Source organism: Populus trichocarpa, chromosome 11, assembly GCF_000002775.5.
Source record: "Populus trichocarpa isolate Nisqually-1 chromosome 11, P.trichocarpa_v4.1, whole genome shotgun sequence".
Lineage (NCBI taxonomy): Eukaryota > Viridiplantae > Streptophyta > Magnoliopsida > Malpighiales > Salicaceae > Populus > Populus trichocarpa.
The window spans coordinates 14,861,267-14,969,430 of NC_037295.2; the positions used below are offsets into that span (position 1 = coordinate 14,861,267).

The window sequence follows — 108,164 nt, forward strand, 5'->3', positions numbered from 1 at the left end:
ATTATTTTTAATATCAATAAATTAAAACGATTCAAAAATATAAAAAAATTAATTTAAAAAAAATAAAAAAAATTAGTCAACCACCATTTGGAACGTAATGCCAAAGGGGTAGAAATCTACTTAAACCAAAAGTTGATCAGCCAACCTAATATTAGGCTCCGTTTGTTTTGTAATTGTTTTTGTGTTTGCAGTGCAATAAACGTAGCAGAGTGTTTGGTAACAAATCAAACTGCGTTTTGTACTGTGGGGCCCACTAAAAAATTGAGTTTGAAACGCGGTTTTTGAGAAGCAGGTTTTACATGCTTTTTTAATTGAGTTTCGTAAACCTCAACCATAATTTTTACCAAACACATATCTAAATCCAACTAACCACACCTAACCACACTTTTTAAAACTTACTTTAAAAACTTACTTTTTTTAACCCATAATCACAAAAGCTACCTGAAAAACAAATACACTCTAAATCAAGCCACCCAACATCTAATCAACTAGGCTAATCTTTAGCCAATAAAGAAAAAGAAAAAAAAAAAGAAATAGGCTACATAGTTCAATCTTGGACCAACCTAAACCTTACACCTAGTACTATTGAACTCTCTATTCTAAAACCTAATTGAACCTTCCATGGAACCCTTTCCTAACCAAACTCAATAGAAGATAAGAAGGAAAGAAGCAAGGAAGGAAATTCAAGCCCAACTATACCCTCTCCAGGGCAAGCCTAATTGGACCTTCTCCAATCTTGGTCTAACCAGACCTTGTACATAAACCATACTCTCTCGCCAATAAACAACCTCTCTTATACCAATTTTTTTCATCAATAGTTATCCCTAAACCTGACTCAATACCACTCTCCTAACATGCTCATCATTTTCACTATTGGTTATCTCTAAACCTCATTTTTGCATCAACTTTCATGGCTTGACGACCCTTTCCACCAATAGTTATCGTAAGCTTGACTCTACATCAACTTTCATGGCTTGACCACCCTTTCCACCAATAGTTATCGTAAGCTTGACTCTGCATCAACTTTCTTGGTCTAACCACCTTTTCTATCAATGACTTACTCTCTTATCAACCAGTGGCAAACATAACATACTAACTATAACACCTCATGTTTTAATAGAGAATTTTGCCAATATCTTTTATAACATTAATGAAAATAAGGTAACTTTTAGATAGATACATCCATTCTTTTTTCTAACTGAATCCAATATCACTTCTTTTTACCACACTATTTACTTCCATATGAATTTATAAGTTCCATGTCATTGAACTCTCTTTTTTTAATAATAACTTTTGTATTCTTCTTATTACCAATTATTTATCATCATATTTCCATTAAATTAACTTTTCGAATTTCTATATGCATTTTGTATTAGAGGGAAAATGAATTAATATGTGTATTATTTCAATATGGATATTACAACACATTTTAATACTTGATTTGCATCCATGACGTGATCAAATCTTTATTCTTTGTATTTCTTTTCTATAACAACATCCATTTCATATTTCACAATATATCTACACATCTATTTAAAAGACTTATCAGACTTAATAAAGTTTTAGCAGAGTCTTCCTTATACAAGGCCATATTCAAAAAACTTTGTCCCGCCATATCCTACATTAAACATATTCTCATATTTTTCATATAGATGATTCAGGCATATCACAAATTCATTTATTAATCCACTACAATTTTTCACGGTTCATTCACAGTTAATTTTATCAATACTAGTCTTTCTTTCATTATTATATTATATACTCGACATAATGGATGTATGGATGTATTTAACACAAAAAAGATTAATTTACAAAATATTTAAGTAAAGTGGCATAATTAAACACGTCCCAAAATGAAATTATTACAAAAACATAATATTTAAATTACATAGACTATATACCTAACAAAATATAATCTAGTAACTAATGTTAGCGTTGTCTCACTAAAAGAGATAGACCTGCAAAGAATGTAGCATATAAAAGTATAATTATTTATCAATTTAAAATTTTATACATGTATTTCCCAAACAAATACAATAACTTAATGTTTGTAATGACTCGAATTTTCCACCACCATATCACAAATTTATTAGTCCATACATATCAAATAAGTTACTACCAAAGTAACCAAATAAGATTTACATCAATTTTTTTAGTCATCATCAATACAAACGACTAATATCATATTTTTTAATTTAATCACCATCTACGTGACTCATTAAGTATCACAAATCATCTTCTTAGTCACCTTCAACATGATTAAACTAAGTATCAGAACATCTATTTATGTTCTGTCAATACAATTGATTAATATCGATAACATTTCCTTAGCTACCATCAACACGGTAATCTAAGTATCATAACAACTTATATGTTTGTTAATATAATCAATTAATCGATAATAATTTCATAATTACCATCAACACAATCAACTAAGTATCAAAACATCTTATATATTTGTCAATAAGATCGATTAACATCGATAACATTCCATTAACTACCATCAATATTGTAAACTAAGTATCAAAACATCTTATATATCTGTCAATACAATCAATAAGTATAAATGGTTAAACATTTATACTTAATTCAAATCAAACATCTCTTTTACATTTTATTTATAAATTCTCATTTAAAATTTAGTTATACATTAATTACATCTCAAAACATAATTCCATGATTTTCATTTCAAAACTTAATTAACAATGATACAACATTAAAGAAAAAAATATTAAGGAAAACATTATTAAGATTTAAATAAAACAAGGTGCAAGGCACCTACCTGCTCCTCTAATAGACCTAATTCCTCTCGCTGATTGCCAAACTCATGATGCTTTTTTTTTTTCAAAAAAAGATACAACACCAATTAATATGTCCTTAAATCATCTTATCAATATTCAAGTCAAACCATTTTTTATTTAATACTAACATGTTTCACTCTTTCTTAACAAAATACTAAACTAACAAGTGTTATATAATCCAACAAATTTTATCTTCATGAAATAACAAACAAAAAACTATCCAAAATCATATTTAAAACTTCCATATATAATTTCTAATAAAAAAACACATTAATTTCAATTTCAATGTACAAAATCAACTATTCTTTTCCAACCATCACCATCTCATTAATACCACAAGATTAATCAAAAATTTAAAAATTTATTTCTAATTATTCAATTTCTCTCAAAACCATATACTTGGCCGACCCTAAGGGCCCCCTTCTTCTTCCATGATTTTCCTTAAATATCTTCATGATTTTAACGTGAGAGTTTGCTTTTTTTTTTTAAGAGCGGTCTGTCTGATCCCATTCGAGCTGCGTCTAAACTAAATTAAAGGTGAGGGCCTTTATGTAGTTAATTACCTCATACTATTTAAACAATATCATAAACAGTCATACACTTTCTCTCTATTATCTCAAGAAATCCTAATTCAAAGCATGCTAAAATTTCAAATAAAATTTGATAAGGTAATTCATTCACCTTTGAACATGTTCATTATAATAATACACATCAATTACATTGAGTTAATAAGCATTTATACCAAACAAGCCAAAAACACCAAGTTTCTTCTTTAATTCCTTAAGATTTTATGTCTTTTTTAACCTATTTCATCCCAAATTAATTAATTTACATCAATTTTACATTTTCTCAATTTCAACCAAAAACCCTAATTTGAAAGTTAAGGGATTTTTGCTCCATTTTCCTAACCTCATTCAACAATAAAATAATTGGTGTTGAACATTTTACCTGCAGATTTTGTGCTTAATATAAGTCCTCCAGGTGAATTTCTTCCACCTGTTCTTTAGTTTCTCTCTCTCTAACTCTCACTTTCATCACTCTCAAATTTGTTTTCATGTGTTTAAACTCTATTATTCTCACTTATGATGCCCTAAACTTGATTTTTAGATAAGAGATTAATTTGGAGGGAAAGAAATGAAGAAAAGAAGAAGGAAGTTCTCCCTTCTCACAAATGGCTAGCAGGTTATAAGCAAGAGAGGGGTTGGAATTTTTGTTAAAATTATAGTTTTTTCATTATCTTTTGTCTATTAAATAATTCCAAGTAACTCTCTGAGTTTCCAATAAAATTTGATACTATATTTGAACAAAATTATTTGTATTCCTCAACAAACCTTTAGGAAATACCTTATTCTCAATTTATATTATTTATTTATTAATTTTTCAATGATTTATTATTATCTTTTGTCCATTTCCATTATAATTGAAGATTTGTACTTACATATTTTATCCTCAACACTAAAGGTCAAGGTCCGCAATTGTTTTTTACAATTAAATATTCATTTAAACTTGCTTAAAATATATTCTATTTTTGTATTTTCTTAAAGTTTTAACATGGGGTTTACATTAACTAATTACTTAACTTTCTAAATAGATATTTCCTATCATTTTTCCTCTTCACTAGGTAAGCTTCTACGACTCTTTTATGTATAAATATCATGGGCCACTGAATTAAAAAAAAAAAAAGAATTTTCTCAAGCCTACACCACTCATTATTCTCATTGCCCCACACATACATTCCACCTATACTATATCTTTTAATTTAATTGAATCATCGAAAAATCTCCTAGTTTAATAGAAGATTTGTTTTACAAGTCAGTCAACAAATTACGAGATAACCATAAAAAACCCTATTCAATCTGAAATTTTTCTCAACTTCATCGTACAAAGACAAAAATAATTTTTCTTACCAACATGTGAATGTTGGGCTCCATCTTACCATCCAAACAATTTTTATTTATAAAATATAATATTTATCCAGTATAAATAATTTTTATTTTATAAAATATAATTAATAAATATATATTTTGGGTCATTGCCAATTTTCAAATACAATCATATTTATGAGTATTAAATAATTATGAGTCTCGTCAAGTACCCAGGCAAGTAGATTCATTGTATGAGCCTATGAGGTTTCTCAAGCTCTTAAAATGGAAAATGCTAGCCTGTCTTGGCTGTAAAGGCAATCTCAATGCACTCTCATTTCAATAAGTGACACGTGTTAAAAGGGTTCAAATAGCCTCCTCCACATGCGGGCCTAGCACGTCTAGATCCATTCCTCTTTTTTTCTTTTTTTTCCTTTATGAATACCTTTTTTCAAATTACTTTTTTACATTCTTAGAAATAAAAAATAAATAAATATTTATAGATTTCTCTAACCTTCGCTTCCTCTTTCTTTTATTTTTTTTCTTCTTTCATTTAATGTTTCAGTGATATCAAATTAAATAAAAAGTTTTTATACTAGTATATTTTAGGGGTATCCATATAATTACCTTACTTTTATTTGAACCAATTAATAATTATAAATAAAATAAATAATTTTTTTATCCATAGCTTAACCATAAAAAATTATAATTATGTGTCAAAACCCTAAAATATTTTTATTTTTAAATGTAAGATATTATTAAAAAAAAAAGTCAACATTAAAAACCTTTATAATTATAAAAAGAAATCTTCTTACATTAAAATTTAAAGATATCATATATATGTTTTCATCTTTCCTGCCTATTCTCCATATAAAAAAAAATATGTAGCTCATTAAATGAATTTCACATGAAAATACTATAAAATAACTATTTATGTTAATAATTAATCAATTAATACAAATTAAGTGCAAATATTTAAGGTACATTAATGATTGTTTAAATCAAGAAAACCTTAACATTAATTTGGTTGAAATTAATGTTAGAATAAAATATGTTTTTATTATTAAATAAACTAAAAGAAATGAGATATTCACTATTGTAAATGTTTACTTTCCATGGACCTTCTTTGCCATTGCAGCTGTTATTGAGAACAATTGTTGGCTCATGTTTCCTTCATTAATATGTTGTTCTTTGTCATCATCTTCTTTTTTGTTCCTCTTCTTCTTTTTGTCTCTAAAGAGATTGGGAAAGGAACACGATTTTTCTCTCTAGCAGATTCCCATCTCTGCCAAACAATCTTCACAACAAACCCACACAACTCTTTGGCCATGTGAATCAATTATTATCACTCTCACAATCTCTATTCTATTTTAATTCAATTATTTTCACTTCTTTCTGGGCATTTTAGATTGGAAATGGCAAGAGAAGGAGAAACGATCCCTCAATATAAGACATTGAAATTTCAGGAAGGAAGAAGAAGAGGTAAGTAAGGTTGGAATGAACGCTCAAGATGACATTATCTGACTCTCACCGCCTGAGCTGCTTCTTAGAAGGGCTATAGTTGGAAGAAAATCAAAATTAATGGCGGTTCATAAGAGTTGGAAGCTTAATACCAGCGGGATTCAATGGAAGCCCACTTCTCAAGCCCTGTCTAAAATTGATCGAAGATGCAGTAGTTTAGAAACTGATACCAACCCAGATGAAGGGGAAAAGAAAAAGGAAGAAGAATGGTTTATAAATTAATTTTTTTATATATTTTGATATGTTGATTTTAAAAATAATTTTTAAAAAATAAAAAAATTATTTTGATGTATTTTGAAATGAAAAATACTTTAAAAAGCAACCGCAATTATACTCTCAAACATGCTCTAAAAGTCACAATAAACATTAGAATGATGAGGTATTTTTCACTTTAGTCCTACAAAAACAAAAAAAAAATTAGAATATTTTTTTTTGATTTCAAACTTTTATCCTCCAACGTTAGGTTTATTGGGTATTGGACTTTATAATTTTATTTTGATTTGCTTTCTATAGAATTATCGTGGTCTTTCGACCATAATCACGCGTTTTGTGAGTTAGTTGTTTTGACTCAAGTTGTTTTTTTTAATTTCATTTTTTTCTTAACTTCATATTTTAACATTGAGTTAATTGGAAATTGAACTTCATAATTTTTTTTATTTTTTTATTTGCTTTCTTTGGGGTTATTATGATCTCATAACCCTAGTCGCGAGTTTTGCTAGTTAGTTAGGTTGACTTGAGTTTTTTTTTTTTAAATTGTTTTTTTTTATTTCATCCTTTAATATTGGGTTGATTGGGAATTAAACTTTATAATTTTTTTCATTTGCTTATTATGGAGTTATCTCAGTCTTCTCATGTTGGTTTGACAGATTAACCCAAGTTAACTCAGGTCATTGTTTTTGTCCTTTTCTATTTGATTTTTTTTTCAAATTAATCCTTCAATATTAGGTTAATTAGGAATTGAGCTTTATATTTTATTTTTTATTTGTTTTCTATGAGGTTATCACAGTCTTATAATTCAGGTTATGAGTTAAAATGGTTGACCTAGGGTTTTTTTTTTTTTGGATTTTTTTCAATTTTATTTTTTAATATTGAGTTTATTAAAAATTATGATTCATAAATTGTTTTAGTTTCAATTCTGTAAAGTTATCCTAGTCTCATGATTCAGGTCATGATTTTGTCCGGTTGACTCAAATGTTTTTTTTATCTTTTTTTAATTTTTTTTTAATTTTATCCTTCAACATTGAGTTCATTGTGAATTGAGTTTTATAATCTACTTTAATTTTTTTTTTATAGGACTATCTCGATCTCATAATCTAGGTTTGACAAGTTAACCTGAGTTGACTTGGCTTATTTTTTTAATTAAATTTTATTTTTAATTTCATCCTTCAACATTGAGTTGATTGAGAATTAGATTTAATAATTTTTTATTATTTTCTTTCTATAGGTTTATCAGAATCTTATGACCTATATAACAGATTTGGCAGGGTAACCTGAGTTGATCCAAATCTATCTAATAAGCTTTTGTTTCAATATTTTTGACAAAATAAAATAAAAATCAAGATGATATTTTTTTAAAAAAATATCATAAAAAAATATCATCTTGATTTTTATTTTATTTTGTCAAAATACATTTTTATTGGTCATTTAGGTTGTTTTTGGACTTGTTAAGTCAATTATATGATATCAGATCAATTCCTATATAGTTTTAGTTTTTTTTCTACTAAAAAATAAATTAACAACACCTGGATGTGTTTTTTCTCAGTATCTCATGACTTGGATAGCAGATTTGACAGATTAATTGAGTTGATTCGAGTCAATCTAATATATTGTTGTTTCAATATTAAAAAAAATTCTGATTTTTTTTAAATTAAACTATATTTTTACTTTTTAGATTGTTTTTAAATTTGTTAAATCAACCAAATTATATTAGATTAATTTTTATATAATTTTTTTTTTCTGAAAAACACATTATATTTTTTTTATATTAAAAAATTTAATCCGACTTGCTAAGGTAAAACTTTTCAAGAGGGGTGATTTCACGATCATGGATGCAGAATATGCCACATTAATGCGGAATCAACTCTCCATCTGTTCTTTGAATGTCCTGCAGCGAAAGATTATGAGCCAAATTCTCTATTTCCAGGCAACTTTGTGGATGTCTTCAGCTGGTTTTCAAGGAAAGTTCTTCCACTTGAGGTTCCTATGATGGAAAAGATTTCTATGATCCTGTGGGCTATCTGGTACTCCTGCAATCAAAGATTGTTCCTGGACAAATGCATAAATAACAATGACATTCTTGAAACAGCTGTGTCAAATCTCTCTGGATTCCAAGAGCTAACATGAAGGTCAATCCATATACTTCTGCTTCCTGCAATCAAGGGCTGTCTAGATGGTTGCCTCCTGCAGACGGTTTTATAAAGATCAATTCGGAGCAGCTTCATCTACACAGTGCTGTGGTTTGGGTGTCATTTTTTGGGATCATCAACGCAGAGTTATGATATCAGCCATGAGGCATAAATTCAATCCCTCTGGGAGAGTTCCTAGCTTGTAGATATATGCTCTTTTTTTAGCTAGAGATATGGGGGGGGCAGAAGGGTCGTTGTTGAGACTGATTGCTTCCTAGCTACCAAGTGCATTATGGATTCTAATTTGGACAGCTCTTACCCAGCTATGGTAGCAGAAGATATCGAATTCCTCTTCAACGATTTTCAATATTTTCGTTCGAAAGAACCACTAAGGGCTGAATATCTTCCATGATTTTCAGCCATTTTATTGAAAATCTTGTAAGAAGATTCGTTATGGATCAAAATCATAGAGACCAAAAATTGAAAGCAGTACCCAATTAAGGTGATCTTCAACCCAGGATAGTGTCACTGTGTAATCTAAAGCCTAGAGTGTTCCCCGACGAACCAACAAAAGAAGTGAAAGACGACTACTAATAAACAGATTGAATATAAAAAAACACAAATTTTTAAAAAATGCTCATAACTTTCATCAATAATCAAATGTTAATACGTAGTACAGCAGCAGTTCCTGAAATAAGAGAGGTCTTCAGAGGCCAGAAATGGCCATGTACTAGCTAACTAACTAGCTGCTGCAAAGAATTACAGACAAGACTGCACAGGGTGGCATGCTAATACACATTACAAATGAACAGAACACAGGAAAATAAGCCTCGTAAATAAAAAATAATACTCCAGCTGATGAATCATATCTACTTTTGAATTATTTCTTCTCTTCCTTCACGCACTCATCCTTCTCTTTCAACCACAATTCTGCAAACTCACAATTCTTCCATGCCTCAAACCATGGGCCACCACGAGTATAATGTATTGCTTTAGGAAATGTTGTTGTGTCACCTTCCACAACTTTGTTATGACCCTCCAGGAAATTCCACACAAATGGGATGGAACCGATTTCTTCGTCCTCAAGCCACTGAAACCTATGAAGGAAAGCACCGGTTTGGGTATTCACAACCTCAGGTGTCAGAACCTTGTTCTTCGGGTGCCCACAATTGTACAACACCATGGAAGACCAATTCTTCCTTGGATACACGGTTTGCACCGCACCATCCATTTTTGTGGCCTCTTTTGGAGTATAGTCATGTTGCACACACATGATGGCATACTTGTCATCAATCAAATCCCTCAATTCCTTGATGTCAGCTAAGTAGAGGAAATCACAATCAACAAACATTGCCCAACCATCATAGTTAGCCAAATGCGGGGTCAAGAAACGAGTAAAAGAGAACTCTGTGCTCTCAAGCTGGCCTCTCTCGCGCCAATACAAGCCATTCGTTCTAAGATCTGACTGCACAATGGGGGTGATCTCAACAGGGATCGAGGATCGTTTCAAAATAGAATGGTGACAAACCTCATAGGCAATATCTTCACGTGGATCGTAACCCACAAAGATCTTGAAGGGCTTGTCAATTGTAAAGCCTCCATTGGCAGTCACTGGATGTACCTCCCCATTGGTCACGGTCATGGTCATTCTAGCTGGCTCTGAATAGCGAATCAGGATCACAGATCTGTGTAAAACAACAAACAAACAAGCAAGCAATTACATTAATTTAGACCAGGCAGGCATATCGGATTTTCTGTTTTATATGCTCAGATTAGTTTTCGAAAAGAATAGTAGTCTGATTTTATTCTGCCATGGCTTCAATTATCAAAAAGGTTGGCCGGATTAGCGATGTAATTAATAGGTAAAAAAAAACCAGAAATCAAATCATAGCAACAAAGATAACCCCAAGAAAAAATCAACGGTGGCAGTCTAAATTAATGAGAAATTCAGTAATAATTTGGAGTTGGAGCTCAGTTTTAATACCCACATTTTGCCAGTCAGAGAATCCAAGGCAAAAACTAATCAAGTAATCATTTTATAAAACAAATCAAGAAGAACAAACAGTAAGAGATGTGTTTAACCAAATAGATCTCCAGAAAAATAAAAACAATATACATTGAGCCAGCCAGCCAAGCAAGAGTTTCGTAAAGAAAAAATGAAAAAAGGGATCAAATATGGAGAGAGTACCTGGAGTACAGAAGGGCAGATCTTGAAGAAAAGTATAGAGTTGAATTCAATGGTTTTTCTCCCTCTTGTCTTTCTTTCTTTCTATCTATCTATAGAAGGAAAGGCTAGAGAGAGAGGGGGAATTGAGCGGAGGATATTAACGGGAGAGAGATTGGTATTTATAGAGCGAGGGTAAAATTAGAAAGTCCTGTCACTCACTCATTATTTTCTGTTCAAAGTCAAATTTTGTAATCAATTCTCCAAACTCCAAGAATTTAAAATTAATTTTTTTATATATTTTTAATTTTTTTAATATATTGATAAATTAAAAATAAAAATATATTATTTTCATATATTTTTATAATAAAAAATACTTTAAAAAAATCATTATCACAATACTAAATATTATCTAAATAAAAAGTACAAAATTGTAAGATAACAAATAATAATAATAATATATGATTTATTTTTAGCAATTCCAAATTCTGTTGCCGACTTATTCAATCCATAATATTTCCTTATGCCAATGTTTCTGAGGCACACCCGAGCTGAAAGTCCAAGTTAAGGGTCTAGGTAGTACTAGTTTATAAATTCACGGTAAGCGGCGATTTAAGTTAGTATTTTTTTTAAATATAATAAAACATATTTAGGTTATAAAAATCATTTAATATTATTATTAAATTTAGACTAGTGAGTCAACTTTAAACCCTTTTAATTCAACTCTTTATCTAGTCCAAGTTTAAAATTAAATTATTCAAGGATTCTTTAATATGATAAGTCGACTTAGTCGGTTAAAAAACAACCGGGTCAACAAATAAAAAAAATATTGAGGATGAGATTAATAAAAAGAAAACATTTCGACCCAACTTTATGTCTAGCCTGGGTTTAAAATTAAACTATGTAACAGTTTCTTTGGCATGACCTAGTCTACTTATCCGATCCAAAAACAACTCACCCGACCAATAAAAAAAGTTTGAGAAATTAAAAAAAAAAACGATGAAATTGAAAGAAAAAAACTATTAACTCGACTCCTTATCTAGCTCGTGTTTAAAATTAAACCGTGTGAAAGTTATCACGACGTGATCCAATTAACTTGATTAGTCTAAAAGTAAGCTAGATAATTGTAAAAAAAAAATATGATGATGAAATTGAGAAAAAAAATAAAATTAAAATTTAAAAAAATGAAAAAAAGAGCTAAATTAAAGGGGGAAAAAAGAAAAAAGAATCTAATTTCATAAAATTTAATTGTAGAAGAGTCTAACGGAAAGAAAAGATTTAAAAAATTTTAAACACTATGAATTTATTTTTTAAAAATAAATTAATGAATGAGATGATTTCAAATATCTTTTAAATAAATTTTTTTGCATATATGACAAAAACATAAGTGATAATATATATTGATTTATCAGAGACATATTTTTCACTTGGAATAGTCACCGGAATCTTTCCCTCTCACACGCACAAACACGCGGCATACCCCTAGTGGAATACAATCCACTTGCAAGAGGACCACAGGCAGGCAGGAAAAATCGAATGGCAGGGACAGGGATCTCTTCTTGTTCGGTAAAACGAGCCCCCCACTTGCTATCGGCCAAGCTGCTCACATCAGCTTTGTAATTTGAATCCATGGCATTCCAAGTGAGTGATTTCAAGGAACAAAATTGAGTTCCTTGCGCACCTTCACTGTTCAAATCAACAGTGAAGATCCATGGGAAACAAATTTTATGTTTTCAAATTATTGTTGTTTTTTTTTAATTTTTAAATTGTTTTGATGTTAAAAATAATTTTTTTAAAATAAAAAAAATTGTTTTAAAGTATTTCTGGATGAAAAGCAACCGCTACCACACTCTCAAACACCTATTCTTATTAAGTATTAAGGTAATAAGTTATAATTCTAAAATTTAACTAGGAGGAAAGTTCTAGTCATAGACCGGAAAGGTCAAATGAGATTGATTTAATTTTTAAAAAATAACAAAAAATAATATTGTTTTGGTCCTTTTTTTAAAAAAAAAAAAACATCAATAAGTTGAGGACTAGGTCGATTGGGTTTTACCTCGAGTCAACCTATGTTTTTCACCGGGTCAAACTAACTCACTCCTGTTTTTTTAACCCAATCTATTCCATGCTTCACGTTAACCAAGTCTCGGATAAACCTTTCAAATTAGTTCAGATTTTATAACTAGGATCAAAGCCTTGAACTTTCAATTTTATTCAATTTTTTATTTTCTTTATTTTAGAGTAAAAATTGCATGATAATGTAATAACTCAATTTTGGATCCCCAAAAAAATTGTTTTATAAAGAATACATTTTCTTTTTTATTCAAAAATAAAAAAATTCCAAAATTTAAAATCAAAAAATATTTTCAAAACACGAGGAGATAACTCATCGAGCTGCAACAAACCAAAATAACCAGACTGTGATATTTTTATATGATGAGCTAAAGAAAGCCTTAACGGAAAGAAAGTGGAGGTTGAAATCCAACTTAACCAATATTAAAAAAAATTAATTAAATTTAAAGATTTAATGAAACTTTTAATGGGTTTAATTGGTTTAATTAAATATTTAATTGAAAAAAAAAATTAAGTTTAAAAGTCAATTTAACCTAAATTATAAAAATTAATTAAGTTTAAAAATTTAATTTAACTTTTAATAAATTTTATCGAGTCAATCAAGATTCTATTAAAAAATATCAAGTTTAAAGATTTAATTTGTATCAATTCTAAAAAGTTAAAAAATCAGAGACAATTAAACTACTTGAAGAGGTTAAATTAGTGAAATCATGGCTACATAAAAAAACAGAGGACACCCAAAACAGAGTTCCTCGCGCACCTTATGAACAGTGGAGGTCCATAAAAATCTCCATTTTTTTTCGAGTCTTAAGATAACAAGTCATAGTTATAAAAAGCCAAATCTTTGGGATGTATCTATCTATTTTACTGGGTACAAAAAGGAAAGGACAAGCTCCAGGAGGTACTTGTACTCTCTCCCTTGAATGGAAGATGAGAAAGCAGCAGAGAACAATAAAGGATTGAAGGAAATAAGCATCTTTCTCCATTAGGTGGTGCTTTCATAAGCACATACTATGAACAATCATCAGAACCAAAAGAAAGAAAAGGGAATAATCACTTTAATACAATAGCAGATGGCAACATTATGCATAGAAACAACACTCTCCACTGCACCAACTTGTTCCTGGTTGACAACAAAACATTGGGACAACCTCCTGTAACTCATTCAACTGAGTTGCTTCCCTTCCTAAGATACTAAAGTACTATGCAAACCTTATAATTGGTGTAGTATAATAGGAGCTCCATGTTGTGGTTGAAGAGTTATGACATTACCAGGAGCATGCGTGTAAGAGGGTGAAAGCTCAAACCAGAAATTTTGTAGAATCATAGTAAGAGCCATCTTTGCTTCAGTCAAGGCAAAGTTTTGGCCTAGACAAAATCTAGGGCCCCAACCAAAAGGGTAAAATGCAATTTCATCCTTTGATGCTTTTGAAACTCCTTCAGAGAATCTCTCTGGTTTGAATTCTTCTGCGTTGTCTCCCCAATACTCAGGATCATAGTGAAGAAACAAGAATGGTAACAGGAGGTCTACCCCAGCTGGAATGGACATTCCTCGAATGCTTGTTTCCTTTAGAGTATGTCGATACAGAAGATTCACAGGTGGATATAGTCTTAGTACCTCGTTTAAGATCATTGAGACCTGCAAATTTATTTAGTTTCATAAACCAAGGATTTATAATCGTTTCCAAGGAATTGATTGTAACTCACAAAACATGGTAAATTAATGCGTGAACAAAAGAAGTACTTACAATTCTGAGTTGTTTTATACTATCGGTATCAGGTGTTCTCTTCCCACAAATCTGCAAAACTTCTTCTCTTGCTTTCTCTTGCCAGTCTGGATGCATAGATAGAACTACCAATGTCCAAGTGAGTAAGTTTGCTGTGGTCTCTTGGCCTGCAAAGAAGAACAACTTGCATTCCTCGATTACATCTTCAATTTTCATGTCATTATCAGCATCATCTCTGCCCTTTAGAAGCAAGCCTAGCAAGTCAGCATCGCCTAAGTCTCCATTTTGCATGGCCTGCTCCTTCTTATGGATAATATTTCTCAATGCTGCTTTTATCTCTTTGTCTATGCTGTATCTCTTCTTGTTCTTTTTAGAAGGTATGAATCTATTGGAGAAGCGCAAAGAAATGAAATGTTGTTAACTGGGATTTAATGTATTATCAGACATTGGTTAAAATTTTTAACAAACACCAAGAGAAGCTTGAATTTGCAAGAGATAAATGGCATTAATATGTACCTCAAACCAGGGAAGTAAATGGAATAAAAAGCTTCAAGGACCAAAGTGACTTGATCTTTTTGAAGATCAAATATTCTCTTTCCCTCTTCATAGCTGCTTCCAAAGGCTGCTCGAGCTATAACATCACTTGCAAGAATATTAAATTCGCTTGCAACATCCAATTCACATGATCCCTGAGGACCTGCTAATTTCTTCCATCGCTGAACCAGATCACAACAGCAGGCTGAAAATGCTGGGATCATCCCCTGTTCACATACCAGCACTAATCAGCATATAGACTCTAATACCATATCAAACGTTGATTCAATTCAAAAGTTAAAAAGCTAGTGATTGAAGGCTAAAGATCTGGAATCCTAAAATCCTTATAAAACATGTATGCAAGTTAAATGGCTATATTAGTTCCCGCAAAGTTTCATTATGATAATCCAAGAATTCTTTCAAGCTTCCATCTCAAGTTTGACTACAGTACACGTTTTGGTGTGTATAGCTGTACCATCTCCTCATCAAAGAATCATCTTAATCCATTAATCCAATAGAATACCATGTCATAGAACTACCTCAATCCAACAGCTCAAGCACAGGTTCCAAAATATGATTTATGTAACTCTCTATCACTCCTTCTTGCCATTTGCTTACATTGATGAATGTTTTCTGGATCAGTTTTTGCTTATGCAGCACATTGGTCAATTGATAAAATGTAAAGAAGTCCAAATAGATTCTAAACTTTCAAATGCAAGCTGTAAAAAATTCTTAAGAATGTTTAAACTTGCAATATTCAGGTAGGTGAAGTTACCCTTAATCTCTCAACGTGGAAGGCAGGTGTCATCAACCTTCTGCGTTTGGCCCATTTGTCTCCTTCCAAGGTTGAGACTCCCAGTTGTAATAGACCCACAAGGGCATTTCGCGGTGGCTTTATAATGTGACCACTCGTGTCTGTTAACACCAACCTCACCAGCTCTGGATCAGCTAATAGCAGGCTAGGTCTTGTCCCCATCCAACACAGGGAGACCTTTCCTGTTCTCGTTCGCATTACAAATCAGGATAATACCAATTACCAAGTATATGTATGAACAGAAATTCCTAAAAATAATAAAAATCTAAAAAAAATGAGATAGCTTGTGAAGCTGCTGCTCACCGTAAATTTGCACCATTTTATAAAAGAATGGAAAGACACGTGGTGCAATTTCTTGATTTAGAGCAAGGGGCCTGGACCTTGCTTCTTTAGAAGACCTTGCAAACTCTTTCATATCACCATTCAAAATCTTGTAAGAAGTGCCTCTGATCCCTTGCTTCCTCAAACGCTTCTCTTGGCTTTTCGGCTTCAGCCAAAAAGTGTGAGCAACTCTAAACACAACATAGAGAGATAGAAGTAAAGAAGAGGACAGAAACCCTCTGAAGATAAAATCTTCCATTTTTGTTTTTTTGGTTGGAAACTGCTGCTTCAGCAAACTTGGGATCGATGAAATTTGATGGAAATGAGACCCGATTGGTGAAGAATTTATAGGGTTTTTTTTTAGATTAACTTTGGTGTTCGGACAGCTTGCGTGCATATCAACTAATCCTACAGGTTCTGAAGTTAACAATTATATAAATTTTTAGTGACCCTGAAATTTATAGAACTCGAACTGTTGAATTATAAAATATAAACTCAGAATCTGATCAATTAATCAACACTTTTAAAAAATAAATTTATAAGGTTTTTGTTAGCTCTTATTGAACTTGGACCTTATTGCTTTCCTTTCTTTATTTAATATATATATATATATATATAAAAACACACACAATGAAATTCTATATGAACACTTGTCACCAACCAAAAATAATGGTTATAACAAAGTGATTTGATGTTTATTTTTTTAAAAATAAGATATTGAGTTGGAGTTTTATAAATAAAATATATTATTATTAAAAAATACTTTAATTTTTATTAAATCAACCTAATTTAATAGAATAAATAGGATCCGATAAACTTTTAAATATGAGGATCTAGATTAAAAAAAAACACATTTGTCATTAGCCGGTGAATTAAAGAGTGGTGACAATATATGATTAATACATGTTTTTTATATACAAAATTAATTTTTTAAATATTTTTTAATTGTGCTGATTTAATAATTTTGAAGTTTTAATATAATAATTGTGATCAGACAATATAGAATTATTGGTCTTGATATGACCATTTAGGAATGTGCTTCCATGTTCCATAAAATTTAAAAAATAAAATTTAATTTAAATTTAATAGTTTTTATATTTTTAAATTATTTTAATATATTAATATTAAAAATAATTTTTAAAATATAAAAATAATATTTTAATATATTTTTAAATAAAAAATAACTAGAAAAACCACCACACGAAACCATCAAGATTCAAATGAGATAACAGAAGCCCACGTCGACCTTTTGTTTTTTCTTGACAAACTTAACACCAAAATCACGTGTGTTGATTTCAAGAACATTTTAATATTTTAATATTTAAATTTTTGAAATATAAAAATAATATTTTAATATATTGATGTGATAATCTCGTCTCATTGTTTCACAAACACCAAAATCACGTGTGTTGATTTCAAGAACAAAAACAATAAAAAAGTGAAAACGACAGAATCCTAATTTGCCTTGCAGCCCAAGGGTACGAGAGAGTATTTAATAGTGTGATAGTGGTTGCTTTTCAAATAATTTTTTATGCTGAAATATATGTTAATAATTTTTTTTATTTTTTAAAAATTATTTTTGACATCAGCACATCAAAACGATCCAAAACATACAAACCATATTAAATTTTAGCAAAAAAAAAATATTTAAATTTTTTGGGAATGGGGTTTGCACCGCGTTCCCAAACGCATTCGAAGATTATTCTTACGTGATATCCGATAATAATAGATTCTGCTGAAGTTATCAATTAAATATAACTAAAAAATAAAAGTATTTTATTATAACGGAAGTAATTATAAATTAAAAATGTTTTCACTGTGGATTCCACTACTTACTTAACAAGACTTATTATGAATTATAAGTGATTTCACTATAAATTATATATTGCTTGGTAGGAGCATAGTGAGGTTGCAGACTCGCTTCCCTAGGTCAACTCCAGTTTTGGTGAGGCTGCAGCCCCCAGCTGCAGACACTTGGCACTGGGGCTGCCAAGCCTTGGGCGGCTACGCGTCAAGTGGGACTGCAGACCCCATGTTGTAGAAACATGGTGTTGGGACTGCCCTGCTCATAAGGTTGCAAACCCAGGCGAGTGGGTCTGAAAGCCCACGCCTCAAGGTCTATTGAACCGAAGCGCATGGCTGCAGACTCGGGCCGGGGGTGCAGACCAGCTTGAGTAGGCTGCGGACCCAGGCGAGCAGGTCTGCAAACCCCGCGTGTTTGGGGTCTGCAGGCCCACTCGCGATTTGCAGAACCCCGCACCTGGGTGTGTATAACCGGAAGTGGGGTGCAGACCCGCCCCCTAAGTATTTTCTGTGATATCTGGGGTCTGCAGACCCACACGACTAGGCACACCTGGGTTTTTTCTGCCAAGTTTGAGGTTTGCAGACCCCCCCCAGGGATTGCAGACCCATGCGGCTGGGTCTCCAGACCCCGTAGAGAAAAATAATAAATTTTTAAAACATAAAAAAAATATAATAAGTAATAAAAATTATAAAAATTATTGTTATTGTTATTGTTATTGTTAATAAATTTTATAACAAGATTATTTTTTTAACTTCAAATTAATATTTTTTCCTTTAATTCATATTAAGATATTTTTGTATTATTTTTTATGTGATTATATAAAAAATAGATTTAGAACAATAAAAATTATTATCTCAATATATTTTTTTAAAATATTTTAAGATATTTCTAATTTTATTTTTTTCTCTCTTGATTTTTTTTTCTTTTCTCTTATTGATTTTTTTTTTCATACTGTAAAGAGAAAATAAATTAATGTGATTTTGTTTTATATTATACAAAAGTTAGGTGATGATAATTTTTTTTCATTTAAGGTTGGGTCGAATTTCCTTATTAAAGCATATTTGGTTTTGCGTTCCAAAATTTTTTTGAAAAAGTTTTGAAATTTTTTTATTGTTTTCTTAACTTCAAATTAATACTTTTGATATTTTTGTATTTTTTTAATTTTATTTTTAAATATATTGAGATTGGGTGTAGTTGCGCAACCACACCCAAGAGAAATATATTAAGTTGGGTATTTACTTCAAAATAGCTTTGGGTCCAGCCGCCGCTGGACCCATTAGCCTTGGGTCATGTCCTTAATATAATCCATCAGCGTTGGGTCTTGCCCCTAGCAGGACCCATCAATAATTTTTTTTTCATTTTTTTTCTTTCCTCTTGAGTCAGGCATTCTTTTCCAAACCCAAGAAACTTGGGGCAGGAAAGAGCGCCTAACCCAAGGATCTTGGGTGTGGCTAGGCGCAGACTCAAATCCCTTAGATCTTGCAGACCTGTTTGACCCAAGATTATTGATCCTTCGTTAGGATCCAATCTCTTGAGTCCTGCATCAAGACCTAATTTTTTGGGCTATGTCAGGACCAAAAGCTCTTGGGTCTGGCGTTGGGACCCAGGGTTAATGGGTCCTACGTCAGGACTCAAGATTCTTGGGTTTTAAATTTTTAAATATAATTATTTGTATTATAATTATTATTATTTTTTATTATAATTAAATTATTAATCTAAAAAATATAATTATTTTTGTTATAAATATTAGTATTTTTTATTATAATTAAAATTATTAATATTAAAAATAGTATTATTTGTGTTATAGATATTATTATTATTATTATTAAATTTTAAAAAACTATTATTACTACCGAAGAAAAACCATAATTTTTTAAGGATTAAAAAAATAAAAATTTTGGAAGACAAGTGAAATATTATTACTAATATTATAAATATTATTGTTGGTTCGGCGTTGCAGCCAGACTCAATGCTCTTGGGTCCTACATTGCAACCAAACCCAACGCTTTTGGGTCTTAGATTTTTATAATATTTTTTTATTAAAATAAAAGGTGTGCCCGCGGTGTAGCGCGAGCAAAGAAAAAAAATGAAAAAAAATATCAATTATTATTATTATTGTTATCATTATTGTTAATAAAGTTTTTAAAAACACTTATTACTATCAAAACTTTGGCAAGACAAGTTCAATACTATTATTAATATGATAAATATTATTATTATTTGTATTCTAAATATTATTATTTTTATTATAATTAAAATTATTAGTATTAAAAATATTATTATTTGTGATATAAATATTATGATTTTTTTATAATTAATATCATTAATATTAAACATACTATTATTTTTATTATAAATATTATAATTTGTATTACAATTAATATTATTCATATAATAATTAATAAATTTGTATAAAATATTATTAATATTAAAAAACAATAATAGATTTGATTTGAAGGGTAAAATTAAGAATTATTATCACTTTTTTTATTATTGTTATTGTCATTACCAGATTTAAAAAAACAATTATTACTATCATCGAAGAAAACATAATGTTTTTTAAAAAGATTGAAAAATATAAGAACTTGAGTAGAGAAGTTAAATATTATTATTAATATTATAAATATTATTAAATTCATTAATATTAAAATTAAAATAAATATTATTGCTATAGAAAAAAAAACATAGATTTGATTTTAAGGGTAAAATCAATTATTATTATTATTTATTTTTTTCTTCACTTCAAATTAATATTTTCCTTAATTCATATTAAGATATTTTATTATTTTTTGATGTGATTATATATAAAACAAATTTAAAAAATTAAAAAAATATTATCTCAATATATTTTTTAAAAAATATTTTAAAAATTTCCAATTTTATTTTTTACTCTCTTAATTTTTTTTTCTTTTCTTTTATTGATTTTTGTTCAAACTGTAAAAAGGATCCAAAATAATTTTGGATCCAGCCGCCACTAGGCCCATCAGTCTTGGCTCCTGCTGTGAGCATGATACATCAGCATGGGTTCTATCCCTAGCAGGACCCATCAATGTTGGATCCTTCCCCTAGAAGAACTAATTAGTAATTTGATTTCATTTTTTTTCTTTTTTTTAGGTCAGACATTCTCTTCCAAACCCAAAAAACTTGGAGTAGGAAAAAAAAACTACATCCAAGAGAATTTAGGTGTGGCTAGGAGGCAGACCCAAATCCCTTGGGTCTGCAGCCTTGCCTGACCGAATACTATTTGTCCTTTGTCAGGATTCAATCTCTTGGATCATGACATAGGACCTAGGGCTAATGAGTCGTGCGTGAAAATTTGTATAATTATTGGTTCTTGAATTTTAAATTTCTGAATATAGTTATTTGTATTATAATTTGTATCAATTCTAAAAAGTTCAAAAATTAGAGAATTAATACTTGAAGAGGTTAAATTATTGCAATCATCATGGCTGCATAAAAAAACAGAGGACACCCAGAACAGAGTTCCTCGCGCACCTTATGAACAGTGAAGGTCCATAAAAAACTCCATTATTTTTTTTTTAGTCTTAAGATAATAAGTCATAGTTATAAAAAGCCAAATCTTTGAGATGCATCTATCTATTTTACTGGGTACAAAACAGGGAAGGACAAGTTCCAGGAGTTACTTGTACTCTCTCCCTTGAATGGAAGATGAGAAAGCAGCAGAGAACAATAAAAGATTGAAGGAAATAAGCATCTTTCTCCATTAGGTGGTGCTTTCATAAGCACATACTATGAACAATCATCAGAACCAAAAGAAAGAAAAGGGAATAATCACTTTAATACAATAGCAGATGACAACATTATGCATAGAAACAACACTCTCCACTGCACCAACTTGTTCCTGGTTGACAACAAAACATTGGGACAACCTACTGTAACTCATTCAACTGAGTTGCTTCCCTTCCTAAGATACTAAAGTACTATGCAAACCTTATAATTGGTGTAATATAATAGGAGCTCCATGTTGTGGTTAAAGAGTTATGACATTACCAGGAGCATGCGTGTAAGAGGGTGAAAGCTCAAACCAGAAATTTTGTAGAATCATAGTAAGAGCCATCTTTGCTTCAGTCAAGGCAAAGTTTTGGCCTAGACAAAATCTAGGGCCCCAACCAAAAGGGTAAAATGCAATTTCATCCTTTGATGCTTTTGAAACTCCTTCAGAGAATCTCTCTGGTTTGAATTCTTCTGCGTTGTCTCCCCAATACTCAGGATCATAGTGAAGAAACAAGAATGGTAACAGGAGGTCTACCCCAGCTGGAATGGACATTCCTCGAACGGTTGTTTCCTTTAGAGTATGTCGATACAGAATATTCACAGGTGGATATAGTCTTAGTACCTCGTTTAAGATCATTGAGACCTGCAAATTTATTTAGTTTTCTAAACCAAAGATTTATAATCGTTTCCAAGGAGTTGACTGTAGCTTACAAAACATGGTAAATTAATGCGTGAACAAAAGAAGTACTTACAATTCTGAGTTGTTTTATACTATCGATATCAGGTGATCTCTTGCCACAAATCTGCAAAACTTCTTCTCTTGCTTTCTCTTGCCAGACTGGATGCATAGATAGAACTATCAATGTCCAAGTGAGTAAGTTTGCTGTGGTCTCTTGGCCTGCAAAGAAGAACAACTTGCATTCCTCGATTACATCTTCAATTTTCATGTCATTATCAGCATCATCTCTGCCCTTTAAAAGCAAGCCTAGCAGGTCAGCATCGCCTAAGTCTCCATTTTGCATGGCCTGCTCCTTCTTATGGATAATATTTCTCAATGCTGCTTTTATCTCTTTGTCTATACTGTATCTCTTCTTGTTCTTTTTAGAGGGTATGAATCTATTGGAGAAGCGCAAAGAAATGAAATGTTGTTAACTGGGATTTAATGTATTATCAGACATTGGTTAAAATTTTTAACAAACACCAAGAGAAGCTTGAATTTGCAAGAGATAAATGGCATTAATATGTACCTCAAACCAGGGAAGTAAATGGAAAAAAGAGCTTCATGGACCAAAATAACTTGATCTTTTTGAAGATCAAATATTTTCTTTCCCTCTTCATAGCTGCTTCCAAAGGCTGCTCGAGCTATAACATCACTTGCAAGAATATTAAATTCGCTTGCAACATCCAATTCACATGATCCCTGAGGACCTGCTAATTTCTTCCATCGCTGAACCAGATCACAACAGCAGGCTGAAAATGCTGGGATCATCCCCTGTTCACATACCAGCACTAATCAGCATATAGACTCTAATACCATATCAAACGTTGATTCAATTCAAAAGTTAAAAAGCTAGTGATTGAAGGCTAAAGATCTGGAATACTAAAATCCTGATAAAACATGTATGCAAGTTAAATGGCTATATTAGTTCCCGCAAAGTCTCTTTCAACTTGTCAAAAAACGATCTTAATCCAACAGAGTACCAGGATTCAGGTAGGTGAGGTTACCCTTAATCTCTCAAAGTGGAAGGCAGGTGTCATCAACCTTCTGCGTTTGGCCCATTTGTCTCCTTGCAAGGTTGAGACTCCCAGTTGTAATAGATCCACAAGGGCATTTCGCGGTGGCTTTACAATGTGACCACTCGTGTCTGTTAACACCAACCTCACCAACCTCACCAACTGATGAACTATAAGAAACAAACTCACTAATTAATTTACACCTCTTAAAGTTAAATTTATAGGGCTTTTGTTAGCTCGTGATTGAACTTGGACCTTATTGCTTTCCTTTCTTTATCTTTTAAAAATATATTTATATACTATACGATGAAACTCTATATCAACACTTGTCACCAATCAAAAATAGTGGTTCGTCAAGTGATTTGATTTTTGTTCTTTTTAAATAAGATATTAAATTTGAGTTTTATGAATAAAATATATTATTATTGAAAAACATTTTATTTTTTATTAGATTAAACTAGCTCGACCGGATTAGTTAAGATTCAATAAACTTCTAAATACCGGGGTCTAGAAAAAAAACACACTTGTCACTAGTTGGTGAATTAGAGAGTGGTGACAATACATGATTAATACATGTTTTTTATATATAAAATTTAATTTTTTTAAATATTTTTTAATTGTGTTGATGTGATAATTTTGATGCTTTAACACAATAATTGTGACCTAGCAACGTAGAATTATTAGTTTTGATATTATCGTTTGGGAACATAATACAAGCTGCGATCCATGAAATTTTAAAAACAAATTGATTTAAATTTAATTTTTTTTGTTTTCAAATCGTTTTAATGTGCCGATGTTAAAAATAATTTTTTAAAAATAAAATAAAAATTATTTTTATACATTTCTAAATAAAAACATTTTTAAAAACAACAATTATCATATTTTTAAATACCCCCACCGAAACCCATCCCATCAAGATTCCAATAAAATAACAGAAGGAAATTGTATTAGTGAGGATCAAGCCTCAAGCCAACGTCAACCTTCTGTTTTTTCTTGACAACCTTAACCCATCTCTTGTCTCATTGTTTCACAAACACCAAAATCATTACGTGTGTTGATTTCAAGGGAAAAAATAAAAATAAAAAAGTGAAAACGACAGAACGGGAATATAAATCCTCATATGCCTTGCAGCCCAAGGGTGCGATGATCCGATAATAATAGATTTTTGTCTTGCTGAAATTATCAATTATGTACTAATTTATTTTTTAAGATTAATATGGATATTCAGACCAGCTTGCATGTATCTCAACTAATCTTACGGGCTCTGAAATTAACCACCATATAAGTCTCCAGTAGTCTTGAGGTTTGTAGGACTTGAATTAGTTATCTCTAGAGAATAAGTTTAAAGTATAATCAGTTGAGCTACACCTCTCGGGGTTATTATGCACTAATCATTTCTATGTGTTATGTTAGAGGTTGGATTAAATTTTTTTAATATAAAAAATACATTCAGTTATTACTAATGAATTTTTTAGTAAAAAAAAAAAACTGTATTGGGTTGATTCTCAAGTATATCATTGGACATTAAATTTATATATACTTTGTAAACTCTAGCACAAGAAACTTCTTTGGGAATAATTAGGCAATTGTCGAGCACCAATAAGACAAGAGGATATGCCATTAATCACCCTACGCTCTTCAATATATAGCTATAAGCTTCTCATCATCGGGTTCTATCACTTTTGTTCGTGGGAATTTCTCTGGCAGTGTTAAGTGGTTATGGCAGCATTGCTGTTATTACCAGACAATTAGTAAATATAAACAGATATGTCACGATCCAAAAAGAACATTATATTTATTTATAAGAGATAATTTATATTTGGTGTAATTTTTTTTATTAAAAATTCAGTAGAGTTTCTTATGTAACGGGACCATACTAAGTTATCAACATCTTCATTTCTGACACAATTCATATTATAATTATAGTACAATTATCTTGAACCCCATTCCCAATCAATACATCACAAAAATAATAAACATGTATTATCCAATAATAAAGATGCAATCAATAAAATCAAAATACATAAATAATTCTAAGGTTTACATATCTTGCAAAGTTAATTGATTTAAGAAAAAAAATGAAAACTTAGATTATAAATATAATGCTCCCACTATTTTATCCGGAACAATTTCTTAATTAAATATACAAATTTGGAGTAAAATCTTCTCTCTCTTTTTTAATCATTCTAACATTTCTAATCCTATAAGCAACTATGATAAAATGCAAATACTTAATATAACACAAAGATATTTTTAAGTATGACATTCACATTAATTACATATAACAATTTTATTCTACCAATAAAAAAATTCATTCAACCTCTTTTACATCATTCATTAATCTCAAAATACATGTTGATCAATATAAATACACAAAAATTATCAAATATTCAAGCATGATCTATTCTACTGTTACGAGGGTACTGGAAATAAGATTAATATTTTATCAACATAATTATCAATAAATGCAATGTATCATTTGACTACACCCATATAAAAATATTTTTTCTATATACTTTATTGTGAATCATTAATATCTTACACCTTCATATTCATCCAATTAATTCCAATCTTAGCCATTGCACGGAGGTGCTACTCCCTTATTAGGAACACTAATCGATTCGCTCAAATATTAGGTACTAGTTTATCCGCTCAATTACCGAGCATTAGTTCATCCACCCAAATACCGAGCATCAGTTCATCCGTCCAAATATGTTTATCTGCCCAATTACCGGGCACTAGTTCATCCGTCTAATTACCGGACATTAGTTCACCTACTCAATTATCGGGCATTAATTCACCTGTGCAATTACCGGACATTAGTTCATCCACCCAATTTCCAGGCATTAGCTCACCCGCTCATTTATCGAGCGCTAGTTCATCTGTTGACATCAAAACATAAATTACAAAATTTCTAATTAAAATTAACACATGTTTTTCAATTAATCTCTCTGTAAAAATTCATAATGTCGAACACTTACCTACTGGTGATGCTTTACTAGTAATTCCCTGTTGCTATTTGGAGCTTTCAACCTCTCCTATTTCATTTAAAAGATCACATAATTTCAATACTTCATCATCCAATAATTTACTTTAAACTTCTCCACATAGTGAAAATTTCGATCAATACAATTTTAATACCCAGAAATTATTATCATTATTTTTAAGGAAGAAAAATAAACCATGGCCACTCCTAACCCACCAAAATAAAGGGTTTTTATTGAAGTACAATCTTGAACTTTTTATTGATATTTATTTATAATAAAAAATACAAATAAAAATTGATGGGCATTAGCGGTTTACATGCCTAAACAAAGGCGTTTGTGTTCCAGTAAAATATTTTATAAAAGCATATATTTTTTATTTTCTTGTGTTTCTTCCTAAAATATTACATAATAAATCAATAAAATATCTCTTCTTTATTATCACCATCCATCAACAATATCATCATCATCATCATAATCACCACCACCATTATTGAAACTATCATCATTTTATCATTCTCTAATATCATCATTATATTATCATCATATTTTTTATAACATTGTAAAATTCATGATATTAAAATATTTTAGAAGATATTTTCTATTTTTAAAATAATTTAAGAAAAAAAATGTTTCATTCTTGTCCAAAGATTTGGAAGAACTATCTTCTTAAAAGGTAAATTGTTGGAATTCATTTTCCTTTGCACAGAGCTAAAAAGAAGGTTATGCTAAATCTAAAAAAAAAGAAAAGAATGAAGAATAGGAATGTAATGCTTATGCCCAAAAGAAATCACGTCGCCATCTATTAATATATGAATAAAATTTTGCATAGAATTTTCTTTTATGATATAATTTACCATCCTTCACTCTAAATATTTGATCGCATTTTCTACACTAAGAACTTTGTAATTAATTCATGGAATATTATATTGGTAATTAAATATTGATTCTGTCAGCATGATTTTTACTAAATGGCTCATAGATAATTACTATTCGTCAACTAAAATTTCCTCAGTTATTTATGTTATGTCGGTAATTTCATCGGTAATTTAATTACTGATAGATTTATAGATGGAAAAAGCACGCCAAATAATAAAAAAATTCATGTTTTATTCCATCTATGAATACAATATATCACTAAAAAAAAAGACCATATATAATTCCATTAGTATTTTTTTCAATATAACTAGTAGAAATAAATCTCTGGTGATTAAACAGTGACAGTGAATATCCGTAACTATATATAAAAATATGAATTATATGTTGTAACATTTGATTGGACTAAAATATCCTTAAATTTTTATTAACTTCGTAACAGAATTATAAATTTTAATACTAATTTTCATTCTTTTTTTTTATAAAAACTTGATTTTTATCTTTTTCATATATTTAATTAACTTCCCTTGAATTTTTATTAAATTGATGACTAAAATAATAATTTTAATACATATTTTAGTCCCTTTTGCATATATAAAGTTAGTTATTACAAGAGAAAAGCTAACGGGTGCCCTTAGGAATACTGTTACGAATCATCTGAATGTATTTTTTAAACTTAATTTATTGTTGAATTCTCTTTAAAAAGTAATAAAAATAAAGTATAAAATAAAAATCAATGATATTAATTAAATACATTAGATAATTATAATTTTATATGGTGATGTTTTTAAGTTTTTATAACAAATTCTAAATAAAAAACAAAAAAATGAATTGATTACAAATATTAAATAACTTATTTACCATTTTTAATATAGAAAATTAATCATTATATTTTGCAAAAAATATATTTTTTATAGAGGCGAAAAGCTATGTTAGGTAGTTTGTGAGTGTGTGTTTGTGTGTTTTGTGTCTTATAGTTTTCTTATTTATTATTTTGATTGTTAAATAAATAAATATTTCTTTTATTTTGACAAGGATTTGTACCATAAGTTATCATATCTTTTTATATGTATCTTTCCATATAAGAATTTTAAAAACTTATACCATAGCCTTATATATCTCTGACACAAAAAATTTTAAATTGTTAAAAACAAATTGAACAAGAAATTAAAAATTATAAAATTATTGAATTTTTAGGATATATCACTACGTCTTAAAAAGCATATTAATGATGTTATTAAATTTTTTTTAAAGAAAGAAACGAGTTTTATACGACTTAACAATGATAACAAAAAAATCTACGACAAATCAAATTTTCTTTTTTTTTCCTCCCTTTTATTTTATGTCAACACAAATATCATACAATAATTAAAAAAACAAAATAGTTCCACTTGTAAAAATAAATAACTAATAAAATAAAACATACTAGTTTGATTTCTTGCACTACATTGTAGGATGAAACTTTTTTTTTTCAATGCGAGAAAGGATGCAAGCTTTGTTAATTGTTTCTTTACCATCAAGAAAATTTTTAAAAGAAAATTAAAAGGTTTATACATGTATTCAATAAAATAAATTGAGAATTATATATATTGATAAATGATAACAAATTTATTGATTCCAACCAAAGATTAAGTCGGGAAGCTAAGATGAAGATACTATTCATTTGGAGAAAAAAGAGATTGAATATTTATTTCAATTTAAAATTGAGTCCCTAAAGTTTTAATTGGTTTGAATCAATTTGGATTTTATTTTACCAAATCGAGCAATCGAGCATTAACTCAAAGTCAAATATTATATTTAAGATCGTGAGAGCCTTATATAAAGCCAACTAAAATAAAATATTAAATTCAATTTCAAGTCAACTTAATGTGAAAAGATTAAATTGAAAATAAAAAAGTCAAGTGATAAAAAATATTATAAAAAAATAAAAAGAAAAAAGAAAAAAATATTGTGGGTAACTATTGCAACTCACAGTGAATTGTGTCTTTTTTTTATGTTACATTTTTATATTTTTTTTAATATTTCTTTCATATCACATTGTCTCGCTTATTCATGATTCTAAATATTGTTTCATGGTTCATCGAGTATTAATTTTACAATACCAAACTACAATTGTGAAATAGAAAGTAAAAAGATTCAATAAAAAAACATAGTAAAATATGAAGAATGTAAATATAAAAAAAGAAGAAGAAGAAGAAAAAGATTGGAGGTGGTTCACTACTTATATGAATAGTGTCCTTACCTCAAGTCTTTCGATGTGTTTTATAATTTGTTTAGTCTATATACATGCATACATAAATAAATGTGTGTATGTATATATAAAAATAATAATAAAACACATTAAAAATAATATAAATTACATTTTGTATTATGTAGTTTAGTTATTTTTTTAATTTGCTTTTATGTTTTTTTAGAATTTACAATTTACATTCTAGAGTTTATAATTTTATAATATTTTATATCCTTACTCCGACACATAAAAAAAAAATTAACAAAAAATATTGAATTATTTATAGAATTTTCGTTATATTTCATTTAATGATCAAAAAAACCTTTTCAGAATTAAAATTACAAAATTTTTATAAAATTAAAACTACTATCTCTACTATATACATTTCATAAAACAATTTATCTACTCATGTTTTATTTATGGTAAGAACCTTTGATCAAATATCAAAAAAGTTTCTATCTCATTATCGATCGCTTGCTCGATAGAAAATTTCAAGTTTTCCACAACACACTTGGCCATGATCTCATCCTCAAACTTTTTTTTTGTCGGATGCCACCATGCAAACTTCAAGATTTATTCCTCTAGATGTCTCCACAACTTCCTTTATCCCGTTTTCTGGCATAGAAATGCCCTTTTGTCTCCATGGTTTTAATGTTTGTAAGCCTTCCACACCAACCTACAAGCACCATCCCACGATGTTTAAAAATACCATGGTAGAGAAACAAGATCAACACCTAGCTAGAATTATTATCCAAATACACACACACACACACACCAAAAAAGATCAACACCTAGAACCACATAATTCTTCTTAGGTGTACCGAATTTTCTAAATCCTATAGCACTATCAACGTGAGTAGTACTCTTGAGCCTTCTAAAGTGAGCATGCAAATCCTGCTTCAAAACCCCTTAATTCAACTTAGTTTAGCAGTACTAGACCTGTTTCTAGTAACCCTAAAAATCCCACCTTATCTTCTTTCTGATAATATTCCATTATCAAGCTTCTCCAAGTAATCAAAAGCAGTAAGGCCCACAACCTCAAAGTCATCCTCTTCAGTGTAGTTTATTCGAACATAGCATTGCGTAAACTCTAGATTTACATTATTTTATACTTAATTTTTAGATGAAATTAAAAAATTATCTTAATTAAATAGTTTAAATTTTAGATGAGATTCCAATATATAATTTATATTATTCTCTAATACATCTTCTCAAGTAAAAGTCCTTTGATCTTGAAACCTGTACAGACTCATACTACCTTGTGCTTGATTTTTATCAAATAAGTGAGGATAGTGAGATTCAAGCTCTTGATCTCATAGTCATCAAGGCTCTAATATTATATTAAACAACTATCTCAATTCAATAGTTTAAATTTTTAAATAAAATTTTAATAAATGAATTATATTATTCTCTGATCATTTATTTTAGATATAAAAACAGTTTAATTCCAAGATTTTGTCATTTAATGGCCTGCTTACCATTCATAGCTACATCTCATAACATTGCTTTGTTTTTTTTTTGGGTTTTGGTGTGATAGTGCAGTTGTCAATACATTACATCAAAGACTCAGAATTCAGCATCTAAAATAGGCAGTGACCCGCTTTTCACATCTATCATGTCTCGCCCTTGTCGGCCTCCAGCTCTCAAACAATGTCCTAGACATGAAGGGGCTTCTTCCAAGGCATAATATATGCAAGTTTCCACATCATGGCATCAAGACAATATATTAGCAAGATATGTCATCTTTTGATCGAAACAAAGAAGAGATTAAGAGAGAGAAGGGAAGGGAAGAATGAAAAGGAAATTATTGGAAAAAGAAACTGATATGGAGTTTGTGTATTTGTATTTTATTAATTTCATATTTTTATTTTATTTTAAATTTTAAGTTGACTAAATATGTAAATTATAATTTATGAAAAAATAGAAACAAAATGAAGAAATAATTAAATTACATGATGTAAAGTGTAATTTACCTCAAAATATATTATTTTAACTGTGAAAATATTACACCTCAAAAGTGTAATATTTATGGAATAAAGAAAAAAATGAAAAAGTTATGCAAAAAGATAATTAAGAACTTAGTATCCATTTTCTTTTTTGTTCTTCTTTTTCACTAAGATGATTCTTTATGACTTTATAGTTGTAAAATACCACCAAAAATAAAGGGAAAAAAGAAGAAGAGAATAAATCAAATTAAAGCCCCTTAATTTAATACACTTTTCCATAATGTCACCCTTATCCCACTTTCTATCGCATTTATGGAAGGTTCTTTATATCCTTCCAAGGCATCTTCCAAGGCATTATTTACGTTCTTCCTTTCTAAAAGAAAATTCTCCGATAAATAGTCCCAAAAATCCTCAGCTTCCATTTTCATTTTTCCCTTCACTATATAGAGAGAAGGCGTACAACAGGAGGCTCATTTGTCTATAAAAATTTCCCTCAAAATGGAGTCTCAAGGATCTCTCTGCCTCTTGTGGGCTTTGCTTGCTTGCTACCTCTTCTCTTTTTCTGTGGCCTACAATAGCTTCTACGTAGGTGGCAACGATGGCTGGGTTATAAACCCCTCTGAGAGTTACAATCACTGGGCCGAGAGAAACCGGTTCCAAGTCAATGACTCTCTTGGTAAGTCCTCCTGTTTTGGCAGTTGACTTTCTGTTTTTAATTGACAAGATTCAGTTTGTTTTTTTAATTTCTTGTGCATTGGTTTCTGGGTTTGTGGCATAGTCTTCAAGTACAATAAAGGGTCGGACTCTGTGTTGCGGGTGACAAAAGATGATTACAACAGCTGCAACACAAAGAAGCCTCTCAAGACTATGGATTCTGGTTCCTCTGTGTTTCAGTTTGATAAGTCCGGTCCTTTCTTTTTCATTAGTGGAAACGAGGATAATTGTCGAAAGGGACAAAAACTGATTGTTGCTGTGCTTGCGGTCAGAACAAAACAAACCCCAACACCAGCATATCCCCCAGCTACATCCCCTAAAGCACCATCCCCAGAAGGTCACAATCCAGCTCAAGCGCCATCAAGATCCTCAGCACCAATTGCTAAACCTCCAACCTCGTCTCATGTGCCATCAGTGTCACCTGTATCCCCATCACCAATTGCCAATGCTCCGAGCAGCAATGCTCCAACTGGGGCTCCAGGGCCGTCACCAGTGACCAAGACACCACAGATATCACCAGTGCCTTCAAAGTCTCCATCACCATCTCCATATGCTAAGCCTCCTGCACCAGCACATTCACCAGAGTCTCTCACCGGGTCTCCAGGTCCATCACCAGTGCCATTAAAGTCTCCATCTCCACTGGCTAATACTCCTTCACCATCATATCATCCTGTTGCCTCTCCAACACCAGCAAGATCACCATCTCCATCAAGTCCAACTCCAGCAAAACCGCCATCTTCATCAACTCCATCCCCGACACCTGAGTCCAGTTCTGGGCCATCATTATCACCCCGCTCCAATGAGGCGGACCTTGCCCCCGCTCCAGCTCCAGCTGCTTCTTGGGCTGCAACTCCTTCAACTACGATGGTTATTGTGGCCTCTCTTCTTATTAGTTCTGCTATTAGTGGATGGCCTTGAGGAGACAACAATCATTTCTATTTTAGGTTGGAAGTTTTTTTAAGTTTTCGGGCTTAATTGTCATTGCTGAACTCTATTAGAAACTATTTTCTTTTGTTTATAAAATTCTCCGTACGTGTGCTGTATCGAAGATTTTATAAAACTGATATTTTTATTAATTTGCAGAATCAAATTGAATAGTTTGTTGGATTTTGCGTGCAGTGTTATTATCTTTTCTTGGATGTATTTGGAAGTGGAGTTTAGTCGTATTTTTTTAAAAAAAATTATATTTTTAAATTATTTTAATATAGTTTGTTGGATTCTTGAAATCTCTTGAAATATTAATAAAACATTCAAAATCTCTTAATTTGTGATAGATTGGAATATTAGAGAAGTTCTCCAATATTTTATCTGCTGAAAATCGTTTCTAATCAATGCATTAACTCAGTGATTCCTCTAACTAAGTGAGGTGATTCCTTGTTGCGGAAATATTGCTATTTAAAGGTATTATTAAGAGGGACCATAGATTTTGGTTGGTTCCATCTCATATTCCCAAGACTTTCCTTTTTTTTTCTTTTTTTTTTTTTTTAGATGAGCTCTATCAATACTTTAATTTCTCTCTTTTTCCGATTTTGTCCATCAATTTATTACCTTTCCTTTTGGGTTTCAAATAGGCAAAAACCTGCTCTTGCAATTAGCTCAGTCAAAGTAGAGGTGAGACCTGACATAAATAGGGTGAGACATGGCTTTTTTTATATATTTTTTTAATACACCTAAAAAATACAAAATTAATTTATGAATACTTAATCTTATATTTATTTATAGTTTACATCCATGGAATGTTTGTTAATTTTTCAATATGGGATAACTATATATAAATTGACTACTATACTCTATTCGAAAACAAAGTAAAAATTGACTGGTATTCAATAAAATAATATATACAATATATTTTTAATTAATTTAAAATTTTAATTAATTAATTTTAAAAATGTAAACTTTAATTAAAGAAAAAATAAAAATAAATCAAGAGTGCAAGTCTGGCCTGAATTAAAAAGCTCAAGCGCACCTGGATTATTTTTTCCTTAAGAGCGGATGACACATCATCTACTTTTCTTTTTTTATTGAGCGGGAAACAAGTTGCGTATTAGCCACTGCCTATAATCCAACCACCATAACTATGGTGGTTAGAAAATCAGGGGGGATTTGCCTTAAAAATATTTTTTTAACCTTTTTTCACCTGAAAACACCATAAAAACCTATATAAACTACCCAACAACCCCAAAACACTTTAAAATCTTTCAAAAAACCATAATTAATCGAATTTCAAAAATCAAAACTAAACATGATTTGCTTTCCTCGCAATGTTTAGAGGGAAAATCACCTTTAATAAACTCATCTCAAGAAAAGGAATTCATTGACACAAAGATCCTCTATTTTGGTGGTCAAATTATGGCTAAATAACAACCTTGTTGTTTTTCAACAAGTTTCTCTTTCCTTTCTCGAACTTAAAGACTAAAAATTAAACAAAATGAACTTCCAGACGAGAATGAGAATTCCAAAAACTTTGAGATTGATCATGCATTTTATACGTGTTTTACATTGTGGTCCTCTCACTTTAGATTTTATCTTTCTAATTTAATTGAAAACCATATCTCATGAAATTAGGCCAAAAAAGAATCAAATTAAGAAAGATAAAAAATTTAAGGATGAAATTTGAAAAAAAAAAGGGATGAAAACAAAAAAAAAGTGGGGCAATTTAATTATTCATATGAACAAACAAACGAATTTTAATTGTTTTAATGTAGTTGGTTAACCCGTCAAATCTGTGACTCAAGTCTCAAGACCAAGATAACCTCATAAAAAGCAAGCTAAAACGAATTATAAAATATAATTCCCGTCAATAAAATGTTAAGGAATGGAATTGGAAAAAAGATCAATTTAAAATGGGGTGAAAACCTAAGTCAACCGGGTTAATTAACCTATTAAACTAGTGACCTGAGTCATATAGCTGAGATAATCTCATAGAAAGCAAATTAAGATAAACCATGAAGTTCAATCTTTAACAAACTAAATGTTAAATGATGAAATTGAAATTGAAAAAAAATAGAATAAGAAAAGGGCAAAATTGAAAATGAATGAAATGTGTGAGGCTAAGATAATCCCATAAAAAAACAAATCATGAACTTTAATCCTTAATAAACCAAATGTTGAAAGATAAAATTAAAATTAAAAAAAAATATTATATAAAAAAAGTAAAGCACTATTAAAATGAATGAGTAATAATGTGTAAAGCTTGCAACCCAAGTTTTGAGGTTGAGATAATCCTATAAAAATAAACCAAAATAAACTATGAAGTCTAATCTTCAAGAAACAAAATGTTAAAAGACAAAATGAAATTAGAAAAAAAATATATAGAATAAAAAAGGTCAAGCACTATTAAAATTAAATAAATAGTGATATGTAAGGTTGTGCCATGTTCCATTTGATGACAAATAACTTTAATTATTGTCCAGTCTCTTCCTAATGTGAACCAACCACTTTTTTTCCTTCAAGCTTTTTACATTTCCCATTTTCTTTCATTGTCATGAACAAAACGTGGATCATCGGTGCATGGGACAACACCTGAATATTTAGTTCGTTTACATATGTCGTCAAACTGAAAAGAGCTTTGAGGTTTACATGATTACTAACCATTGAATAAGGACTGCATTTGTGTGGTGCTTAATTGGTTATTACTCTCTCTTTAGGAAATTTCTTTTATCCTTAGCTAGCTTTTACATCAAGAATAAGTTGCTCTAATTAGGTCTTAAGCGTAAGCAAACCATCAAAAATAAACTTCTTCATTTAGGTTTTAAATAGGCAATCATTTACACTCCATTAATACCGTCGACTTGATAAAAACTAACCATGGAATAGAGAGTAGCTACAAGGATAAAATGTTCATTCACTAACTTAATGGTTGAATGAGAGGGTGTTTGTTTTTGTGGTAGAAAGTGTAGTGTGGTGTAACCACAATTAATGATTGTTTGGAAAGCATTAAACCGTTGGTTAAGGAATATGTGACCCATATAATAATTATGGTCCAACCACAAGTTCATCAAAAGCATGTCTTACTTGCTTCATATGATTATTGTGCAAAGTTATTGAACGTTGAAGATTGTTCAATGATCTCTTGACCAAAAATCTCTCCTCTCATTTCTTCTTTCATGTTCTTTCTGGCTTGCTTCTTATAGTCCCCTTGTTTCCATCAGCAGTTCATAGTTTTTTCCACCGACCTTTTCCCTTCTTGAAACATTTGTTATAGACGTCGTATTTCTTTCTTCTTCTTTTTTTCCAGCCATAAACAATTGCAAAACCCATAAAAAAAAAAAAAACATTTCAACAACAACCACCATCCCTATACAAGATCTACATAAACCACCACCAAATATGTTTTCCTTCTATCCTCTAATCTCATCTTCGTGTATAACCAGTGTTATCTACATCAAAATCTAGGTAAATTTCAATTTCAATGATGTTCATTATCTACTGTGCATGTTTGTTAAATTCATGAAACTAGCCAGATCTTCTTTACTCTTGTAACTATATCCCTATTTGTTGTTGCAAGAACTATTAATTTGGTCTTTACAACCTCGGTAAGCATTCATAGTTCTCATCATCTTGTTTCTCAATTGCATTACTTATTAAATTGAAAGTTAGTTATAGTATGTCCTATTAATTTGATTTTCTATGAATTTTAATTTAGTATTGATTAAAAAATTATGCCTTTTTTATTATCAACTTCATACAGCATGCTAACAATATTTAATACCCATTGAACTTGTCTTGTTTTTCTGATTTAGTCCTCTAATACCTAAGCAATACCAACAAAAATATTAGGTTAACCCTGCTACCACAACAAAGAAGTTGTTTATAATTAAATTAGATTTGGTTAGTTTTTAATTTTTTTCCTTATATTAAATGTATCTCATTTGATCCTTAATGATTGTAATTTAACTATTCAACTATGTAACTGTCATTACAGATATTTTTATGTATGGAAAACAAACAATTATGTTACATAAAGAAAAAAAAAACTAATAAACCTTGTTTAAATTTTAATGCATGATTATGTATTTGTAGTTTTTATTTCATGTTTTATGTTCATACGGTGAAATGAATGTATAATGTTTGAGGTGGAAACTATTTATCATAAAGCATGAAAGATCTTTACTTATTCTTGTTATGAAAAAAAATATAGACATAACACTTAAACCATCATTTGACCTATTAAGATAAAGAATTGATATTTATGTAACACATGTAAGGAAAAACTTACAAAAAAACATATGTTTGACATACAAAATAAGAAAGCTAAAATGCTCAGTCAATAAATGTTAGAAATGAAATACAACATTGCTTCTATTTGTCTATTAATTAATTTGAGAATTTTTTGTTCAATAAAATTTTATATGAAGTAGAACATTGTTTTATTACAAATAGTAATTACTTACAGCTTCATTAAACATAGTCATACCCTACTACCTTAACCTTTCCCTGCCATCACCATGTTTTCATCACTATGTTTTGCTAATTATAATGTACTCATAAAACATAAAACTTCATTACAAAGTTCTTATGTGTGTACTATAACTAAATTTGAGCTTTAGTAGTTGTCGTAAACAATATGAACTTTAATTTATTAACACTACATCTTTATGAAATGATGTAGCATTGAAGAGGTGATGACGGAGTTTCACTCCATTGATGAAGTTGTTTTTAGGAGTGAGTTGTATAGTTTTGCTACTGAATTTTTCATGATTAGAAGTAGGAAGGAAATATGAGCAACAATTGGAATGAAAGAGAATTTGAATGGTTAAAACTAATGTTTGAGAGGAGATAAACCCTCAAACCATGAGGTGAGACTCAATCTTTGTGGTTCTGTTGAATGTTTGTAAGAGACAGATTAACACATCACTGTCATTATAAATGTGGAATTATGAGTGTTGTTGTCTTTTATAATGTTTTTTCCATTGTGTTAAAGAAATCTTGTTGTTATGGAATTGGGTTTGTGCTTCTTCTTGCCATTTTTTCTTTGTTGTATTCGAAAGGACCTACCATGTGTTTATCATATAGTGCATGCTCTTTATGTTAGATGCTTATGTGTAGGCTTTCAAACACTTGTAATCTGTACCCTTTAACAAACATAATGTTAACTTTTATTGCAAATGTTGAGGTTGCCTTTATGTTGTGTTGTATTGTGTCGTATTGTGTTGTATTGTGTCTTGTTGAACATAAGATTATTAGGTGGAGACAAATTGCTTTGAATGTCTGGTAGAGTGTGCTTGTATTATATGCTCATTTGTGTTTGTATTCCTCCCTGTATAATTCACCATTTCAATTAAGTTTAACACATCACTTTCAATATCATTTATGGAATAACTCAACTTTTTTCCCTCTCTCAAGGAATTCCAATTATAGTATAGTAGCCTGCATCTTTTATTCTAGTAAATTGTCTTTCTTTATTTTATATTCTTGTTTTATATACATAAAATATATAAATAACAATACCTTTTATTTCAACCCTAATAATAAAAAATATTGCCTAACAACATATGGGTTTGAAGACATATATAAATTGTTAATGGTCGAAGAATGGAATGAGTTTTAATGTAATGATATCTTTGGATAGATCAATGAAATTGACTACCATAATGTAAAAAGTGTAAATAATTTTTAATTTAATAGGGATTTATCAAAAATTAAAATTATATTTGCTATACAAGTAATGTGATTTATTGAAGAGTGAAGGTAAAACTTGTAACACCTCTACATTTATATAACAATTAATTTACAGTTTGTTGCTTGTAAATATTTAATTGACATTGTAGCTATGAATGTGGATTGGTTTAATGATCTTTTTGATGAGGAATATGAAAATATCATGAACAATGTTGTTCAATATTTCTCACATGGCTATAATGGTAGGAATAGTGATAATTAATTCGATTGTAGTAGTGGTGTTGTTGATGACAATAATGGAGACGATAATGATGATGATCGCAATTCATTTTGACTTAGAGAATTTGATCATCGTAAACTAGTCTTGTGCACAACAGGCACACTTGTAATCTATTACAATAACTATATTTATAAGGAACCATGTATGATTTCATACAACATAATTTTAAATGAGCATTGGATACATTGTGTAAATATGTTTAAGATTGATGTAACGACATTTCAGAGTCTTGTTTTGAATTAGAAGCACAATATAGACTGAAACCATCAATGAGTATGAGTGTTACAGAGAAGGTTGACATGTTTCTTTATACTTTAGTATCAGGGGCTTCTAATAGGGAGGTCCAGGAGAGATTTCAACATTCTGGTGAAACCGTGAGTAAGTACTTCAACGAAGTTCTAAGTGTAACATGTTTGCTAGCAGTTGAAATAATCAAACCAGTTGATTTAGATTTTTTTACTACACCACGAGAAATCGCAATGGACCCGAGATATATGTCATATCTTAAGGTAACATTGAAGATGATATGTGATTATATATATTTGTGGTTCAAAAAACATAAAATAATGCATATGGTAGTTCATTTCCAATATATGTTTTTTTTTAGAATTTTCTTTTTTTTATTCGAGGAAACCCCACCTCCCGGAAAGCACACTTTGTGGGCCCAGGTGAGCGAGTAAAACCCCGGCTATCCCAGGCTCTTACAAGAGATGCACGCCCTGACTCGAACTCGAGACCTGCTATGCAGATCTCAAGCCCTTTGCCATCACGCTACGCCTCTTAAGGACTTTTTTTTTTAGAATTGTATAGGAGCAATCAATGGAACACATGTGTTTGCTTGTGTATCATTGGAAAATCAAATACTATTTATTAAAAGAAATGAGTACTAACATAGAACATTATAGCAATATATAGCTTTGCAATTTACATTTGTTTAGGCTAGATGAGGTGGTAGCACATATGATACAAGAATTTTTCTTGAGGCCATAAATAACCCAAATATCAATTTTCCTAAGCCACCAGAAGGTATTTTAGATTGAACTGTATGACTTGTAAAAAATTAGATTTAATTAATTTCTTGTCATGTGGTCGAACATTTTTTTTTTTTGTGAATACAGGGAAGTATTATGTTGTTGACTCAAGTTCTCCAAATGAATATAAATTTCTGGGTCCATATAGAAATGAAAGATATTATCTTTTAAAATTTCGTTGTTGAGGCCAGCCTAGAAGTCAGGAGGATTTATTCAATCGGTTTCATTCTTCAATTTAATGTGTAAATGAGCAAACTTTTAAGGTGTGGAAAAAAAGATGAAGAATTTCGTAGAACATGTCAGTTTTTTCATATAAGACACATGTTCATATTGTTATTGCATTAATAGTTTTGTATAATCATATAAGAAGGAAGTCCAAATAAGATGTTGCGTTTACTAAGTTCAACCATCATTCTAATTTTATGCCTCGAGATTTTTTTTGTGATATTGTTCTACATTCACAAACATATAAATGCAACAAGCCTTTGTATATGAATTATATTTGTAATGGAATTACTTCAAGTTTAATGGAAGAATTATAAAAGTTTTTATGTTATAAATAGTTGATCTTACATATGCATTAAATGTTCAATATTATGTATGAAAAAAAAATTAATCTCTTTAGTCATTTCATGTCCAACTATAATTTTAACCAAACACTAATATATTTTTAATAAAAAAAAAATTTCAATCACAATTTTTACCAAACACGTATTTCATCTCCAGCAACCACAAAAAATATTTTTTTCTAAATTATTTTTTTTAAACCACAACTACAAAATCAACATCAATACCAAATACAATATTGAGTGTACAACATTCAGGCAAAGAGATTTTTCTCAATAATTGCAAGGACAATGAAGGTTTCTTTGTTCATTTTAAAATTTTTGTTAGCCGGCAAATCGAAAATAACAACATCTCTCGAGTTTTTTTTTTTTTTTTTTTCAATTCTCTATCTCAACCTGTTTATGCTTATCTGAAGTCAAATTTCCAGTATCATTTTTTTCCGTTTTATAATCAAGTACTTACAATTCCAAAAAGCAAAAGAAAAAATAGCGTTTCCTTCTATTTGATTGGTTAAAGCATTCAGGTGAAATTACAGCACTTCTTTGACAGCTAAAATATTGAGATATATTGCATTCAATCAAGACCGACTCTAAGAGAACAAAAACAGACATAGAGTAGCATATGGTAGCTACAGAATATCTAGGATAAGGGTAGAAGTTAAGACTGATCCAAGGATACAGCTACAAAATTCTCAGAGAGACTTAGGTAGGGTAGGAGAGAAAAATGTACAATTTTGAAAGAAAAAACTTGGCAAATACAACTTATGAAATGAGCCACCCACCTACATGGGAATGCTGGTTAAAACTTCTTCAGAAAAACCACCATCTCCTCTGCCTCCTCTGCAACAAATAAATAAACCAAAAGCTGCAAATGTTACCGGGGCACCATGATAAGCATTGATAGTGCCTAGCAAAAGCTTCACATGATTATATCTAAACCAATAATGACTTTAGGTGCAACTACAGTACAGAATTTAAAGTTTGGAAATGTGCTTATGATTAATATGTGCGCGATTCCCGAATGTCTAGTTTCCACTTGGATCTCTAGAAGGCAGTTTATACATAAAGATAACATAGAACTTTAACCTTGAAAAATACAGCAAAAGACCTAGGTAGAATCATCAATTATATATTTAACCTATTGACAGTATTCGACTATACTCAGAGCAGTCAACTAACTGAATCTCCATTACCAAAGAATTGTAGGCATCACAATCTTATTATTTGAAACCCTACTCCATTACCACTTTGAGTGAGTCGATTGTATTAAGAATTAGCTTTGGTTATCCATCTTTCCACCATGAATGCATGTGCATGCAAGGCATGTTTTGTGTAAAACATAGATCCAGTCCTCTTCACCAACAGAAAAGAAATTGAAGAGGTAACACTTCGCTTCAGAGCTTATTGATAGATGTTACATTACAATAAAGTCAAAGCAATAAGGGAAAGGAGGGTGAAACCTTTTTATCCTGATTCTGTGGTTGTATTATGATAGGACGGGGAAGGGCACCACTGTTGATGTTCTGAATGTATGGCCGCACCTTCTCTTCCAACAGTTCGTTCAACTGCAAATCAAATTGTATAGGATATTGATGGCTCATGGTATTTATAAGATTACAAACATGTAAACAACGGTGGCATCTGACAAATAGTGATGGAATGTTGTAAGAATATTCTCAGAGGGTATCTACATGCACGGAGAGACACCTGCACATTTGTTTCTTAAAGGAATAGCAGAAAAGCATTAAGAGAGTTTCTCAAACATCCACGCAAAAAGTTCACAGTTTCTCCCTCCTTTCAAGTACGCTTCCAAGTTATTTCCATTGGTCAAATATGGATGCAAAGCATCAGTTGACATATAAATTTGCATTCTTCCTCAAGTACACTCTGAGATTTTTAGAGGAGTATTTTTATCAAAGATGAGACTACAAGCCCCTCATCTTTGAATTGTTAATTCCAGCACTCATTTTGGAGGGTTTCTTCTCCTATGTTTAATATTTTTTTTATCTTGTTTTCTCTCCTCTTTCAATAAAATGTTCCTTTTTCTCTTGAAAAAAACATTGGTAGCCTTTAACATTAGACTTGGGAAATAAATCTAGAGGGAGTGACAAAGAAGAAAACATATTTCTTTATCATGTTTTGTTGAGAAGTCACTGGTGCTAATGATAGCTATTCCATGATAGCAAAATTCATCTTACAAACTTGATGCCTGACTGGCTTTGTAGATGTATTAATTCAAGAGTGACAGGATAGCAGCTTTACTTGGAGAGAATACCCCCAGCCATGATTAGAGAGGTTTTATCCAAAATATATTTTTCATAATTTTCTCACTAAATTAAAGTCCAAAACAATTTAAGGGATTACTTTTATCTTTCTAGTTATTTCAGTCAACAGATCCCACCTAAAACCGCAGCATTTCAAAATGGTTTAACTTCTTAATGCTTATTAAGCTTCACACATGTTATGTAGCTGCCATCCACCTTGCATGTTTGTTAAGAAAAAACAAACAGAACATTACATATGTAGCGTGTAGCGTGTCACGTGTGTGTACGTGCATGCATGTGCGCGCGCGCGCGTGCTTATTATGTGTATAGGTTTACCATTCCATACTTACAAATGTTGCATGCAATATACACAGGTTTGGAGAGATATGAGACAAGTTAAATGGTAGAAGTAGAGGCAGCTTTACCAACCTTTTCTTGACGCCATTTAGTTTCCCATTGTGCATCCAAAATTTTATCAGCAATTTCTCTTTGTGCATTAAGAAGAACAGTCATCTCATAGAATTTTTCTGGTTTTTTAAGATCCTCCTCGCTCCATGATGATACATTTAGTGGAAGATCCAGCTCCTGCCAAGGAATCATGGTTAGCTAAATCACCCTTCAAAGTAAAACAAGACACTCCACATGCATCACATCTCCAAAGCATGCATGGGTATTGCCTGCCAAACCAGCATTTACTTTTCCCTTTTCAATAAAAATTCATATTCAAAGAGTACACATTGGATTAACTTCCGTATACATTGACAAATTCAAAAGATGTGTTAACTTGCCAAATGACTTAATGCTTGAAGTTGAGATGGGAGCATGATACTTAGCATTAGAAATATCCAGGAATTTTATCTCTGGAAATAGAGCAAGCTGAATAAAAATGAGTGTATTGGTCTATGGTAAGATAATATGACAACTATTAAGTTGAAGGGGATACTTTATATGAAATCAGTCATAGTTATCAAACCCGGCCCAAGGTTGACCCAGCCAAAGGGCCAGGTCCCGGGTCACACGGGTCAACCCAGGAGAATTTTTAAAAATGTTGTAAATGGATGCGATTTAAAAATCAAAAGCAAATTCAGAATTGATTGTACTAGCTGTAAATTTGTTGTTTCTTCTTCTTCAAGACACCAGCATTTTAGAAGTTCCCACACGTGTCATCATCTCCTTCGCCATGGAAATCCATCCGCCCACTTCCCTGAGCATGATCCCAACTGTTCATTCCCACCCACTTATCTTCCCGAAACTTCTGTTTTCCTTGTGTGTGAGAGAGAGAGACGCTACTGCTTCACCTAATTCCAAATTTGTTACAAAGTGTATCTGTTGTTTTGGTCAACAAAAATCAGACCACAAGGAGAAGGAAAAACACAGACGTTGAGGTTCTGAAGCCTTTTTTATTCAGCGATGCCAAATGAAAATAATGGGTATGATTCTTCTATCTCCAACCACTCCAACTCCATTTCTTCTTCTAGCACTAGCAGTCGAATAAATATGCTATAAAAAATTAAAAAAGTGCTAGATGAATCAAAGATTAGATTTTCAGTTTGTTGCAAAAATGTTGGCAAAAAAAAAAAGATCTCTGCCGGGTTTTACCGGGTCATCCGGGTTAAGGGTTGACCCGGCAAGTCAGACAGTATTCACCGGGCCAATTGCAAGCCCAATTTTTAACTCTTCAGGTCCAGCCAGGGCCCTGATCACCCGGGATACAGGTCAACCTGTCAAGTCAGGCCAGGTCTAATAACTATAAAATCAGTAAAGGCAATTATGCTACGTTTTAATGAGAACATCGATATGGATGAATGGTAATATAAGAAAAGCTAGAACAATCACATTCTACAAAAGATATAGATCCCGTGAAGGTCAATTAAGGTGATTCAGCCATGTTCCATGCAAACCTTTAGTTGTGCCAGGGAAAGAGAGTCATTTAAGGAAAAGGTGAAAGGAGTAAAAGATAAACCACAAATTACTTAGGTTGAACATGACTACACTTGAGTAGAAGGGATAAAGGGAGTAGGATAGCGAGACAAAAAAAATGACAGGTTGAAGTTTTATAAAGGAATCTGATTTCAAAAAGCTAGTTGAAATAAAGGTCTAACCAACCCCAACTAGTTTAGGAATAAGTTGAGTTGAGCTGATTTGATTAATAAGATTTGAATTAGACATTTTTTTCATGGATGACTATTAAGTTGTCCTTGTTAAAGAATCATCTCAACCTAAAAGCTTAAGCTATTAAGTGAACCTCAAGATATACTATATATTATTCTCTAATACATCTTCTTAAGTGAAAGTCTTTCTAGCTTAAAACTTACGCAAGCCTACTCTTGTACTATTAATTAATTTTAATTACAAGAAAGAATGAGGGTGATGAAATTTAAACTCGTGACTATTTGATCAACAAGACTTTGATACAATGTCAAAGAATTATCTCAACTCAAAAGCTTAATTTATTAGGTGAAACCTCAAGATATAATTTATGTTACACTCTAATAACCATCAACTAGTGAAAAAAGAAACTTATTAGAGGATTGTATATGTCATTGTCAATGTTTTAGATACTAAATGACTCGTGTTCTCTCCCAATTGAAATGAGATATTAAAAAGTGCACGAGCATCGAAGAATGCAACCATAGGATGAAGACAATGAACACTCACGCCCCAATTCTGTGGCCGAGATGGTGGATCAAGTTTCATGACCTCTGCCTCCAATGCCTTCTTGGCTTTGTAGTATGGGACATTTTTCACAACAATAGGATCGTCCCTGGCACGAATAGGATCTATTGAGATCAGGGCCTGCAAATGATTATTTAACTCAAATGAAGCTTTTGGCAAAACAATGAACTATACGCGATTCCACCAAGTAGATATTTAAATTCAAAAGAGTTTGATTAGCAAGACAATCAAAGAAATTAGGAAAGAAAAAAGAATAACTACCATTATGAGCATATTTTATTAGATCATATAGAACCCACACCTTATGGTGGACTGATATAACAGTTCATGATAAATGTCAAATATAGCTCTTCATCATGGTTAATGAAAAGATAACAATTACTAAAAAAATAAAAAGACAAGAGTGCCACGTTGTAGGATGACATTTTAAACGACAGCTGCTAATTTTTCCCATGGATGAGCCTTGGGCATCCTTTCAAAAGCAGAGATTCAACTTCCAAACTTTGACATCAAACCTAATCAATCATTATGTGAATACTGGATAGATAAAATGATGGGCAGGTCCGCTATTTGTTCCATTCAAAAATTATTTGAGCTTCTATCAGTTGAGGCAGTCAGTAAATTACAGCAAGCTATACTTCTCAATATGTTTGCTAACTACATCACTATTGTCCTGAACATTGAAGAGACATGGAGTTAATGACTGGATAGAAGAGCAGGATATTATTTGAAAAGCTTGGTAGGCAATTCTATGAATTTGCTCGACTAAGGACCCTATACTAGCATGCCAATGAAACTCACTCAACAGCTAGTTGAAATGTGCAGGAGTGCATTTCAGGTCCTCCAAGCACTTGCTAAGTTGTGGAACATCAACCTCACATAAATTCAAGCTGCTTATAGAAATTCCATCATTCAGCTAAACTAAATAAAAATTTGAAATGTAGTCAATATATTTTTTTTCCTCCTAGGTTTGCAGTTATTTAAACAGAAAACATAAGCCCACACGAGCTACTATAAAATAAAAATTTAAATAATAACAACCAGATGTCATTTACAAATAAAATAGGAGTATAAGCTTATAAGTTCTTGTCCCCCCACTTTGATAAAATATTTATCGATATGGAGAACCACAAATTGGAAAGTAGCAAAACAAATTGAAATTTGCTTCATATGATGGATTCACTGAAATAAAGTGGCTGCAACACACGGAATAATTACAACTAATAACAATCTTTTCAGTTTACTACGAAACCCAGAAGGGTGAGTATAACAAACACACAGCAAGGATTGGAAGCAAAGTATTTGACTGCATGCTCTCATTGTCCTCTTAAATGGACCAAATAATCTCATAAACAAGATCACACTTTTAATGTGTCAACGCATTTCATGATTAGATTCTTTAAATATAAGAAGATGGTCTTACTTCCTGCAAGTGCTCCCAACCAGGTTTTCGCTTGGCTACCATATCTCGTAGTTGATCGTATCTCATTGATTCCTAAACCCAACACAGAAAACCAAGTTGTTAAAAGAGGTACTGTGACACTTGTGCTTTGAAAACTCTAATAAATGTAAAAGACCTGCCAGTTTGACTAATTACCCTATAAGGTCTTAATATCTTGAATGGATTGGATCATAATTTTTTACAGGGTTCTGATTCTGTTTTTAAGGGGAAAAAACAAAAAGGGTAGGCATGAATGGCTAAAGGACTGCATATAGAGATCCACATTAATCACTTATTTATTTAGCATGTATCATTCAATGAATATATGATATGCATGTCATCACTTATTCATCTAGCATGTGCTAAAGTAACAGAGTTCACGTCAAATAAGCTTAGACTTTTCAGATGGATTATGAACCATTCAATAAATATAGCATATGCATGTCAGCACTTTATTGCTTAGCATGGACTAAAGTTACAGAAGCTTAATCAAAGCAGCTTGGACTTTTCCAGGAACAGTGCCACAAGAAAATGATGAATGACATAGAAAATAACATCAACAAACATATGAGGCAAAGGAAGCAAAATTGACTAGATACCTTGTACTGCCACCAAATTTTCTGCTTGATATCACCATCATAGTTGAAGCCACCCATAATCTCAGGAAAGGAAAACAACCAAAATGCAGCAATGCTGGGATCTTTCATGCTATCAACTATATGCTGAAACAGCAAAAAGTCAAAACTATATTATTTTCTATGAACATGATAAATTGAAATCAGGTAAAGATGCCTCCACTTTGAAAATCATGCTATCCTCTAATTTGTCAGATGACAGATCATAGCGATCACTTTCCAATGGATATCTAAACAACAAACATGAGTGGATTCCCAAATACAGAGTTTATCAAAAAGAAAAGAAATATAAGTAAAACATGAAGATGCTAGACATGTGGGGTTCTTCCCCACATGTCTACATGAAGCTTCTGGGATAAGCTGGTGGAGTCATGGTGTGCGGCAAGAATGCCATAGCAGATAATGAAATGGATCAATGAGAAGGTGAAGAAATGAGAAATCTTAGTGGGGTATAATATACATGGCTTGTAAGGAGAGGCGTAAGGAATCTGCATGGTAAATGCTCCCAAACTTAGGATAAGTATGGATACTATAAATTGAAATATCCCTTGGTTAAGGGGGTATGATGTCAGAGCTCTTGAAGGTTTATGATTAAGGAATATAGACACTTAAAAAGGGAGTATTACCCAAGGATACAATATCAAGCCAAATGTAGTAAAATTAGATTAGAGAGAGGTGACAATAGGTATGTATTGTAACTAGAATGCAGAGTCAACACTAAGCCAGTCAGAAAGAAATTGCAAGACAACATGTGCCCAAGAGGGCTCATACTTGCATTTGATTCAAGTAGGAAAGAACAAGAATGCACAAGACACCTCTAGCAGGGTCCCAATTTGAGCAAACCCATGTCTCTAAAGGTATCTCGTTAATTTAGGATTCTCAGGTTAACAATGACCATCCTGCCAATCCACCATCGATCCTATATGCACAGGAATAAGACATAAAATGTCCTAAATTGCTTGAAATTCATAATGGGTATTTGTTCTCCATGGAAGCATTGTCCAATTCATGCAAGACTATGTGTGGAAAGAAAGGATGACTAGTTTGACTAGCTTGATCATGATAATATTAGAGTACTTCATTGAGATGAAGATGGGCATGTAAATGGCTTATATTTCGTAATTATGATGGTTGGCTTCCAATGGGCAAAGTAAAGTAATGATGCTACAAGATTTCGTAAAGGTGGCATGATACTAGCCTCATAAGGATATTCCATCTTGCTCAAGACATTGTAGGCTTGCCATGGGGGCTCCATTATCTGCAGAAAGTCAAACCATTACAAGGATTGACAAGTTGATTAATTGGACTAGAAAGTAAATCACAAAGGGTAATCCAATAAGCACCAATGACTAGATTTTTCAAAAAATAAATAATGGAAACTGATGAGAACATAGACCACATCTGAATAATCTCAACACGCTCTTACAATTTACTACTGTTGCTGCTATTATTTTGTTTTATCACCCATGGTGCTACCAGATAATTAGCCAAATATACTTACCCTCAGTGACATTTTGTTTTTGTGTTGCTGAATATTCCTAGGTTGGCAACCATTCAGAGTCTATCTAGGATTATTGATCTTCTTCTTCATTTTTTCCCCTTTTGAAGAATTTCCAGTTGATCTAAATGGATCACAAAATCAATACACCGGAAAACAGATATTCCACTGCAGTGTAATGCCATTCAGTTCCATTATGGAGCATAGCTTTGATGTTTAAAGCTTTTAGTTCAGGAATCTTCACTTTAGAACAATCAAAGACTTGGGTTTTTAAAGTAGTTACACTGCCATGCATAGCAACATAAAATGTTAGTTACAAGGATTGCTTCCTAGCAATGTCAACCATGTTGTTCATACAAACTCAGCAGATGCCAGAGAGAGATTGAATCTTTAAATTTTGGTTGTAATGATCACATTGAAAGTCTGGAGCTACTTGACTGTATTCATATTATGCGGTCATAGACAAAAACCTGCATCAGCAAATTCACAAAAAAAAATGAAAAACTTACATCGTCCGCAGAGATCCTGACTTGTAATTTGTTTTTGCATTCAGGGCAGCTCATTACACCCTGCAACATCAATAAATATTGCACCCAAAGATCATAACTGACATTTTTCATGCACGGAAAAGTTGTTCAGCTTATGCTCAAAGAGAGGCAAAGCATGTGCCATGGACACCACTTCCTCAATTATTGTAACAAACATTAGTTCGGAAGAATAGTAAAAAGCATATTTTTATTAAACTATTTGGTAAGGTGAAGATGTGCATTTCTGATCAAAATAGACTGAAGTCAGACTGTCAGAGAGAAGCTTTCAGAATATGATATAACAGAACATCAGGTTCAAACTACCAATATCAATACTAATGTACAGGGATGAAAACTTGGATAGACATACTTGGCAATACAAGTCTTACCGTTCCATCACAAGTTGGACAGTCTTTAGATGGCAAAGGCATGTTAAGATCCATGGAGGAGGGAAGGTGCACCAGCTCAGCTCGATTGTCAGCAATGGCATCTGCAATACATTCAGCTGTAGCCTTCTCACCACTGCAAAAGTATCCATAGAAGACAAAAAAAACAGCATATAAACAATTCAAGAGCACTATACTTTTGGTTACAGAACTCATTGGAAAGAGTAAATTATTCATTAAAGATAACATGTCCAGCAAAAAGAACTTTCAGTGCATGCTGATTTTGCTTTGCGATGTACAAAATAATCTCTATAAGATTCATGTTGAGGCAACCAATAATCTCTATAAGATTCATGAAGAGGCAACCATGAAGACAGGAACTACAAAAAAAAGGCCGTTATGTTTCTCGAAACAGGATTCTAGGAACTAGGAAAGGGACGCTGAGAAAATCCTGCATTGCAACATTTTCATGAAGTGACTGCTCTGAAGCCCTGAACCATCAACATGTTGGTTGAAAACTCGAGATATTTTACCATAAACTAGATGATGGTACTTGAAAATTACGAAGCATGCAGCTTATATCAGACAAAGGTATCAGCTGACCACATTCTAAAACGGAGCTCGACAAGCATGTACAGTTTTATCATCAAAGACGACAAAAACAATCTAGCAAGTACCAAGTTATGTGTGGTCTGCTATAGTGATAGAAAATTCATAACTAGAGTAACGCTGATTTATTGGAGTGGCGCTCTTTATGGTACAGTAGTACTGATGCATACATGCACTAGCAGTTTTCAAATTCCAGGCTGGTTTAGATGCATTTTTGATGAATTTTTCTGTCTATGAGAGTCTGGTTTTTTCTATTAGCATGATTTTATTTTGGTGAGCTTTACCCCATTAACTACCTTCTCAAGGTGTAATTTTTAACTTGGTAATGCACCTTCCCTGCTCCTTTGCACATATGACACCGCAGTGCCTGCCATCCATTGCAAGTCTGACAATTCCTGCATACACAAGCAATTAAATGAACAACACGCCAATCTTAACAAGACATGTTCTTCTACCACTTTCCAAGGAGACTAGAAAGATTAAAACAGTAAGCTATATTGGATACAATTCTATCCTCCTTTGGATTCAAAAAATTTCATCATCGTCTTAGTTCATTTTTTATAGGAATAATTTTTAGTCCTTTGAAACGATACACTGCTTTGCTTTCACTGACAATAAATAGGCACTCTCCAGCTCTCAGCACAAGTTAAAACAGAATCATGACAACACAGGGGGCAAGAAAAGGAACAAAGCTCCGCAATTCAAGCACAGAATATCTTCACCACACAGTCAAAAATAAATTTGTAGGCAATTGCTCAAACATTTCAGCTCAGCGTCCCTAAAACTTCAATGTGAACAACATGACATTTATGTTATTATGAACAATATGAAAAGCAAACCAAATATGATGTACTATCACCCTTTAGTCAATTTACATCGTTCCGCACTGATATAATATAAGTTGAATCTTTGAGTTTCCTAGAAAGAAAGCTCCTCATAGAACTTCATGTGGCCGACTATAACAAGGGTTTGGTTATCAAGTGAAGGACATCACAACCAAGAAAAGGTTTTTAAACACGACAAAAATATAGCAATTCAAAATACCAACAAATGGGAGAAAGCTATCCTCAGTCACACATCATTTCTAATTCATTCTGACAGGCGAAAAGGCAAATTTGCAAGACAAGCATTTAGTGTATCATTTAGATGACAGTCTTGGGAAACCACTCTGTAAGATAGATGTATTAAAAATACCGACTTCCAAGGCTGCCTTGGTAACAGTTGTTCCCAAAGTGACAGATGTTTCATATTAAATTTTTTTAAAAAAAAAAAAATTGACTTATCAGCAGTCACAAAATCATAATTTAGCAGCGAGAAAGATATTCAACTGTATAGATAGAAAAATCAGCATCAAGAGTTCTGCACAATACAATGGATACCATAATATTATCATGACAAGATCATACTGGAATAGAACAATTATTGACATAAGCAAGGGTCAGTACCTTTGACATATCACCTTCTTTCCCATCTCCAATGCAATATCATAGGTCCCCAAAGTAGCAACAACCTGCAAAGAAGATAAGAAAACAATTCGGTGACATTTCTATCAATACCATTCCGAAATCCAAAACAGGAAAAAAAAAAAAAAAAAAAAAAAACACCTATTATGGAAGAGAAGCGAGTCAGCCTAACCAAATGAGAAGTGTAACTTAAAAGAACCACTAGGTCAACATGAAGGTAATCAAAATCTCAAAGCTAGGACAATAGCATATATGCTGCAAGAAGAACATTTTGGGTACAAAAGGTGAAGTACTGTAAGTAAATTGCAGAAAAGTGAAATTATCTTCAAAATTAGTGTTCACCCAAAATGACCCGCAAAGTAGCAAAAAAGAGGAAGCAGATAGTAGGAAATTGTGCTAGCTCTGCATACACAAATAATTGCATAAAAAGCAAAGATCTCTAGAATGTTGTTCCCAACCCATATATGACATGAAAAATTGCTTACATCATGAAGTGCAAGAAATAGATGACTTTAGGTTATATCCCGCAACCAAAACTTTTTCATAGAATTACAAATAATAGGAAGATTGCATAAAAGTACAATGATCCAGCAAAATTGTTACAGTTGCAGGAAGCCATCAATGTAGCACTTTAACCAAATGATTCGAAATGCCACCGAATTATCATCAAGGTTTAAACCACCACTATGAAACCCTATGTCAAATGCCACTTGATACATAAGTGAACAAACACCGGGTGTCCCATTTAAGCCAAGGAGAAATGCAACTAAAAAAAACATGAAAACCCATGTGTGTAACGATAAGTAAAATGAAAACAGCCCATAAAGTCTCTGGCTCTGCAAAAACCAACACACAGTGCACAGGACATACATGGCACAAAATTACAAAAGACCAGGAAAGGTCGAGAATTTATACAAAGATAGAAGCATAGGAGAGCTTGGAGACGAGCTCAGGGACACCAAAGCCACGAGGAGCGGAGCCAGCAATGTCAAAAGCAAGAGTGAAAGGAGACAAGACAAGTTTTATTGGGAACTCGAAAATATCAATCACTTGTTGGCCATAACGAGCAGTGAAGAGCTTGTACTGTAAGTCAGCGAATTGCTTCACACTCTTTATCAGACGGTCTGTTCCTCTCGACATGGCTAAGGTGGATAGAGAGGATAGAGCTTGGAGCTGGAGATGTATTCGTGGGCGGCCTACCTAGCTTGCACTGCTGAAGTAGGGGGTGGGTCTGAAGCCATGGGATAAAACCGAACCAAAACAGGGTAAGGAATTTTTTACAGGATAAATTGGTTTCATTTTTTCTTTTTCTTTTATTATTAAAATTAAATTTAAAAAAAAAAAAAAAACTAAAAGAGCGAAATAAAGTATTGCATCCTGTGATTTCCTTTTTCATTTTTTTTCTTTGTTAATTAGTTTTTTTTTAATTTATTATTTAATATTGTATCGATTCATGTTATTAATTTATTTTAATTTATTTTTTATATAGTTATTATAGTTTAAACAAATCTTAGATTGATGCTCAAATTTCATGAAAAAAATTTGATTTTATTATTTATGAGATATTAAAAATAAAAGGATTAAAATTAAAATATAAAAAAAATAGCAGCTCTTTTTATAAAAAGAAAATATGGTATAAACTATAGTTCTTTTTTTATTTGATTTGTATTTTTTTTAATGAAATCATATGTTGTGTGGGTTAGGATTTTGGATTGATAATTTATTTCTATTTATTTTTTATATCATTATCGTAGTTTCAAAAAAAATCTAATATTAGGTTAATGTCAATTTTACAAAAATAAATTCAATTTTATTATTTAAAAAGATAAAAAATAAGGGGACCAAAATTGAATCAAAGAAACAATAGGACCTTTAAAAAAAAAGACATTATTGTATTAGCGCTTTTTTGGTTAATTTTGCATTAAATATTTTTATTTTTATTTTTGTCCATTTAGTTTGGTAATTAAATGATTTAGTACAAAACTTTATTTTATTCTATTTTAGTTTTTTTAGTTTGAATTGGGATAAAGAAAGCCGGCAATAAATATTAATTTAATTAATTAAGTAATTAAATGGTTTAGTCTGAAATTTTATATATATCATTGGTTTAATTAATTAATTACACCCTCTAATGACAAATTTATTAATAAACAGTCAATCAATTTTCTATTATTTTGTTTTTCTTAAGCCTGACTTTTTCATTTTTTTTCTCTACTTTTGATTTGTGTTTTTTTTTTTTACAAAAAATAAAGATCTCCCGTTTCTTTTCTTTTGGTCTCTAACAAGAAAATCCAATAAAAATCAAATCAAACATGTTTTTCCATAAAATTACTAGACATTATTCTCATCTCTTTCTTCTTTTCTTCTTCATTTCTCTCTCTCTCTCTCTCTCTCCCCCCCTCCCTCCCTCTCTCTCCATTTTTTTTTGTGAAAATAATAAATATATGTTGTGTGATTCTCTACACTTTTATTAACGTGGCTAACAATTTTTGAGTTCTTGATAAATTTACTTGGATTTTTTAAATTTGATTTAGAATCCATAAGTTTAAGTTCAATTCTAATTAGCACTACCACCAAACTGGACAAATATAAACAAGGTAAATATGTAAAAATCAAAAGATATCGAGGTATGGTAAGAAACTTACTTTATTTAATGGCTAGTAAACCCGATATCATGTTTAGCATTTGTTTATATACTAGATTTCAAGTTAGTCCTAGAGAGTCTCACATTCGTGCCGTTTAGCATATTTTTAGATATTTAAAAGGCATAATCAAATTGGTTCTTTGACACTTTCAGATAGATAATTTTGATTTGACCTATTTTTTAGACTTCAACTTGGCTGGTTGCATAGTCAATAGGAAACGCATTAATAGGACTTGTCAATTCATAAGACATGTTTTAGTTTTATGGTCTAGCAAAAAAGCAAAATTCGGTGGCAGATTCCACTATAAAAGCTAAATATATTGACATTGTGTCATGTTATGCTCAAATATTCTAGATGAAGAAAACTCTCATGGACTTTGGTCTTAAATGAAACTATATTCCAATATTTTGTGATAACACTAGTGATATTAATTTGACTAAAAACCCTATCCAACATTGTAGTACTAAGAACATTGAAAATAGACATCATTTTATTTGTGATTATGTTTAAAAAAGTGATATTATTCTTAATTTTGTGGTCACGAAGAAACAAATTACAAAAATTTAACAAACTCATTAAGTAAAGATAGATTTTATGCTTTTCAACTTGAACTAGGTAAGGACAATCCTCCTTGACCTCTATCTTATATATCTTATGATATGCATATGCTTGGTGCGTATTCAATATGTATATTTGAATTTTTGGTATGCTTGCATGATAATGTAAATTCATGCATGTTTGCTTGAAAACATTAAATTGATTGCATATTCATGCACAAGTTGATAAAATGAGTCTATTTGAAAAGGTTACACTCTTTTAATCCTTCGAAAAAGAGACAAGCTTTTGGACTTAATGTTCTTGCACCCTTAGTCGAATATGAGAGAAGATTTTGGACATAAATAAGATAAAAAAAAAAAAGATTTGGTTTACAATATTTTAACCAATGGATATTGGTTTTAGCTATGTTTGGGTGTTCTTTTCATTAAAGAGATGTGATTAAATTAAGAATATTGATTCTCTCTTCCATGATTAAGGTTTATTTATATGGGAAAGTGTTAGCTTGCATAATTTCTTATTTCTCTCAAAACTATCTAGTCAAATATAACACATCATTTCCCTTTCCTTTTCTCTTCTCTAAAAATGAAGTACAATTTATTGTCCATATTTTTTTTTTATGTCTTTTAACTCTTGAAAGATTCACTCAACTTGTAAGCCTTTAATGCACTTAAATATTATGTTGTTTCATGTTCAAAATCAAAAATTTGCACTTAAACATCTAAAGAAGCTCTTGGCCATTTCATTCTTTTTCTTCACCAAGAGCTTTTAGCCATTCCATTTTATGCACCAATATGTCCTATATCTCTATTTGATTTCACAAACACTTAACACATTTCTCTACCTCTCCAAACAAAGCATTCACCCTCTTTTAAAAACAAACACCTAAAAAACTTCAAAATAATTCATAGAAAAAGACTAACTTTCTCGTCCTCAAACTATAAGGTGATCAAGACTCCTCCTCTTCAAAAACCACCAATTTGTCTTGGACAATCTTCTCACTTATTTATTTCATATAATATTCATGAGTTTCCTTTATAGGATAGTCTATATTTTTCCAGGGAGTTTTTTGTTACCTAAAATTCATATAGAAAGGATTGCACATAAAAGCTTTATGAGAGAAATATTGTTAAAGGGTGTAAGGTAACTCTAAATGATTTAGGTGTTTTTTCTAAAGTAAAGAAATTGTTAGTCTATGCTTATAGAATAGAAAAATAAGGTGTAAGAAAATATTTTTATGAAAAATAAAAGCCAAAAAGTCTATGTTAATATGGTGAGACAATTCTAGGCCAGTTTTGAGGCTAATTCTAGGTTAAATGGCAACCTCTAGACATATGAACCCATACATATGCATTCACACATATGCATGCACATGACTGAAAGTACGCTCACAAAGCTTCTTAAAGTTTAAGATATTAAATTAATTAGACTCTCATTTCCTTTGACCACTTAAAACGATAGTTTTCTTTTTATTGCACATTAACAAAAATTAAAGTTTTTGGGTTAAACATTATAGCCATTTTTATTGTTTATCATCTCACAATTCACTATGAACTGTAATAGTAATTTTTAAAAAATTTCAATTTGGTCTTCAAGCCTTTTGTTTTACACAAATAAGCCCAAATTATAGCCAAATTTCATATTAGTTTTTAGAGGTAAAGGCTGAATTGAAAAAAAAAGGGTTGAAGTGGAAAATTAGGTAAAATAGGTGGCAAGTCTATAATTTTTTGAAAAGTTCATTTTAGTCCCCTATAGTTTTAAGCCATTGGTAACTGGTCCCTATAATTTAAAAAAAAAACATTTGGTACCAAACTTCATTCTCCTCTTTTTTCAATCATTTTTTGGGTGGAGAAGAGAGAGGGATTTGTCGAATTCCGACTTAGAAAGAAAAAGTTGTCACTGGATAAGATTTCGGTCATCAAAACAGTCAATGTTTGTGTCAAAAAGTTATATATGATAAGGGAGATTAATATTAGGTTTTTTTTACCTTGAAAGAAACCTTAAAAAACAAATTTGATCTCAAGAAGATTTTTAGTTGCAGGTTGGGTTTTTTTTACGTTTTTTAGGCCATGGATTAGTTTAATAAAGTTTTTAGGGTGTTTCCTAGGTATTTTGGGTAAAAAATAAGTTGAAAATAGGTTTTTAAGTTAAAAAAAGAACTCTATTTTTCTAGCCACACTAGTGGCTGGATTCTGTGATTTTTAGACGACACATCATTTGTTTTTTTGATTGGGCCAAACATTAGACCTGGCTTACCAGACCTAGCAATGCCAAACCTAATTTTTTTTCTTCAAAATTTTTATTTTTTATATTAATGGCTTTTTTATATGTGTATTTTAAAATAATTTTAAAATTTATTTATTTTAATTAATATCCTTTTCGCTATGATTTGTTTTAGGTTTTTTAGCCTTTGTTGAATAGCGATTATTATTTTTAATTATATTGAATGTGTTTAATTTTTTCATAGGTTATTATGATTCATTTATAATTTTTTTTTTGTGTATTCTATATAGATCAAATATTTATTTTTATAATGTTTTTAATTTGTTGCATAATATTTTTTTTCTTTTATGTTATTCAATAAATTTTATGTATGTGTCAATCTCTATTACAAATTAATTTTCATAAATAAATTCATTAAACACAATCAGGTAAATGACCCGTATTCTGATATTAAATATCTTGATCTACATTGGTCTTTTTATTTTTTCAATAATGTTTTTATTTATTGTTAATTACATTTTTTTCATTTATTTATACAATGGTTTGTTATTTATTTAATTGGATACATGCATAAGTTTTTTGAATTACATTTACAATTTTTTTATGTAAAAAAACAAGTTGAAAAATTTTGCATGTTTAGGTTTTTTTGATCATGTATTGATGTTTTTAATTTGATCATCATTCTTATAATTTTTATTGGGATTTTATGCTTGTTGTCCTTCTAAAACATTTAATGGTTTCCTTTTTCTTCTAACCTTTTAATTTAATGTTATAAATCCAATATAAAGTGAAAAGACCCCTTAAAAACTTATAATCACATGTCTATCTAATGCTTTGACAATCCTTTACTTCTTCCAGGATTATAAATCCATATTAAATAAAAATGTTGCCCGAAAAAATACTACTGTTCGTATAAGTTTAAATCTATAAACATGTAAAATAAAAATTAATAGCAAATATGGTTCCAACACAAATATAATAATAAAATTCTAGTATGCATACTAGTCATACGTTTTAGCATGCATACTAATATAAAATCAAATTCCTAACATAGATAGTAGAATTCTAACATGTATATTAAATATATATTTAAACTTGCAATTAATATAAAATCAAAGTCTTAGCATGAATACTAATAATATAAAATATCTATTTTTAAATTAAAAACAAATAAGAGCACTTATTTGTTGAAACACTTTAAAATGTTGAAGTTTTTGTTTTTGTTAAGGAAGAATCGTTTATACTTAAAGTTTTATTGCTCCTCACTTTAAAAAATTAGAATGTTTGCACTAAGTTTCTCAAGATTTCAATAACATCATTTTATTTAGATACACTCCTAAATAATGGTCCAATAAACCAAAAAAATAACACTCAATTATCTCTACAAAGAAAGAACCTAAACTCTTGTTAAGGAGGGAATCTTAGAGATGAAATAAAGCTTAAAAAAAATAAAATAAAATAAACCAACCTTAAAGACTCCTATTTTTATAGAGAATATTAGGAATAATAAGCTCATGAAATTCCATCACCAACAACTTTGATTACCCTTTAAGTACTATTAAAAGAGTTCTGAAAAAATTAAAAAAATTAATCAGAATCTAATATTGATGAGTGAAAAAAATAACTACATGAAAAAAAAAATTATAGCAAAACAATAAGGCCTAGATGAGTTGCCCCGAGCTTAAAGTCTATTTTACTTGAACCTCTCTCCCTATCTAATTTTTACTTTTAAAATTATATTTCTTTTATATTTCAATTTTACTGGAAAACTTCGTGTGGGCTTAGCTTGGATAGCTAGAATTTGTGGGCTCTTTTGTTTTCTCCATTAATTGATTTAATAACACTAGGGCAAAGTTAGCCCATTTTCCTTTCTCTTACATGGGCCCTTTCTTCTTCCTTTTCTGCTTCTTTTATGTGGTGGGCTAGTGATCTCTTGACTGGCATGATTCAGAGGTTACAGGACTTTCAGCAACAAAAATGGTGTGATACATGCCTATTAATTAATAAAAATAAACCAAGGGCAAACTCCATGCACTAATGTAATAGTCTGGTTAAAACTATAAATGATTACAATTACAATAGTTCTTCAATGACCAGATTGACTCTTACAATTTCTTCACGCTAAGCCCACAAATTGATTAACTCTATGCACTAATTATATTTTCTTAAAAACGCTTTTGAAACTTAAAATTAAACAGAAGCAGCCTTGGAATCACAGGAATAAAAGCAACAGTCTTTCTCTCTCTAGAGTCCTTGTATTTATTGTCCCTCTCTAGAAAGAGAAAGCAAGCAAATGGCAGCAGCCCCACCAGCAGTGGCAGTGGATGGAGGAATGGCAGCAGCAAAGGTGGCATCACAAGCTTATTTAGAGACCAAAGCAGTTAAAGATACAAGGGTATTAATTGCTGATCTTTGCAAACAATTCTACAGCCTTGGATGGGTTTCTGGGACTGGTGGTAGCATCACCATTAAGGCCCATGATGATTCTATCCCTAAGCGCCAACAGCTTATTCTCATGTCCCCTTCTGGTAATACTGATATTCTTGTTTTTAAGGGTTGGCTTATGTGTTAAAAGTTTGTGTTATTTTATGGATTCTTGATTGGTTTTGTTAATGTTTGTGTCTGGTTATGTGGTTTTGGTTTCTGGGTTCCTTTTTTTTTTTTCTTTCTTTTTCTCTTAGCTTAATTTGATTGTGTGTTGTGCTGCATTGCTTCTTTATTATTGTTTATTTGATACTGAAGCTTAGTTGTATGTATATGTGCTTAGTTCCTTGTGTGTTTCTATCCATTTAATTTTCTTTTACTTGGTGTTAGTACTTAATTGTATTTTTTTTTGTGTATTTTTATGGCTTGTTGTTGACTAATGGGAAATTTATTGAACCTAAGTTGAATATTTGTTGTAATTGGGCAGTAGTGCAGAAGGAGAGAATGGAACCAGAGGACATGTATGTCTTAGCTACAAATGGGTCTATATTGTCTTCGCCATCTCCGAAACCTTACCCACACAAGCCTCCCAAATGTTCTGATTTTGCTCCTTTTTTTCTGAAGGTATTGGTTCGATTATGTCCTCCACTTGATAGCACATAAAGAATGGAGTTTGAGTTGTTATCAATAACTTTCAAATCTGAAACAATGATTTATTATTAGTGCAATATTGCACAGTAATTCTACAATAGTGAGTTCTTATTTGAATTGTTTTAACATTTGCTTTATGGGAGTGTTCTAAGCATAATTTTTTCTTACATTAAGTTCACAACTTTATTAATGCAAATGGCATGTCTCTTTGAATTCTTTCTTGTGATGGTAGTTATGATGCTATATTTATTTTCTAGTTACTAATAGTTAGTGATTGGTCACTGTTAAAACGGAGAAAAAAATATAATGAAATGGCAGATTTCATGTGCTTTTTAGGAGTTGCAGATTTCATGTGCTTTTTAGGAGTTGCAGCTTCCATAATCTCATACCCGGATTAACATGATAAGATGAAATTTCACTTTTTCTTCAGTGTCACAATTAACAGTTATTCTGGTGTAATGCAGGCATATGACATGCGTCATGCAGGAGCTGTCATTCACAGTCATGGGATAGAATCTTGTCTTGTAACAATGGTCAATCTGTTATCAAAAGAATTCCGGGTAGCTCTTTCTTTTTGAATTTACAAGTGATTGGAATTTTTAAATTTATTCCTGTTGTTTCTTTAACATAGCAACTTCAAGTTCCCACAACCCTCCCCTCCAAAAGAAACCACCTCCCTTGATATTTTCAAGATCAATCTTGGCAGGCCATGTGGAATCCTGCATCTGAGAAACAGAGCGAGCTTTTTATTGTACATGTAGACACAACTTATACTCTTTATTACATGGGGAAAGATGACACTTGAGGATATTATCTTGGTTGAAAGTATTGACATGCGATACTTGAGCTGGATGAATCATCAATGGTTCAAATGCAGGAGGATACAGATTAAAATGTAAACAAACAATTTTATATCATATCACAGTTGCGGAACATTTATCTGTTAAATGAATGAGTGTTCTCCAAATTTGAGAGCCTACCTTGATCATACTAAATGATGACATTAGCTAAGCATGATCCACTAAGTTATAAAAATTCCTTAGTTTTTTGCTGTTGAGATGGTTTGTTATTTGTGATTTGAATGAAAGTTTTGTGATAGGGGGGTGTTGGGGGATGTTCAGAAAATCAGAAGAAACGTGTAAAAAGGCAGGACAAATGGAATAATTCAGATATTTTTTTATTACTTTTAGTAAAAGCTTTTAGACAGTGGAATCAGAAATGGATTTATTTAATCTCATATTTAAAGAATTCTAAATGGAGTAGAAGCAAATGGGCAGTGGGCAGGAAACATCAAATCCAACCTAGTTGGTGAGATACATGGGTAATCTGCAGTTACGAAACAATTGCCATATGGTATCATTAGATTTCTACTAACAGAGCAAGTGAAATTAACTGAGTAAATATCTCTCTTATATATATATATTATGGGTATTTAGATGGGTGGTATTCTTGATGTCGTTATTACTGAAAAAGTATCAGTATTGTCATGTCAGAGAATCAACTATTAGCTGTACAAAGTCGTTAGAAGAGGTTTTGCATTGTGTTTGGTTGTTCATGCATCCTGAAAACCAAATCTTGTCGTCATGCATCATTAAAATTGTACACAACATCACCCATGCATCATTAAAATTGTACACAACATCACCCATGATTTGTTTTTTCAACTACTACTCTTTTCTCACTGCTTCATTTGACTTGCTTCTGGTGTTTTTTTTTTTTTTTTTTTTTTTACATTTACAGATCACCCATATGGAGATGATAAAAGGAATTCAAGGGCATGGCTACTATGATGAACTTGTTGTCCCAATAATAGAGAACACAGCCCATGAAAACGAGCTTACAGGTTCTCTTGCTAAAGCTGTATGTTCTTTTGTTTGTTGACATCTATAATTTGTAGCTTGGTTTCTAACATTTGACTTTCTGTGCTCATCTGTAGAACAAAAGATACTGTGGGAGCAACTAATCAAATATTCCTTGTGAGCTGGACCTCACCATGTGTAGATCTGTTGTCCCATCAAATATTTGTTGGAGAAATTTGTGCTCGTTTCCTCATGCCATTTTGCTTGATTATTGTTTCAGTGATCTCTTGACTATTATTCTTTAGTAGCTAACTATCATAATGATGGGTGGCATAACCAAAACCAACCCTTGCTAATTAGAACATGCCTTCACTGTACTTTCTGGAGAATGAATGCCTTTTTTGGGAAAACTTTTCTTTGATCTCCAGTTCTTTTGTTTATTCAGCGGGATATGCTTTAGACGACTTAGAATGCACTCATATGTTTCAGATTGAAGCGTACCCAAAACAACAGCTGTGCTTGTTCGCAACCATGGCATATATATATGGGGAGACTCATGGATCAGTGCCAAAACCCAGGTTTGTGTCTGTTTTTGAAGGATCTGAATCAAGGTTGTCAATTCCGTTCCGTTTCGTCCGGAATGGCCGAAACATTTCATACCAATTCAAAAAACAGAACAATTTTCATCTCATTTCAAATCTCGGTCCGTTCCGGATTTTTCGGCTAAATTTTGGCCGGAATGTTCCGGTTTCATTTCACATGTTCCGTTCCGGTCTTGAAAAACTATTGAATCAAATTGAACCTGGTTCAATTTAATTAATTAAACCACCCAAGTATAAAAAGCTCATTTTCATTACTATTTTCAATAACAATGATATTAATAATAATATTGAAAATTATTATTACTATTTTCATTAACAATGATATTAATTTTTTAAAATTAGATTTATCACTAATATATATGGTTTATATTCATGTTGTTTTTTTCAAGTTTATACTTTGTAGGAATTTGAGCAAAACAAGGGATGCTTTAGATCCTATTAGCCTTGATAACATTGACCTAGCTTTATATTTAAAATATTTGTGTTAAAACATTTTACTTTCATAATATTTTGATATTTTGTTTAAGTTGAATTACTTTAAGTTAAAGATCTATTTAATCTTGACTATTTAGAAATATTTTAAATTTTAAAATTATATTTGTTTGACCTTGTGTTTGTATTGCATAATTTATTTTAGTGATAAAGGGCCAGATCAATCATAAAAGTGATCTGTCATCAGTTGATTTTAGCTAGCTATTTGTGAAATGCTGTGAATCTGAAGTGAATCTCAAATTCTTAATCTTTGAATCACATGTTAATTTCCTTCTGTCAGTGAAGGTGAAGAGAAAAGTTAACATGGGCAAAGCTTAGGCTGCTGCAAGTATTGCACTGATCCTTGCCATTGTTTCTAGAATTCAATAGATATTTGACTTGCAACGCCATTCAAACTATTGATAAAATGTTGAAATAAATTTAGCTATGCAAAGGGGTTCTATTGATCTCTTGTTAAAAGATTTCTTTTCCAGTTTCTTATTTTTGTTTACTGTTCTTAATCTTGACAATTTCCCCTCTGACTCCTTGTTGCTACATGTTTTCTCTAATGCACTATAGCAGAAACCTTAGGAAGTTTGTTGATTGAACCCTAAAATTGGTGTTATTTTGCCAAGCAAGGAAAACCTCAGGATATACATCAGCTTGAAAATTCCCCCCCCTCAAAATTTAGAACAAAGCTCCTACATATATGACAGCTGATATGTGCATGAATGACTTTTTTTTTTTAATAATCACCCACTTTCATGGGATTTCTTGCCCTTTTTTCTTGATTTGGCTTGCATATTCAATATCTTTTACACCTGGAAATTTTGTACTAGACATGATAATGCTCGGCACAATATCTAATAACGTTTCACACCTTCAAGACAAAATGTTGCTTGATCGATGCAACATATATCTACTCCTGCTCTATCTATGTGGTTGTACCATCCTCTGTACTATAAGATATATTTGAGAGAGAATATATTTGTATGGTTCTAGCCCAAAACTAGCTGTGTGTGTGTAATCTTGTATCCTCAATTCCTTACAGACAAGTTTTGATTTTACATAATTTTTTATATCTCCAAATGATCAATTCTTCTTTTTTATCTCACTGCTGTTTGGAGCTGTACTTAAATTGGTTTCAAATCTTTCAGGCTGAATGTTATCACTATCTGTTTGATGCTGCTATAAAACTTCATCAGATGGGCCTAGATTGGTCCACCCCAGACCATGGCCCCATTCAAAAGGTCAAAGGAGTTTTAGGTTGTAATGGAAACGTAAAAATGGTGGTTAAGGCAGGCATGAACAATTCAGATAATGGAACTGGACCATTGCCAGTAAGTTCTTAAAACGATGCCTTCATCATTACTGATATTCTCTGCATCTTGATTTTGATGCATGTTACACTGGATTAACAAAAACTTGTGATTTATGTTGGCCCCAGACCCTTGTGGTTTGAAATCTGCAACAGTTATGAATTTTTTTCTGTTATCAAATATTTTTATCGTATCAAATAAACATTTTTATTCTTCAATTGTTTTTGTTGCAGCGTTGCATTGTTCTTGACATTGAGGGAACTACTACTCCAATAACATTTGTTGCTGATGTTCTCTTTCCATATGCCCGTGATAATGTTGGGAGGCATCTGTCTGCAACATACGAGACTGCAGAAACTCATGATGATATAAAGTTGTTGCGCGCACAAGTAAGAATCATTATTAGAAGTTTTGGTATGATAGCAATTAATATGTTGTACCAGATTGATTATGGTTTCTATTGCATGCTGCTGGTGGAATTGTAACATTGATCTCTTGAAATTTGAGTGCAATGGTGGTAAAGATTGCTATTCATTTGCGGGAAGCGTGTTAAGAAGTTAGTTGCTAATAGTTTTTGAAACTTAACGCTCCTTATTCCTTTTGAACGTCAATGGTAAAATGTCTTGGTTTGTTGTGAACAAGAAAAGAGAGAGAGAGAGAAGCACACCAAAAGGTAGAACTGGAGAGAAAGACGGCAACTCTTTCTGTATTGGACAAGGACTTGTTAGGAACATAATCACAATAGATGGCCCTAGAATTTTGGATGTTCCAGAAAAAGTGCAAATATGCTGTCAATCTTAGAAAATGGAAAATTCAGCTAGTAGAGATGGATATCCGGACTTGTAGCATGTGATTGTGATGTAGTCAATTGGCTGATGGAAACTCTCCCTTGCAATGCTTGTATTTTTACCATGTCTAGTCAGCGCCCAACAATTTCTACTTGAATTCCTTTTGTATTGCTCAAAAAGGTATAAAGTGGATTTGGATGGCCAAGCTTAGCACTTCTTGGTCTCTTTTTTGCTCAAGGAGTTGATCGTTGCCCTTAATTTATGAGTTTAGTAGTTCAGGGACTTTGGAAATATGTTGACATGAGCTGTTAAATCTGTTTTTGTAGGTTGGAGATGACTTGAAACAAGGTATTGATGGCGCTGTTCCTATTCCAACAGATGATGCTGGGAAAGAGGAGGTAATTGCAGCTTTGGTTGCTAACGTGGAAGAAATGATAAAAGCAGATCGAAAGATCACTGCATTAAAACAATTACAAGTAAGTATTCAGAAACATAAAGTTGGTAACCAAAAAATATGCTTGGTATAAAGTTTATCTCTGTGACATTAAAATTTATTGATGCAGGGTCATATATGGAGAACTGGATATGAGAATAATGAACTGGAAGGGGTAGTTTATGGTGACGTTCCAGAAGCATTGGAGAAGTGGCATGCTTTGGGCATAAAGGTTCTTCCTATTTCTATTTTTCAACATTTATCTATTTAGTTTTTGTTTATGCTAGCATGAAATGTCACAGTTGCAGTTTGGTTTCCACCTGTCAATGTAGCTAAATACCCATCAAAGCAAATTCTCACTTCTCTTTGAATGATTCAAACAGTAATTTCTAAAGATCACATGCTAATTTGCTGCCCATTTTTATCCTGAAAACTCCATTACTCTGAACTGTTACTGTTGTAGACAGAAGAGGATGTTAGTGCTGCATGTCAAATATTTCTTATTAATAACTGGTCCCTAATGGTATTTACATCTGAAGTGATATTGCAACATAATGGCTCCTTGGACTCTGTGTTAGATAGCTATTCACTCAAGTTGTAAAGAAGGTGTTACATACAGTCACAGTCTATCAAGCTAAATATGAAGTTCCTTGTATGAATAGCTATAATGGATATTATACTGTGTGTAAAAGTTTTGAATATTAAGCAATCCGTTACGTGCAAAACACAATGCAATTGCTATCTGAACGTAAGGGATGGAAAGCCCGCCCAAAAGTAGAAATAGACAAGTGAGAATTGGAATATATGAATAATAGTTGTTAGTGGTACTGAAGAGCTAGAGATCCATTGTATAAATGCATGAGAAGGGATGGCCCTTGAAATACAAATACCTAGTTCCTTGAGCTGATTGATTGTGACTCAAAGGCTTTCTGTTTTCCGGATTGTAATCAACTCCTTGACTATGTATATTCTCTTTGTGCCATTATGTACCGTTTCTATGTTGCCTCAGGTGTATATATATTCTAGTGGAAGCAGGCTGGCGCAAAGACTTACATTTGGAAAGACAAACTATGGAGACCTGATAAAATATTTGTCTGGATTCTTTGACACCAAAGTGGGGTAAGTTTTATAGATGCTTCCCAAGTTACATTTCCACTTAAAATTTGGACTTTGATAACACTCTTTACTCCTGTTTCTTGCAGGAATAAGAAAGAGACACACAGTTATATTGAAATCTCAGAGTCACTTGGAGTTAATAAACCATCTGACATTTTGTTTCTGATGGATGTCTTTCAAGAAGCTGTAGCTGCAAAAGCAGCAGGTAACAAGTTGCTTTTAGTTTTCTATTTTATAACGTGCTGCAAGACCAGTAGCAAAATCCTCCTAGTGCATCGTTTCACTACAAGTCTCGAGTTACTTAACCAGTTCAATGGATTTCCTTTCTTTTTGTCACCATCGTTGTTTTGAGCATTAGGAATGAGACAATGTTAGTTGAACCCCTGATAGCCCCTAATAACAAACCATGTCACTGCCAACAAGTTGTAGCTGAATTGCTCGGAGTGTCCCAATTTGCAAAGAAAACACTTTCATGCTGCTTCAGCGTGTCAAAAAGAAGCTAATTTACTCCGGTGCTAAGTGTTATGAATTGGCATCTGTGGAAGTTTACTCATCTCCAGCAATGAATCTTGAGCTAAGAGCAGATATTTGTTCTGTAAACTGAGTTCTGGATCTTCAGCGCCATGCTTGGAAAAAGAAAAGGCCATCCTTTTCTTTCATGCTATTATTTGCGTTGATATTTGAATTTTCATGCGTGTTTCAGGTTTGGAGGTGATGATTTCTATCCAACCTGGAAACGCGCCTCTTCCAGATGATCAAAGTTTCAAGACGATCACCTCTTTCGCTGAAATCTGAACAGATTTCAAAACACTTATCATGCTAAAAATCAAGTTTTGATTGGAAATCTGAAAGAAGATATGCACTAGTATTGTTGCAAATGTATGATGTATCATTCGTTACTCGAGCGCATAAATAAAATCAGTTGTTTTTAAATCAAAGGAAGTAGTTTCCATTGCATCATCTCTCTGCTTTGCATCACCATGTTTCGCCCGCCCGCGCCTGCCCGAAGGGAATGTCCTGCATGATCTGACTGTTTTTCAATAAAGGAAAACAGGCTTGAGAGGTGAACTTGGGTATCTTAGATAATGTCTCTCGTTATCAAAGCTGCTGCTAGCACGCAGTAAGATGAGTTTTAAAATTCCCAGCAGCGCTCCACCAGCTGGTTTCATCTCCACAGCTCGATTTTGCACATTGCCATGGTTAGCCCTTCAACTGCAGGTTGAGGGAATTGATTTTAATTATTGAAACTGGTAAGAGCTGCAAATTGAAGCCTGTCATCCGGAAGGAAATAAAAGAAGTGCAGATTGTGTTGGAAAACAAAATTTATTATGAACTATTTCAGAAATTAACATACCTAATTGAACACAATTCATATAAGAAAACAGCAAATGGATCATTTGATCTAAGTTTTCTAGCCAATTATATAAACCAGATTAGAAATTATGTTTTGTCCTGGTTTGCAACATCTGTCAATCCACCCCCAGATAAATAAATCAGCAACTGTTACTAAAAATCTACTGAATTGATCATTTGATCCAAACATATGTACGAATTCAGCGGCCATAAAATAGAATATAAAAATAGAATTTAATTACTATGTCGAAATAGAAAAATAATGCTTGAGAAAGCTGCCATCATCTCAAAGATTTTTTTTATTGCAAGTGCTAAATTCAATTTGTTTCTAGCTTTGATTCTAATTATTATTGTGACCACTTGATTTGTTAGATAATTCAAAAGGGATATAAAAACATATAATAATATTATTCTGACGACTAGGCAAGCATGATCCTTTACCAATGCCAAATACTGGATTACGACAAATTCAAAGTTCTTAGAAGATTGGAAGAAATCCAGACCCTTTAAATTATTAAGTCTGTCACCATCTGTGAGCTGAGGTCATTCCCTTCGTTGTGATCGCAACTTCCTGTTGAAGGATTCAAAGAATGTTTTATTAATCTACATGGTGGTCACACATTTGCTACATTAATTTCTATCTTCTTCAAGATTAATTTTCACCTTTTTTTCTTATGAAATAAATATAAATAAAGGTTACTATGAGATCATAATAGACACAGGTCACGACTGTATATTGCTGGCCCTTGTCACATGTAGGATTCTAAACACGGATGTACTGTAATGCCGGACAAAACCTAAGTCAGCAGCGACCGGAGAAATATGAGTAAAACAGTTGGGAGTTGGGACCATAAATTTTAGATTATTTTGTAGCTGAAGTGCTCAAAGGTATGGTTGGCCTAAGAATTCAACGGTGCGCTCCGGTCAACCACAGCCAAGAAAGTAATTATTTTGCGGTCATGAACTACACCATGCACAACATGTCTTGAATACCTTTAACAATACACACCATGCCCTGAATACCTTTGTGCTCTGTGGTGGCCCAAAACAGTGACGGCACACAACCACACAGCAGCACGCAATTGACACCACCACCGAAGAGATGCGGGTACAGCTAGTGTATGAATCTGCACTTGGTGGGCCAAAGGGTGCTCATCTGAAGTCTTGATCAAATAATTATCCACCATTCAATCATACATGTGAGAGGGAATGGATGTGTTCTGCTAGTTTTTTCAAAGAGACAAAATCATTAAGACCTGTTGACGAACACCGTGGAAAAAAATCAATATCTCGTTGAGATTTCTCCTTTCCTTTTGTCCAAGAAATACTACTAGCCTGGAGGCATTATAGACGTATAGTTTTTCCAAACTTTGAAAACTAGGCCAAGAAAAGTGGACTCGGCGGTCTGATAATTGCAGATATTCACCAGCATGCATGAGTGGTGCAAGCTCTTATTTTGCTTTCGCGGTGAACAGGATTTGAGTCTTTTATGGCTGGCCGGCCAGTCACAAGAACTTACATCTTAAACTGATGTGTATTTGTATCTTTTGTTCGAAATTAATATCAAGTTTGAATTTACGATGAACAGCCACAGAAGCTGCCCTTTGCCAGGCACCCAAAGAAGGTGCCAAAAGTTGCTCAACTTGCAACAAAACCAGTACAAAAAGATCACGGCAGCTCTTTGTCAAATAATGCCCTAACTAGACCATACAGACATAATGAATGACTAAGTAAAACTTTAAGAGAAAGTCCCTCACATTTTCTCTGCTTTTCTTTTGTTGTTCGGCTCATACTCCATCTTTCCCTTCCTTTTCAATCATCATCATCATAACCAAGTCCACTTTCTCTTCCCTTTTTTCTATTTTTTCTACCCTTTTCTTATGCTTTTCCCCCACCATAATAACAGGGTCTCTTCTTAAGTCAAAAAACGACTACACCTTAAGCTCAACATATTCAAATTTAAAAAAGAGTAAGAAACGAAACAATAACATTGCATGATACCATATTTGCATAGCAATTGAAAGTTCTAGCTAAGGACAATGACTTCACTTCCTTCTTGAAAGAAGCAAACTGAGATAGTTCATTAAACTTGTCTTGTTCCCTTACACGCACTTTACAAATTGTGCTAGATACCCAAAATATCTAAGGATGCCTCGAATTCATTATCTCTCAGTTCTCTAGGTGGGGGTACTGATCAAGAATCTGAGCACTCAGACTGCAAGAAAATCTTATACCAAGTAGTAGTTGGCCAAAGGATCCAGGGCAGAAATCACTGTGTCCTATAATGAGAGCATGCATTAGACCAAAGAAAAAGAAACTAGAGAAGGAAAAGAACAGGAGACCAGTAAAAAAATAGCATGCTGCTGTATTTATGACATTAATGGTAAATAATTTGAGCTATTCAGCTGTTCTGATCTCAATTCTGATACCACACCTTCTCTTTGTATAAGTTCCTTTTCCACTGTGTAATCTCTCCCTTGTACTATTTGTTTTTTGTTCTGTCAATAATATAAATGTTCAAAAAACTGTGGGTGAACTTAATTGTTGAACATCTAGTTTGTGGGCCATTTTAGGACAAAAATACCTTAATCTAAGAGAGCTTGATCAGCATCCCAAAGTGGAAATCGACCTGATTAACTAACTTGACAGGACCAAATCAAGCATTACATATAAAAAATTGCAGAACATCTTTATACTCTATCTCCACGCAAGTTGATTAGTTTGCCACTAACATTGTTAAGCAGTCTGCTCCAACAATGATTGAGCACACCACATACTTTTTTCTTTTTCAACTCTCTTAAATATTTCAGTGCAGCTTGTAAATGTTTACCCTATTTTTTGTGATTAAAGTTTAATTTTATATCTACTATTCATGGGTCAATAAGAGAGAGGAAAAGCGAGCTCATATATACATGTAAAAGAGAAGAAAGAACACTATAGTTCCTATAAAAATTCTTGAAAATCAGTAATGTACGCACAAATACATCCACAGTCAAATTCATTTACCCATGTTGATAGTCCTAAGAAACAAAAAGGGAAGAAAGGAGATTCACCTAAATAATTTTATATAATGATATAGTCCCCAGTTATTAGAAAATTTACCTGAAAAAGGAAAGGAAAGGAAAGGGAAAGGGAAAGGGAAAGGGAAAGGGAAAATGGTTAAACAAATTAATTAAAGGCTTTACCGATATATGATGAAAAGAGAGATCAAATTGTATAATTGAACACAAAGATTTCTACCTCTCCCTCAAAACCATCCATAGCCCATCATCAATCCTTTTGACTTGAATATTTTCATGAAGAAGAGCCTGAGACTTTCGGTGAGGTTACAGGAAAAAGCGACAGCAACTGGGGCTCTGAATCTCTAGGGGTAGAGATAGGCGACGGATGCAAATAAAAACCTTTCTCTGCTATTGCTCTCTCCTCTTCTGATGATGAATTCCCTAAAGAAGGTGAGCACTTGTTAAAAGGATCTTCATTTAATGGGGTTACAGGGCTAAGTGTAAGTTTAGGGAAGTCAAGCAAGCTTGGAGACAAGATCTCTGGTTTGTTTCTTGGCGAAAACCCGGTAACTGGGGAAGCGTTACTACTGTTTGCAAAACTAGGCAATAGAGTGTTGATCATGAGACTGTTTTTGAAGCTGTTGTTTCTTCTTTCATAAAGTTTGAAGCTGTTTTGTTGTCTCTTGGCCGGCATGTTCTTGATAGGAGGGATGGCGTAGTTTCTTGAAGTTTGAGTCGGTGTTGTTGGTGGATCTTGGGTTGTCTTCGAGGAAGCCTGTTTTGCTGTCTCTGTTGAGCCAGTGAGCATCTGGACAACTTGTTTGAAAGTAGAAGTGTCTGCTTGGACAAAGGTTGTTGGGTAAGGGTTAGTGTCAGATCTGGAGATGGGTATTGGAGTGACTGTTGAGGTGTGAACTTGGACCCCATTGTTGCTTCCATTGCCATGAGGCGAGTTTATTGGAGATGGGTTTCTGGTTTCTTGAAATCTTGCTGAGGTTTCCATCGAGAATTGTTCTCCTAACAACCAAGCTTAGCTAGCTACCCACCTCCCTCCCTTAGCTCTCTTATTGATTTCCTCTTCCACCACCACAACACCTTTAGAGAGAGAGAGAGAGAGAGAGAGAGAAGGTTTGAAGAGAGAGGAGGAGGGGGAGGGGGAGGTAAAAGGGCTGGTTTCCTTTCCTTGCAATGAGTTGGTGTTGGTGTTGTTGTACTTAAAGAGTCAAGACACGAAAAAAGAAAGAGGATGGATATATCTAGTACCTCTCTCTCTAGACTTTCTGTTTTCTACCTCAGGGTTGGCTATTTTCACTCAAATCAAAATGTTTTGTATGCTCTTTTTTGGGATTGATTGGCCATGGCCTGGGAGAAAATGGCCAAGTCTGTGTTTTGGGATTATAAAAAGATTGCAAGGGTATTGGTTGTATTTGGAACTTTTGGGCAACAGCATCAGTGCCAAGTTTTCCTTTGGAATCTCAATGCGCAAAGCTCAGGATAGTTTTATATATATATATATATATATATATATATATATATATATATATATATATATATATATATACATATATGTGCGTGGCATTGACTTCAGCGCCCTGACTACAAGGACTCCTTGTGTGATGGGATTGGAGGTGATGGCTAAATTTCAGCAGGAGCAAACAACTGTGAATTCAAGACATGTAGCCTCTGCGCGTGTCTTCACGCTCCGCCCAGATGGGTTTGCATTCTTTTGCGCACTCCAGGTAGTGCCTCCACTTGATCGGGATCCTTTTCCCTCCTGTCAAGTGTGCGCTAGCTGGTAGCCAAGTACTTAGCTATCAATATATATCTCTAAATTTGTGTTTTTCCGTTTGGATAAAGTTTTGGAAAAAAACCCATAAATTTCGTGGTTTTCAAATGCAATATTTTAAAAAAACGACGCTTGAAACTCAAAGAAGATTAGAAAGAATAAAAGAATGATATACATAGACGTATGGAAGTTTTAATGATAAAAAAAAACTCAACAAAACAAATCTACAAATATAAAAAAAAAATACTAACTATGAGCAGTATAATATACAAGCCTGGTTAAAAAATAATGAATAAATATAAATAACATTCTTCATTATCGGTAATATTTTTTGATATTTATAGATTTATCTTGTTAAGCTCTTTTCAATTATTCTAGAAGTCTCGTTTCTCTTTTTTATATATTTTTTTTAAATACCACGCTTGAAAACTAAGATATTTTTCAAAATCTTTTTTGACCTATGCTAAATTTCCAAAAAAATTAAAATGTGTGATTTTTCAAAAAAATCTTACTACTTTGCAATTTTTTGTTATTCTTTCATGCCCCTTTTGTGTGTTTAATTATTTGTAAATACAATTTTGTGTAATAATTAAGTCATTTAATTTAATCCCAATGCTATTTCTGCTTTAGGTCTTGCATTAATTAACTCCTGAGATTAAATAAGTAAAATAATTAATCATGATAGAGCTAGCTAGGACAGCATTCAAAGATGCCCATGATTTTGCTTAGTTATTTAGATGTTGATAGAACAAAATACCGTGGTGAAAGTCGAACAAATTAAGATCACCGAGTGCCTTCACTTCTCCTGTTTTCCATGGCTGTTTCGATTAGGAAGAGAGGTCTCTGTATATTTTCTTCCTTTTCATGCAGATCTCCTAATTACCAAACACACAGTGCTGAGTTGATATGATTGGCCCTTGGATTCATGAAGGTTAGGAAGTTCTTTCAATGGCGGTTGATAGCATAAACACTGTTTGTGGATATATATCTGCTAACATTTTATGGAAGGATTAGATTACCCACCTAAATTGAAAAGAAAGAGGTGAGTTGAGCCACCATCTGACGACAAAGAAAGATGGAGAGTGAGTTGATACATTTTAACAACCGTACTTTAATTACCTATAATTTCTTCCAAAGCCGACATTTCGAGTTCTTAATCACTCTGTTAGTCGTAATTAATTAATTATTCTTAACACGCACCGTCTTGGTAATGAAATAATATTTGATTATTTTAGCAAATTAAAAGAAGATAATTTTGGAATCTTTTTATTGCTTAATTAAACGTATATGGAGATGGATTAATATTTTTGGTTTCAAGAATTGGTGTATATATAAGCTTGTGTTTGCGGTTGTTTTTCAAAGTACTTTTCATTTAGAAATATATTAAAATAATATTTTTTTTTATTTTTTTAAAATTATTTTTGACATCAACTCATCAAAATAATTTAAGAATATCAAAAAATATTAATTTAAAATATTCAAAAACATTTTTTAAAAATAATGATATTATTCTGATTTTTATCACGAATCAAGTTTATCAAAAGTTTCTTCTTGATTAGTTATAGTTGACTAAATTAAATATAATTAAATATGGAAAAAAGAGAGAAAAACAGAGAATCAAATTCTCAATTATTAGATTTAAGTATGATAAAAAAATAAAAAAAAACATACGGGGAAAGAAGGGTGGGGGACCAAGATCCCATTGATGCCATGCTGCTCGAAAAGGGATCACATTCTTTCACAGCTAAAATCATTATGTCTGGTTTGTGGAGTTCCTAATAAACTCCATTTATGATGAAAAAGGCCATTAATTAGCCTCAAGACGTCTCTTGCAAAGAATATTTTTTATTTTTATTAAACTACAAGCAAGAAACGTTGGATATTAAAAATGGCATCATTATAATAATAATTGCTGCTAGATTTAATGGGAGGAAATTCGTTTTATCATGGAGGTTGATTCATCCAAAATGAATAAGAATCAAACTAAAATCTTCTGCAAGTAGTTAGCAAAAAAACTTTAAATCCCACACCTCCTCTCAAAAAGAGAATTCGAGAGAGAGAGAGGAGGAGGGGAGAGGGTGCAAATCTCAAGTGGATAATGGAGTATCCTCAAGTAGGTCCAATTGATAAACATGAACGAGATGATTGACAGCAAAATCTTAAATTATTATGCGATCTTTCACCATATTGGATTGCACTGAGGTGATTATTGCACGAGAATGACTGACTGTCTCTCCCATTCTGCCCGCAGCTGATATTTCTGTGTCACAATCCATGTTCATGAACGCACTTTTTTGCGAGGTAAGAACTGGGATTTCCCTTGTCATTTCTGTAGTTGCAATGCAGGTGGCAATCGGGACGCTTGGCTTGTAAATCTCTCTCAAATGGCTCTCGTTGCGCTTGCCATGCAATAGCCAGATCTTCGAGCACAAGCTCCTTTGCCACTAATCTGATGAAAGATTTGAATTGGACTGCTATGTTTTGTTTATTTTTTGAACAAGTAATTGAATCCTTTCCCTACTTCATCACCAACTTGAATTGCAGGAAGAATAAAATTTAATCCTTGCCCCCATATATATAACATTTTAATTAGCATTCTTCCTAATAATTAATAATCGGCACTGGTTTATGATGTGTTCTTCAGCAATAAATTAAGCTAATTTATTGGGTTTTCAATTTGGAAACAGAAACTCAGTGATTACTAGTTTTGTTTTCCGTGCTCCGCTGCAGGTATAGATTTAAGTTTTCGTTAATATCTTTGTGAATATTTTTTAAACAACTTGCATAAACTCATGATATATCAAGTTGGTATGGTCATGCTCCAATCTAATTTTAATAAAACCGATGTTGTCCAAACTTTTTTTTTTCTTTGAAAAATCACACTACCCTTTGATTGTTTTTTGCTTTGCCTCTTGTAAAGTTATTAAAATTCAGGATTTAACACGAAGGCAAAGTGAAAAAAAAGAAGAAGAAATCAAACTATAAGAGATTCTATGTATTTTTTTTTAATTATAAGCAATGTTTCTCTGAAAGTAAAAAAGAAAAAGAAAATGAGCATGCGCCATGGAGGAGAACTCTTTAATAATGTTATTAAATTTAGGCCAGCGCGTCAATCTTGAAATCTCTTGACCTCAATGCTTGCCTAGTCCGAGCTTCAAACTAAACTATTTAGAATTTTTCATGATGTGAGCTAGTTGTTTTGACAGGTCCAAAAACAACTCACATAACTGGTAAAAATATAGGTTAACTTTAATAAAATCAGGATGATATTTTTTTTGTTTTAATATTGGGATGAAGATATATTGAATCATACCCAGTCAACCTGGATTAACCACTAAATTCATAAACCAGTCATGGACACGACTACACGACTAGAATATGCTAACATGATCAAACAACTGTCTTTTTCTCTTTCTTTTTCTTATTTTCTATCCTATTGAGTTTACTTTTGGCTCGTGTCAGATAAAATTCTGTCTTAAATTAAAGAGGTATTAAAGAATGAACATCTAAATTTTTTTTTTAAAAAAGGACGTAGAATGAGAGTCGGGACTCAATTAAAGAGTTATTATAGAACTATGAACTTGTCTTTTAAGGCAGCGCGTGGTGCCTACTTCGTTAGAAACAATTAGCTCCTTTTGTTTTTATTTATTAATTAATTAATTCATAAGTTTTTCTTAACTTAGAAACATGTGGAGAAACGACAACTAAATTAAGCTATATAATATGTTAATTAATTAATTAATAGAAGTCAAAAACATAAAAATCTTAACCAGCTAGCCAGTGGCTAAGATGTAGGTTCAACAAGTGAATTATACTTTTTAAAAAACCATCCAACATTTGAAACCCATAACTTAGTGTCCACAGTGGTGTATTGACCCAAAGTGTGAGCTTGCTAATGGTGAGAAATTGTCACAAAAAGCTTGTGGAATTTCATTCATGTCTTGTCATGCATGCCTGTCCAATGTTTTTTTTTTTTTTATTATTTATATGTTTAATTATTTATTTATTTTTTGAAGTAGAGGGGCATTAAAGCAGAGCAGAATCTAGGAGCCACGAAGAGGGAGCAAAACGACCCCTTCTACAATATCCTATAAAAGCAGAGATTCCTACAGGTGAGTTACTAAAATAGATTGTACTAGGAGTGGGCCGCCGGGCTGGATTATCTTTTTTTTAGTTTAAATGCGGCAAGCACCTTTTTTTTTTAAAAAAAAAAAATATAACTCAAGTGCTATTATTATAACTTGGAAAATAAAATTTCAAGAGGAAAAAATAAAGCAGTTCAAATTTCATCTAATTAAATATTAAAAAATAAAATAAAATTAAAAAAAGAGTAAAAATACACAACTCGAGTCAATCTAAGATAACATGATAGACATGTAACCCAAGTAATAAGAAACGAGTCAACCTGTGTTAACCTATCAAATATTCAGTACAAGTCATGAGATCAAGATGATCAGATAGAAAAGAAATAGAAGAAAATCACAAAGCTAATGTTTTTATTTAAAAAAAAACTAATATCGAACAATGAAATCAAAAGAGAAAATAAGTAAAAATAATAATAAAAAAGAATGTCAGCTTATATTAACTTTTCAAACCCGTGACTCGAGTCATTAGACCAGAAGAATCATATATGGAAAAAACGCGAAGCCCAGTCCTTTAACAAATCAAACATTGAATGATGAAATTAGATAAAAAAAAATCAATTTTACAAAAGGATCCAAAACAAAAAAAAAAAATTAAAACAATGATGATAAAAATCAAAATAAAAAATAAATTAGAGAGCAACTTTGAATTTTTTATTGAGTGGTGAAATAAAAAAAAATTAATAAGAGGATAAAAAATTCAAAAGAGGACCCAATCATAAAAATAATATACCATGAATTTGGATTGAAGAAAAAAAATTAAAAACCAATAAAAATTGTACAAAAAAGTCAAGAAAAAAAATTTAAAAATAAAAAATAAGGACCAAATTAAAAATATATATATATCATAAATTGAAATCAAAGGATAAAATTAAAAATAAATCAAATTTTTTTAAAAAAAAAAAATAACTATAAAATTTGGTTGTCATTAGTTGGTCAACTATAATCAACGAACAAGAATGTAAGAACTAAGTACCCCATTAGGCATATATACATGTGTAGAGATATGCGCATCAAGCATCCCTTGAATTAACATTAAATTAATTTCCATGGTATGCTTTATACGTGTTTGATGTCCCTAGTTCACCGTAGAGCATTGTCGAACTATTAATTTATTTGTATATAAGAACATTAGTTTTCCTCAAAATATTCTCATATATATATATATATATATATATAAGTTTATTATTAAATAAAAAAACTAAAAGGCCTTAGTGTTTCCTATACATATACATAAATTATTGTGGGTTGAAATAGTAAAATGATCATCTTGTATTTTTCTAAATAAAATATTTAAATAGCTATTGAGAGCAAAACAATCTTTTCAATAAAATTTATTTGTCTTTATCATAATGATCGAGGACATATAAATTCTTTCGAGATGCACATTGAAATAAATTAAATATCATTTTTAGAAAAAGTTTAACTTGGATCGAGGAGGTTTTTGACCTTTTACTACTTTCATAGTATAATGGTTAAATTGTAAAAAACAAATAAAATTGTTGTCCACATATATTTTTATCTTTTCATCATGATTTTTTTAGTTATCATCAATTTAAATAAGGAACAATTCAATTTCTTAACAAATATGAACATAACTAACAAATAAAAGTGGTGCATGTGCCAATGAGTGGTAGGAACCCATGCTATTTTGGCAGCGTGTGTAGGGCCTCTTAGTGATCAAACGCAACCTTCCATAATGGAGTTTGAAGCATCGCAACGTCCTCTTTTTAGTGGTCAACCTCGTGTGAACAACGGAGCAACGATTGGTTTCCAGTGGATTTTTTCCCTTAAATCTCTCTTTTCTCTGTCTTTGCATAGGATTTCGCACTAGCCCTTTTAAAAATAAAATGTGTCCTCTCATTTTGTATTTTTATCAATTTTGGTCTTCGTTCTCAAGATCACTATTTGTTTTCCTTTTAATGTTTTTTTTAAATTGTTTTTTTTTAATTTTTTCCCTCAACATTTTATTTCATTTAATTTTTGCATCCAATTTAGCCCTCATTCTTTTTATTGCTATTATTATTATTATTATTATTATTATTATTATTATTATTTTCTTGATTTTTTTTTAAATTTCATCCCTTAACATTTTATTTCATTTAACGTTTGTATCCAATTTGGTTTTTATTCTTTCGATTGTTATTTGTTTTTATCATCTTATTGATTTATTTTATTTTTCAATTTAGCCTTTCATTATTTTCTTTCATTTAGTTTTTGTACTAAATTTTGATCATTATTATTTTGATTGTTATTTATTTTATTTTTTAATTTTGGATGATCAGGAATCTTGTTTCGTGATTTTTCCTTGTTTGTCTTCTATGAGGTAATTCTGGTCTCGTGACTCAGGTCACGAGTTTCGAAAATTAGCCCAATTTAACTTTGATGTTTTTTTCAAATTGTTTTTTATTTTAATTTCATCCTTCAACATTAAGTTATTGGGCTTTGAGCTTTGTGATTTTTTCTTTTTTTTTTATGAAGGGTTAACTTGATCTCATATCCCGGGTCACAAGTTAGTCGAGTTGACGTGATTTTTTTTTAAATTGATTTTTTTTCATGTTCTTCTTTCATCATTTAGTTTGCTTGAGAGTTGACCTTCATTGTTTTAATTCATATGATAATTATGTAATTTAATATATACAAATATTATTAAAAAAATGTTGTTGATGCATCAGCACGTGCAGGGTTGTCCAATGGTCAATCTTCGTCTACGCGACGGTGTTTGAATCATCTCGGCATCACCTCTACGTGAGGCGATATGTGTTGCCAAAGGCTATCCAATTTGACAATGACAACCTTTTCTATTTTTTTTCTCTATCCTCTTTGATTTTCACATTTACGCCATCAAAAACTCATAGCAACCCTTCAATTTTTAATCCCCTTGGACTTTCTCCCTGTTCTTTTAATTATTATTTATTTTATTTAAAATTATTTATAAAATTAGAATTCCTTTTCAAGTTAATCCCCCTTCAATCTGTTTTATATTTCAAATTTAGTCTCCATTTTGTTTTTATTACTAGTTGTTTTGTCTAAGATAATTTTTAAGTTTGATTTTTTTTATAATTTCATCCCTATTAGTTTTTTTTCTATCAAATTCAATCCTTATTCTTTTTATCCCTATTTTTTTTTTACTTAAGCAATTTTTTTTAGATTTTGTTTTTGGTTTCATGCTTTAACATTAAATTGGTTTGGAATTAAACTTCTTGATTAAGCCTGAGTCTCGGACTTTACAAGTTGAAAATTTTAAAGATTAACTCAGGTTTAGGAGGTTCACCCAAGTTATCTTGATTTTTTTTAATTGATATTTGTTTTTCAATTTCATCATTCAACCTTAGATTGATTTTAAATTATTATTTTCTTCAATTTTTCCATTCAACATTGAGTTGTTTTATAGTTGAACTTCATAATTTTATTCATTTCGCTTTTGTTAATATTGTTTAACCTTTTTATTGGCACAAATAATTATTTCATTAAATAAAAAATTTACTCTAAGTAACAAAGTTATTAAATATAACTGAGTACATTGCCCAAGTTGTGAGGTCTAATATCTTAATTTTATTTATTTCTTGATCAAATATAGATTTAATTAATTAGATATGTCTATAAGCATTTCAGTTTATGATTGAGAATTTCTATATATTCAATAACACGTTGAAAAGGTCTGTATATTTATTTTTTTATTAAAAAAAGTTATCTGGTCTTCATTGAAATGTGGGTTAAATAACTAGTACAAGCTATCATGCGTACTTTAACGAAGTCCTTTTGCTGATCATTTGATTTTTCATAGTTTTTTTGTTCAACAGTAATGACTATCTACTTATAAATAAATTAAAATCCAATCTATATCTCGGATGATATTAAGAGTGTAGATGTATTAAATAATTAATAAATTCTTCTATATGCTAAATCCAGAAAATTAATGATACTACAACAAAATTAAGTTTAAATGATATTTTCTAAAAACAATACTACAATAAATGCTATAATAGATATAAATTATAATGATTTTTCATAACTATCATTATTATATATTCTTAGTTGCATTTCCTTAATTTTAATGATAATTGTAGTATATCTTTACCCACATTAAAAAAATTCAGACCCATTATAAATTCATTGTACACCTAGACACATATTAGTATTCACTATAATAGCATAATTATCATTTTTTCCCTTTCAATAAAAAATCAATGAATTTACTATTGGGGTAAAATGGTCTTGTCCTGAGGATCTATTAGTCATTATGAGATTAATTAGAGATAGTTCAATAATGTTATCTTTTAAATGCACAATGTAATAACTATATTACCCTAAAAAGTAAATTCTTTGAAAATATTGAATGGGGACAATGCGATCTTTTTACGATTTAAAAACACAATGAAAAAACTATATTGCCCTTAAAAAATTGTTAAAAACTTATATCCAGGTGCTTTTTTGTATTTCAAATTGTTTTTTTTTTTTTATAATAAACAAGTTGATGGATGAACAATTTGATCTTTTGATTAAGATAGATATTATTGGAAAAAAAAAGTTGTTGGCATGTATGGTGAATTCTTATCTCCAAGCATTGCCTTTCGGGGCTGCACGTTTAGCTCGAAAGGCGTGGGTGTCTCTCATCTGCTAGGGCTTACCTTGTATTCGTCAACCATTTTTTTTTAAAAAAATAGTTTATATTTATTAAAATATCAAAATGACCCTCAGTCAACATGATTGTAACAAAAAAAACTATAATGAAAAGATAAAAAATCTCTTGATATTAGTTTAATTATTTTGTGATTTTAAGAGTAATTAAGTTATTTTACTGTGTTTAGAAAAAAAAACTAAAAAGCCCATGAAAGCCAATTTTATATATTTTTTCTTTTAATGGTAAATAAGTTACTTTCTTGTGTATAATAAGCGGAAAGATCAATTTATTCCTAATTAATTTGATAACGATTATTGAATCATGATTAAAAAAAAACTAAATTACCTCCAAGAAAACACTACCAGAAAATTGATAAATACAAACAGAAATACCGAGGGAATATTTCCATCGGTAAATTTTCGAGGGATTTTACCGACGGAAATATTCCCTCGGTATATACCGAGGGAATTACCGTGGAAAAAAAATTAAAACAAAGCAAAAAAAAAAATGATGATGTGTCATTTTTACCAACAAATTTACCGACGGAATTTATTCCGTCGGTAAATTTGTTGGTAAATTGTGAACACTGTTCATCATGTTAATTACAAAGGGAATCACCGACAGAATATTCCGTCGGTATTTTCCAGAGAGTAAATCACTGACGGATTGAAAAGTCGTCGGTGTTATTTGGCGGTTTTCTGAAAAAATTCAATTAATTTAAAATTTTCATTTAAATATTACAGACGAAATCACCGACAGATTGAAAAATCGTCGGTAATTTTTTGGCGGTTTCTGAAAAAAAATTATGAAATTGAAAATTTAAATTAAATATTACCGATGGAATTACCGACGGAATAATTAAAAAATATTAATATTTAATTATCCGTCGGTAAATCCGTCGGTAAAGCGTCCCAATAAAAAGCCTGAATGCCCTTATTTCACAAGAGACATACCCGTTTCTTATTATTATTCTTCTTCTTCTTGTTCTTCTACTTCTTCTTCTTCTTCTTCTTCTTCTTCTTCTTCACTATATGTAAAAAACATCATTAAGGTATGTCTTCTTCTTCTTCTTCATTTTATGTAAAAAACATCATTTCTTATCTATTTCTTTCTCTTCTTTTCTCTCCTCATCTCCTTCTCTTTTTCTCCGTGCTTGGGTATGTCTTCTTCTTCTTTCTTCTTTTATCCTCTTAGTTTTTTTTTTTAATTAATATGCTTAATGAAATTTTTTTTCTCTCCTTAGCTTCACTTGCAACTACATTAAGGTAAGATTTTTCTTTTTTCTTCTTTTTTCATGATTTTTTTCACTATATTTGTTCTTTATTTTATTTTTAATTGTTTTTGTTCTTAATAATTGTATAAATGTTGTTGTGAGATTTTTTTTTCATATGAGATCAATTTTTAGTAGATTTATTTATAGGATTTTTAAATTTTTAGCAATTGCAACTTTATTTTTTTCATATGAATTTTTTTAGTTGAATTTATTTTTTTATTTTATTTATTTGTTGCAAATTTGTTTGAATTGATTTTCTTATTCTTTTTTCCAAGCATTTTGAGTATATATTATACAGTGTTAATTTATGTTAATTTAATTATTTTATAATTTTATAAAATGAATTTTTTTTAAAATGTTTTTTAATAATTACCGACGGAATTACAGACGGTACTTCCATCGGTAATTCCGTCGGTAAATCCCTCGGTAATTCCGTTGGTAATAAAAAAATTATTACCGACGCGTCTGTTCCGTTAGTAAATCCATCGGTAATTCTATTACCAACGGATTTACCGACAGACAAAACATTACCGACGAACGATTCACCGACGGATCATTTCCGTCTTTGATTCCGTCGGTAATATAATTACCGATGAAATATGTGTCTTACACCGATGGAAAAATTCCGTCGGTAAAACTGTTAAATCTTGTAGTGAAAATTAATAAATTTTATTTGAAAAAGACAAAATCATTATTTCATTATTTCAACTAGTGTCTTGAGGTATAATGTTTTACCTATCTTTTTTTTTTTTTCTAATATACCTTAGATATGAAAAAAAAAAAAAAAACACACACGTGTTTTTGACTTAGGTGAGTTTTTTAAACAAAGTGACCGCCGATTTTGAGTGCTTGGTCGGAATCGATTGGTGTCATCAGTTTGGGAGAAATATTCAATTCTGGGTAATTTAAGAGAGATAGCGCGTACGGGGCGTATAATTTTTTATTATTATTTATTATTACTATTAATTAATTAATTTTTTTTTAGTAATGACAGGGGGGTTGGGAATATTTAGTAATAGAAAAAACATAAAGAGAACAAAGCAGAAATTTCGAGGAGGGTGAGCTTTTTGGTTTGATCTAAATTGTAAAGCACGACATGATTGAAGAGCCTGTCTTTGTTTGCTCCGTTCATGCCTTCGATTTTTGAAGGAAAACGAAAGAGAGAGTCTTAAGTCAATGCTGTAGGTCCTAACCTTCCTTTTGTTGCTCTCGACAATAATGATAAAATGATCCTTTAATTAACTTTCTTTGGAGATATAAATTGAAAAATATAGGAAATTAGAAGGGCTAGGTAGTGTTTTTTTATGGCATTGGTACAAAATCTTAATTAGGGCAAATTAAAGATGCACTCAATTCGTAATCGAGTCCCAAAAAAATAATTCGAATAGCATTCCCTATATTAATTATAAGATATTGTTGATCATTGGAGATTTATTTGATTGTTAATTTTAGAGCCTGTGGAATAAGTCAAGGTACGCACAAACTGACTCGAACACCCCACGTGAATAATAAAAAAATATATAGGACACTAGAAGAGCAAGGTAGTGTTTTTTATGTCATTGGTACAAAATACTGATTAGGGCAAATTAAAGACACACTCAATTCGTAATCGGATCCCAAAAAAAATTCCAATAGCATTCCCTATATTAATTACAAGTTATTATTGACCACTAGAGACTTACTTGGTCGTTAATTTCAGAATCTGTGGGATTAGTTAAGGTACGCGCGAGCTGACTCGAACACCCCATGCAAATAAAAAAAATATAGGACACTAGAAGAGCAAGGTAGTGTTTTTTATGTTATTGGTACAAAATGTTGATTAGGGCAAATTAAAGACGCGCTCAATTCGTAATCGGGTTCCAAAAAAAAAATTCCAATAACATTCCCTATATTAATTAATTACAAGATATTGAAATAATCGAAGAAAATATCAAAATTCTAACACCATAAAATGCTCATAAATTAGTTTACTGCATGGAAGAGTGGGAATCTTTTGAATCTTCTAACAATAATTTCTTAGCAATATTTTTGTTGGAAAAGTGGGCCTCTAATCCTTCAACTTTTTGAATCGTGCTGTTCTTTTTTCTTTTTTTTTCCACTACATCATTATATAATTTAAAAAAGTTGATTTTCTCAAGCAACAATTTCTTTTAAGTTTTCTTTATGGAGTTGACGTGGAGAAATCCAAGAAATCAACAACTTTTTATTTTAATAGGAAGATTAGCTTTTCATTTTATATTTTAATTAGAGTTAAAAGCTTTTAATTTTTTTATTTATTTTATTTAATATAAACAATATCCTTTTTTATCAATTAAAAGAATTATGATATTTCAAAACATATTTACAGTGTTTGTGTTTATAGCCAAAATAATCGGTATATCTCGTTTATATATATATAAACATAATAAAATGAAAAAAAATTATATCCCGCATTGGATCATAGCTCTTTCTAGTTTTCTCAGTTAATTTCTGACCGAAATGTTTCGGTTTCATTTAATTTATTCCAGATTTAGAATCTTTGAAAGCATTCAACTTGAACCCCTAAATCAATCAAACAAAAAAAACCCAGGTATAAAATGGCTTCTTTCTTCCCTGATCCCTAATTTCTCATCCCCACAATCACCTTTTTCCTGACTAGTTAATTCCACAACAAACAGCCAAAGTGGAACATATCGCTAAAGTTGATGCTCACATGGCTGGCAAAAATATCTCTCGCCTCTCCTACCCACTTGTTCAGCTACAGAAGCAGCCCATTTGGTCTTCTGTTTCTCCGGGTCTGAAATCTAGGCCACCTAGGTAATCGACAGAGTCTAGTGATTCCAGCGATGATGTAAGTTTTCATGTTGTTGTTTATGTATGTTTTTATTTATGAATTTTAAGTGGGTTTTATGAGAACAGTGAAACTTATGATTGTTTTGTTACGTCGGAGGGTAATCACATCGACTTGTTTGATATATACGAATCATTGTACATCTTGTTTTGTCATGCTTTGTATTTTCTAGGGACGAATCTCTTCATATTCATTCCCACTTGTGCTTGTACTTCGCCAAACTTTGGTTGAAAATTGAATTGATTACCGTCTTATTCGGTTTGGACTTTGTACGTGTTCCTCATGGAATAATAGTGGGTGATGATTTGGTTTAAGGATGTGGTTTTCAAAATTGAGGGAACATGGTTTTTTATTATTATTATTATTATGTTGTGGTTTTGTGTTTCTGTTTTATGTGTGGGAGTTAATGAGAATGGAACATGCGAGAGTTATGTGTTTATTTTATAATTAAAATGGGTGTCCGGATCAGCTTGCGTGCACCTCGACTAATCTCACGAGACCTGAAGTTAACAACCATATAAGCCTCCAGTTGTTCTGAGATTTGTGGGACTCAAACTGGTGACCTCCAGGGTCTGACTAGTTAAGCTACACCCCTCATGGTTAGAGTTATGTGTTTGGGATCGCAGTTGCAACCATGTTTTTTAAAAATTTAATTTTTTTGTTTAAAATTAATTTTTTTAATGTTTTCGTATTGTTTTGATATGCAGATGTCAAAAATAATTTTTTTAAAATAAAAAATATTGTTTTAATGTATTTCAGAGAGAAAAACACTTTGAACCGCAATCGCTACTACACTTTCAAATACCTTCTTAGAATATGTTTGGCAGTGTGGTTGCTGTTGTTTTTCAAATAACTTTTCGTGCTGAAATGCATGCCAATGATGTTTTTTTATTTTTTAAAAATTATTTTTGACATCAGCATATCAAAACGATCCAAAACATATTAAATGTTAGCAAAAAAAGAAAAAATTTAGAAACGCGGTGCAAAACGGTTTCTTAGTATGTATGTAGCATGTTATGAAAGAACTAACAACAATTATTAAATTTTTAATGAATATTGAATAAGAAAGAAACTATAAAAAAAAAAAAAACACAATATTTAACATGATTTAATAATATGTTTACTTCTACATGAGCTAAGAGTTCTACTATGTTAAAATCAAATTACATAGTATATGTTTATATATAAATACAGTAAATCCTAAACTGTTCATAAAAACTTAGTCACCCCGACTATCAAAGAAGTATTAATAATTGTTTGTGATGCTTTTTACCACACCGCGGGGACACGACACTCCACTCTGCCAAAAACTACAACAATGCACTTGTGTGTGTTTATTGCTGCTATACATTATTCATCGGAGGAGACTAGCATTTCCCAAGAATCTGCATTGGTGATTGCTTAGAGTGATCCAGAGGAGATCTGGACACACCTTATAGGACAAAACTGCGAGTTAATGATTGCATTTGTTAATGTCAAGATGCCAATGAAGGCGAAAACTGCATTGGTGGTTGTGTTATGAAGAAAATGACGTCCATGTATTATATCTATAGCTGTTGACAAGTTACTGCATTATCTTATTGCTTTTTTATTTGGAACGACATGGAGCACTGCCCATGCCCCCCGACTCGAAACAGCAAAAAGTTTCCTGCCCAGGAATCTGCTATTCACCATAGCCAAAACCATGACTCGAGCTTTATACTTTGGAGCCCAAAACGGTGGGTTGATGTGGAAAGGAAGAACAGTACTGCTATCTGCTAGCAGTGGTAAAGTAATGAAGAAAAGAGATTTCTGCTATCTAACCTTGGTGTAACAGTTGGCTATGATTAGGGTTGATGCTGTGATCTTACCTTGTTGTGTTTCTAATAATAGGGACAGCGGAGATGGAGATGGAGGAGGGTAGGGGGCCCACCATCAACAAGCAAGGTTCATGAATATTTCCAGAGAGAGTGCTGACAGTACTGTGTAGCTGTCTCTCTTTATTTAATGTTCCTTTGTGTTTGTTTTCATGTATATCATACCACCTCAGGAAACGCATCCATGGAACTCTCTTTGAATTCTTTTTCAGAGGATAGTACTGTGTAATTCACCTGTGATACGCCATGGGTGGAATCAAATTTCTCAAATATAGAATATAAACATATAGAATATAAACGCATCGTTAACATGTTCCGTGAATTGAGAATTTGATGTTTATTTAATTAAAGAAAAGTAAAGAATCATGTGCGTCGTGAATAAATGTTGAAAAGAGAGATTAATATATATATAAAAAAAATTAAGTCATAAAGTTGGATAAATACAAGTTAGATAGATACACCGAGAGGGAGCTCTTCAAAAAAGTCTTACTTAATCACGTGACAATAATTTGTTTTTATATGTTCAATTTGATTGAAATATTAAAATATTAATTCTCTAATATGATTACCCTTTTCTTACTTTTTCTCCACTAAAAAATATATTTTTTCTAAGTTCTTTATTCAATAGAAATTAAAAGCAATAAGAAAAAATATAATATTTTTTTTAACAATTTAAAATAAAAAAACATTTCTATAATTAAAACACTTTTATATTATTCATGCGTTCTGTTTTTTTACTATAATATTCTTTTTTTGACACCTTAACATAATTAAACAGCACTATATATGAAAGGCTAAAAAAAAAATTTTACTAATCTTAAAAAAAAAAATGCTATGATTTTAATGTAAAACAAAGTAAAAATTAAATGGTATTTAATAAAAAAATATACAAATAAATTATTAATTAATTTATTTAAATAGATCTTATTAAAATAAAAAGGAAAAAAACAAAGTAAAAAAATATTAGACACTTAGGCATAGGTGCATCAACATGACTGGCGTATTCTTTTTTTAAAAAAAACTATAGGTGCATCTAGCGTTTCTTTTCCTGGAGAAAAGGGTGGATGATCCTTTAAAAAAAAAAAAACAGACGACATGTTGTTTATTTTTCTAAATTTTACTAACCGACAAGTGGTTGAAAAATTATACAAAGGGTGTTTTAATTAAGAAAAAGACGAAGCTATTTTTTACTTATTCTCAATTAAAAACACCAGACAAAGACTTATAAAGTCAATAAATCAATTTTTCATCTCGAAAAGCCCCCAAATCAGTCCATAAAAACACTACTAAATCGAAAACAATTATTTCTCAACCCCGATCAATGTTTTTTTGGTAAGATAAAAGCTAAAAAATATCATAATAAAATTTATTTTTTCAAATATAACCTATTAACACCGAAATCAATATTTTTAGTTAACGAAATATAACCAAATAACAACTTTTTCTCTGTTATCATTTTCCAATAATTTTTTTTCTCTCCACTTAAATTTTGGTACTGAAACATGAATAAAATAAATTTTTAGATTAAAACATAAAATTCTCAACAAATAAAGATGAGAAAACAAAAAAAAAAATATGGGGGACCAAAATACCTAAAAGCTCAACTCATGCATAGTAAAAGAAAAGAAATGAGGCTGAATTTTAATTTCATTGTGAAATTCTATCCCAAAGTTTCAATTATTTTTAATTAATATAATTAAATTTTATTTTGTCAAATTAAGAACTAACTCAACGTTTATTTTTTTGACATTACGATAACCATATACTAAATTAATCAAAAAAATTATAAAGCCAAATTCTAAATTAATTTAATGTCAAATTAAAAAAAAAAATTATGTGACTCAAAACAAAAAATTAAAGTACCATAAAAAAGAAAAACATTAAGTGTTATCATTACACTGAATTGTCTCACAGTCCACAAGCTCCTTTAGTTTTTCTTTTTCTTTTTAATGTAATATACTATTTTGCTATAACAAAATGGTGACATTTTGTTCTTTTTACAAATTTTACCAAACAAAATGCTATTATAGATTTGAGTGGCATAATTAAACATCATTAATTCTGTTAATTTCAACTTTTAGATAAAGCTCTTGGCAATCTTATTAGAATGAGTTATCAAATATTATTGGGATATGAATTCCATATTTAGAAAATACTAGAAAATTATAAACCTTGATTCTAGCCTAATTATCAGTATCTAATTAATACCTTGTTATAACCTATAAATGTTATTCCTTTGTATCAACAAAAAATATGTCTTTACATATAATAACAAAATATAGCTTCTATAATCCTGAATGATGTAACTCAACTGGTCAGACCTTATGTTTGCTCCCTAGAAGTTACTAGTTTGAATTTCACAAATCTCAGGACCACTAAAAAGTTACATGGTCATTAACTCCAGAACTCGTGGTTGTCTCTAACAACTGACCGATCCAAGAAATTAGATAAATTAAAACATCACACATACTATCTTGATCCATAGAGAAATAATATACCAACTAGTGTTTCCTCCTTGGTATGTTCTTTAGGCTCCTCGGTAACAAATTATGTAAGAGCTGCGTCAAATAATTTATCCAAAAAGTTCATGGACTAGATTGAAGCATGAAGTTACTGTTTTTTTATTTTAATTATTTTCTTAGTTAATTTTGTATTTTAATTATTTATTTCTTACTTAACTTAGAGTTTTTAATTTAATTAGTATTTTATTATTTAGAAATCTTAATATTAGATAAATTCTATTAATTGTGTAGGTTTTAATTATGAATTATTTCCTATAAAGAATTTTAGTACTAATATAAATAATAATACTTAGTTTTATGGAAATTAAGACTATTATTTAAATTCAATAAAAATACTACAAATTTTTCTCTAAATTTCTGATTAGTTTTAATTATAAAATTATAGTTTAAAAACTCTAATTTTACTTTCGCTGTACCTTACGTCAAAAAGTCTCCTCAAAAGTTTCTTTTACCGCAGGAGCTGCAATTTCTTCAGGTTTGGTTTTTGTTGCTTCTTCTACAACCTCCATGGTTTTAATGACTAGAGCAGTAATTGTTAAGGGGCAACGAAGATTATTGCTCTGTTAAGAACCTTTGCGATCGAACCTAGATTATTGTTGTCTAGTTTACCATTGATATCTTCATCAATCGACCATTGGACTGTTGTTGCCTAGCTTGTTGTAGATAATGTTTTTTAAGGCTATGTTTGTTTTTTGGAATTCACTTTTCGGAAAATCATTTTTCAAATTTTCATGTGTTTGTTTGCCACCAGAAAAGTTGGTCAACGGAAAACACTTTCCAGTCAAAGAAAAATTTAGTTTGGTTTCCAGGAAAGTGTTTTCCTGAAAAATTTGGGCAGAAAACACTTTTCATAAGTTGTAAAAAATTTAGAAATGTCATATTATTTGCTGATTATATCAAATTTGGTCCTCAAACTTTTGATTGATATATATATATATATTGTTTTGAATATTTATTTTTTAATTTCATCTCTTAAAATTTAATTTTTATATTAACTTGAGTCCTTATTTTTATAATTGTTATTTGCTTTTCCCTTGTTATTTTTTTATTGAAATTTTTTATATATCAAATTTGGTTCTCATTCTTTTAATTGTTACTTATTTTATTTGAAATAATTTATGAAATATTAATTATTATTATTTTAATTTCTTCATCTTTCAATTTTTTTTTATTTTTTAGATTTGATCTCTATTATTTTGATTATTATTTATTTTATTTGAGATAATTTATGAAATTATATATTTTTTCAATTTCATTCTCATTCAACTTTTTAATTTGTAAGATTTGTTCCTCATTATTTTAATAAACTTGAGAAAAATAAAACATTAATAAGTTATTTTCCAGCTCATTTTTCATGACATAACCAAATACTGGAAAGTGTTTTCCAGCTTATTTTTCATTATACTACCAAACATCAAAAAATAATTTACTTTTCCAAAATTCACTTTAAAAAAAAAAACTATTTTTCAGCAAACAAACGGGACCTGAGATGAGATGATTTCTCCCTTCTTGGATCAACTGGCTTGAACCAGTTGATTGATGCTATATTTTATAGGTTGTGGGTTTTGTCGTATTATTTTAGCGATCTAACTGATGTCCAGTTTGCCGCTTATAGTTTTGGCAATCGATCCCTGGTTTTTTTTTTTAATTAATATGGGTGTTCGAGTCAGCTTACACACACCTACATATTGAGTCTAGAAAATATCTACCCTCGATATGAATTCTATATTTTTAAAAATAATTCTAGTAAACTATAAACGTTAAATCTAGCTTAAAAAGCAGTATATAATTAAGACCTAGATACTAGTAGTGCATAACCTATAAATATTATTCCTTTGTATCAATAAAATGTCTTTACATATAACATTAAAGATATATATTAAAAAAAATATATGTTTGAAAATGTGGTAGCAATTATTTTTTAAAATATTTTTTATTTAGAAATACATTAAAATATTTTTTTTTATTTTTAAAAAATAATTTTTGACATTAACATATTAAAAAAATCTAAAAATATTTAAAAAATGAATTTTTCATAAAATATTATTTAGAACGTAATTTCAAAATCTTTACTCTTGTATTTTTCATTTGCTCAACACAATCGCTACACCTAATTTGTATTATATGTAAATTATATGAATGGTCATTTTTTTTAATTGTAAAGATATTATTAGTTTAACTCTTGTTTATTAAAACTAAATTCTTATCCAATCATATTTCAAGAAAACCATTTACATTCAAATTAATATATCCATGAACAATAATTTTAAAATTTCTTACGAGCTTCTCTAGAATTTAAACTAAGCTACTGTGTTAAAGGATAGAATCTGCAGCTTTTCTAGTTTCATAAATTGACATGCTAATGAATTGGACCTCTCTTCTTTCTCTGTACATGTTTGCAATATATTACCAAGAAAATGAGAAGGGATTCAAAAACTAGTCAACAAGAACAAGGACCGAGTTGTGATGGGATTCAAAAACCAAGGACTAAAGAATAATTCAATCTTACCTATTTGACCCATCAAATTAATTTTAGCATTATTAAACTAAACTATGAGTGGTGTAGCTCAACTGATCAAATCCTAAATTTACTCCATAAAGATCATTAGTTCAGGTATCACAAATCTCAGGGTCACTGAAGACTTACATAGTTGTTAATTTCAGAGCTCGTAGAATTAATCAAGGTACTTGCAAGCTAGCCCAGACAACCACGTTAATAAAAAAAAATTAGCATCATTAACAGCATAAACAGCCACAAGGATCGAACCTCCCCAAGCTTTACAGGAATAAATGGTTTTCTGATAGCCAAAAGAAAATTCAAGAGCGAAGCTTAAGAAATAATCCATTATGTAATGAAAATTCATGTGGTTCACTAGATGTGAAACCTTAGGCAGTACCATCTAAGAACAAGGGCTGCATTAAAGTGACCTAGCAAGACTTTTGAACTCGTTCAAGCAAGATTGGAGTATCTTCTGGCGTTTCTGAAGAGAATGGCGCTCATTCTGTAGCACATCAATAGCACCAGGAGCAACAAACATGTCCATGAATTTCTCGTCATTTACAGCAAACAAATCCAACCCAAGCGCCACAACAAGCCGATCCCGACTGTATCAAGTAGACACAAAATGAAGAGGAAAAAAATAAATATTACTGTGGTCATCATCTAAGCCAAAGCCAATGACAGAACTGCAGAGCACAAAAAAGTCACCATGTCACTTGGTGGAAACAATAACATAGTTATTACAGCTTTTCTCAGATTGCTACCATCTGGGATCAATAAGAAATCATTGGTCAAATGAACAAAGTTTCCTAATTCTTAGCAGATGCTTTGTCGCAAACCTGCCCCAGGAAGCAGGTATCTTCTATGTCCTAGCAAATCTCACTTGTAGGGTTTTTCATGTTTCTAACACTCTTTGATCCAGACAAGTGATTGTGGTAGCTTTTTTGCACTGCCAGTTATTGGCAAGCGTTGAAAGTGGGACATTATAAACCAAAATCCTGGGCTAGGGGTGGCTCAAAGCCTGATTGCTTGAGTGAAGTTTAGAACCGGTGGACATCAACAACTATGCGAATATAGATACATCAACAAAGTTGAGAATCAGATACGGCAATGAAACCACAATACTTGAGCTTGGGAAAAACTAAAGGAAAAAGATACAATTGCACGCACTCATGACACGAAGTCATAAAACTCAAGTGTCAAATTATATTTTGGTCCTTAAAGTTTATGGTTGTATGATGAAGTCCTAAACCAACAATTACTGAAAATAATCTTTATTTTCTATCGTTTTTTCCCCTGTTGATAGGACCTTTTTTTTTTCTTTCATTTTGAACAATTACCAACCTGCCTGCTGAAAATTAAAATTTAAACTGTTTTCAAATAAAGTTATACATAAAAGGAATATTTTAAATAAAATAAAATAAAATAAATTTTAATATCCTAATGCGGAACAAGTTACAACTATATTTATGGACTATACAAACAAGGCCAAGCCAGGAAAAAAACCCACGAAGAAACCCATGCTGATATGAAGCCTCAAGTTGTTTTCCTATTATTATTTTTCTAGTTAATTTTGGATTTAATTATTTGTTTTCTACTTAGTTTAGAAATTTTAACTTAATTAGAATTAATTAGTTAAGAATCCTAAAGCTAGATGGATTCTATAAATTAGATAAGTTTTAATCACGTATTATTTTCTATAAAAGATTTCAGGTCTAGAACTAATTTAAATAGATATGCCAATTTATTTTGAAGAGATTGAGACTATTCAAACTTCTAATAAAATATCAGAATTTTCTCCAAAATGTTTCTACGGTTTAGATCTATAACCTTAAGGTTTGAGAACTGTAGCTTTTATCCACCTTAAGTCTGGCCAATGATAGCCAAATGCTTTAAATGTGAAGAACCAAGATACCATTCCAGTGATTGTACGAGACAAAAATCGATCAATCCAATCAAAAGGTAGGATGAGCAAGAACACTCTGATGACAAAGGAGAGCTATGTAAACCCAATAGAGGTGAAAAAAAAGATTTGTATAAATATGATGATGATGATAAAAGACAGACCTATATAGTTAGAAAAATATTGTTAACACCAAAAGTTGCTGAAAATTCATAACAAAACAAGTTCTTTCTTACTTGTTGCACCATAAATAAAAACATGACAATCAAACTTAATTATTAATAGTGGAAGCTGTGAAAATATTATTGGTAAACATGCCACTGATAAATTAAAATCATCACTAAAACCTCATTTTACAACTTACAAGATTGGATGTATTAAGTTAGTTAAAAAGATAAGGGTAAACCAATGTTATAGAATACCTTTTTTTATTGGAAAGTATAAGGATGAGATGTATTGTGATGTGGTAAATATTGGTGCATGTAGTTTGATTTTCGGTAGGCTTTGGCAATAAGTTATGAATGCTAAACACCTGGGTAGATATAATTTGTACAAGATTAGAAAGAATTGTATGAATTATACTCTTGTGCCTTTGAAGGAATAATTCAAACCTAAAGCTTCGAAAGTAAAGGGGAAAGGTTTTCTTACAATATATTTGAGATACAAGTAAAGGTATGAGAAGCAAATTCATGCATTGGTTGGTTGTGAAGGCATTGGATGAACAAGTAAAAGTGAAAATGGTAGACATTCATGAAGCAATTAAGTCTTTACTTGTTGAGTGTGAGGAGATTCTACTTGATGAATTGCCAGATAGATTGCCACCAATGAAAAATATTTAGCATTAGATTGATTTAGTGCCAAGAGCTATCCTTCCAAATCTACCATATTATTGAATGAGTCCTAAAGAGGGTGAGATATTAAAGGAGAAGGTAGAAAAGTTATTGACAAATGAACAAATTCATGAGTCTAAATCCTTATGCAATATGAACTTCAAATAAGGATGGCAAGTGGCGTACATGTATGGACAATCGCACCATCAACAAAATAACTATGGGATACAAGTTTTCATTTTCTTGGTTAGATAACATGCTTGATCAGTTATATAGGACATCAATCTTTATGAAGATTGACTTGAGAAGTGGTTATCAAATTTAGATTCAACAAGATGAGGAGTAGAAAACAACTTTTAAGACAAAAAAAAGATTGTATGAGTGGCTGGTTAAGCCTTTTGCGCTGTCTAACAAGCTGAGTACTTTCATGAAGGTGATGAATCAAGTTCTAAGTCCTTTTATAAATACATTTGTGGCTGTTTATTTGATGATATCCTGATTTATAGTATATTGAGGTTGATCACATGGGGTACTTGAGAGAGGTGTTTCAGGTGTTGCTGAAAAATAAGTTGTATGTGAACATGAAAAAATATAGTTTTATGAATGATAAGCTACTGTTTTTAGGCTTTATTGTTGGTGCAGATGACATACATGTCAATGAAGATAAAGTTCAGGCTATTAGAGATTGGTCAGCTCTTAAAACAGTTAGTGAAAGACATAGTTTCCATGGACTGCCTACTTTTTATTGGAGATTCATATGAAATTTCAGCAATATTGTTGCACCCATTACAAAATGCATAAAGAAAAGGAAGTTTGATTAGGGAGAAGAGACATAAAACCTTTGCTTTAATCAAAGGAAAATTAAACAATGCTCTGGTTTTGATACTTCCAAAATTTGACAAATTGTTTGAGGTAGAATGTGATACTTGTAGTGTCGAGATTGGTGGAATTCTACCCCAAGAAAAGAGGCTTGTTGTATTTTTTTAGTGAGAAGTTGAGTAATGCTAAATTGAAATAGTTCACATACAATAAAAAGTTCTATACTGTTTTTCGAACTCTTCATAAGTGTGAGTATTATCTAATTGGTAAGAAGTGTGTTTATGATCATGAGACGATGGAATTTTTACATAATCAAAGAACAATTAGCAATAACATGCATGCTCGATGAGTCACTTAAATATAGTTGTTCCCAATCAAAATTGTATATAAGGCTAGGATTCAGAATAGAGTTGTTGATGCTGTGAGTATGAGAGCAACCTTATTGATTATCTTATAGGGTGAGACTTTGACTACTTAGAAGAGTTGTATGAACATGATGAAGATTTCAGTGAGGTGTGGAAGAAGTGTCATGATTTGTTTGTTGATGATTTTCACATTCATTATGGATTTTTTGTGAAGGGAAATCAACTTTGTATTTCTCGGTTTTCATTACAATAAAAGGTTATTTTGGATTTTATATGAAGAAAGTTTAACTAGTTACTTAAGGCAATAAAAGACTATTGATGTTGTCATTGACAGGCATTTTTTGCCTCACTTAAAACGGGATATTGGTAAGTTTGTGCAAAAATGTTATATTTGTCAAACTGTCAAGGAGCAAGCACAAAATACAAGTCTATAAATGCCTTTACCTATTCTTTAAATATTTAGAAATACTTGCCTATAGAATTTGTACTTGGATTGCCTCGTACACAAAAGGGAATGGATTATATATTTGTTGTAGTTGACAGGTTCTCAAAGATAGTGCATCTTAATTCTTGCAAAAAGATGAATGATGCATCTGCGCATCTGCTATTGCTTGGCTTTTCTTCCGAGATGTAGTTTGTTTACATGGGGTGAAGCATATGATATGAAGCCTTGAGTTGTTGTTTTGCTATTATTTTTTTCCTAGTTAATTTTGAATTTTAATTATTTATTTTCTATTTAGTTCAAGATTTTTAATTTAATTAGTATTGTATAAGTTAAGAATCCTATTATTACATGGATTAAGTTTTAATTAGAAATTCTTTTCTATAAAGAATTTTAGTTCTAGAACTAATATAAATAGAAATATCTAGTTTATTTTGAGGAGATTCGGACTATTTATACTTTTAATAAAATACCAAAATTTTCTTTAAATTTCTCTATAGTTTCGCGCTTCAGAACTTATTTTTTATCCATGTTATACACCGTGTCACATCCACATTTCATCAATTAAAAAAACAAACACCACATAATGAGTAAATGATATTTCTTGTTAATTTTCTATAATAATTGTTTGTATTTTGAAAAAGTTGCATGATAATTTTTTTTTTATTTCTATTATATATATATATATATATATATATATAAAAAAAATATTATATAAATGAATAACTATATTGCTTATATTTAGAATCAAACTATAAAATTTGTGAAGTATTAGAAAGGCTACGAGAAAAACGATTTAATACCAACCAAATGATTTTGTTTTTTATATAAAAAAAACCGTTGTGCATGAGAAAATAATAGTGAAAAAAGTAGACTCATTTAAAAAAAATGCGAGACAGAGAGTTAAAATTTTGAAGTGAACTAAAGTTTTTCAATATTTTTGGTAGGGCCAAGTTAGTATAATTACTATAAATAAAAATCAATTATAACCAACTTTAGTATTTTATTTCTAATCACATGGTAAAGCATGGTTATATTCATGATCTTGACATTAGTGTCTTGACATATGTATATAAATGCTAGAATATTACAGGAAAAAAAAAAGGAACCTTAATTTATGAACGAAGTTGTCAAAATTGTTAGTGTAGAGACTGGTTTGTATTCCAGCATCAAACCCCTAGGCTGAAGTGAAATTATGAATGAAGACAAAATGTTCTAAGGACGAAAATAAGACAAAAATCCGACTGTTAAGATTCTACTGTGCTGTGAGACTATGTTACTCTATGTGCGCCACTGTATCATGGACCAAAACTAAAATGGTCAAGGGAACAGATTCATGTTTTGCCTTTACTTTTCCTGTACATGAAAATCGGGGTCAAGAGAACGGTACAATGCTACGAGGGAAGCAGTATCCTACTTGAATAGTTATCACAATATTCATCCATCCCTTACAGCTAACACATATAATGCTTCTGAAGCAGATAGATTGATGCAAACCATTACCAAAACATACCCATCTAATATATGCTCATGCAGAAGCAAATTAGTTTTAGAAAGACAAAATAAACTCACCATGGAGTTAGGAATCCAGAGTTCAAAGTTGATGTCACGCTTCGTTCCACAAGAACCTCACGTATCCGCGCAAAATGCTGTGCAGCAGATGAGCAGATTTCCAAGTAAGCTGACCCTGATCTCGAACCACTATCACCATTTCCAAATAAAAGACTGCCACCGTTTTGAACTCTTAAATTTTCAGTGTTCTTGGTATGTCCGATCATTCTTGAAATTCTCTTTCTTGGTCCAATTTCATTGCAGTTCACATTCTCCTTCCTTACACCAGCGTATACCACATCACATGGCTGGTCTGGAGATGGGGTCTCAGGCACAGTCATTTGGCTCTCTTTAAGAGCTTCTCTAGCTTCTGCAACTTTTCCTGGAGTAGTTTGCTGTACAATTTTTTCCGGAGGTATATTCTCCTGGTCTCTCGTAGTTTCATCACGTGATGGTGCCCCACAATCTGATAACTCAAGGTAAAATGGACCAGCAGAAACTTGATTGAACTTAAAACAAGATGTTGTACTCAAACCAAAGCCTCCTTGAAAGTCATTCTCATAACAGACCTGAGAATATGGGCTTGTAACTGAATCAAGGTGATGCCGAACTAATTGCTTGCACTGTTTTGCAAGATCCTTTATGAACCTACTATAAGCATGCCTTAATGCAGCATGAAAACCAACATACCCGTCCATATTTCCATTTTTCTTATCATCTGCAACAAATAAGTTGATGGTGCTGTTATTTTCTCAGGATTTGAATGCTACATGAGAAGAGAACAACCACTGAAAGGTTTGGTGCAGGATGTCATGCATTATGAAGTATTGAAGTTCTAAAAATCTACACCCCAATCACAAGATGTATGAACTTTGCGGGTAAAAGAAAGGCTCCTGACTACAATGACTTAATATGAAAGAAGCAGTGGATTCTATTTTTTGTTATTTACTATTAGAATCCAGTAAATCCATATGCCCCTTTTATATCAAGAAGAACCTCAATTCATCCCCTAAATTATTCTGAAAATGGAGAAAATACGGACCAAAAGTTATACTAGACTTAAAAAGCTTCTTACATTCTGAGTCACGGATGTGATTTCTTTCTAAAGCAAGGTCAAAGAGATTCCCAAGAACAAAGGCAAGCCGATCACAGGCTGTGTCAAGTAGAGGAGCAAGCCAAGACCGGGAAGCAGCGCGGGCGATCTCAGCAGCAGCTTCTGTCACACCTCTACCCCCGCCACGACCAGCATGGGCGAGTAATATATTTGCCACCTGTTTCAAGAAGGCTAAATAATTTAGCATTCACTGTTTGCTAATTTTAAATGTTCTAAACCTTTGTTTCTCTTAAAAAATCAATACCTTCTCCCTAGATACTGGAGGACATTCAATGGAATATGCAGCACACCGGAACTCATGCATTACTCTTTCAAAAGCAGCTCCTCCATACAGTCTAAGAGTAGCATTGGGAGGTTTTATATCTACAGTAACACCTGGCCAAATCCCAATACCACTCTCTGCCTGCTCCTCTACTGTTGTTTTCCCCCACTGCTCAGGGGCAGGATCGGCTGCTCCATCAATCAAAGCTCCCTTCACCAATATCAATAGCCAGAGAAACTTTATAACTTAATCACTGTGAAAGCTGCATGATCTCTCGCTCAATGATAGGTAAAAACTCAAAAACTATATGCTATCTTCCAGTAGAGGGATTGTTTATTGCTATGCTAGACATAGTTCTTAGTTAAAGAACACGGGAGACAAACGATATCTGTCTGTAAGTGATCAGGTACAATTTAAAAATCCAGAAATAAATCTTGAATATTGATCAACGTGAAGCACATTTGCAATTAACTAACACATTATGCAAAAACACATTATCTACCCTAAACAAGAAATTCAAGGAATATTGGATGGTCCAAAAGAATGAGCAAAATGATCACTTACCACATGATTGCTAATAGAAGCTGCATGCAACATTGCAGATCTCCGCAGATGAGCAACATCAGAAGTAGCCAATATTTTCGAGTCCATTCTATCCAGCTCAGCATTAACTTCACAACAGCGTTGCTCAAGAAGAGCTAGGGTTGCTGGAGCAGCTTCTTTGTATCTCTTTTGAAGTTCAGACTCCAAATAGTCCCTCAGAGTGCTGAAACCAATATAGGGCCGAAACTTCTCTTCATCAAATCCTCCCTTGACCCCATCACGTAAATGATGTAGAATTTCTGAATCCACTTGAGATATTTGCCTGCGGAACTCATCATTTGTTATGGTGTTTTTATCCTTTGGCAGAGCCACAAAGAAAGGACGAGTGTTCTCCCCTAGGTATCCACTTGCACTTAGATAACGATCCACTTCCCAACGGTCACTAAACTCCTGCATTGATAGAAAGTGCCATGAATAAGAATCAGGCACAAAAAGTTCAGAGTAAAAGTCGAGTTACTGAAACATTTTTGCACAGCAGGAAACAAGGCTTCTCTCTTGCTATTTTCTCAACAACAGAATGATCCTCATCTTCAGTCACACAGTTAAAAGCAGAGATCATCACCTAATGCATCTCTAATACATGTTTTTTGTCATTCCATTAACTACTTGTATTATAAAAATAACTGGATACGATGTCAACAGAATAATATGGGGTTTTGTGATTCATATTCCACTCTGTATACTACGTGTATTGATTTCTCTCATTTACCATCACCCTTTAACCTCATCAATTATTTTCCACAAACAAATTAATCATACCTTGAGCCTATTGTCAAATTTTGAAACAACGATTACTGTCCTTCTGAAGTTTGGATCAATGTCCTTAATTGCATCCAACCATAATGATGAACACCATTCCACACTACTCTGTTGAAGGAACAAAAGAATACGATGGGGAGGACTGGCCAATGACTTCACCATTGAAAGAATTTCATCAGGCGTGTTCTCTGGTTCTCCTTTCCTTGCCTGAAATAAAAATTTCACACCAATAAGAAACAATTACATAACCAAAAACTCGTGAACTTTCAATTCATCTTGAAGCTAAACAACCAACCTTAAGGACAAAGCCAGGGGTATCAATGATGGTGAGATTAGGACAATGTGCATATTCAGCTCTCATCACAATTGGCTTAGAAGAAACTGCAGTTTTAGTCCTTTTCAAAAGCACCTCTGTACGGGATTTTATAATGTCCGCAATTGTCGTTGAAGACACAACAGAGCTTCCATATTCCTCAGAATCCTCTTCCTGATTTCAATGGACAAGTTTCAGTATCTTCAAACACGACAATAATGCTTTAGCATTTCAAAATAAGATAAAGTAACTTCTACTGAACAAAATGTGGCTAATGCATAAATGTTTGATTACATAAACTGAAGACCTTACCCTGTTAAATCCAATAATAACCACAGAATTCCAATTTCAATTGGCGTTTTTTTCTTTTTTCTTAATTGAATTCATATAAACAATTTTCATCACATTGTCACTAACCAATTTTCCATTTCTCTATCCCCTTCCATGTTTGTCAGCAACAAATAAAAATAATTCAAAATCCCAAGTGCGGACACCCAACAATACTCTAATTTCCAAAATAAAATAAAATAAAACCCTAAATTCAAAAAAGATATTGAAAGCCCTTATTCACTCAAAATAGCATTGAATACATAGTATATAATTCACATGAGAAAATTTAAATAAAAATATTGCCCACGTAAGAAATAAAAAAAAAAAAAAAAGCCTTCGAGACCCGAAAAAATGGAACCCACGTAAGAAGTAAGAAAGGCAATAGAAACCCAGTTTGAATAAAAGATACCTGAAATCGACAACGGGGTTCAAGAGCGGAAGGGTCATGAACCATCTGAAGAATGAGGGGTCTACGAGTACCCATTTCGACTTCACGGACATTGAATCTGAATCCAAGAAGTGCTTCAAGAAGCGAGCTTTTGCCATCAGATTGACCACCGAGTGCTACAATTTCAGGGATGGGTAGTTTCTCGCCGAAAGCAACTGCTGCTGCTTGCAACCGATTATACGCTTCGAACCGAGAGTTAGAGGGGTTATTTTGGTGTTTTCTTGAAAGGGAAGACGAATTCGTTGATGGAGTTTTTGTAGGTGTGGTTAAGTGCGCGTTTGTTGTTGCCATTGTTGTGTGTGTCACAGTGTGTCTTTCTGTGTGTGTGTGTCTGTGTGTCTGAGAGAGAGAGAGAGAGAGAGGTCTTTTGAATTTGAAATATTTGGGTGGAGCGCAGAGAGAGACGTTGAGAGGGGAATGTATAATTTGAGGTTTTCGTGGGCTTCCTTCCTAACGAGAACAAATGAGGTAATAGGCCTATTATTATTCTCTCTTGGGCTTATTCTATTAGTCCAATTTGATGACACGTTTGGTAAATTGGTTCCCTTAGTAGTAACGGAAATTTATTTTCAATCTTCATTTTCAATGAAAATTTTATAAAGTGTGTTCTTTTTTTCAAAAAAAAAATAGAGAATAGAAAATATATGAAGATCATCAATATTTAAAAACAAAACAAACTATAATTTATAATAATCATCTTATTTCTTTTTACTTGTCATAATATAAATATAAAGTATTAGTTTTAATGTATTTATATTGAATTATCATGAAAAACAATTATGCTTACCGCCTCTAAAAAAATAAATATTTTATATTATTAGTAATGAAAAACATTCATGGAATTAATCAAAATATATATAAAACAAGATGATTTTAATTTTTTATATTGATAAAGTGATTTTATATAAAATAAATATATTTTATTATTCTAATTAAAGTTTACTTGAATAACATTGGAAAACTTGTGAAGAAAAACTATGAGAAATATATATATATATATATATATATAAACTAGTACAATTTAAATTTTTTAAAAAATAGTTTTCAATTCTTTAGATAGATAAATATAGGGGTGATCATTTTCAATTCAGTTCGGTTTTTATCAAAAAAAATAACCAAACCGAAATTTTTTAAAAAAAACAAATTGAACCGGTTTCGGTTCGGTTTTTTAGGATAAAAACCAGTTCAAACCGGTTTGGCTCGGTTTTTTTGTTTTGATTCGGTTTTTTCCGGTTTTGGCTCGGTTTTTTATGTTTTGGCTCGGTGTTTTTCCGGTTTAGCTCGGTTTTTTTCCGGTTTTTTTCTGTTTGGGTTCGGTTCGGTTTGGTTCTTTCGGTTTCAAGCTTATAAAACCAAAACTGAACCGAACCGGCTGATTTTTTCAAAATTTTAATCGGTTTAATCGGTTTTTTTTCACGATTTGGTTTTTTCGGATTTTTTTTTCCAGTTTTCTCGATTTAATCAGTTTTTTGGTTTTTTTCTCACTCCTAGATAAACATTATATTTGAATAATAACTTCTAATTTTACTTTTTTAAAATTGAAATATTACTTTTTTTTATAAAAAAAAGCTACTTTCTCTTCCAGCCTCACGTTCTCAAAAAGTTGATTCTAAAATAAGAGATTTCCAAGGATTAAAACTTATTAAATTAACATAAAATATATGAAACCTAGAAAATTATCATTCTTTTTTTTTTGTTTTTCACTTAAAATTTCTGAAGATATTTAAAGTAAACTAGTTCCTTATCTTTTGTTATCATCATAGAATAAAATATATTAATATGTTATTAAGTATATTAATACATAATACATAACTTTATTGTGCAGGTCACAAAGTGAGTTTGTTTACTTCCTTAGCATCCATTTAAACTTATTTTTTAAAACACAAAATCGATGTAAAACCATGTTTTTAAAGGAGTAAAGATTATTTTTTAAAATATTTTTTATTTAAAAATATATCAAAATAATATTTTTATTTTTTAAAATTTATTTTTGACATCATCATATCAAAACGATATGAAAATATAAAAAAAATAATAATTTAAAGTAAAAAAAACATATATATTTTTTAAAAAATATTTTTAAAATAAAAAATAAATAGACTATAAATTACCGAGATATAAATTTAATTTTGATTAACACGTAAACTGATAAAAAAAAATCCTCTAATCAGGGAAGAAAAAACGATACTAATAAATTGAAGAACCATAGTAGGGACTAGATGTAGCCATCCCCCGTGAGAATCACTTATATGGCTAAAAAGGCCATTCAAATTCTCGTTTTTACTACTATTCCATGGCCTTTAATTTAACTAAAGGTTTTTTTAAAAAAAAATAAAAAAACATAATATATTGGGAGGATAGGAAAAACATTTTCTTAGAAAATGAATTATTTTTCAATATTTATCTTTTTTAACTAAAAATCATTTATTGATGTTTGATGTGCATGGAAAAATGAATGTAGGAAATGAAAAAATTGAAATAAATAATTAAATGTGATACCCCATTAACATCCCTATTTTATATAAGAATATGAAAAAGAAACATTTGAGTTTTTCTTTAGTTATTGGTTATATTTTTTTGCCTGTTCTACCTATGGATCATTTTTTTTTAATACGTAAAATAATGTAAAGGCTTAAAAAATAATTAATCATTAATAAACATTTTATGTATATTAGACAACAACTTTTTAAATACCAAATGACATGTATTTTTGTAAAATATTTAAATAGCGACATATTGGATTGACCTAGAGCAATCTTGATTACACCGTTAAAATCACGACGTAGATTATGAGAAGATAATAACCCCTCATAGAAAGAAAAATGAAAAAAAATTATAACTTAATCATCAACCAACCTAATATAGAAAGATAAAATTGAAAAAAGTTAATTAAAAATGATAAAAAAAATAACATGAGCCAACCCGGGTCAGTCTTTCAACCAACGACTTGAGCCGTGAGAACAAGATAACCCCATAGAAAGTAACTTAAAAAACAATTATGAATTTAAATTTTCAAACCAACCAAAAATTGAAGTATAAAATTTTAAGCAATCTAATTTTTAGAAAATGATGGAAAAAAAAGAGGAACCAGGTCAAACTAGATAGCTCACTAAACTTGTGACCCAAGTCATGAGACTAAGATAACCTAATAGAAAGGAAAGAGAAAGAAAATTACGAAGCACAATCCCCAATCAATCTAATGTTAAATGATGGAATTTTAAAAAATCAATTTAAAAAAAAAAACCTAAGAAAGATGTATACCAATTTGAGCTAACTTTGCAAACTCATGACCTAGGTTATGAGTTTAGAATTACCTTATAGAAAACAAATAAAAAAAAATTATGAAGCTCAATTCCTAATCAACCGAATATAAAGGGATGAAATTGAAAAAAAAATCAACTAAAAAAAAACTAACACAAAACAAATAGCAATCAAAATAATAAGGACTAAATTTGTTATAAAAAAGAAAGGCAAGATACCTTGGCAAATTTGCACAAAAAAAAAAGAGGAAAGGAGAGAGCAAAGAGAGAGGAGAAGGAAAAAAAAAGACACCCACGCGCCACCTATATGTACACGCGTCGCACCACCAGCAAGGGCTCATTAAGATAAGGCGGCATTTTGCCACCGTACGACGCCACACACATTACTTAAGCGTGGCAACATCTTTCATACGTTGGCATATGCCAGTTCTAATATTCACTCATGATAAGCAACTTTTGAAAGATAAAATCCATTAACATTCAAAATTGGTACTAAAAAGTATTTCGGAGCTTTATATTGCTTGAAAATGCTACTTTGTGTTTGTTTATCCCTTGTTTACCTTAAGTTGTGTGCAACTATAGATGAGCCTATGCTCTTTTGTTGGTGTTTCCTAACTTATCAATTATGTCTAGCTTTTTCTTGTTTTTTAGAGTCACCCTAGGCCAACCAAGGTAGATTTTCTGAAAGATCTATGTATTCTAAAGTCTTGCATAATTCAAACTTTCTTTTTTCGTTTTTCAAAGTTGTATTTTAGCTAAATCTCATAAATCATTTACATCTTACATTTGGTATGTTTTTTATCATCCTCATATTGTTATACATCAAGCTTGTATTCGAGAATGGAATGTGCATAAAAACAATAGTGTTTTCCACTTGATTTTAATCCAAAAGGTATTAAAATTACTCATTTATGTATTTTTAGGAATTATAACAAGTTTTCAAGACCTATTGGGTCTCGACTCACATTGAAAGTCGCATTAGACTGACATACCATTTGAAATATAAAAAAAACCTATCCTTGTTTTTTAACAAATCATGTAAAAAATGTCTTATTATTCACTCTTAATGTTTAGGATAAAATGTACTAACATGGGCTATAACCTTTGATATCAAAATGAGTAACTCAATCTTTTGATCCTTAAATAAAAAACAAGTTTTAGAAATGTCGAAGTCCAATATTCACCAAACAATTAGGAGTTTTGGTCTTTTCGATTAGTTTACATGTATGCAAAGGGACAAGATTGTTCGTTTGATGTGAATATACATACACAAGTCATAGCACTGGTGTGTACAAACATTGATGAGGTGCATCAATAAAACATTGAATCATAAAAAGGTTATTGTTAAGTAACACACCTTAAAGACAAGTAAATCATAAAAGGTTATTTGTTAAAACTTAGTCCATAAGGGATATTCTTATCACTAGATCCTAATCCAAGTAGATGAACCTATAATTGTCATTGCTTGGGTAGGATTGGGACATACGATCTTTATTTCTTCAATAAATATTGCAAATGAATCTTAGATACTATATGATAAATGAATCTTAACAAGCCATTATCCATAAACTTCTTATGGGATTTGGGTTGGGTTTAATGAGCCCAATATAAGCCCACCTAATTACTCGCTAACTTGACTTGATAAACTATTGATACTCACATATCATGATCTAGAGTAAATAGGCATAAAAATATCAATTCACCAAAAAATAAGAGTGGTAAAAATAATCAGGATCTTATAAAGGACAATCATAAAACCTACACTGAGTTTAAATCATCACAGTAGACCTATACAGATAGATCGCTGATAGGATAGGCACAGTAGACTATTAGGAATATAAAACAATTAGCAATGCAAATTACCTCGGGTAAAATGTTTTGGGGTGATAGTTTCTTCCTTTTATCATAACCAGTCTCTTAACTTGGGACTTTACAAACTAGTTAGGATTTTCTAGTGACCATAAAACGAGGTAGCAACTCTTATTTCCATCTTTACCCCAAACATAAACAAGCTTTTGTTTTTATGGGCTCGCTACAATTTTCAGTGTGACATGTTTAATAAGCTTGGC

General features: G+C 31.3%; 7 protein-coding genes and 1 pseudogene across 8 annotated transcripts; 2 read left to right on the top strand and 6 right to left on the bottom strand.

The window, feature by feature from the left end:
• Positions 1-9,152: 9,152 nt before the first annotated feature.
• Positions 9,153-10,888, bottom strand: LOC7460814 (protein CDI). Its single transcript, XM_024611602.2, has 2 exons — positions 10,718-10,888; positions 9,153-10,214 (listed from the first exon to the last, which is right to left on the bottom strand). The coding sequence occupies exon 2, from the start codon at positions 10,175-10,177 to the stop codon at positions 9,410-9,412; it is 768 nt and encodes a 255-aa protein (XP_024467370.1). The 5' UTR covers positions 10,178-10,214; positions 10,718-10,888; the 3' UTR covers positions 9,153-9,409.
• A 2,837-nt stretch (positions 10,889-13,725) lies between these two features.
• LOC7462323 (cytochrome P450 CYP72A616) lies at positions 13,726-16,492 on the bottom strand. Its single transcript, XM_002317455.3, has 5 exons — positions 16,145-16,492; positions 15,803-16,023; positions 15,010-15,254; positions 14,515-14,878; positions 13,726-14,405 (listed from the first exon to the last, which is right to left on the bottom strand). Exons 1-5 carry the CDS (start codon positions 16,419-16,421, stop codon positions 13,980-13,982), a joined length of 1,533 nt encoding a protein of 510 aa, XP_002317491.1. The 5' UTR covers positions 16,422-16,492; the 3' UTR covers positions 13,726-13,979.
• On the bottom strand, positions 13,726-23,606 carry LOC7462324 (cytochrome P450 CYP72A616). The gene is made up of 5 exons (XM_024581507.2): positions 23,427-23,606; positions 22,949-23,193; positions 22,454-22,817; positions 21,857-22,344; positions 13,726-13,917 (listed from the first exon to the last, which is right to left on the bottom strand). The coding sequence occupies exons 1-4, from the start codon at positions 23,457-23,459 to the stop codon at positions 21,958-21,960; spliced, it is 1,029 nt and encodes a 342-aa protein (XP_024437275.1). The 5' UTR covers positions 23,460-23,606; the 3' UTR covers positions 13,726-13,917; positions 21,857-21,957.
• Positions 23,607-31,868: 8,262 nt separating this feature from the next.
• LOC7462325 (early nodulin-like protein 2) lies at positions 31,869-33,292 on the top strand. The gene is made up of 2 exons (XM_002316855.3): positions 31,869-32,147; positions 32,250-33,292. Exons 1-2 carry the CDS (start codon positions 31,970-31,972, stop codon positions 33,101-33,103), a joined length of 1,032 nt encoding a protein of 343 aa, XP_002316891.1. The 5' UTR covers positions 31,869-31,969; the 3' UTR covers positions 33,104-33,292.
• A 7,871-nt stretch (positions 33,293-41,163) lies between these two features.
• Positions 41,164-53,446, bottom strand: LOC7460815 (uncharacterized). The gene is made up of 12 exons (XM_024581702.2): positions 53,098-53,446; positions 52,165-52,229; positions 51,016-51,114; positions 50,114-50,246; positions 49,707-49,766; positions 48,898-48,957; positions 47,664-47,786; positions 47,047-47,118; positions 45,606-45,743; positions 43,377-43,532; positions 42,144-42,248; positions 41,164-41,523 (listed from the first exon to the last, which is right to left on the bottom strand). Exons 1-12 carry the CDS (start codon positions 53,320-53,322, stop codon positions 41,494-41,496), a joined length of 1,266 nt encoding a protein of 421 aa, XP_024437470.1. The 5' UTR covers positions 53,323-53,446; the 3' UTR covers positions 41,164-41,493.
• A 6,116-nt stretch (positions 53,447-59,562) lies between these two features.
• Positions 59,563-68,146, top strand: LOC18103376 (probable bifunctional methylthioribulose-1-phosphate dehydratase/enolase-phosphatase E1; annotated as a pseudogene).
• Positions 68,147-70,519: 2,373 nt separating this feature from the next.
• LOC7460816 (VQ motif-containing protein 4) lies at positions 70,520-73,335 on the bottom strand. Of its 2 annotated transcripts, XM_024580900.2 has the most exons (3): positions 71,802-73,046; positions 71,615-71,663; positions 70,520-70,840 (listed from the first exon to the last, which is right to left on the bottom strand). In XM_024580900.2, the coding sequence occupies exon 1, from the start codon at positions 72,564-72,566 to the stop codon at positions 71,856-71,858; it is 711 nt and encodes a 236-aa protein (XP_024436668.1). In that variant the 5' UTR covers positions 72,567-73,046; the 3' UTR covers positions 70,520-70,840; positions 71,615-71,663; positions 71,802-71,855. The 2 variants fall into 2 exon arrangements, with proteins under 2 accessions (XP_024436668.1, XP_002317494.1); XM_002317458.4 differs by lacking the exon at positions 71,615-71,663 and having other exon boundaries at positions 71,802-73,335.
• Positions 73,336-93,309: 19,974 nt separating this feature from the next.
• On the bottom strand, positions 93,310-103,222 carry LOC7462328 (dynamin-related protein 5A). Its single transcript, XM_002317460.4, has 8 exons — positions 102,797-103,222; positions 102,040-102,231; positions 101,745-101,951; positions 100,947-101,375; positions 100,365-100,592; positions 100,082-100,277; positions 99,028-99,724; positions 93,310-93,701 (listed from the first exon to the last, which is right to left on the bottom strand). The coding sequence occupies exons 1-8, from the start codon at positions 103,124-103,126 to the stop codon at positions 93,515-93,517; spliced, it is 2,466 nt and encodes an 821-aa protein (XP_002317496.2). The 5' UTR covers positions 103,127-103,222; the 3' UTR covers positions 93,310-93,514.
• Positions 103,223-108,164: the final 4,942 nt, after the last annotated feature.

Coding starts and splice junctions, on each gene's coding strand:
- LOC7460816 (XM_002317458.4), bottom strand. CDS start 72,566: ATGGAAACCTCAGCAAGATTTCAAGAAACCAGAAACCCATCTCCAATA.
- LOC7462323 (XM_002317455.3), bottom strand. CDS start 16,421: ATGGAAGATTTTATCTTCAGAGGGTTTCTGTCCTCTTCTTTACTTCTA. Junction 14,879..15,009: donor ATTTACTTCCCTGGTTTGAG/GTACATATTAAT, acceptor CTTCTCCAATAG/ATTCATACCTTCTAAAAAGA. Junction 14,406..14,514: donor GTATAAAACAACTCAGAATT/GTAAGTACTTCT, acceptor ATAAATTTGCAG/GTCTCAATGATCTTAAACGA.
- LOC7462328 (XM_002317460.4), bottom strand. CDS start 103,126: ATGGCAACAACAAACGCGCACTTAACCACACCTACAAAAACTCCATCA. Junction 102,232..102,796: donor AACCCCGTTGTCGATTTCAG/GTATCTTTTATT, acceptor CATTGAAATCAG/GAAGAGGATTCTGAGGAATA. Junction 100,593..100,946: donor CTTCTATTAGCAATCATGTG/GTAAGTGATCAT, acceptor ATATTGGTGAAG/GGAGCTTTGATTGATGGAGC.
- LOC7462325 (XM_002316855.3), top strand. CDS start 31,970: ATGGAGTCTCAAGGATCTCTCTGCCTCTTGTGGGCTTTGCTTGCTTGC. Junction 32,148..32,249: donor CCAAGTCAATGACTCTCTTG/GTAAGTCCTCCT, acceptor TTTGTGGCATAG/TCTTCAAGTACAATAAAGGG.
- LOC7460814 (XM_024611602.2), bottom strand. CDS start 10,177: ATGACCATGACCGTGACCAATGGGGAGGTACATCCAGTGACTGCCAAT.
- LOC7462324 (XM_024581507.2), bottom strand. CDS start 23,459: ATGACACCTGCCTTCCACTTTGAGAGATTAAGG. Junction 23,194..23,426: donor TCCACTTTGAGAGATTAAGG/GTAACCTCACCT, acceptor GTATGTGAACAG/GGGATGATCCCAGCATTTTC. Junction 22,345..22,453: donor GTATAAAACAACTCAGAATT/GTAAGTACTTCT, acceptor ATAAATTTGCAG/GTCTCAATGATCTTAAACGA.
- LOC7460815 (XM_024581702.2), bottom strand. CDS start 53,322: ATGTCGAGAGGAACAGACCGTCTGATAAAGAGTGTGAAGCAATTCGCT. Junction 47,119..47,663: donor AAATTTGGTGGCAGTACAAG/GTATCTAGTCAA, acceptor TGTTGGGTTTAG/GAATCAATGAGATACGATCA. Junction 42,249..43,376: donor CTAAATGGCGTCAAGAAAAG/GTTGGTAAAGCT, acceptor TTTGATTTGCAG/TTGAACGAACTGTTGGAAGA.